General features: G+C 43.3%; 2 protein-coding genes across 6 annotated transcripts; both read left to right on the forward strand.

The window, feature by feature from the left end:
* Positions 1-5919: 5919 nt before the first annotated feature.
* Positions 5920-83987, forward strand: DGKD (diacylglycerol kinase delta). 5 transcript variants are annotated; one of them, XM_066598654.1, is made up of 30 exons: positions 5920-6126; positions 20045-20155; positions 27093-27173; positions 37530-37634; positions 38407-38539; positions 46079-46185; positions 47739-47864; positions 54315-54417; positions 54510-54672; positions 55011-55119; positions 55835-55974; positions 56059-56143; positions 57254-57348; positions 60121-60220; positions 60711-60966; positions 62332-62478; positions 63704-63802; positions 63883-63979; positions 66547-66657; positions 66768-66864; positions 68394-68501; positions 68582-68695; positions 69836-69970; positions 70593-70699; positions 71606-71711; positions 73730-73822; positions 74026-74145; positions 74883-74997; positions 80446-80576; positions 82746-83987. In XM_066598654.1, the coding sequence occupies exons 1-30, from the start codon at positions 6001-6003 to the stop codon at positions 82830-82832; spliced, it is 3507 nt and encodes a 1168-aa protein (XP_066454751.1). In that variant the 5' UTR covers positions 5920-6000; the 3' UTR covers positions 82833-83987. The 5 variants fall into 5 exon arrangements, with proteins under 5 accessions (XP_066454751.1, XP_066454729.1, XP_066454737.1 ...); XM_066598632.1 differs by having other exon boundaries at positions 5921-6126; positions 70533-70699; XM_066598640.1 differs by having other exon boundaries at positions 5921-6126; positions 66771-66864; positions 70533-70699.
* Positions 83988-89651: 5664 nt separating this feature from the next.
* PROC (protein C, inactivator of coagulation factors Va and VIIIa) lies at positions 89652-118582 on the forward strand. The gene is made up of 9 exons (XM_066589508.1): positions 89652-89758; positions 96922-96981; positions 99913-100073; positions 100155-100179; positions 100264-100374; positions 102565-102705; positions 105874-105971; positions 112898-113012; positions 117877-118582. The coding sequence occupies exons 1-9, from the start codon at positions 89752-89754 to the stop codon at positions 118467-118469; spliced, it is 1311 nt and encodes a 436-aa protein (XP_066445605.1). The 5' UTR covers positions 89652-89751; the 3' UTR covers positions 118470-118582.
* Positions 118583-126804: the final 8222 nt, after the last annotated feature.

Raw genomic sequence — 126804 nt, forward strand, 5'->3', positions numbered from 1 at the left:
CATGGCATCAGTGGGGGTTATCATCTATTCTGTGCATAGGGGATAACGTGCTGTGGTCGGACAACCCCCTTAGAGGAACACTTGAAATAAACCTAGGAACACTTGAGTTAAGCCTAGTGCAGGACCTGAGATGATGATAATAATTATTTGTATAGCTGGTGTTGCATGCTATAGGAGGGATTCAAGGAACACAAATGGGAGAAAAAAAAACAGACATCCACTTTTTCAAGACCAGAAATATTTTGATTTTTCATTTTTTTAGAACCCCTGCCTTTTTTTAATGTTTAACAACTTTTAAAAAGTCAAAAACAGTTTTTTACTGTCACCATTTTCTGAGATCCATATCCTTTGTATTTTTCCAACAACTGGGCTGTGTGAGGGCTTGGTTTTTCTCTGGGTAAGCTATAGTTTTTATCAGTACCATTTTTGGGTAGACTACATTTTGATCACTTTTTATTCAGTATTTTTAGGAGATTGGAGGCCTTAAAAACACAATTCTGGTATTGCACATTTCTTTTCTTTATGGCGTGCGCCATGCAAGATAAATAGTACAATATTTTATTAGTTTGTACTTTTAAGAATGGGGCAATACCAATTTATGGTTTTTTTCTATTTATATGGAAAATGGGAAAAGAGAAGGTTAAACTTTAATAAAATTTTTATAAATATAAAAAAATATAGAAATATTATTTTTTTACATTTTTATTTAGTTTCCATAGAGGACTTGAACTTGTGATCACTTAAATTATATATTGCAATTAGAGATGAGCGAGCGTACTCGGAAAAGCACTACTCGCTCGAGTAATTTGCTTTATCCGAGTATCGCTGTGCTCGTCCCTGAAGATTCGGGTGCCGGCACGGAGCGGGGAGCTGCAGGGGAGAGCGGGGAGGAACGGAGGGGAGATCTTTCTCTCCCTCTCTCCCGCCCGCTCTCCCCTGCTCCCCGCTGCGACTCACCTGTCAGCCGCAGCGGCACCCGAATCTTCGGATAAAGCAAATTACTCAAGCGAGTAGTGCTTTTCCGAGTACGCTCGCTCATCTTTAATTGCAATACTTCCATCTTGCAGTATATAATGCGTTCCATGCATGACAGCCCTATGAGCCCTCACAAGACTCATTGGCACCCCACAATTATGGGACCCTCCTTTAGCTAGCTTCTTTGAAACCACAGTGAGGATGGATCACAGCATCTAAACCGTTAGAGGGCTGAGATCTGAGCTAGTCTGATTGCAGGCATGATCGGTGGCTGTTAGCTGTTGAATACAGCTGAGACCTGCCGGTATATAGCTGACTCAATTCCCGAGCCCACTCCATACAACCCAAAACTTAATGACGTGTGTGCAGGGGCACCTCCTAAGTGAGGCGAATTAAGCACTCTACCTCAGGTGCCACTCCATCCCAAATGCAGGGGGAAGCAATTCTGCTTCAAGACTGGGCAGGTTTCTGGTGGGCTGCACTGCTGCCTGGGATCACTGGTCCATCAGCGTGGCCCGCTGATCCTCTGGCTGAATTTGAAGTAAATTGTATCCTTGCCCGATGTCTTCTATGTGACGCAGATGGTGTGATGTCATAGTGACGCCTTCGGCATTCCGCTGGAAGTCAGCTAGGAGGTGGAAGGGAGGTGCCGTGGGACTATGAGGGAGGTGAGTAACTTTATTATTTTAATATGGGGGACAGTAGGCTACCAATACAGGAGATAGTGTGGATACTACTACATAGAACATTATGGCTACCACAGGGGAACATTATTGCTATTTATTACTACAGGGTACAATATAGGTATATATTACTACAGGAGGCAGTATAGATGCTTTTTATTACTACAGGGGTCAGTGCAGCTATGTATTACTCCAGGGGGACATTATTGCTATGTATTACTCCATAGAATTGTCAGCAATACTTCCAACAAGACAACGCGCCCCGTCACAAGTCTATTGCATTTTATGTTGGTCTGAGAACATCTTTGGGACATACTGGATGTTGTCTATCTTCTTTAAAAGAAGTCGCCAGACATTTGCAGGATGAATGGAGGGAAATACTAGCTGAAGTCTATAAGATGTTAGTAGAAAGTTTACCACAGAGTGATGTCATTAGGGCCAAAGGAGCCCCACTAAGTATTAACATATGGAAATAAAACCATTGATTCCTGCTGAAGTGTCCGATTACTTTTAATAGGATAATACAGGATTCATAAAGGTTTTAAAAAAAAAAAATTATCCCTGACAAAATCTTGATTTTTCAATAACCCTCGCGGAACTCAAAATACAAGCAATCAAAGGTTTATGGCTCCTTCTCGAGCGATTTTTGTTTGTTTGTTTGTTTTTTTGTGCAATTGTTAAGCGCCAAAGTCAATAGCACTTTCTGATGATAAAAACGCATTGCACGACAAATCGCAAGTTCCTGCTTTGCGATGCGATAAAAAAGAGGCTCCATAGAGGAACATGGGAGATTTTTAAAAATGCAGAAAGACAGGACATACCGTGTTTTTTTTTCTTGCAACATCGCAAATGTGAAGGAAACCATTGAAAATCATTGGTTTCATAATTCTGCACTTTCACTCACTCTCTCATCGCTCAAAAAATATGCGATTGTCTCGCAAGTGTGAAGGCACCCTTAAAATTTTTGTATATAAAAAAAACAATTAAGACACACCCTGCTAAGTCCCCAGCCGTGAGAGGCCGGATGAGAACAGAAACTTCAATGCAATTCAAAATCTGAAATATTTTATTGTATTTTTAATGGCTCACACCCACTGGCTTTTTATTCTCTCTTGTACTGCGAGAGCAAGTGAAAACACTCGCCTCGCAGCGCAAGAAAAATGCTGTTATATCACCAGTGTTTTCAATGGGGCCAGGGGCAGCAGCACTAGCCCCATTGAAAACATAGGGAGAATACTGCGGACTTCTGCCAGAGCTGTCACAGCTGTGACAGGAGTCCTTTGCCACAGCTATGACAGCTGCTGCAGAAGTCTAGCATGCTATCCCATTGCTTTCAATGGGGTCGACGCTGCTGCCAGCCCCATTGAAACCAGTGGTTTGTGGCAAACCCTGCAGTATGATTTTCGGGAAAGGGCTTGAAATAGCTGAGCTCTAGCTGTAATTGGCTAAGCACTCAGTCAATCAGCACAGCCCATTCAGGAGGCGGGGATTTTTAAATCTCCACCTACTGAAAGTGCTGGACAGCAGTGCAGGGGATCCAGCCGGAGGACGTGACGGAGAGGTGAGTAAATTTTTTTATTTATTTTTTTTATCCAGTTAAGGGTAGATTCAGACGACCGTATATCGGCTTGGTTTTCACGCCGAGCCGATATACGGTGTCCTTGTCTGCAGGGGGGGGGGGGAGGATGGAAGAGCCAGGAGCAGGAACTGAGCTCCCGCCTCTTCCCCGCCCTTTGCCACTATTTGCAATGGGAGGGGTGGGGGCGGAGCTAAGCGCCAGGACTTAGCTCTGCCCCTGTATCGCCCCCTCCTATTGCAAATAGTGGCAAGGGGCGGAGAGGGGGCGGGAGCTCCATCCTCCCCCCCCCCCCCCCTGCAGGCAAGGACACCGTATATCGGCTAGGCTTGGGGGTGGGGCTAGGTTTTGGAAATTAGCTCCGCCCATGTCCCGCCTCTCCTCATTGAAAATAGTGCAGGAGGTGGAGAGGAGGCAGAGAGGGGACGGGCGCTCAGAGCACTGCTCCTGGCTCTTCCAGCCTCCTCCCCCTGCAGAGAGAGACGCCGTATATCGGCTGGGCGTGAAAACCCAGCCGATATACGGTAGGCTGCATTCACATGAACGTATATTGGCTCGGTTTTCACGCCAAACCGATATACTCCGTCTCTCTCTGCAGGGGGGGAGGCTGGAAGAACCAGGAGCAGTGTTCTGCCTCCTCTCCGCCCCTCTGCACTATTTGCAATGGGAAGAGGCGGGACGGGGTGCGGGGCTAAATATCAGAACTTAGCCCTGCCCCCGTCCCGCCTTCTTTCATTGCAAATAGTGCAGAGGGTCGGAGAGGGGGTGGAGAGGAGGCAGAGAGGGGGCGGGAGCTCAGTTTCTGCTCCTAGCTCTTCCATCCTCTCTCCCCTGCAGATGAGGACACCGTATATCGGCTCGGCGTGAAAACTGAACCGATATACGTTCGTGTGAATGCAGCCCAATGATGATTTCCCTCCGACATCATGACAGCATACACCTGGAGGTTGCTCCCCTGCTGACCTGATGAGACAGGAAGAGACAGAACATAAAAGGCACCTCCCCTCCACCAACACCAGTGCTTTTCCTGTCCCTTCAGGACAGCAGCGGCAGAGCTCCAGCGATGCTGTCCTATGCCAGGAGTTCCAGGGCTTACCGGTGAGCGGCGGCATCTCTCTTCTGGCAGCCCTGGTTGCCCCAGTGGGAAGTACCTCATCTGGGTGCTAACCGGGGACTGCGTGGGCCTGGGTCCAAGGACGGGCTTTCCGGCACCACCGCGGCCGTAATGCTGGCCTGCGATAAAAGAGCTGCACTAGCGTACCTTGAGGCAACGGAAAGTTGCAGAAAGACTGACAAACTTGTTTATTTAACACATGAGGTAATGTGTATGCTTATGATTTCTTTGTCTGAGGTGTGTGGGGCCAATAAAACACACCTTCTGGTTAAGTATACTGTCACTGTGGTTATATGGAACGCACTGGTGTTGGTGGAGGGGAGGGGAGGTGTCTTTTATGTTCTGCCTCTTCCTGTCCCATCAGGTCAGCAGGTGAGCAACCTCCAGGTGTATGCTGTCATGATGCCTTCAAGAAAGGGAATTATCGGTAAAATGAATTCCCGTTTTTCAGGGAAGGGCTTATATTTCAAGCCCTTCCTTGAAAATCATGCTGCGGGGGTTGCCACAAACCACTGCTTTCAATGGGACTGGCAGTAGCGCCGACCCCATTGAAAGCAATGGGATAGCATGCTAGACTTCTGCCAGAGCTGTGACAGCTATGGCAGAGGATTCCTTCATCCCCGCAGGGATAAAAGAAATTCCTGCCAGAGCTGTCACTGCTGTCTGAGTATTGAGATTCTTGTGTGTTTTTAGCTCTGTTTAGCCAGAACAATTTTTATTGCCCCTCGTGTTACACACAATACTGGATCGTAATGGAATAAAGAAACTGTTTTGGACAAACATAGCTAAAATACACAAGAATCTCAGGAATGATTATTATTACTTAGATAAAATTTCCATGCCAAGAAACAAAAATCCATGACAAATCAGAAAATGCCATGACATTTCCAGGTATTTCATGACTTTCATCAAAGTGCAGGTTTTCCATGACGTGTATGAACCCTGAAGTACACATTAAAGTGGAACTAAACTTTTTAAAAAACTCCTGAGGTGATGGTGACGTTAGAAATTTTGATCAAGCAGGGGTCCCCTGATCACTAAAATGAACCCGTTCGGCGGTCTCTCTTGCTGCTCGGAGTGGCAGACGTGCTCCGTAGAAGGGGGGGGGGGGTCAGCCCCCTCTGATGAAACTCCTGTCATATCAAAAGTTTCTAAAAAGTTGAGTTTCTTTTTTAAAACCCCAATCGTTACAAAGCTGATTGCCATTCCCCCCTGGAGGCTAATACTGCAGCATTGCAGCTATTCTGAGGTAAGTGAATTCTAACTATCACCCTCTACAGAAGGGCAGAGCACTGACAATATTATCACTACACAATCGCCGTCCGTGCATGACCTACAGTCGCGATTCTATAGCCATATCACGGATATGTGTGCTTCGTTTCAACAAACTTTATTCATAAAGGACACAGAACTCCACCCCCCTCCTTGTGAAGAACTGCGGCATTTCTCTCAGGACGAAGGAAGATGCCACATTCGCGCAAAGCATCGTGGGAGCTTTGATTCTTTTTCTCCCAACGCTTTAACGCCTAGTGACCAGTAGCTGGCGCTGTTGCTACTGTTGTTGCAGCTGCCGCCAGATGTCGCTGTTTCCCGTAGACGGTGGCGGTCCCCTGTAGCTGGCCCAGTGTCCATGTCCCCGGCTTTTGGTAGTGATGGCGGCCTCCCTGGTTGCGACGGCTCCCGGGGTCCCGGCCGAGGACTCCTCAGATAGCGAGCCGGAGCCTGAGCCACAGAAGCTGCGCAGGAAAGTCTCCACATCGGGCCAAATCAGGAGGAAGGTAAGAGATAGTAGCAGCAGTCACCGGCTGGAGCCATCTAGAGAGGGGACAGCAGAGAGGCCATGGAGAGAGCTGCGGGGCGGGGGAGGTAGAGGGTCTCCTGCAGCAGAACGGGGGTCCTAGGAAGAGACCTCAACACCGGGCACAGAGACAGCCTGCGAGACATCCACAGGGGACAGAGAGAGGGGTCAGCGTGGGACACTACAACCTGTGCCCTGCAGGAACTACAACTCCCAGCATGCACTGCAGCCACTTTTATCAAACTTGGCAAACTTATAAGACTTGCAGTTTCCCAACAGCTGGGCAGGCAGGTGGCAGAGCGGTGAGCGAATGCCAATGACAGCTGTCTGCCGGTGCCAGCTTTATGCCCTCTGTAAAGGTGCCTGTAGATGACTTCCCTTGGCTATCCGATGATGATAAGCGTTACACCGAGAACGAGTGATTCTTGGACACGACGACTAATTATTGCATATTTTAGCAATTAAGTATATTATATTCATCTTCCCGTATATTTCACCCACCCTTTGTGTACTGCTCATCCTGAGCCTCCTGCTGCAGGGCATCCAGAGCAGCTGTTATTATAAGGGCGCGTTCACACATAGCGGATTTGCTGCAGATTTTTTCCCCCTCTGCACTAAACCCGCTATATATGTGAGCGCACATGGGCGTAGTGGTACATCCGCAGGTTTATATCCGTTACCAGTTGATTGCTCTCGGTCGCTGCTGGTTCCGTCCTCCCCCATTCATTTCAGTGAAGTGCGACTGAGCATGTGCCGCCACTTCTTCCCATCGACCGCTCTACTATGTCTTCTCCTCACGCCATAAATGGTTACCTTCACATGTGCCGTCTTCTCTTTTGTTGCCGTGGTTTATTTTCGTCATTTTTCGTAAAGGAAAATTAAACCTATCGAAAATCGCATATGGAAGTGTTGGGGCATTGTATAAGGCCGGCTGGACTCAGGCGTATTGGTGCACATACAATACGCAGAGAATGGAACCCATTGCTTTTGGTGGGTTCATTCACATTTCCATTTTTTTTTTTTTTGCGTGAACATATCGGTCATGTGGGGAAAAAAATGGAACGTGTATTTGGTGTGAAAGCACCCTTAGGCCAGCCGTATATGCACGCATAACACGCAGTGAATAGAACCCATTGACTTCAATGGGTTCATTCATGTGCGCATTTCAGCTGCGCAAAAAAAAATAGAACATGCTCCATCTTTCTGCGTAGTTGCGCACCAGTAGTTCCCATAGAAGTCAATGGGCGGCCGGGGGGGGGGGGGGGGGGGCGACAAATGCTTGCACAATACGGATGGAGATGCGTGAAACTCTGCGTAATTGTGCTGGAAAAGTAACACCTGGAACTAATAAGCCATTTTCATTGGTGCGTTTGCATGCTGCACGCAAATGACCATGCTCTGCAGGCAGAAAATGTACAGCGCGCTGAGGTTACGCACCGCGTGGAGCCTAAAGGTTTGTGCACATCGGTGTTTTTCGTTTTGCATTTCTGTCAGATGAGCTACAAAACTGGGAAAAAAAACCGGATCACTTTTAAATTCCGTTGATTTCCATGGGGTTTTCTTCATTTCTGCTCCGTTGCGTTTTGAATTCTATTCTTTTAAACAGAAATAGTGCGGACTGCTGCGCAATTATTTGGCGAAAGGAAATCAAACCGAAAGGAGGAGACTTCAGTTGTTTGGGGCTTTTTACATCATAGTCAATGGGTGATTAAACAGAAAGGTTTCCATATGGTTCCGTATTTGTTGCCAATTTAGCGGATGCTTTTTTTTTTTTTTTTTTTTTAAACCGTCATGCGCAGAAGGGAAGCCTGATGAAGGAATACGAAACGGATACATTAGGGGGAAAAGGAACGACATGGAAACCAACTGATACAAATTGTTTGTTTGTTTATCTTTTCTGTCTGGTTTAATTTTCTATTTGTTTCCTTTAATAAAAGAAGATGCGTTCTAAGCAGAAAGCAAAACGCTGATGTGTAGGAGCCCTAAGCCGAAAAGGAGAAGGCTCTATGTGTAGCTGGTACAGTGCTTCCATAGCGCCACCTATTGGAAGGAAGCTACATTAGAAGTCAATGACCTATCTTGTAGCTTACCTTGCAGCATGTTATCTACCCTCTGATAGGTGGCGCTACCGAGGCATTTTTCCATCTGGAATTTGTATATATGTCTTCCCAGAGGAGCATTGCGCGGTCTATAAGACTTTGTATGTCATCTTGGCATTCTCCACAAGGAGAAGCGGTACCCCTCCACACCTGGTGTGACATGGCAGAGGGTTAAAGGGGTTGCTGGGTGTTAGAACAACTTTTTAAAATTAGGTACAATTCTGCTAAAATAATAATAGTAGTGGTACTTACCTGTCCTCACACGTGGTGATCCAGGTCCGCAGCCCCGGCTTTTGTGGTGGAATGGCTGCAGCGGTCGGGCATTGTTCTCCTGGCGTATCTACTCAGATGTTGTCAGCCACAATGCCAGGATGGCAGCTGATCACCGGGGCTCCTGATTGGCTGCAGCAGTCAGATGGTAGCCCTACCACAACTCATTCCCATGGGAATATGCAATTTCGGTACATGAAATATGCAGCGATTTTACTGCGTGTATATATGCGTATTTGGTGCGTATACTTTTTCTGCACACGGTTTTACTGCATTTTTTTTACATGTGCAAAAAAATGCAGGAAGGCCCAATTGATGCCACAATTTTTTTTTTTAGCTACTGACTCCTGCCAACATGTGTATACGCATCCAACTACGTATTTGCTGCATTTTTACATGATCCCATAAACTTTAAGGGGCAGTTGTATCTGTGATACAGACCAAAATAGAATGTGCTGCAAATTTTTTTTTACGCACATAAAATAATCCTCCCAAAACACGTCTAAATAAAGACACGTTCACACGGCATATTTTTGCGCCTTGTTACACAAGTGCATTATATGGACAGCATAAACGCCATTGATTTGCATTAGTTTATTCAAAACATATGTTTTTTACACGCTTAAAAAAATAAATAAAATCACAGCATATCCTATTTTAGTTTTTCATCATGTGCTCAAATCGCCCATTAAAGTCAATGGGATTGCATAGAACGCAGCAAATACAGATATTAACTACGCTTTTATGCATGTTGGCCGGAGACCGTGATGAAAAAAAATAGTGATACCAATTGAGCCTTCTTGTCTTTTTTTTTTTTTTTTTGCGTACATAAAAAAATGCAGTGAATACATGCAGAAAAAAGCATATACATCAAATACGCATATACACATGCAGTACAAACGGTACGTATTTCACGGACCGAATACGCATACGATTGTAGGAATGAGGCCAAATCCAATGCAAATCAATGGGGTTTATGCTGTCCGTGTTATGCACATAATATGTACGCATGCAATATGGAAAATATGTCCATGTGAATGAGCCCTAAGACCGGGAGGACTGCAAGGCTGGATCGTTGGGGGTCGGGTATGATCTGCTGCTTAGAGTTGCATCTATTTACAAAAAGTTGTTCTAACTTATGACTGTATGCGCTTTTACGTTTACCTATACGCACCGTATAATCGCATGAATGAAGATTTGTCGTGATCGACCCCCGATTTTCATTCGCGTATTTCATGTCATTCACACAGGGTGCTGCGTGAATGTTAAATAATATGCAGAAGCGATGGAAACCAACGATTGGCAGCAATCCTCCAAATGACCAGTAATGCTTAAATCGGGGAAGCTGTATTCTTCTCCCAGTGTTGTACGCCGAGTAACTCCCTCCCCCTCCCTTTTTCTAGCTTCCATAGAAGTCTATGGGAGCTTAATGTGTATCTCGTCAAAAGATAGAGCAATACCTATCTTTTCACACGCCGTATAAAACCGGCAACTGAAAACGGTTGCATAGGTAATATTCTTCCTGGCGCAATCATTTTATGTGCAAAAAAATCGTTTATCTGAATAAACTCATTAAAATCCAATGCTTCACATGGTCGCGGTTTTTCAGCAATTTTTTAAAATGGTGAAATACTGGCGTAAATACGGTCATCTGCCTAAGCCCTAAGAGAGGATGTGAACAGGAGGGACAATCCCTTTAAGAGAAACAGAATGGGGGAAAATCTGAGCCCTACAAAGTTAGAGGACAGATACATGCGACCACCTAAAACTATAATGCCAATGAAGTAACCCAGAGAAAGGGGGAGTTCTGACGAGATGTCTTGTAGAGCAAAGTAAAGTCCTTTCCATTAACCCTTTCCAATCCGCTGTCTGACCTCTGAAGACATTATGATTTACGGCTGTACAGCTCCGATGTTACTAGACGTCCTTCGTAGTTCTCTTACTGTATATTGCCAGCCTCGCTGCTGTCGGTGCCTATCCAACGTGTCACATCATGCAGTACTGGCTTTAGCCAGCATATAGCACCATTGTATAATGGCAGAAAAAGAGGAAGCCCACTAGGAAAACCAGGATACAAATTGGATTGGAAAGGGTTAAAGGCGTTTATAGAGTTACTGCACTTTGAAAAAAAACAAAACCTTTTCACGTGTCAGAGAGACATGTCAAAATTTTGATCAGTAGGAATCAGGGTGCTGAGACCCCTACTGATAGCTAAAAAAAAAAAGGGCTGTGGCACTCACCTGAGTGCCATGCCCCTTCGGCTGTCATTATTGGCTTGGCACCTGAAGACAGATGTATAGACCTCGATAGAAGGCTATATATCCATCTACAGCTGAGAGGAGATGACTAGCAGCGATGACGGCTCAAGAAACCAAGTGCTCAGGCGAGTCCTGCTCCTTCATTGCAGTGATCAGTTGGGGGCTCAGCCCCCCGGACCCAAACTGATCAAAACTTTTGACATGTCACTGTTGAAAGTTTTTAAAAGTGCAGTTACTCTTTAAATAGTGATGGCCAATGCTCAGGTTAGCTCATCCATATCAGATCTGTGGGGTTGACTCCTGCCAACCCACCTGTCAGCTGTTAGAAGAGGCCCCGGTGCTTCAGTGAGTACAGCGGCATTTCCGTTGGATATGGGGCACAGTGTCATTCATGCGGTGCCTGCTATTATAGCTCCATTCTGTTCACTTGAATGGGACTGACCTGCAGGAAGGTCATGTGACCAACGAATATGACGCCCCAGCCGATAGAGTGCCGTGACCTTTTCAGTTGATCATCAGGGGTGCCGAGAATCAACCCCCCACCAATCTGATATTGATTATATTTATGCATGCCCATTGACTTCAATGGGCTCTTGAGGTGCGCAAATGTGCAGCAAGATAGGTCAATGCACATATTTTTTCACTCGATTGCACATTGTATGCAAAAAATACGGTCATGTACATCATGTGTGCATGTGTGTACGTAATATGCCACGCAAATACGCTTGTGTGAACGAGCCCTTAACTTAGGACTACACATCTGCTTCGGTCGTAATACGGGTCGCACAACCACAGTTGGTTGTGTAGCCATGTGGCCTCGCCATTGAAGTCAGGGTCCACCGAGGAAAACAAATGTGTTTATTTTTTCATACAGTAATACAATGCAATTCTAGGAAGTAACTAAACGCTGAAAGTATTGCGGTGGTTTTGCACCACATGTAACTATACCCTGAGGACATCTTGTAGCCTGTGTTGTATCGGGCATGATAGTAACCTGTCAGGGATGATCTATAGCTTTCACTGTGGTGCGCACGAAAATAGAGCAGGCTTCGTGTTTTTGTTTTTTTTTGCAACATATGCTTTTGCGAATCAGCCCATTGAAATCAATGGCTTCCATTCTCCGCGCCTGTGTGAAGAAGGCCCACATATGGTATTTTAGCCCCCTATCACATTTTTATAGCTACTGCACAATGAGGTCTCTTTCACACGGGTGATGCGTTTTTATGGCCAGCTGCATCGTGACCGAAAAACGCAAGACCTATCTTTTCTGGCCGCGTCCAAACATCGGCCGCCGATGTCCTATCTTCGCCAGCCAGACGTTGTTACGCAGCTAATAATCGCCCATGTGAATGAATGCATTGGAATCCAATGTTTCACCTGGTCGCGTTTTTTTGCTGACATTTTATCGCAGCAATATTGCCCTGTAAGACCGCTCGTGTGAATAAGGCCTGACCCAGGTTCACTGGGGCATGTTTGCGTGTGTAAAATTCGTGCGCTCTATGTGTAGAGAATAGAAGCCCAAAGAGTTCAATCGTTTTGTTTACATGCGCATATTTTTCTGCGCATTTTGGTCACGCCAAAAAAAGAAATGGCAGCATACCCTATTTTTTTTCCGTACATTTGCATACCAAAAGTTCCCATGGAGGATGCGCAATTTTTTAAAAAATACGCTGGGAGATTGTGCAGGAAAGCATCTGGAACTCATTAGACTAATTAGCCATTTGAATCAGTGAGCATTTTTTTTTGCCACCCGCAAATACACAACAGAAAAAGTACAGTAAAGTGTGATGCTGCGTGCGCAAAAAAGCAGCATTGATTCCGCAGATACGCATTCACTCGTGTGAATCTGGCTTTATGGGCTTCCTCAGATAGCCGGGGTTTTTGCCATGTTTTGTGGCCATGAAAATCACGGTCGCAAAACACGACAAAGCTAACACATTGATTTCGATTATTTCTTTTTCACTAAATTGTATCTTCGTACGGTGACACGCCTCATCAGTCACTTGAGATCTACAATGCAGGATTAATTCATTTACTACCCAGATGGACAATCTGCGGCTCCCCGTCTGTACTCTGTTCTGTTCATAGAGTATGCTGCTGGAAGAGGATATTACTTATATACCGCAGTAGGCTATGGGGCTGCACATTCTCTAATATATATATATATAATGTACTACACACCTGCTGTAGATTATGCAGTCACAGAGTATGGGAAATACCAATTCAGAAATCACTGCGAGTGGCCATACTTACTACTATACTGATACAAAATACAAGGTCAGATATAGGCACCACAACCCTCAGCATGCAGACGGGCAAATTGCTATGTGGAGGAGCATTGCATGGGTGCAATAAATTTTGGAACCACTGAGTATAATACTAAGCAGCCCCACTGTCTGCACTGTGACACTTCTACTGTAGTAGTGTCACACATGGGCTACCTGCAAAGTAGAAAGGAAGGGCATGGAGAGGGTTAACTCTGCGGAGTGTCACAAGAAGAATACACAGCTGAAGTAGCTCGACCTGTCTGCGCCACCAGTCTGAGGGCCCCTTCACACTGGTGATCACGATATCGCTGCTAGAAAATTGCGGCAATATCGCAACTTTTTTTCCCGTTGTGATTTTCTCACGCGTTTTTTTCACGCGATTTTGCCACGATGTTTTAATGGGAGTTGTATCTCCTATATGTTAAAAATCTGCAACAACAATTCCTCAAGACGACCCTAATACCACAGCAGAAAGCTTTTCCGTTGTGGAATTTAATCTTGCGGTTTTGAAGTAAAGACGCGCAGATTTTAACTGGCGCGGAATTCATTGCGATAACATTATGACGCAGAAATGTCCACTAATTCCGTCCCGTGTGAAAGGCCGGAAAATTCTTGTTACCAGAATATAAAAAAAAAAACCAGAACAGAAGGTTGGGAAAAGTTTTCTTGAACTTTATTTTATCAGCTGGCGATAAAGACGGAGCAGCTTTTTGCAGCATATGGTTCCCACTTTTGACTGCGTTGTAAATTAAAATCAGGAGAGACAAATAACATTATGGAGACTTCATGTTGCATCTAGCTATTTCTAATTGGCTTCTACTTCATTGGGGTTTTTTGCCTTCCTCTGGATCAACATTGGGGGTCAGTAGGTTGAACTGGATGGACACATGCCTTTTTTCGGCCTAACATACCATGTTGCTATGTAGGATGGTTGATATTCTCTTGTAAATCAGGCGGCAGACTACATGATGTTCTGCCGTCTGTGATGTGTATATTGAGCCCGGGCAACATTCCAACCTGGCAGCCAGATTAGGTTCTGCTTCTGGATTGTTACACTGGCACTGCTCAGAAGGTGAGCAGCTCCTATAATAGCAGCATATTAGGGTTTTGCTTCCAGCACATGGGAGGTAAGCATTACAAGGTCTGTCCATGGAGACCTACCTCCAGTGTGTTTACACGGGCAAGTTTCCCGTGTGAGATTTGTGCGTTACGAGGTGTACAGAAATAAACCCTGTTGTTTTATTGGGTCTGTTTACATGTGCAATGTTTCTCTCGCAGTGATGCTACTAGATCGAAAAATCACAGCATGCTCTATTTCTTTGCAAATCTGCAGAAATCTCCCCCATTATTTCGAATGGGGGAGAAAAAAATTGCATCACATTCACATTGCACTTGCATGTACAGGTCAGTTTCATGCGAGTGCAATGCGATTTTTACGTTTTTCTACTAAAAAGACATGCGATCTCCAAAATTGCATGTTTGGTGATGCAATGCAATTTTCCTGCAAAACACATGCCACTCACATACAAAATCACAGAAATGCAAGCGCAATATGCGTCTGAGTTTCTCGGACCGATATTTCGCTCGCCTGCGTAAATATAGCCGTATAATAAGAGGGACTGAATGTGCCTACAACATTGACCATAGTCCTGCAGCGTGCCCTCTGCTGGAAGCCAGTAAACTACCTGCAGTCTCCTGTTTGTGCGGTTGGCCCTGCTAAAAGATACCAGGATTAAAGAATGGAGAGCCTAAGGTCGTCTTTAGCCATATGCGAGATTCTAGGGTACAGCTTGCTTCGGACAGCACATGGACAACCCCACTATCTACTGTCCAAACTGCTGTGAAAACAGTTGAATTTGACTTGAATTTGTAGCAGAATCTGTTTATTTGCAGATGCAATTTATCCACTGTAAATCTGAAGTGATTCTGCCTCTAACTTGCATCAAAATTCATATGTTAGACATGCGGATTGTAGTGCTGACATTTTCCACACTTACCAAGAAAATTGCCAGAAGCAAGAGAATAGCCTAAGGCCGCCTGCAGACGGCCAGGTCGGATCCCACAGCGATAATTCTCGCAGCGGAATGCGGTCCTGTGCCCCTGCAGAGGCCTGCGGCTCACCCACTCCCGGCATCTCCTCTGTGCGTTGTGTGCCGGCTGCTTCCCAGTGGGTGCATGCCAGAGTGGAGCCGGCCCGTCACCACTGACATTTCTCTGCAGGCCTCTGCGAGACACGCACAGAAATAGAGCATGCCACGATTTGCTTTCCACGTGTGTTTTCACGCGGACAAATTGCGGCTGTGTGTATAGGATTGCATTATCTAACGCAATCCTATGGCTGCGGGCACAGGCGGAAATTCTGCGGGAAATCCTGCCGCAGAATTTCCGCCGGTGTGCAGGAGGCCTAATGGTTATACCCTCCCAAACACAAAATAATCAATTGTATAGTTTATTAACATATATGCGCTCAAAAAAGGACAAAGACACTTTAAAATAAAGGAGTAGGTCTCTGAACTAGATCTGGAGTATGTCCATAGAGGAACTAAGTGTATGTTAGCTAGGCAAGCTGAAAGGGTATGATACACATTGTGAGTTAATAGAGGTGCTATGCAAGCAGCCTGTTTATAAGTTTCCTAGGTAAGCTGAGAGGGTAGTCATTTATAGCCACTATCGTATTCACACAGCACACTGTCCTCAGGGAAATGATATAACTGCAGGCAGCCAATACTGAGATGCCCAGGGTGTTAGTCAATAGAGGTGCTATAAGAAGCAGCCAAAATATAAGATTCAATACATTGCTTTGCTAATTATGTCTCAATCACAGTTGTGACATAGGCTGGAAATATCAGAGAGATCTCTGTATATTCATATAGCATATGAGCTGCTGCGTTATCCAGTACACTGCTATGCTAATTGTGCATTGAACACAGTTGTGATAGAAATTAGCAATGTTAGGGTGCATTCAGACGACCATATATTGTACCACTCTCTGCAGGGGTAGGAGGCTGGAAGAGCCAGGAGCAGTGCTCTGAGCTCCCGCTCCCTCGCTGCCTCCTCTCCACCCCCTCTCCGCCCCTCTGCACTATTTGCAATGAGAGGAGGCAGGACGGGGGTGGGGCTAAGTTTTGGAATTAGCTCCGCCCCTGTCCCGCCTCTCCTCACAATAGTTCGTGATCGTGCGGAATTTTTAGACAGGCCGATCATCATTTAGAATCGCTCACTTCTCGCTCAGCACTTCACATTCTAAGTGAGACGCTGAGGGGCAGTGTTTTGACGTAACGAGAAGTAAGCGAACCATCAGTGATTATTATGCAGGCTGAAAGCAAATGAAAAGTGCTGGCTTTTAGACCTAACTATTATTGCAACAATCGTTACGTGTAAATGGACCTTTTCCATGTAAACTCTGGTTAGAAGACTTACCTAAATAGAGGAAGGAACGTGTGAGGACAGCGCAGACCGCCATAATTTGTTTACCTAATTAGTTTAAAATATGCCCTTGGAAATGTAATTATAGAAGGCTTGGTGTCATATTAAGATGTAATGCAGAAGCGTGCAAGGGGAGCCGTGACAGGGACAAGATGTATGAGGAGGGGGTAAGAAGGGGGGAAACAGTTGTAAGAGGGAGCCATGACCGAGACAAGATGTATGAGGAGGGGGTGAGAAGGGGGGAGACACTTGTAAGAGGGAGCCATGACAGGGACAAGATGTATGAGGAGGGGGTAAGAAGGGGGGAAACAGTTGTAAGAGGGAGCCATGACCGAGACAAGATGTATGAGGAGGGGGGGAGAAGGGGGGAGACACTTGTAAGAGGGAGCCATGACAGGGACAACATGTATGAGGAGGGGGATGGAGAAGAAGGGAAACACTTGTAAGAGGGAGCCATGACAGAGACAAGATGTATGAGGAGGGGGATGGAGAAGGGAGGAAGCACTTGTTAGAGGGAGCCATGACAGAGACAAGATGTATGAGGAGGGGGTGAGAAGGGGGGAGACACTTGTAAGAGGGAGCCATGACCGAGACAAGATGTATGAGGAGGGGGTGAGAAGGGGAAAACACTTGTAAGAGGGAGCCATGACAGAGACAAGATGTATGAGGAGGGGGTGAGAAGAGAGAAAGCACTTGTTAGAGGGAGCCATGACAGGCAAAATATCTATGAGGAGAGGGATGGAGAAGGAAGGAAACACTTGTAAGAGGGAACCATAATAGAGACAAGATGTACGAGGAGGGGGTGAGAAGGGGGGAAACAGTTGTAAGAGGGAGCCATGGCAGAGACAAGATATATAGGGAGGAAGCACGTATTAGAGGGAGCCATAACATGAAAAAAGATGTATGAGGAGGGGGATGGAGAAGGAGGGAATCACTTGTAAGAGGGAGCCATGACAGGGACAAGATGTATGAGGAGGGGGTTGGAGAAGGGGGGAAATACTTGTAAGATGGAGCCATGACAGGGACTAGATGTATGAGGAGGGGGTGAGAAGGAGGGAAACACTTGTTAGAGGGATCCATGACAGGGACAAGATGTATGAGGAGGGGGGTGGAGAAGGAGGGAAACACTTGTAAGAACGGTGAGCTCTTTGACAGACGCTGCTGCTATGGCGAGCGTTGTGAGGGGACTGGCAGCGACAGACAGCGAGTGGGTGTTGTCAGGGAACAGACTGAATGAGTTCTGAGAGGGAACGCTGTGGGGAATGTGTTGTCAGGAACAGGCAGTGAGTGGGAGTTGTCAGGCAGACGAGGTTTGTTGCTGGGGCATTCAGGACTAGATTGTTTGCTGTCATAGTCATCCTGGGACCACGTTTGTTGTTATAGTCGGACACATGATGGCATTTGTTGTTGGAGACATACGGGCAAAGCTGTTGATTCGAACAGCCAAGTGAAGAGTCTACTAATATCTAGCGGATAGGGTAAAGAGCGGAGGGGATCTTACTTGACAACAGCGCAGAATTCTTTCCTTTTTTTTAAATCAATGAATGAAACACCTTGGGCTCGGTTAACACTCCGCATGGAAATTCCGCCTGCAGTCTTAAGCCTGAGACTAAGCAGCGAAATGGACGAGATTTGAAAAAAATCTCGTCCACACACTGCGGACAGTTCACTGCGGCCATGCAGCTCTAAAAACTGACATGCCGCGCAGAATTCAAAGCCGCAGCATGTCAATTGTATCGCCATTTCCGCTTCAGTCTCTTTTCTTTCTATGGGGAGAGATGGCCGCAGCGGAATAAGCCGCTTTCAAAACCCGTGCCAAATGTCTCTGGGCTTCAGCTGCGGAAATCTCATGGAATTTACGTGTTCTTCCGCCTCCGGACATTCCGCAAGATTTCTGCCTTAAGGTGCTTTTAGACTGAGTGATTTATCATTCACATGAGTGAAAGATGTCAAAGTTCATTCGTGCAGCCTGCTTATAAAGGCGGATATATCGTTCGCTCACAAATCGTTCAGTCGTTCACATTCGCTGTACCAGTGAATGAGGACAGCTGAGCGATTGGTATTAAAACCGAATGCTTAGCGAACGAGCCAACGATCATTTTCATGCTTGCACGAAATGAATGGTAAACTGACAAATTATCGTTTATCGTTGGCCGTGTTTACACTGAATGATTATTGTTCAAATTCGAATGATCCAGAGATTTTTATTTTTTTTTAATGATAATTGTGCCGTGTAAACGCACTGTTAGACCCTCTTCACATCCCAGTGTACACACCAGAGATCTACCCAATGGACAAGCCAGATGAATAGCCCAGACATATACACCTGTGTGCCGGTCGCTGCCATTCTCATTACTGTAAGGGCTCCCGCACACTTGCGTTTTGGTAACACTGCGGTTTTTGTTAACGCGATTGTCAATGGGACTTTCTAATGTTAAAAAACTCAACGCAACTTGCATTTTTGGTACATTGCTTTGTGTTTTTAACATTAGAAAGTCCCATTGACAATCGCGTTAACAAAAAACGCAAGTGTGTGGGAGCCCTAAAGGTAGTCAACCCTTGACAGGTTACGTAAGGGTGTGCTGATCTGCCTCCTCAAATCATAACCTTGAAAACCTGTGATCCCTGGTAGAATTGTTAGGTCCTCTTTAAAGGTTTTTTTCCAGGGTTTATATTTTGATAACGTATTATTAAGATAGGCCATAAATATGACATAAGTTGGGGGGGGGGGGCACTTTTTGAAATGGCCATGGCGCTCAAATGAATGCTGCAGCTTCTTGTTTGGCATGTGATGTTACATCCCTCAGTTACATGGCCTTTTTGCAGTTCACTTCCATTCAAGTGAATGGAATTGAGCTGCAATACCAGTCACTTCCACAACTGAACGTACAGCACTGTGCTTGGTAAAAATTGAAGGGGCCGTAGTTCTCACTGGAGTGCTACAACCACTTCAAACAACTGGTCGGCAGGGGTACCAAGAGTCAGATCCTCCCATCGATATAGTATATTTATTTTATTCTATAATTGTTTTGCTTTTTCTTGTGCCTATTTTTCTAACTTATATGTCCTCGTGATGTCATATAAGACCTCTGGGGGACATTCACAGTGCAATTTTAATCTTCACAATTTCCCATTGTAAGGGTGCTTTTACACAGAAAGATTTATCGTTTGCAAGAGTGAACGATGACAGAGTTCGCTCATTCATTCTTTCATGCAGGTAGATAAATCCTTCACTTGCAAATCGTTCAGTCATTCACATTCGCTGTACCAATGAATAAGAACAAGTAAATGATCCGTATTAAAACCGACCGATTAGCGAACGAGCCAACGTTGATTTTCATACTTCCACGAAATGAACGATAAGCGAATGAATTATCGTTCAGCATTTACAATGCTGCAGGTTTAAAACCCAGAACCAACCGCAGATTTGTAGCACCGTCGTATCACGGGAAAATCGTGTTTTTTTGGGTTTTTTTGTCGCTCGTGTAAAATCGTCCTCTATAGCAGATTCCATAAGGGAGGGTCAGGAATATGCTGAACATAAGGAGTTCTTACCACTTCTCCTTTACTTCTCCTAGGCTATTGTAAAAGAAGGTCACCTACAAAAGCAGACAAGTTCCTTTCAGCGATGGAGGAGACGCTACTTCAAATTGCGAGGCCGAACGCTCTACTATGCCAAGACTGCAAAGGTGAAATATGAAGGCAGGGGGGTGGTTGGAAGAGAAGAACAAATACATTCCTGACTTATCTACTTTTTACACATAAAGACTATTTAAGCATAAAATTGTGTTTCTAGTCAAGTTGGCGAAGTGGAAAATATTATGTATCACATGGTGACAACGCACATGTCTGCTATTACGGTTTCCACAGAGGTTGTCACCCTGCTTTTCTAGGCTTCTGAAAGGCAACTGGTAATTTACAAGTGTGGAGGATGTATCACAGCATATCTATGCAGACATGCTAGTCATAGTCCTGGAAATGGAAAGTTCTAAAAGGTGAAAATACCGTAATGGTCGCCATATTAATTGTCACCAACTTTTCTCTGAAGCAGATTAACCCTTTTGTTGCCAGGACAGTTTTCACACTTTTGACCAACGCAAGTAAAACCAGAATTCTAAGATTAAATTATTTTAATACTTCCATAACCATACAATTTGTAAGATAAGACACCCCGCACCATGTGAGAATGCCATCCTTCACTTTACAACCATAGATGTCTTCATGCAAGTTTGCATCAAAGTTTTTGAGGTTTTTCTGGTTCAGCGTCTGACGTGGGCAGAGCCTGAGATGTACATCCACTCCTGTAAATAAAAGTTTAAACATGCCTATGTCTACATGAGGAAGCCCCTCTGTCAGTCCATTGAGGTCCATGCAATGCAATTTAGGGGGTGCTGATTGCTTACCATTGCAGTGAAAAGCCTAATAAAAGCTGTATATATACAGTAGTACCTAAAGCCAAATACCATAGGTTGTTACTGCAACACTGACAACAATACTGCAGTGAAAATGTATGAACATTACAATTGTCCGTAAGAAAAAAGGCTGACTCCCTTTTTTCCATAAAATTATTTTAGAAATAGTAAACCACAGTTGTAACAGCCTGTAGAATAAAAGACGCAGTGAATTTTGTAAAAAAAAAAAAAAAAAGTAATAATAAAAATGTTTGATTTACTATTTTTATTCTACATCCAAATTTTTTTCTTAAAAAATAAGTTCTGTGAACTCCAAAATTGTGGCAATAAATGCTGCAACTTGTCTTGCAAAAATCAATCATTTGTACTTGTATGGTGACGGAAAAATAAAGTTATCTCTCCTGGAATGCTGTGACACAAATATGACCATTTATTCAAAAACATTCACTTATGGGATGGTCACATGTAGTGGAATAGGTGCAGCGGGATATCCATGTTAAATTCCACTTTACTCTTCTAATACACCCTGAATACGTATATTTTTTGCAGAGCACTTCCAGATGTATATGCTAACATACCCAAAGACTTCTATTAGCCAATCATACGAAAGGATCCTGCAATAAAAGTGTAAAAAAAACCCACAATAGAATGCAGTTGAATGTATATGCCTGGAATACATTTGACAACCCTCTTCAAATGTGGATGATAAGTAAACTCGACCGAGTCGGAGCTGTAGAAGTTGTAAAACATCCCTTTCGGAGAAATTACGGTCTGTTTTCCAAGGCAAGAAGCAGAATTTTGAAAGTATAATATGAGTATAACTGGAGAGAAAGACATGAAATCAAGGAACAGTACACGCAGAATAAAGCAGAGTAGAGCTGCAAAGGAAAAGCTATTAAATTATGATCTCCATCTGGCATCTATTACAAGAAGAACATTAAAGTGATATTGTCCCTTTGCACTGTGAATGTCTCGCTGCAGACAGTCATCTCTCAGACCTGCCGAAAGGCTCTCAGGTTGTTGACACCAAAGAAGAATAAAACGCTGCATCAAATCACCCTTCATCACACCAAGCAGTAGTAATGCAGCAGTGTGTGGGCTGAATGTTATTTGGGCAATAGAAATAATAAATAAGTGCAAAACACAGAGTAAAATGGAATAATGTTTAGCAGCTGAACCCATCAAAGATGCAAAGTGCATCTGACAGTAAGGTCAGAAGGGAGATATGAAAGAGTTTCCACGTCAAAGACTTAATCTCCAAGGCAAGAAATAATCCGTTGAGCACGATTAAACGCTATGTGCTGAAAGTAATCTAATAAGGAATAAGCCCAGTGTTGCAGATAGTTAAAAAAAAAAGTGTATAAAAATTCCTATTGTAGAGTCTGGAGCCAGTTTGTGTACCCGCTGGGCGACTGTGTTTTACACCGGTGTGCGTGGGTGGTATGATTTGCTAAGCAACCATTTCTTTGTTCTAGGTGATGAAGGGGTGAGGGCGGTCTATATTTTAAACGCTTTACATGTTTTCTAGAAATTTCTTGTGTATGCGGAGCTATAGGGACTTATAGGTCAATTTTTTTTCCTGTTTTAATGAAGAGCAATTTTTGTTTTCATGTATGAGAAGTACTAGAGGGGATCTCTGTCTTTATACATACATCCACAAGATCAAAGCGGAGGATGTGGCTTGCAAGTTTGTCAGTAAAATGATAGAAAATAGAAATGGAAACATTGAAACCAGTGTGAAGGTGACCATACATATTAGTTAGAAGTAGGATGATGGCTGAACAGCTGTTGAATAAGCAATCGCCTGGTGCACAGATGCTATACACATTTTATTAAACTGGCCATACATGTTCAGTGACACCGGATGACGGACAAAAGATGCTTCATGAAACATTCTGTTACATTCGCAAAACACTAGGACACCAAGCCTCAGCACGGGCGCAAGACGGCGTTCACACAAACGCTATAAGCACACACAAAGTGCACACTGAACACCAAAGCTATTACTGCGTACTGAACTCACAGGCAGACATAACATGACCCTACTCTAAGGAAACAACCACCACGTGAAAACCTGCCTGCAAGTTGGCCGATCGTTCTGATAAGGACGACCCTGCGCTGAAACCAAGGGACATACCTATCCTTGGAATGGCAAACGATTTGCAGCAGGACAGGATGAAGTTCACACCAACTCACAAAACACGACTGTTCACAACTGATGTCTGGAAACCTACACCAACGCCCCAGGGACTTGCACGCAAGATAGAACAGGACTGTTCATACACCATGTCTGGTACCAGCACAGACCCGGTGAACACAACACTATTCACATACATGTCTGGCCACCTGCACAGACACACACCACACATCATGCATAAACACGAAACCCTAGGATGACAGAGAAACCTCATTCAGAGCTCACATGCATACAGATAAACCATCGCTAGCGCAAGTGTTCTCACACCAAGGGGAAAGAGTTAGAGACCATACTGACATACAGGGAACAGTGTCAGGCATCATCCACCTGACACACACATCAGGCGTCTGGAGGCCTTACTTGTCAAAGGGAAGGGAAGAGGGGGTCTGCATATGATGCAAACGGGGACTACAGGTGCCCAGACCGTCTTCAGGGAAAGTTAGAGAGACACTTCAAACTAGACCTACATAAAACCAAGCTCAGAGTGGGATTAACACTGAATGCGTAAACATGATAAAATGACCAGCATTCTCTGGCAAGAGAAGCTGGTATGTGCAGCAGACCGGGAGGATTGGCTGGCGAATACCACACCCAGCCAGCTCAATTAACTCTCACCTGTTGGCTCAAAAGGCCAGTCACTGTTATAATTCACCCAACAAACAATCATTTTGGTTAAAATCGGCCATGTTAATCATTTTCACTCTAAGGCTGGATTCACGCGAATGTATATCGGCTCAGTTTTCACGCCGAGCTGATATACATCGTCTCTCTCTGCAGGGGCGGAGACAGGAAGAGCCAGGAGCAGTGCTCTGAGCTCCCGCCCCCTCTCCCCCCCCCCCCCTCTGCACTATTTGCAATGGGGAGAGGCGGGATGGGGGCGGGGCTATTTCGGGGCACTTAGCCCCGCCCCGTCCTGCCTCCTTTCAATGCAAATGGCGGAGAGGGGGTGGAGAGGAGGCAGAGAGGGGGCGGGAGCTCAATTCCTGCTCCTGGGCTCTTCCATCCTCCGCCACCCCTGCAGATGAGGACGACGTATATCGGCTCGGCATGAAAACCGAACCGATATACGTTCGTGTGAATCCAGCCTAATGGTCTTTTTTACATGGGCCAATTATCGGGCTTGAGCTTTCCATTGAATGCTCGTTCACTTGACAATCAGTCAATGTAAAGGGACCAATGATTACCCAATAAAAGAGCAAATGCTCATTCGTTGGCTGGTCAGCTCATTTATGTGAGCATAAAATTGCCTGCTACTCCTCTTTACATTCTTGTGTAAATATGAATACATGCAATCAATCAGTGACCACTGTATGGGGACGAACGATTGTGCTAATGATTGGTCATCCCCATAGAATAGACAGTCCACCTGCTCATGTACACGGAGGTAACGAACGCTTACTGACATGCTTGTTGTCAGTCAGTGGTCGTTAGCCCTAGTAGATTAACTTCTCCTGTAGATAGGACCATAAGGTTTATGGGTATCTTTATTTCTGAAGCTGTCTGTCAGCAATCCCATTTAGGAATTCTGCAGTCAATTTCTTTTTAGCCGAGATAGCTGATAACAGGAAACAATTGATTACATTGGACATATACACTTTGTGCAAAAACAATAATCAAGCACCTAGAAGGAGTTGGTGTCAAAACGCGGCATGCAGTTACATCTCAGGCAGATAAGCAAATGATTAGAGTTGTGGTGTGATTAGATGAACAGTCTTACCACCTGAGGCCCTAAAAGTGATTCCACCCTTGGCCTATAAAAAGGCTCTCAGAGGTTACTTCTGTGTAGTGGACCCCTTTTTGCGTTTGTGTAGAACTTGATGACCAGTAGAAGTCTCTACGACGCAGAGAAAAGATTTTGCCCAGTTAGGCCTCATGTCCACGGGGAAAATCAGGCCCGCTACGGATTCTCCATGTAGAATCCGTAGTGGGTCCCTCCTGCCCCGCGGACATGAGCGCTTAAAATCAGAATTAACTCACCCGCAGCGGACCGGGCAGGTCTTCTCTTCACGGCCGGATCTTCTTTCTTCGGCCGGCGGATGTGCTCGGCACGCCGGCTGTGTGCCGCGCGCATGCGCCGGGCACATCCACCCAGCCGAAGAAAGTAGATCAGGCCGTGAAGAAGAGAAGAACTTCCCGGTCCGCTGCGGGTGAGTTAATTCTTATTTTAGGTCTCCCGCGGATCCGTTCTGACCAGATTAGTAGGAGGTGTTCAGACCAGTGGATGCATAATAGCATGCACAGAAAGCAACTGAGGATGTCCTCTACAGAACACCAATAGAGAAGATCGTCTGACAAGCACGAGCACCTCCAACTGTAACTTTCTCCACCATTCAGAGACAGGTGGCAACATCATTACAGGGCCATGCGTACGTCAGATCCTTTTCCAGGTGCTTAGCTAAAGGACATTTGGTCTTGTGGCTCCCCGTTATTTGTACTTCATGCTCATCCATATCACATCTTGTAGCCAAGCTAGAGGCGGTACAACAGGGTACTAGAGCCTCCATGCCCGGCCATATCACATCTTGTATCCAAGCTAGAGACTATACGACAGGGTACTAGAACCTCCATGCCTGCCCGTATCACATTTTGTATCCAAGCTAGAGGCGGTACAACAGGGTACTAGAGCCTCCTGCCCATATCACATCTTGTATCCAAGCTAGAAGCAGTACAACAGGGTACTAGAGCCTCCATGCCTGTCCATATCACAACCCCATTAGCCAAGCTAGACACGATACAACAGGCTACTAGAACCTCCATGCCCGTCCATATCACATCTTGTAGCCAAGCTAGAGATGATACAACAGGGTACTAAAACCTCGATGCCCACCTGTATCACATCTTATATCCAAGCAGGAGGCGGTACAACAGGGTACTAGAGCCTCCATGCCCAGCCCTATCACATCTTGTATCCAAGCTAGAGGCGGTACAACAGGGAACTAGAGCCTCTATGCCCGCCCCGTATCACATCTTGTATCTGAGCTAGAGGCAGTACAACAGGGTACTAGAGCCTCTATGCCTGCCTGTATCACATGTTGTATCCAAGCTAGGGGCGGTACAACAGGGTACTAGAGCCTCCTGCCCATATTACATCTTGTATCCAAGCTAGAAGTGGTACAACAGAGTTTTAGAGCCTCCATGCCCGTCCATATCACATCTTGTAGCCAAGCTACAGGCGGGACAAAAGGGTACTAGAACCTCGATGCTCACCTGTATCACATCTTATATCCAAGCAGGAGGCGGTACAACAGGGTACTAGAGCCTCCATGCCCGGCCGTATCACATCTTGTATTCAAGCTAGAGGCGGTACAACAGGGTACTAGAACCTCCTGCCCGTATCGCATCTTGTATCCAAGCTAGAAGCAGTACAACAGTGTACTAGGGCCTCCATGCCTGTCCATATCACATCTTGTAGCCAAGCTAGACACGATAAAACAGGCTACTAGAACCTCCATGCCCGCCCATATCACATCTTGTAGCCAAGCTAGACACGATAAAACAGGCTACTAGAACCTCCATGCCCACTTGTATCACATTTTATATCCAAGCAGGAGGCGGTACAACAGGCTACTAGAACCTCCATGCCTGTCCATATCACATCTTGTATCCAAGCTAGATGCGGTACAACAGGGTACTAGAGCCTGCATGCCCAGCCGTATCACATCTTGTATCCAAGCTAGAGGTGGTACAACAGGGCACTAGAGCCTCCCTTTAAGTGTTCAGTTTTCTGCAATGAATTGCTCTGATATTGTAATCACTTACTTATAGCAATGTTACAGTCACACAGAAAAAGTTTCATTCCATTCTGACAACTCTAGGTGGTTGCCTTTTGTACACAATGAGTGTATGTGAGGTCCTCATACATCTTCATTTTATACATTGCTGTAGAGGGATGTATACAGTAAAATAAAGATAGGTAACTATATCATTGCTTAGATATCTGTGTTCTGGAGGAAACAATAGTAACATCAGCATGAAGCCATTACTAAATCCTTTCTTCTTCTGCTTTTTTTTTCACAGTCAATCATATTTGAGGAGATTGACATAACTGATGCAAGTGTTGCAGAGTCCAGCACCAAAAACCTCAATAACAGTTTCACAGTAAGTGACCACATCCTTTTATCAGAATGGTTGATGCATCTTGGTAATAGTATTTTAGGGTTATATATCTTATAAGTATTTGCTAAATAAGCAACATTTCTATATACTGCAATCTAAACAATGGAAAAACCCCACTTTTTTAGTATTGCCTTGTTCGTAATAATCTGAAATATTCAAATATCACAATGGTTAGCCTTTACGGTAAACATCGTAGAAGAAAATACAGAATGCCAGAATTGTGTGTTTTGTTTTTTTTTGTGACCACGCTTCCTTAAAGATTGAATAAAAAGGATCAAAAATATATACTGTATGTACCACAAAATGGCACTAATTAAATCTATAGTTAGCCCCGCAGAAAACAAGCCCTCACAGAGCCCAGTCAATGACAAAATATCAGAATAGGGCGACGGAAAGCAATTTTTGTTTTAAAAAAGTGTTCTTACTACATAAACGTAGTAAAATATAAAAATATAACATAAGATTTGATACAGCTGTCACTGCACTGACCCATTGACTAAAATGCATGTCATTTTTACTGCACCATGAACACTAAAAACTAAACGCCCCAAAAAATGGAGCAATTGCATTTATAAAAATTTCACCCCACTTAACCCTTTGCAATCCAATTTTGGATTCATGGTTTCCTAGGGGGCTTTTTTTTCTGCCATTATACAATGGCGCTATCTGCTGGCTAGAGCCAGTACTGCAGTATGTGACATGCTGGAGAGGCCCCCGATAACAGAGCGGCCAGTTATATACAGTAAGAATACCCTGCCGAACATCTTCCGACATCGAAGCTGTACAGCCTTCAATCTGAATGTCTTTAGACGTCAGACAGTGGATTGGAAAGGGTTGAAACTGTTTCCCTTTTTTTCACTACATAACATGGTCCATTAAGTTTTACTATTAAGACCTACTTTATACAGGCAAGTGCGATATCAGGCTGTGAATCTCGGCACGATTCCACTCTCGCCAATATGCGATTTTGCCGCGGATGCAAGGCGTTTTTGTATCAGAACTGCCTCACTTCACGGAAGAAGCAAATTCCCGCCACAGCTATCAGAATCTCAGAATTTCTCCCATTGTTTTCATCAATACCTACCTACATGTTTTTTATTTCTACATATGGGATTTACATTGCATCCTCCCTATATATTATTTACTATGTAGTGTTCCTACTTCTTGGATAGCTAATTAGTTTTTGCTATTGCATTATATTTATCCTGTTTCTAGCTCGTACAAGTCTCCGTCTCTGTGCCTTTTAATTGTATTTAACTTTCTTCAGCCCCTTAAAGGGGTTGTCTTGTGAAATCAAGTGGGGTTCAGCACTTCTGTATGGCCATATTAATGCACTTTGTAATATACATCGTGCATTAATTATGAGCCATACAGAAGTTATTCACTTACCTGCTCCGTTGCTAGCGTCCCCGTCTCCATGGATCCGTCTAAATTCGCTGTCTTCTGGCGTTTTTAGACGCGCTTGCGCAGTCCGGTCTTCTCCCTGGTGAATGGGGCCGCTCGTGCCGGAGAGCTGGTCCTCGTAGTTCCGCCCCGTCACGTGTGCCGATTCCAGCCAATCAGGAGGCTGGAATCGGCAATGGACCGCACAGAGCCCACGGTGCACCATGGGAGAAGACCCGCGGTGCATCGTGGGTGAAGATCCCGGCGGCCATCTTGGTAAAGGAAGAAAGAAGTCGCCTCAGCGCGGGGATTCGGGTAAGTAATAAACTTTTTTTTTTTTTTTAACCCATCCCTTGGGTTTGTCTCGCGCCGAACGGGGGGCCTATTGAATAAAAAAAAAAACCCGTTTCAGCGTGAGACAACCCCTTTAAGAACGCAGCTTTTTTTTTTTTGATCTTTGGTTTCTCTTCCCAACTTTCAAACATCGTAAGTCTTTAATTTTTATGTCGAAGTAGCTGTCCGATGGCTAAGTGGAGCAAAAACAAACAATACAATTTCACCATCTTTGGGAGAGGTATTGTTTTTATGGTGGCAAAAATGACATGATAAATTGATTCTGTATGATCACAGCGATACCAAATTTATATAGTTTTTTTTTATTTGCTGCATTATTTCTAAACCGTAAAAATTATATGTAAACTCTGTATGTGTGTATATGTAATTTTTTTTTTCTGTCGCCATTTATGACCGTCATAACCCTTCTTATCTTTCAATCAATGGTGCTGTGTAAGGACTCGTTTTATGCGGGATGATTTGTGGTTTCTTTCGGTACCATTTTGGAGCACATATAACTTTTTGATCGCTTTTTATTAAAGATAAGAGGACTAGAGATGAGCGAACCTACTCGGCCACGCCCCTTTTTCGCCCGAGCGCCGCGATTTTCGAGTACTTCCGTACTCGGACAAAAAGATTCGGCGGGCGCCGTGGGTGAGTGGGGGGTTGCAGCGGGGAGTGGGGGGCGAGAGGGAGAGAGAGAGGGCTCCCCCTGTTCCCCGCTGCTACCCCCCGCTCCGCCACACCTCCTCCCGACCCCCGGCGACCCCCGAATCTTTTCAAACGAGTACGGAAGTACTCGAAAATCGCGGTGCTCGATCGAGTAATTACTCGAAACGAGTACGTTCGCTCATCTCTAAAGAGGACCATTGTGTATTTATTTTTTCTAACCACCATTGTCCACCGTTCGGGATAATTAATGTGTTATTTTAATAGATCGGACTTTTATGGACGCAGTGATAAAAAATATGTTTTTGAGTTCATTTTTTTAACTTTTAATATTGTTTCTTTTTTTACAGTAATTAAAAAATTACAATAGCATAGCATTATTTACTGTGTTTCGACAGCCACAGGCTTGCTTTCATATGTATTCGTTCATGGCAGCCTTGGCATTAACAGACTACAGTGAAACATCCCCAATCCTCCCCCAAAAAAGACCACTCCTTTTGAGAAATTGACCCATAATTCCTACCTGATTTTCCGTAACAAATGTTTGTTTCGCTTGTGTCTTCTGTCCAGTATATAAAATACTAAATGATATAGCCGGCTTCGCCCGAGTTGATTTGCTACAGGTGTTTACCAGTTGTTCGCACAGAAAATTTTAATGAAGTCATGGTTACTTCAGAGGAACCAAGGAAAAAAATATGTATACACATAGAGGAGTATTAGATTCTCCTCAGACTGCATGTTCCAATGTCCCTCTCAGATTTTGTTACCCCTCACACTCTCCACACTGTTTACCCTTTAGGGTAATAGCCCTTTTAACTCAAATTTAACCCCAAGTTGGAGGTTGCAGCCCTTTCTTAGCCTTTAAGGCATGCTCCATCCCTGCAGCCCATGGACGCTGCTTTATGTACTTTATAGCCTTTCAGTATATGCACATAGAGGTTAGTTAGATTGTTTTCAGTATATACACACGGAGAAGAGGTAGATTGTCCTCAGTATAGGCACACAGAGGTCAGTTGGATTGTTGTGCCAAATTTCACAAACACCGGGAAGTTACATTACATAGGGGTGCACTTACTTTTGCACTTAGCATTGAACAATTGAGTATTGATCCTTTAATTATCCTATTTAGGAGCTAAAGAAGGCTCCTGCCAAATTTCACGCTTAAACAACATCGGAAAGTTACATTACATAGAGGTGTACTTACTTTTGAAATTTGCATTAAATAATTGTGTTGTGACCCCTTTACTTTTCCTATTTAGGACCTAAAGGATGCTCATGTCAATTTTCACGCTTATATGACATCAGGAAGTTAGAGAATTAAGGTGCATTTACACACACAGATGATCGCTTAAAAATTCGTCAGAAACTGACAGTTTTGAGCAATCATTGTGCATTAGCTACTAATGGGCTAATCAGCCCATTAGTAGCTAACTAGCTTCATTTGCCTGTATTTAGAGAACAGCAGGTGGTCTGTTCTCTAAATACATCGCTATTGTTCTCCAGTGAGACAGCAGCTGTTAAAGAATGTTATCAGCGCTGCCTGCGGAGAACTCAGCGTGTGGTCCCTCTTATCGTGGACCATGGATTTCATGCTGACCTGAAGTCAGTGATGGACAAAAAGTGCATGATGGTCACACATTTACACACAATGATTATCGCTCAAAAGATGCCTTTAGTGGCGAGTCAGTCAGTGAGGGTGTTTGTGTGTGTGTGTATGTATGTGTATATATATATATATATATATAATATATATATATATATATAACTTCTTGTTCTTTGAATTCCTCTCTGTAAAACTGCCATACACTGTGCCTTCTCAGCAACCCCCTGTGCGGCTAAACATATACATACAAAGTCTGGGTTCCTGCTCGCTTGCAGAAGGATATGTATAACTAGACCACGAACGTCTAAGGTGGCCATAGACATTAGATGGTTTCGTTGACAAACCCCTCCAGCTATGTTGTGCATGTGAACTGGCCGGGGGTTACATTATTTCAGGTGGGTCTTTACTATTTCCCCCCTGAGATCAGCAGCACCAGAGGTTGCCATCAGCTTCTCATCCTCCTCCCTCAAGAGACATGCCACAGCAGTATGGCTGATTAACAGATGCAGAATGCCAGCCAGACAACTTTTGAACACGTCTTTTACTGGTCAGGTATGCTAATCTGTACCCTAAAATAGAACGTGTGTAACGAGAACACTTTTACATTTTCGGTGTCAGTAATGGTTAAGGAAATTAACAATAAGGGAGCGGCTTTACTGCTATTTTTAAAACTTTTCAGCACACACCTTTATACCACTCGGCATGTGGTTAGCAGAGCGATGCTCCGGAGGGCAGGATGTGGGTGACAGCTGATGTAACAGGCCATGCTTTACAATCCTGTCTACTATATATTATTGCTCATCCTTTTACAAGCGCTTAGTCTGTAATTGAACTCACATAAACATGCTCTATATATATACATATATATATCTTTGCACGGCTTTGAAATTGCTACTGTTAGGACAATTGTGCATTTTCATATACAATAGAAGGTGCAATTCCAAGATTTTTTTTCGTCTTTTTGGGCACCGAATAAAATTCAATAAAATTGATCAAAAATAAATATTTACCCTAAAATGGTACCACTGAAAAATGACAGTTCACTATGCTAAAAACATCGCTTCACTGGGGAAAAAATACAGAAGTTATAGATCCCAAAATATGACATAAAGGAATTACAAAATAAAGAGTTTTCTTATCTTTTTAAAAGTAATAAAGCAAAAAAACTTTATCGCTTTGGAATTGCTATAATTGTACTGATCCGCAGAATAAGGGCTCATTTCCATGTCCGTATTTTCAACACATATTATGCATGTGTTGCACGGACGCGTGATACGCTGTGAAAGGAGTCAATGACAGTTAATGGACTTTCGTTAATCCATGCACATGAGCGTGTAGACACTGCGGGTCAATATGCACGAGAAATAGCATGCTCCATGTCTCTGCATACCACGCAGTGTGAACCCTATACATTTGTATAGGTAGCGTATGAAACGCTGCCCATACGCAATACATTGCGCATCCCCGCTTTGGGTGTGCTGTGGATTTTGGCCAACAGACTTTAATGGAGAGTCTGAAGTCCACAGACAATCTTCATCAAATCTGCAGCAGAAACTAATGATTTGAAATGCCGATTTTTTATTTATTTTTTTTTTTTTTCCCATGCGGAAATGCCTCAAATGTTCCACACACAGAATCTGCACAAAATCTGCAGCCAATGAGCCCGTTGGCGTAAGGGGGTTTGCAGTTAAAATTAACTGTTCAAATTAGAATCCTATGGATTTAAACTATGAGATTAATAGTACCCATCCTCAACCCTGGTGATCCAGCGCTGCAGTAGAAGTCTGGTGACCACTGCTCGCCCGCTAGAGGCCACAGTGTCACTGCCAATTCTCCTGGCATTAGTACTCACATCTTGGGTGCCATGATGCCAGGAGTTCCCGAATAGTGACACAGCGGCCTCTAGTTGGCAGGCCATGGTCACCTGACTTCCGCTGTCAATAGAGACAGAGAATATTGTGGGGCTGAGAATGGGTAAGTACTCTTTATTTTATCATTTTAATCCATAGGGCTCTAATTTTAAAAAGTACATTTTAATGGACAACCCCTTTAAATGGCACCATGAAAAAATGAAAAAGGAAAAATGACAAGTGGATGGTGCTCTAGGGGTTAATAGATCTGTATGATGTTCTGTGCATGCTGCTGACACAAAGCAGTTCTGCCTTTTATGTTCTTCAGAGTGACAATTGCTGGGAAAGCTTCCCACTGAGCATAGTGTCTCCTCTGTGTAATAATACATAAGTAAATACTTCTTGTAAGCCCTCGGTGTTCTTGCTATATTTAGAGATCGGGGAAGTAAGGATTTCATTGTTATAACTAGAAGAACTTCAATATTGTTACACTTGAACAACTTTTCCCCTTCCCTTATTTGCATAAATGACATATTAATACACTAAAATACATTTAAGGGAAGTGTCAGCTGACGATTCTTATCGGAATTCTTTACTCTGGGTTTACCTTCTAGAAAGCCTTCTGTGTGCTGAACCCGTGTAAATTTCATGTCTTTTTAATGTTTTTCCCCCTTCTTTGTATTTTTGCTTTAAAGTATTAAATAAAGAAAGTAGACTTCCACACAAAAATTCTTTGAAATCAGCTTCTAATAGTTCCTTGCAGTGGCAGATTAGGGCCGTTCATGTACTACATGGACAACCATTCCGGTGAAAGGCTGCTATGGTATAGGCAAAATGAGCAGCTGGTTACACCTAGTCATCTGTTTGCTGGGGGTCTTAACAGCTCTCCTATCAAAGCAGCCCTCCAGTTTTGGTGCACAATTCTTCCCCAGGACCTAAAGGGGGGTTAATATGTTCTTGCATGTTAAATAGTGTGTTATTCTATATGGGTATATGGGCCACCCTGTAGCCTTGTATTGGGAGCGTGAACTCATAGGACTTTGGAGAGAGACAGATTTTCATGTGCAGTGCAGACTTCGGCAGGCACCGCAGGATCCAGAGAGCGGGTGAGTATAAAAAATCTATCACCCGGATCCCTGTCCCCTGCCATGAATTAGTAGGTACTAACTACTACATACTGGGAGCACCCGGACATTTGGGGGATGTTCACCCTCACAATTTGGTCCTTGTCAAAGTCACTCAGATCCTTATACTCGCCCATTTTTTCTGCTTAGAACAAATAAACTTCAAGAACTTACTATTCACTTGTGGCGTAATATATTACAACACTTGACAGGTGCCAGCATCAGAGGATTGTATTCACTTTAGGGCTCCTACCCACTTGGTTTTTTTTTTTAACGCAAATATCAATGGGACTTTCTAATTTTAAAAACGCATCGCAAATTTGTGCTTTGCGCTTTGCGCTTTTTGCATGCAATGCGTTTTTAACATTGGAAAGTCCCATTGACATTCGCGTTTAAAAAAACTGCAGCGTTAAAAAACCACAAGTGTGTGAGAGCCCTTAGTTTTCATGTTATGGTGGATTAGTGTATATGTGAGATCACCTGATGACCAAACCAACAGGTCCCAGCAGAGATAATTCATCCTGTTACCTGCATCTAATTATTACAGCGATGCATGCTAAGATTTATTTGTTGCAGTTCTGGGTGCATTCGAAAACTTTTGTGGGAGGAGGGGGGTTGGATTGGCCTTAAAGTGCCCATACACCTTCAGCAACTGTCAGATGAACGATTGTTCAGCCGATAGGTGTTCTCACCGGCTTCCGCATACACATAAATGTTGGAGTTGGCCAAGTGTTTGTAGATTAGGGAGTTTAGCCGCTAGATATCTTTGACAGCAGCTTATCTCTCGGGGAAGGAGAGGATCGGGTACTAAAATTCATCGTCTTCGAATCTCCTTTCCTCTGACATCATCTATACTGTATATCCTCTCCGGCACCCTCCTTACACTAAAGGCCCATTTACACCAGCAGATGATCGCACAAAGATCGCTCAGACAACAGTTGGAGTGACAGCTTTGAGCGATCATTTTGCATAAAGTATTAAGTAGCTGCTCAGCTACTTAATAGCAATTAAGTGTGCAAATGAAGCCTTCGCTGAAAGCAGTTAATAGCCCTAGGGCTCTTATCTGCATTCAGATCCTTTGTTCTCTGGGTGAAACAATGCTATCAACACTCCCCGTGGGGAACTGCTGATAAGGCTGAAGGACGATTTTTAGGTTTGACTGAATTTAAAGATCAGCTAGCAGTGCCTGAAAAGCACATGATGGGTGCGCACTTGCACGCACCGATTTTTGCTAAAACGATTGCCGATTAGCAATTTTTTTAGCGATCTTAGGCTGGTGTAAATGGGCCTTTAGAGTGGGTTTTCATGGGACATCTATCATCTGAATAGTTGCTTGAATTAGTCAATACAGCGAGTAGTTGGTGTACAACTATTCGTGTGCTTTTAAACAAAACAATTGTTCACTTTCACAATCGCTGACGCACACTTCCTTCATGCTTGTTGGCTGGTCATTGAAACATAAATGATTGCCTGTATTAGCCAGATGCTAATGAATCAGCCAGTGAGTATTTTTTTTTTAGGTGAGCTGAAACAAAGCAATTAGCGACTAGTGAACGATTTATTGCTCTCAGCCTGTTGGTGGCCGTGTTTACAGGAAACAACTGTTGCTTAAATTTGCTCAATCAAGCGATTATTTGGATGTTGGTTGTTCCATGTAAAATCACCCTTAGGCTGCATTCACACGAACGTGTATCGGCTTGGTTTTCACGCTGAGCCGATATACGTCGTCCTCATCTGCAGGGAAGGGGGGAATGGAAGAGCCAGGAGCAGGAACTGAGCTCCCGCCCCTCTGCACTATTTGCAATGAAAGGAGGCGAGACGGGGGCGGGGCTAAATTCCGAGAATTAGCACCCCCCCCGTCCCGCCTCTCCCCATTGCAAATAGTGCAGAGGGGCGTAGAGGAGGCAGAGAGGGGGCGGGAGCTCAGTTCCTGCTCCTGGCTCTTCCATCCCCCCCCCCCTGCAGATGAGGACGACATATATCGGCTCGGCGTGAAAACCGAGCCAATATACGTTCATGTGAATGCAGCCTTAGGGTTCATTCACATGAACACATTTGCATACACAAAATTTGCGCATGCAATACACAGAGAATAGAACCTATTAATTTCAATGGGTTAATTCACATTTCCTTTTCTTATGTGCGCAAAAAAATAGTACCTGCTCTATTTTTCTGTGCATTTGCGCACTAAAGGTCCCCATACAAGTCTGTGTGAGGTGTGCAAATGCGTGCGGGAGATGCGCAATTCCATGAGAAAAAGAACACAGCTGGAACTCATTAGTCTAGAACAGCCATTTAAATTGTCTTCTGCATGCAAATGAACGTGCCCTGTGTGCACGCAGTGTGCAGTAACATGCGCTAGTATGTGCACATAAAAGCCTCATACACAACGCAAATACATTGCACTGAGGTGTGCGCAAAACACATAAATCCGTCTGAAGGAACCCTTAAGATCCTTTCAGATGGCCAAATAATCCTGCTCATGCAATGGGTCCTGAGTGAAAATGAGCCGTCGTTCAGCGTTTGTTCATTATGATTCATATGGGCAGTCTGGAGACGAACGATTCTTACTAGGATCGCTCATCCCCACACTGCTATCATTCATCGGCAGCACATCTTCCCGTTCGAAAGGGGAAACGTAGGTGCATTCAACCAGTGAGCATTTTCATGTTTGCTAAAAAGCCAAGACCTGCTGATGAACAAACATTTGCTCCTTCGTCAGCTGATCGTGTGATCCGTGATCATGGCCCAGTGATTAGGCAAGCGATCATCAGGTGAGTAAAAGGCCCTTTTATATTTCCAGTATTAAATAGAAGTAGGTTAAACAACTGTTGATTGATCAATCATCTGGTAAATGACCGTTTCACAGACCTACACTTTTTAGTTTCTATTGGCCATATAAACTATTGGCCATGTACGGCTTAGTTGTCCAATCTGTCTCTACACGTTCAGTGACTTTATGTGATGGAGGAAAGATTTTACTGGGAATGTTCCTTCAAAGAAAAATCACTTGTGGATGGAAGAAAAACTTCAAATACGTCCGACCTCTTTCCAGGTGATGACAGCCTGTCTTCAGTCAGCCAAAACCTTCGTTGATTGTTGATCGATCGTTTGGTTTGATAACATCTCTTGTCATCAACTTTAGTCTAATATGTTTGAGCATCTTTAGACATGCATGCACTCTGCATCTTAAGTATATAGACAAGCCCTTATTTGTATTCGGCTTCCATGCCTTTAGCAAATAGCTGCTTCAGCTGCAATCCCTTTTTTGATCTCTCCTCTCTGGCTTTGCGTCTGTGGCCTTTCCGCTTAGTGACTTCATCTATTTTCCCCCTAGCCCGTTACAATTCACCCCTCCTTTTCTCCTATTTCTTAGGTATTCACTCCCTTTCGCAAACTGATACTGAGCGCAGACAACAGAAAAGACATGGAGGAATGGATGGCGGCGCTGAAGTCTGTGCAGAACCGGGAACTCTTTGAGGTAGTGACATGTCAGCAGCTTTTGTAACAGATTGCAGGTGAAGCTGGCTTATTCTTCTGGCAGGAACAAGTGTACACTGTATCCATTATTACATTTCCGATGTGGCCAAAGCCTTGATTGTAAACAGATAAAATCATAGTGAAACATCCAAACCTTTGTTACACATTAAACTATTGTATCACTAATGTATAGCTCCAACTTCCAACAAGTTGTTAAAACTTTTTTTTACTTTTGCTTTAGTTACACCTATTTCTGAGAAAGCTGAGCAGTAGCTAATATTGCTGCCATAGGGATTATCACCCAGCTTTCCCGGACTCCTGATTGACAGATCTATAAGGTTTTTAATGTATGCAGGTCTTTTCTATCTTCATAACCAGACAGATCTAGGAATTTGGGAAAGCTGAATAGGAAATCCTGTGTGGTGAGGTCACGTTGACGATCATAGCTTGCAAACAGGTTTCTCAGAAACGGCTATATTTAACTAGTAATGACAGAAGACGACACAGCGAGGATTTATGTCTAATGCTGACCTCGTTGATTTAGGGTAGTAGAATCATAAGTCGGCTCGTGCGTACAAATCTCCGTTGTCTGTCCCTTTATATGTTTCTAGTGTAAAAAAGTCAGGAAATAGCTCTCCAGTCAGCTAGTATGACTTGTGATTTGCATAACAATCCCACTAGGCAGGACTGCCCCAGGCACTGATCGGACCAGTGTGCCTGCCTGTGCACACCGCCTGCAGGATCAACTGCTCTCTTGTGTTTCCTACTTGCAGTCTGCCCAGTACAGTATGGACCATTTCTCCGGAATGCACAACTGGTACGCTTGTTCTCACGCCCGACCCACATACTGCAACGTGTGTCGTGAAGCTCTCTCTGGGGTCACCTCCCATGGACTTTCCTGTGAAGGTATGTTTGCAGATATCCTTAGTCATCCTCATCTGTAATGTTGATAACTCTGCTGCTAAGACGTTTCGAAACATTAAATGTATATTAGCCATTCTGAAATCAGTGGGTCTGGGTGATCTTCTAAGGTGTATGGGGGTCTTCTCACGCTTCCACGGTAGCAGATGTCAGGTGCGTTATGGATCCAGCTTCCCGACCTATGTGTTCTTGGCAAGAAAAGCTGCTTCCAGAGGTTTTTGACAGCGTCTTTCTTCCCTCTCTACATTCAGAACACATGCACGCTTGCCTGTGCCAATGCATGTATGAGAGGCCGGGCGAGATGGCTGTCGGCAGCTATCTAATGTGTATCGCCACCTTAAAGGTACCTTTACACTGGATGACTTTCCACCGCATAAGCGCTCGACAGCTGTTCCACAGACCATCGCTCTTGTGCTTTTCACACAGGATCGATAGTCGTTCGGAGAATCAAGGCTTAGCATGCTGACGTCACTCCAGCCGCTCGCCTCCATTCATTGCAAGCAAGCAGCCCTTCATAGATTGTCGTCCAGTTTATACAGTATGTCTGCCTAAACTGAACGACGATTAATAAGTGAATGGATTATCGTTAAGTGTTCGGTCGCTGGCAGCGTTTACGCGGAGCGATTAGCTTTCGGATTTCTCCGATCCAGCGAGAATATGAATGATAATAGTTCCGTGTAAAAGGGCCCATGTTGGCTGGGAGATGCCACAGGCCGTTACACCTTTAGTATAGTGGCGTTATGTAATAGTTTTCATAATTATCCAAGGTGATTATGCTGTTTTAAATATCTCGCTGTATTTATTTAGTATTGTTTAATTAGTTGCTATGCTTGCTACTGGGACAGTCACCTTAATAACTTGCCACAGGCCAGGGATGGGATTACACGGGCAGCAGTGTGACATTACAGAGACTGCTGAACAATGTGTTAAGTATAGGTTGGCAAAAGTGTCTTGGAGACGCACTATAATCTGCTGTAACTGCCACGACATGCCACATAGTAACAGCTTAAATAATAACCCTCACATACAAGTACTAAACTCGGCAATAGGCCTTACATAGCTGACGCCAAACAAGCTATCACTCCTAAATGCCCCATTAATAGGCATGAACATGCATATTATTTTAATAAAGGTAAGGGAGATAAGCAGCTGCCAGGCAGATGGCGCCTCTTATCTCCTTGGGAAAATAAAGAATTGGGCAAGTTCATATCCAGCCTGTTCATTCCAACCTGTTGACAGTCCACTTGCTTGAACCCATAAACATTAGATTGTTAGAGGAATCTGTCTAAATTAACAGGATGTCAGAGCTTAATATATTGATCTTTTTTTGGTTGCTGATCTTATCAGGGTGATATCCTAGAGGTGTCCGTTGGCCTTGAATAGAAGGGTATTGTATACGCAACAATTGTCTATTATATTGCAGTTATCTGAATGACTCCCTTTGTGTGGTCTGATAGAGAAAGGAAGCGATTTCCCTGGTTTCTGTCTGTGGCACCATACTGTAGGTAGAACGCAGGCTGCTCTAGAAGTTGGTGTGATACTTGCTTTCCCTGAGGATTTCCATACACCATTGTAAGATCTCGCTAAGGGCCCTTTTACACGGGCCGATAAATCATTCAGATGACCGCAACCGTCGGAAATCTGAATGATTATCAGTCAGTGCAGATTCATGTCGCAACTGAACAATGAACAAGACTATATTTGCTTCTTGTTTAGTTTCTGCAAGCAGAAAACTGCACAATGTATCAGCCTGTGTAAACAGGCAGTTATTCATCTATGCACGACTGCCTGTTTACTGTGAATGGAGGCGGGCGGGCTGGAATGATCTCTGGCCGACTCCACATCTATTCACTGAGCGATTATCGTACCTGTGTAAAAGCACGAAAATGTTTATTGCTGGGACAACCTGTCGGGCATATGTGTCCGACAAGTTTTGCATAAAAGGGCCCTAAGTGTGGCCATGCATGCTAGATAGAGATGAGCGAACGTGCTCGTTTAGAGCAATTACTCGATCGAGCACCGTTTTTTTTCGAGTAACTGCCTAATCGGGCGAAAAGATTCGGGGGGTGCCGGGGGTGAGTGCGGGGGGGTGGGGGGGTGGGGAGAGAGCTCCCCCTGTTCCCTCTTGCTACCTCCCGCTCCACCCCCCGCCGCCCCCCGAATCTTTTCGCCCAAGTAGGCAGTTACTCGGAAAAAAGCGATGCTCGATCGAGTAATTGCTCTAAACGAGCATGTTCGTTCATCTCTAATGCTAAACATATATCGGCCGAACCTGATAATTATTTGATGTGTATGGGGCCCTCCCTTCTCTCCCCCAAATATAGATTTCGGGGATGATAAGGATTTGGTTGTGGGATTTCAACTCCTGCGGACATTCGTGCGGACACCCGGTGTGAACGGGTCTTTTTCACTATATATTCTCTATTTAAGAAATTTAGTCTCATAGGGGAAATCTCTAGAATCCTGGTTACAGGTTCTACCTTTGTTTACATAGACCATGAGTTAGTACATACTCGTCTATGGGCATTACCCCTACATGGAAAGGGGGCATGAGGGCAATTTGGGGTTTTCACATTAGGGGATGTGTATATGTGAACAATGTTGTAATATCCTTTGATCAACTATATAAAGCAAACCACTATATCCCACATACTAATTTTTTTAGATACCTAAGGCTCTTTAACAAAGGCAGATGATCGGAAACGCTTGTTTGTTGGGTGATCACATCTTTTATGCAATATCAAAAACCATCTGTTGGCAGCATGTGTACCCACATAAACTACAAATTGCTTCTGACAGCAATGAATGTGCCTGAACAATTGTACAAATGATCATTCGAACACATACTGTATTGCTGATTGCTCCATGTATATGGAGCTCTTCACAGACAAATAATAAAATGATCAATTTTGGTTTTAATTTAAAAAAAACAAAACAGGGCACTAACATAGGACAAACATAGAGATGAGCGAGCATACTCGCTAAGGCAAACTACTTGAGCGAGTAGTGCCTTATGCGAGTACCTGCCCGCTCGTCTCTAAAGATTCTCTCTCACTCTCTTTCCCGGCTCCCCCCTGCTCACTTCCGCAACTCACCGGTCTCCCCCGCCGGAACCCGAATCTTTAGAGACGAGCGGGCAGGTACTCGCATAAGGCACCACTCGCTCGAGTAGTTTGCCTTAGCGAGTACGCTCGCTCATCTCTAGACAAACATACAAATACTAGTACTCAGACACACATGACATAAGCAAAGTTTCATCAAATGACAGCACATTTTGGAGGATGCGCTAGAATTTGCTGTATATCCTAACAGGTGCTTTTAGGGGATAGTTCGTTAGTTGCATACTGATTTTAGGGCTATGGTTTAACGCGTTTCCCTACTTGGTTAGTAGTTCATCAGGAACCTTTTGACCTTCACCATAGGAGAGATTTAATAGATATTTATCCTCCTATATAGAAGATTACACAGATGAGTTGATGTCTGAGTATTACATTAATAATAGAAGGTTGGTATATACAAAGGAGAAATGATAAAAAGAAGGAAGGGGTATTCTGGGATTCCTGTCGTGTCTATTAGCACACTCTAACCGGCCAGAGGCAATTCTTTGTCAATACTGGTCAGGAAATGAGAACTGAACCAAAATACCGACTCAGCATTCACCCCACTATGTTCATGCTTAGATGAAGGGAAGACCTATAAGAACATGAGGAAAATGTCTATAATATAGAAGCAACTACAAAAACTTAGTTGAAAGAAATATAGACGGGCCATATGGTTCAATCCCCTCTCAAGGCGATTCTAAGTTTCAAGCAAATTTCTGGCTTCTGTCTCTAATCATAAGGATAAGAGGAAGATCTGAGCTAGACCCTTCCTTATAGTTTTCGGCACTGATAGTATTCGCTCAGATTAATTAAGAGGCCAATTCCTGATCTAGAGAACTAGTCTACTACTTGTTACTCAAAACTAGTAACTCAACGTTCCTCAGATGGTAGTCTTTCCCTTAGGCTTAATTTAATAGCATAGCATAGAACCCCTTCTCTACTAGCTACTTAATAGACGAACATAAAATAATAAAGCCTGTGGCCCTGATGGTAGACCACAGGTGTCTGTCACGTATATGGAGCTGAATAAGTACCGACTGACTTGCTAAAGCATTGAACAGGGCTTGTTCCTAGCAGAAAATCTGCCAGTGTAAAATCACCCTCAGGGCCCATTCAGATGGGCGTATTTTCCTTCCGTTTTGCTATTCCAAGGACAGTACATGAACCCATTATACCTTATGAGGCTATTAAAAATTACTGAATGTCCTATTCTCGTCAGTTTTCACGGACTAGAACAAGACCTCAAATGTGCATGGTCTGCTCAGGTCAGACAACACACCTCTGCCTGTCTGAATAAGTCTTAAGGTGCGTTTAGACATAGCAATTATTGTTCAAAAAATCACTAGATTGTTCAAATTTGAACGCTCATCGTTCAGTGTAAACGCAGCCAACGATCGAATGATTAACGATAATTCGTTTGTCTATTGTTCATTTCATGCAAATCATCATTGGCTCTTTCACTATAAACATTCGGTTTAAATACCAATTGTTCAGTCGTTCTTATTCACTTATACAGGGAATGGGAATGATTTAGCGAGTGAACAATCTAATGGCTTGTATAAACAGGCTGCACGAGCGAACTCTGACATCGTTCACTCGTGCGAAAAATAAATCGCTGGGTGTAAAAGCACCCTTCCTTAACTCCGTAATTCCATTGGCCTGTATCAAAATACTAATGACCACCTGTCCGTATGTGAGTAAGTTACATACTCCGCCCACTGATCACATGATGGTGACGTCATCAAATGTCCTAAAGCATAAAATATGCAGAACCTGACAGCAGCCATGTGCTTACAGGACCTGTGATGATGTCACTGTTATGTGATCAGTCACCCGGGCTTTGTGTCCGTGAGGGAGCTACAATCTCTGCCCCTGATCACATGACAGTACCGTCATCACAGGTCCTTCATCCTTGTGAAGATACCAACGACCACCTGTCTGCGAGTGAGTGAGTTACATGCTCTGCCCCTGATCACATGACGGTGATGTCATCACAGGTCCTTCAGTCCTGTGCAGATTACGGCCAGACTACATTCCCTACAAACCCCCGCAGCCTCAATTGCTATGGAATACTAATGACCACCTAGCCGGACAGCAGCCGTGTGCTTACACAACCTGTGATGAGGCCACCGCCATGTTATTAATCACCTGTGTGGGAGGAGTCCGGGGTCACATGACCAGGGGGTGATCAATGTGTGCAGGACTCTGCTATGCTTCTTCTGTTCCATGTTGTATGGGATGAAGAATGCATGTAGCAGAGCTGTATGTGACGTGTATGTAGCAGTGCTGTGTTTGTGTGACGTTCAAGTAGCACAGCTGTGTGGCGCATTGCGCCACCGGAAACACTGGTACTATAATTTCCTAATAATTACTAGTAGTATATAGAGGCAGGGGCTGTCCAGAAAAATATGAGAAGGTGCGAGGCTTGTGCTGTTCCTCCCTAATTATTCTATACACCTCACGGTCGCTCTCCACAGATCAGTACACTACTCCAGAAACCATGGCCTATATGTTTCATAATTGTACTTCTATTCCATTATGCCTAAGTAACACACTGTACTTATCTCCTCGTGCTCCCTTGTAATTTGAGACTGTAATTTTCTCTTCTTTGTATGCTTGATCTTGAAATGTCACTATGTAACCGCACGCCAATTGTGGCAGTTCTCTTCCCTGTATACATTCTAAGAAAAGGAGCTTTAAAAAAAAACAAACTATATATATATATATGCTTGAAGTTGCTACAAGTTCATGTTTATTGCCATAAGGAGAGAACAACGGCTTATCTCTGATGTAGCAAAGGACTGTGCATGATAAAATCCAAGACATCCAATTCTTGTTTCCCCCATAACAAGCATCCATCAGCTTTATCTAATTACATTTATCTAATGTATATAGTCAACTGTTATGCGTTAAGTCATTTTGTCGAACTTCTACATATCTTGAGATCGGCTGTTCTGCTGCCACATCAATACGGGTTTTGATTGCCCGGCATTGCTAAGATAAGCTCTCCTAATCACAGCTATTTGAGGTGTGTCATGTCATAAAAAAACTGTGTACTTCAAGTCAATGACTTAAATGTGGGTCATGGTCCTTGAATATTATAAATATGACAGATTATTGCATTTTATTCTTTTGTTTTATATCACTACATTGAAACATATGTACGATATATAACCAGTTACTGACTGGTGCCCATACACTTTAGGAGAAAGACTGCCTAATTCTCCGTCCGTCTATCTGATGTTTATGGGGGTGTTTCCACTGTCTGACATCTTCCTACATTCTGATTGAAGCTTGTACAGCTCCAATGTCAGAAGACGTCCGACAGGGTATTTTTACCGTCTATTGCCAGCCACTCCGCTGTCGGAGCCTCACTGGCGCAAACAAACTGGTTTTAGCCAGCAGATGGCACCGTTGTATAAGAGCAAAAAGTGAAAGCCTTTTAGGAAACCCTAAATCCAAATTAGATTGGAAAGGGTTGATGGTCCATCCAGAAGAGAGCCAAAGACACTTCTTTGTTAGCGAATGTCTAGCGAACACTTGGCGATGTGCTATCGTATGGAAAAATATGCGGCATATCCTATTTTGGTGCGTATTACATACCACAATAGCTATTAAATTAAACGGGCCAACGCAAATAGGCAGAGAACCTGTGTGTGCATTGCATATTTGCGCAGCATATCAATAGGCCCGTCTGCATTCTTTTTTGAGCGCACAAATACGCAGTACATTTGCCCACGCAAAAACACGCCAGAGTGGGCGATATACGCTGGGGTTAGCCATTTTTGGTCACGTAAATCTGCAGCATATTTATGTGACTGAAGTGCGCTTATGCCCTTAGAGTCTATGCACATGTTGTGGTACTTGCCACACGGTCGAGAACTGTGAGCTAAAAACCGCACTGTTGAAGCTCATTAATCTTCACAGCTGTTGTCCTATATGAATTGGTGCTTACATACGTCAGATTGATGTCGTCAGATCTCTGGGTACGGCTACAAGAAGCGGATCCAAGTTTAATCCTTTGCATTGCAAATCCACACTGTAGTTCCATATTCACTGCAGATGTTTTCCGCAGCATGTGGATACGATTTCTTGGACTCTCATGCACATTGCTTTTAATGTAAAAGGATGTAAATTTTCTGCACTTAATTCTACCATGAAAAATCCCAATGTTTCCGCTAGTTATGGATGCACCCTTTGTGGATGGCTTCTGTCCAATTGTCCTAGGCAAGTTTCTTGGACCGATATCCTACTTGCCTGTAAATGCAGCCTAAGAAAAAGAAACCTAATACATAAATAAATTGGAAGACACATAGATCAAATTTTACGCTATGTATTCCTTTTCTATGTGCCAGAACAAATGTTGTCCGATGGTTTTACTGCTAATTATGTGTTTTCTTTGTTTTTTTGCGTATGTAAACAGTCTGCAAGTTTAAGTCTCACCGACGCTGTGCAGTGAGGGCGACCAATAATTGTAAATGGACCACCTTGGCTTCTATTGGAAAGGACATCATCGAGGATGAGGATGGGGTTGGTATGCTTTATATTCATAAACATGTTACTCTGAGACCTGAACACCATACAATTTTGGGGTCTCAAAATGTTGATCAGGGTTACGCCAGGCTCACATGATTTGGATTGTGTATTCCGCGATCGCTATCATTGCAGACGATCCGCGGTAAAACACAGGCATTGAAAGGCATGCATTTCCGCTTTTTTGTTCACACTCGTGGATACAAATTGCTGCGAGCTGAAGACCAAGGATTTTGTGCGGACGGTCCCCATTCAAGTCAATGGTTGCGAGTGTTTCTTTGCCCATATTCAATTAACGCTCGCAACTTCAAAGGAGAATAGATAGAAAATCCGGAATGCTGGCTGGAGAGGAGAGAGAGGGAGCTTTTCCTCCGTGCGAACAATATGCTGTGCCTAGCGCACATCCGCATATAAAAACCATTGCATTTGCCATCATTCGCAGTTTTTTTCCACAAATAATTGCAGTTCTTCTGCAGAATGCGAACCATTCGCGTGGGTCTGGCCTTAGGGTCGATTTCTTGTTTCAAAAGCAAGCAATGTCAGAGTTTATACAACCAGATACATTGTGTGCTCTTCAAACTGCAAATCGTTCAGTCGTTCACATTCACTGTATGAGAACAGCTGAACAATCGTAGTTAAACCAAGCGATTAATCAACAAGCCAACAATGATTTTTATGCGTGCATAAAATGAACGGAAAGCGAACGATTTATCGTTTGTCGTTCAATCATTGGCGCCATTTACACTGATCGATTTATTGTTCAGTTTCTCTCATTTAGATGATTTTTTAAATGATTATTGTTGAGTGTAAAAGGGCCTTTAGTGCCCTTCATGAGCATTCCCTGGTGATAGCGCACACAGCTCATTAGGCAGCAGACACAGCCTGTTTCTTATTCACCTGTGTAAGACTGACGGAAGGATTTTGGGATTAAAAGCTTAGGAAGTAGAGAAACGACAGTAATTATAATGCAAGGTCACCTCTGTAAATAGTTGTACCAAGACACAACCGAAATGTTACACATCACACCTTTTGGTTTTTATGTTGGAGAATTCAAAGGTCTTGTGATAAAGGGGTTATCCGGGAACTGTTTTTTTTCCCTTCGTACTCATTCCGCTGGTACCCGGTCTCCTGCTGGTCTTCACTTCCGGTTGCATGGGGAGAGCAATGATGTCATCGATATACAGTCGTGTGACCACTGCAATTAATCACTAGCTGACTTCAACAGGTGATTAGTGAAGTGGTCACATATCCTGGAGTAAGGACGTTATCACTCTGCACCAAGCAGTGAAGACCAGCAGGAGACACTCCAGAAATAAGGAAGGTGATTTCTTCTTAATTTATGTTCATACTGTTAGTTTGAGGGGAAAAAAATTGGTCCTTGGATAACCCCTCTAATACTCCTACATATTCATCTTTCACCATTCTTCATTCATTGTATTCTCAAATGTGGACTGGGTAAAGTTGAAATAGTTGTAATTATTTAAATGGGGGAAGACATTGCATTTTGGTAACAGTATTAAAGATTGATCATTCTGCAACCTTGTTTATAGGTATCAATGCCACACCAGTGGCTGGAGGGCAATTTACCTGTTAGTGCAAAATGCACTGTATGTGACAAGACGTGTGGCAGTGTGCTTCGTCTGCAAGACTGGCAATGCCTGTGGTGTAAGGCAGCGGTAAGTCTTTCTTTCCACAAAGCAGGTCTCTTTATTCACTTCAGTGCTGAGTTCCAATGACATAACCCCACAGTACAGCGAAGGGTTGTCCCATATAGTGTTCTGCGGGCTGTGACTGGTAGACAGAGGACCGGAGTGAAGCCTGAGTTCTCTGACTCACCGGCACACTGACTAATGGTGAGAGTCTATGCAGGAGTCTATGCAGCCGACATAAAAGAACCTGGCCGAAATGCACTATCTTGGCCAGCCGGGCGCTTTTATGCAGCGGAAATACACCCATGTGAACTAATGCATTGTAAACCAATGCATCAGAAGGGCAGTGTATATCGGCTGGGCGTGAAAACCGATATATGTCCATGGGAATCCAGCCTGAGGGGAAAGAAAACTACTGACAATACTAAAATACAAGTCTTTGGTAGACACATAGTTTAGTCTTCTACACTTTTGAACCGGGAATAGTGCATCATTAATCCAGTTTACAATACAGTTCCTATGTGTAGCTTGTTCTTATGTGCGTGCAAGCTAAAATAAAAGTGCACTAAATATTCCACAGCAGCCCATATCTACGTATAGAGTTTCATGCCATAGAATCAATTTTCATGATTGCATCATATAATCTAGCTCCATCTGCATACATCTTCACTGCTCCTCCTCACTTTTAATTCTTCCTTGTGGCTTGGCAATAGATTCTATTCCTGTTTGGTGTCCTTTGCACTTTAATAAAGGTGATGATTTTTTAAAATCACACCTTGATTAACTCCCTGCAGCAGCCGAGTTACATTAAAGAGGTTTTCCGCTACTCCAGTGTAACAGATAGATGATTCTTGTAATGTACATTTATTATGTTACTTGCTGGGATCTGGCCAGGTGGTGCGCTGGGTCTGGCATTTTGCAGCTTTTGCTGACATCATGTGCATTAGGACTTATTCACCCGAGCATATATACGCGGCGAATGTAGCCTCATTTTAGCCACGTAAAAACATTGCGCCGGAAATAGGACATCGGCGACAAATTTTATACGGCGCGTGAAAAGATAGGTCTTGCCCTGTCTTTTGCCGAGATACGCTTTCATTGGCTTCTATGGGAGCTAGAAGAAAATGGAGGGGGAGGGAGTTTAGCTGTGTCCAACGCCAGGAAAAGAAGACAGCTGACTCTATTTAAGCATTACAAATAATTTCAAGGATTTCTGCCGACCGAGGGATTTCCACACTGCAGCGTATATTTTCACTGATATGCCATAGCTGCCCGTGTGAATGGATGAGAAAACGCTATTTAAGATCGGGACTTGATTGCGGCTATTCTTCCTCGAGTTTTGGCCACGATGTGGCCAGTGCAAAGACGCATACGGCCGTGTGAAGGAGGCCTAAGGGCAATTTCTTTCTATTGCTCCTGTCCGTATGCGAAGGACGGCACAGCTTTAAGGGTGATAGTTTAGGCTCAGAAGTGCTGCTGTCCAGCTGGCGCATGCTCAGATCAAGCTTCCAGTGAATCCGCACATGTGCATTAGAAGCCTGCTAGCAGTAAGGTTTATGGGTATTGTAGGAATCCCGCGATGGAAGTAATGTTGGCGGAAGTGCCATTTATGTACAGTAACAGAGAGCGACAAGATTTCGAAATACGGTAAGGACCACATTTATCAGCACATATAGGGCAAATAAAGCCACTTTTTCAACGTTCATATGAGCCTAATGATTACTGATCAGTAATTGCTGTATTAATGCTGCAGACAGAGCCTGTAGAGTTCTGACTCCATACGCTGCCAGGAGGGGTTGTCGGAACCCGCTGAGCATGCCGAAAATCGCTCAACCAGGAAGTTCGGACCCAACTCCTGCAGGGATTTGGCTCATTTGCATACTGTGCACACATCTTATACAGGGTTTTTTTTCTAAATGAAATGTGTTTTAGAAAATTATTTTTTTCTTAAGGGACTAATTGTTTTTCAAATAAAATAGCTACTCTATTTTATGGGGATTATTTTAATATTCCATGGCTTCCCGCAGAATACATGGTCTCATACTGCTGCTGGATTGAATTAAAAGTAAGTCATGACCGCTGAAACACAGAGGGTGGAAAAACATTTACTGGTCCTTTAGGATAAAATTAGTTTTGTTAAGGGGTTAAAACTCATTTGAGACTGTGGAATTATGCGCCAGTTATATTTGCTTGAGACACAAATTAAGGAATCTGTATCAAAAGTGTCATTTTTCAAGATGGTTTTTCCAATTTTAATGGGACTATTAAGGGCTTAAGGGTGTTTTCCCCAAATATTGGCCAAGCTGGGGAAAGGTGATAATGAAAGAACCATTACTCGTCTGTTCAATCCCTGGCTGCTCCATCATCACTACTCCGATGCTCCCCACCAGTTGTTGTTTACTTGGCTTGGCATGAGACCACCAATATTAAAGGCTGGCTGCAATGGTAACATGGGTATATGGGCACTTCATTGCTTCCGCCAATTAAACAAGGAACAGCTGGGAACATCGGAGCAGCAGCGCTAGAACTGTGTGGAATTTGACAGATAGGTAATGCTTTTTATTAGTTTATCTCATTTTCGTGACTTGGCCAATTTTTAGTTGAATTCGGAATCCCCTTTAAGAAATAAAAGCTTAACTCTGATTGGTTCCTATGGACAACGAGGATCATTGACACTTGATAAGTCTCTCCCATTTCTGTGTGTTCAAAAAAAAGCTTATAATTACTTAAAAGAGCTGTCTCTTTGACCGCTAGTGACTGACTGATCATTGGGGTCCCAATGTTGGACCTCTGTACTTGGGTATTATTAGAAATACGACGCAGTACATGCAAAGTTTTGCAGGTAAAGATCTTGAAATTGTTGAGGTGTTAAAAAGGAGGGGGAGACAAAATAGTTGACTCATGAGACACTTACAGAAGACTTGGTTTTTCATTTTCTTGTTGTACTTTTTGGATTACGATATATGACAGTACCGGATCAAGGAAGTTCAGGGTAGGGTATACTGTATATACACACACCTAGCCATTCCTATGTTTTCCTGTTAGTGGTGTATTATGGTAACACCCATCATATATTTTTGATTTTACTATGGTATCCCTTTAAGAGTAGGACAACTGTTGGGTGTAGCAATTTGGACATTTGAGGTTAAAGGGAATGTGTCATGAGAAAACGACCTATTGTATAAATCAAGTTATTATGTTAAAGGACCTCTGTCAGCACCTTTGAACCCCATAAACTACATTATGGGGCTCAAAGGTGAAGGAAGCGCGATCTGTGTTTCATACTCAATGGGTGCCACGTTCCAGTGCTGTGTCCTTGCAAAGTTTTTGTTTAGCGGCATCTTTTTTTACTTTTGATGTCATGATATATTTTTAATTAAATCCTACAGTTTTCACACTGACTAAGCCTAATAATAGTCTGATACTTCAGCAATCACCCATTATCATAGGCAGGATTACAGTGAAACGTAAATCACTTATACATGCCGTAGATTACATAGGATCCACCAATCGCAATAGGTGCTGGTCACAGCTTACCTCCTTCCCTCCCTGCACAGTGACCTTTGCGCAGATCCCCAGAACATGCCTAGAATAGTCTCCCATAGAAGTCAATAGGTCTCCTCCTGTGTGAATGATCTTTGAGTCCTGTTGTAAAGCATTTCTTAAATCTAGCTGAGTTACGATGGCCGCCCCCCTAGTCGTGTACAGCCAATAGAACAAAAAAATCTATAGCCAGAAAATAAAAACAGATTAGAAAGTGGAAAGTTTCATTAGAAGTGACAGAATCCTTTTGAAAGGGTTGTCCAGAATTAGAAAAACATGGCTGCTTTCTTCCAAAGACAGAGCCACTCCTGTGCACAGGCTGTGTGTGGTATTGCAGCTCGGCCCCATTCACTTCAGACAGACTTCAGGGAAAGCAGTCCTGTTCTTTTCAAATCCTGGTCAACCCCATTAAGTTTGTTCTGTTGAAAAGGAATATAATACAGATATGGCTTTATTATAAGTCCATTTACTTGGGTGTGGTTCTTGCCACTATGTCAGAAGAAAAGTATCTTTGCATTTGGCATTAGTCCTGGTCTGTACATAATATAGCAGTATTGTAAAATTGTGTTGAGTAATTGTAAATAAGCCATGCCAGTAAAAGAGTTATTAGATCAGGGTGCAATGCCATGTGTGTGCAGTCATTAAAGTATTAACATACCAAAAATCATTATGCCCTAAAAAGAATTCTGTATTGCTAACAGCATAGACATCTCTAATTTCTATGGGAGTTTGTCAACACAATAGAAGGGAAGTAATGAAAAAACATCTCCAGTGTCAGTTCAAATAAGACAACCTAGAACTAGGTTTTGCAACCTTTTCAATCCTAATCCCAACCGTTTATCTGTAAGCAAGCATTTATGTAGGACATGCCTAGTCACCAGGACTTAAATCGGCAATAATGCATTTTACGCCCCACTGCAGACCACTGTAAACCCCGGGCCAGATCCCTCTTTATATAAAGCCTAGTCCTGTGTACTGACCCCAGACCACCCCTATATACAGACCCTAGTTCAGTCTTGATCTGTGACCAGTCCACCTTGTATATGCCTATCTATCTATCTATCTATCTATCTATCTATCTATCTATCTATCTATCTATCTATCTATCTATCTATCTATCTATCTATCTATCTATCTATCTATCAAAAATTACAGACATTAGATCAGACCCCCCTAACATTACAGACCCCATATCAGCCCTACCTTGTATACAAACCCCATTGGACTGGGTGAGCTGATGTGCTTACTGAGTAATAGTGATGAGCGAGCATACTCGCTAAGGGCAATTGCTTGAGCGAGCATAGCCCTTAGGGTGTACCTGCCCGCTCGAGAGAAAAGGTTCGTCTGCCGGCGGGGGAGAGCGGGGAGGAACGGAGGGGAGATCTCTCTCTCTCTTTTCCCTCCCCCCCCCCAGCTCACCCTGCTCACTGCCGCAACTCACCTGTCACCCGGCCGGCAGCCGAACCTTTTCTCTCGAGCGGGCAGGTACTCGCTAAGGGCAATGCTCGCTCGAGCAATTGCCCTTAGCGAGTATGCTCGCTCATCTCTACTGTGTAAGGATGTCGGTTCGCACAATAATATCTTAGCAAGCACTAATAACACATTGCTGGATGCAAGGGCAGTCTTAAGGCCCATTTACATGCAAGGATGATCGCTCAAAATCCGTTCAAAAGATAGGGAGATTGATAGTTTTAGCGATCATTTTGCATAAGCTGCTAATGGGCACTATTTAGTTTAGTGTTGACTTGGGTGCCAATTGCATGTTATATGGTCCTGACCTAGGAGAAAAGTAACATTGTGTTCAGTGCAAAATCTCTACATTGGGATAGATCTTGCTCTATATGGTCATACCTGTAGAAGATGATCATGTCATTCTTATATGAAATGCTCTGTACTGAGCGATATGTACAATGTTCTGGATTATCTGCACTACGGTACATGCAGCTGCCAGCATGCAGGAGAGACAGACAGCGGGTGAGCAGGCCATATTGTTATTTAACCCTCTCCAATCCACTGTCTGACCTCTGAAGACATTATGATTTAAGGCTGTACAGCTCCGATGTTGGAAGACGTCCGTCGGGGTTCTCTTACTGTATATTGCCAGCCTCTCTGCTGTCGGAGCCTATCCAACGTGTCACCTCATGCAGTACTGGCTTTAGCCAGCATATAGCGCCGTTGTATACCGGCAGTAAAAGAGTAAGCCCCCTAGGAAAACCAGGATACAAATTGGATTGGAAAGGGTTAATACACATTAAGTGGCTGGTGACCTCTCTAAGGCAAGTAGAATATCCTCTTGAGAGATGAGCTCCCAGCAAAATGTGTATAACGCACTGAGCTAAAGCTTGCTCATGACAATAACTGTCATAATGGAATTTTCAGATGATATAAAGAGACAAAAGTTTGTAATGGTCTTGTACCCATGTGTATACTGCAGAGAGTATACAGTAAATGGTTAAACCATGGAGAGCTCTCAACTATCATAGATTACAGTGATACTCAGCATGTACGGGTATTCAATAGCTTTGTGTTATTTTTTATTATTGGGACATTTTGCAATTAGAGTATGTTTAAATGGTAAAATTCACAGCAAAATTTTCTGCTTGCATTCCGCCTCAGAAATAATGCATTTAACCCTGTCAGTCGGCAAAATATGCGTGCGCAATTGCAACGCAGAAACGAGTGCTTCTACGTCAGGAAGGGGCATGTCACATCTTGACACAGAAACTCGACTTTCAACGTCAGAATTCGCTCACGGATTTTGCCCACTGACGGGGCAAATTCCACATGCAGTTCCGTGTCAAAAACTGTCAGAAAGATCCGGATTTTGACACGTTTTTTGAGGCAGAATTCACCTGGACAATTCCACTGTGAATTCCGCCATGTGAACAGGCCCTTCTTTTCATGTAAGTAAGCAGCTATTTCTATGTTTTGTAGGTACACTCGTCTTGTAAAGAAATTCTGCCAAAAAAGTGTCCACTTGGACAGTGCAAAGTATCAGTCATTCCGCCAACGGCCCTCAACAGCATCGACTCTGATGGTATGTGTGTCTTATACCCTGTAGATTGGACTGGAGTTCACATCTAACATATGACTGCAGAGTATATAGCACTCTCTTACTGTCTCCTCCAGGGTTCTGGAAGGCCACGTGTCCCCCCTCCTGCACTAGTCCGCTGCTTGTTTTTGTAAATTCAAAGAGTGGAGATAATCAAGGAGTGAAATTCCTGCGACGTTTCAAACAGCTGCTTAACCCAGCGCAAGTGTTTGACCTGATGAATGGAGGGCCTCATCTGGGGTGAGACCACGTGGCCTTTTTATTTTTTTAAATCCTTTTTAATATGTATTGTAAGTAAAAAAAATGTTATAGTAGAACTAAAACCTCATATAACTTTTCACATGTCAGAAGTTTTGATCGATGGGGTCAGGGTGCTGAGAACACTCACCAATTGCTAAAACGCTGAGCCCAATTGTCTCCAATCACAGCTGAAGGGGCAGAGCGCTTGGCTGAGTGTTTCAGCCCCTTCATTTTAGTGTGGCCTCTGCTGATCAATAATACTGACATGCCCCTATGACATGGAAAACTTTTTACGAAGTTTATGCTTCAATTAATGTACTTATCTTTTTCCCCTCTAGCTTACGCTTGTTTCAAAAGTTCGACACCTTTAGAATATTGGTATGCGGTGGTGATGGGAGCGTGGGCTGGGTTCTTTCTGAAATAGATACCCTTAATCTACATAAACAGGTATACAGAAATTATAATGGTTAGTTGCATATACATTTCATTGCTCTTATTTATTTAAAAGCCTATATCTCCACTTTAGTAATATTAAGCACTGGTCACGCTGCACAGGCCTTCTTGTTTCACAGTAGAGTTAACTTTTGTATAAAACAAGGGTGTGGTAAATTATTAATTCGGTGTTAGGGCGCATTTACATAAACAATATTCTCATGCGAGTTTTGTGCACGAATATGAAATCCATTCTTTTGAATTGATTCATTCACTGCAAAAAAAAAAAATCGCAGCATGTTCTGCTTTTAGGCATTCCCTTGGAAAGACTCACCCGTTATTTTAACTTGAACCTTCAAAGACATTGCATGGCACTTGCATGCAGTGCGATGTACATGTGAGTGCGATGCGATATTCCCATTGAAGTCAATGGGAAATACTAACAATCCTTTCACACATGTGAGGATCACAATTTCAAAGAAGCAATGCGATTTATTTTTTTAAACCAAAAGCGCTCTGAATTGCTGTGAAAATCGCACGTTGGCAAGCACAATATTGGGCCAAGTTTCTTGGCCCAATATCGCACTCGCCCGTGTGATTGTAGTCTTATTAGGCTTTTTTACATTGCATAGTCCTTCTTGTTTCCACAGTATAGTTAACATTTGTATAAAACAAGGGTGTGATGATTTATTAATTCAGTGTTAATTAGCTTTTTTTCCCTTTTTTTCAGTGCCAGTTGGGAGTCTTGCCCTTGGGCACTGGAAATGACCTGGCCCGTGTCCTTGGCTGGGGCTCTGCATGTGATGATGACACTCAGCTACCCCAAATTCTGGAAAAACTTGAGAGAGCTGGCACTAAAATGCTGGATAGGTAAAAATTAGAAGTTTAGTATTGCTACATTTTTATTTAGTTTTTACCTGGCAAGTTACTAATTGTAAGACATAATTATTGCAGGTGGAGCATCATGGTCTATGAGACGAAACTTCCTGCTCGGGCCCCAGATCTTTGTACATCCACAGAGCCCACTGAGGACTGTGAGGTAAGTGTTCACAGCTTTCCTCTGTAAGGTCTTTTTCACACGAGAGATGCTCTTCTCGGCCGGCCGCATTGTGGTCGAAAAACGCATGATTGGGAGAAAGCCATGACCAAGTGGCTAAAATACACGTTTTCTCGTCCATTCACACGGCCGAAATTCATGCTCAGCGTGGCTTCTGTTATTTAAATAGAGCCAGCTGACATAGTTTAGCAGTGCTAGTTGCTGCTAAACTCCCTCCCCCTCTCTTTGCCGTCAGCTCCTATAAAAGCCTATAGGAGCTGACAGTTGATTGCTGCCAAAAGATAGGGCAAGACCTATCTTTTCCAGCCGCGTCGACACATCGGCCACCATATTCAGCTGCCGATGTCCTATCTTCACCAGCCGTACGTTTTTACGCAGCTAATAATCGTCCATGGGAATGAATGCGTTGGAATCCAATGCTTCACATGATGCGATTATTTAGACCACATTGTATCGCTGCAAAATAGCCACGAATAAACGCTCGTGTGAAGAAGGCCTAAGGGTGTATTCACACGTGGTGCAGATCCCTACCAAAATCCGCAGCACATTTCTTGGATTTTGACACAGATCTGTAGCAGATTTTACCCTTTCAATTAAAGGGGTGACGTCTGCTGTGGATCTGCCTCAATATCAGCACCAGATGGTGTGGATTTTGCTGCAGACTTACGGAAAGTTCGACGAAAATCCACCACAGTTTATGCACCCAAAGAGTATGTTCATATGTAGTGGAAATACTATGGATTTTCCGTAGCAGAATTGGTTGCAGAAAATCCACAGTAATTTTCAATGCCAGCAGTGGGGATGAGAGTTCAAGAAATCTGATCCACATGCTGCAGAAAGAATCTGCAGTGTAAATGGACTTGAGTTGTGGATGTTAAATCCACAGTATGTCAATTTACACAGCAGATTTTCATTGCAGATTTCACCTATTCAAATGTGGAGGTGAAAACTGCATCGAAATCCACAACCCGAATCTGCATGTTACATGTGGTTTTTGATATACACCAAAATCCACTATATATAAACATAGCCTAATCCTTCCTTCCTTTTTACTCTGGTTTATTAGAGCCCTATTTTATTTCCGCTATCCAGGTGCAGCAAATCTTGGTCTACGAAGACTCTGTAGCTGCTCATTTATCGCAGATTCTCAGCTCAGATCAGCACTCTGTGGTTATTTCATCAGCCAAGTAAGCATCACTTGTAATACCAGATTGTGTCTTATTTAAGAGCTGCTGGCTTCATAAGTTAACTGGGCCTTTATGACCACCAGATGTTTGACCAATACCAATGTTTTGGGGTAATACATGTACTACATTAGCGCTCCTATTTTTCCGATTATTGCTGAGCTGAACTTGAAAGTGCGAGTGCAGCCCAGCAATTAGTGATAAATCACTTGCACTATGCATTTCTTAGGTGTGAAGTTGGCCATAGACACAATATAAATTTCAGCAGAAACACAATTTCAGTTGATTTTTCAGATTGTCAACAATAAATTGGTAATTTTTTTTGGCTTTTCTCTACAGTTTATAGTAGAAAGGGTTGACTGGTGGTGAATTGGACATTACAGTGGAGCTTGCTTTCATCTTGTCCTGCCACAAAAATTGTAAACTAATGTTTTCTGCAAGTATGTGCAGCATTGTCTGCCAGAAGTGCAGACTTTTATACATTGGGTGGCAATGTTTTATAGAATATCTATTAGTTTTGCTGCTAAAACCTGCTGCATTGCTGCACTGAAATTATTGCATTGCATGCCACCCATTAATAACATATAGTGGCAATGTATCCTCCAAACAGAAAGCCCTCTTTCCAGTGGTTCTTTTGCTCTTCACTTGAACTAAGTGAAGAGAAACGCCTTGTGGAAGGCAGATATCACATTTTTGAAGGGCATTCCTCAAAATTACATTTTAAGTATAAGAAACCTAAGATGTCCTGTTGTTTTACACCATATAATAACACTTTCCATGAGTTTGGAACTTCTTTATAGCTGGCCATACCATAGGGAGATTTCTCATGGACACCTATAACCAGTTAGGCATTTATTAATTCTTCATACCCCTTGTGCACTACTAACAGTCTGCTCTCTGATTGATAAAGTATGGTGGTATTATGAATAAAAGTCCATGTTACCCCATCCCTGGGAATATCTAAACCCATGTAGGTAATGGAGGAGGATGACTGATCCTCCTCTCTCTGCATGTCCCCTGCTGTATATGCAGCTCCCATTTCAGTATGCTTTAGCTCAAGGTAGATTGCAGCTAGAATCTTAGCTTTAACCCATTAGAGAGGTATTTCTTTTGTAATCTTTTACATTTTGTTTTACTTTCATCTTCACACTGTGAAAACCATAACTTTTATTTCTGTCAGTATAACCATATGAGGGTTTGCTTTTGGTGGAATGAGTTGTAGTTTTCTTTCATTTTTTAAAATTTTATTTATGCTCTTATAACAAAATTACAGAAAAAAATAAAATAGAAAACCCGAATGTCAAATTAAATAAAGGCAGATTTATCCTCCATATCTTTCTCACAGAGTCAGACAAGATTATCATAGTGTGAGCATTACATATGTGCCAGATGCCTATGTAGGGTTTACATACAGTTGGGACTTGTAAACATCTGGAAGTTAAAGAGTATAATGAAGCATAACAAATACTCGTTATATTGACCCTATGCAATTACAGCTGTAAAAATAAGATGAGAAGATGAGAACACCACCATATGCATCCACTGACACACATGCCGTCAGGTGAACCCCCACTCCCAATACTCATCCCACTCCAACAGCATCACATGCCAATCCCTTTTTAATACAAAACAAGCGGACACTCCACATAATCAAGGTTACTACTCAAACAGCTGTCTCAGTTGAGTTGATCCACTTGGACCATATCTTCTGAAATTTTTGTGGACATTTCCTGTTCATAAATAGTATTTTATACAACAGAAAATCAAACTACTAACGACCACTTGTCCGTTAGTATGTATGTATGTATGTATGTATGTGTGTGGGTGCTTCTCATGCTCCTCTCATGGCTTCCATTGACGGCTTCCATTGACTTCAGTGGAAGCCGTCCGTGCAGGAACCGCAGGAAAATTGAGTATGCTGCGTTTTTTCTTTCGTGAGCGGACACCGCAATTGGTTTCCGCTCGTGTACATGAAGAATAATTTTTCCATAGTGTGCTACGGAGGATTATTGCTGCTGAACCCAGAGGCGGACACCCGCTCCAGATTCCATAGCAAATTTCCGCCCGTATGTATGATGCCTTATTCCGGCATTTTACTTTTTAGCCCCACTAGTAGACTAGACTACGTGATCTTCAAATTGCTTAGCGTAACACAGGCATTCATCTCCTTAGGCCATGTCTCTGCCAGCGCCTAATGTGTTACGAATAGGAAAAAGCTGGGTCCTTCATTGGGTACTTAACTTGCTTTACAACCTATCAGAACCCTGTTAATGTGTTGCAAGGAGCTGATTGGGGCGACAGTCCCTCTGTCAAACCCCTTATATGCCACAATTGCTATTGACTGTGGCATCTTATGAGTTAAACGTCTGGAATAGAAATTATCCAACTGTATGTTACAGCTGACACCTAAACTACTTGCCCGCTGTGCCATACATAAAGTAGGAAAGGATTAAAACAAGGCCAAGATCATGGCTATAACCGCAGTGTACCTTGAACTAGAGTGTTTAGTAGCATGGACAAGTCACATATGTCCTTGGTTACCAAAGTGCATCACTATTGGGATGAATAAGATATGCCTCTGAAAGTAAAGAGTTGATGGTTAAAAGATACACAAGCCCAGATCTATCTTTGCTTCTTGAGAAAGCTTTCACTATAATTAGAGCAATACACAATAGCATATTTCCTAATTGAATTATAGGAATTCAAATAGTTGCATTGCTACCTGACAGACTTGCTGGTGCTTAGTTAATGTATTTGTTTACTTGTTTTTCTAAGAGTCCTGTGTGAAACGGTCAAAGATTTTGTTGCACGTGTTGGAAAAGCTTACGAGAGAATGACTGAGAGTTGTGAAGAATCTGAGACAATGGCTGGAAAGGTATGTCTTAGTTCCACCATAAGATCTAGTCATCCTGTAATGTTAAAATTCTTGTTGCTGTTAGCCGTTTAGTCGCTCCAACCCTCGGTGACCCTGAAGGTGAGCTCCCTCCCCCCTTGTTTTTCAGTTTTGCACTGCTTCTTTGAGTTGTGTGATATCCATCCCAGTATCAGCTCTGACAGTATCAGCTATCGTGTTCTTTGGTGGCCGGGTCTTGCTTTGCCATTGATCTGTCCAAGCATTATTGTTTTTTCTAGCGACTTTGCTTGCATTACATGGCCAAAATACGTGAGCCTGAGCCGGGCCATCTTACCCTCCAGTGATATAATGGGTCTTATGTTAGACTTAGAAGTCACTTACTAGAGGAACCAGAATTTTGGTGATGAGTACACATTGTGATCTTCCAACACAGATACCAACTCATCATCTGGAAATATGTGATTGTATTGCTAAAGATAACTTTAAAAGTGCGATTTTATTTTTTCTACAGTGTAGTCTTCTGAGGGAGAAGCTAGATTCTCTCTTGAACACCTTAAATGAAGAGTCTCAATCTACGTCAGTTCTTTCTCAGCCCCCACCTACAATTAGTGAAGAAGGAGAGGAGTCCTCTGAAACCATGGCGTGTCTGGCAACAATCTCTCCTTCACCGGGTCGACAGCAGAGTTTTCGGCCAAGGGAGCAGCTTATGCTAAGGGCCAACAGCCTAAAGAAAGCTATCAGACAGATAATAGAGCAGGCAGAGAAAGGTAAGTCACAAATACCCCGATCAGTATATGGTATATAAACAGGAGGGGTCCCTGCTCTGGATTCCTCTACTATGAGCCAGAGCAGAGAGCCACTAACAAACAATCTCCTTCAAAATTGAGACACCTATTTCTTTGAATGGCCGGCATATAATACTACATGATAGTGGACAGAAACTTTCCCTGGTAAAATCGGCTTTTTGTCAGAGGTTGTGAAAAGCCACAGATTACCAAAGCAGCATTAATGTCAGAAAGGGTTGGCTTCTCGTGGCAACCCCTTTTAGGAACTATTAAGATTTTTTTACTTCACTACCACCAGGTTCCCTTTTGCACCTGTGTCTACTTTATATCAAGACATTTACCTCATACCTAAAGAGTTAAAACAGTGTAGATCTACACAGATTTCTCAACTGGATGTGGGTAGTTGCTACATGCAGTATTGCTCTTTGCAATGTAGATAGGCTAAAATATAGGGTTTTCCCCCAGCTGCACAACTCCTATTCTGTATGTGCTGCAATGTCATGTGAATTCCCTAATGTAAATGCACTTTATCCCTTTACTCATTCCTCAGCCTGTAGGGAACATGCTCATATATACAGTATGTCTTTATAGCCAGGTAATTAAAGTTTGAGTAATAGAGCATGCAACATGAGTCTTTAATCCAGTACATTTTTAAATCTCAATAAGGCCGGACTCACATGGGCAGATTTCAATTGCGGAATCCGTGATTGGCGTCTGCACTGTGGATCCGCCACAAAACGCAGGCATTGAAAGACATGTACTTTCACTTTTTCGTTCCCACTCGCGGATACGACTTGCATATTCCGCAAGTGGAAGAAAAATCGCAGCATGATCTATTTTGCTGCGGACGGCCTCCATTGAAGTCAATGAAGGCTGTCTGACCCACAGCGCATACGCTAAGCGACAGCGCAGAAAATACAAACATTGAAAGAAAGAAAAAAAACTGTACTGCGCATGCCCAAAATTGAGCTGCCACGGTCATCCGCATAAAAGTAAAAACAGTTAAGGAGAATGACCAACCGGGCTCACAGCCGAAATCCGTATGCGGAATCCAGTCCGCCCATGTGACTCTGGCCTTATGATTACAGATATTGCAAGTCTGAGAAAATTGCTTCACCCACTTTTTGCTGATCACGTTGCAGCAGTTTCCCCATATAAGACAGTGAAGGCTGAAATATGGGTATCTGATTTCAGCTTCTATTGTCTTTATATGCTTGAAATACAGCTCTATGATTTTTTTCAGATTTGTTCATCTCATCTTATCATGTCATTGTGCATTCAGATCTATTGTGTTATCTGTATTTGGAATGTTCGTCACTTTCATTGTGCTGGATGTTTTCCTTGCAGCTGTTGATGAACAGAATGCACAGACGCCAAATAGTGAAGAATTTCTCCTGCCCTTTAATACTGAGGATGGCAAGGAACATATCATTACAAGTAGCGCGAATGTGCACGGTGGGAGTGCATTGCCAAGGATAAGAGGATCAAGTAGAGGTAACTTCCCTTACTTTATGGCTGATGTGTTTACACTGGCATTTTTAGTGGATTTGCAAGAGACTCATTTCTATCTGAAATGCAACATATAAAAAATATGCTAATGCCAAGTAATGTTTAGGATTTTTTTTGTGCATTTCATTTTGCTGTAGTATCTAATAATATTGTCCTCACCACCTAAACATGATAGTTAAAATAATCTTGTGCCGTGCCAAACCATCCTTGACTTCATTGTCTGGCTAATCCACCTCTCCAACTGTTACTCTCTTGCCTCTCCCTTCTGCCAATCCCTTCACCGACTACTCCTTGTCCAGAGAATCCAGTTCAGAATATAATCAATGACATACAAGACTATCCACAATATGTCCTCTCCATACATTTCTGACCTAATATCCCAATACCATCCCATATGTAATCTCTGGTCCTCACAAGACTTCCTCCTCTGGTCAGATCCCCATATAAGTGTCTCCAAGATATTTTCCATGCATCCCCCTGTATCCAGAACTTGCTACCCCCAAATAATCAGACCGTGTTAAAAATGATTTTTTAATAATTACAGGTGGTCGCGGATTCTGTGTTTTTTCCGCACTGATGTACGCGGATTTGAATTGCGGTTTCCGCGCGGAAATAAAATGGAAAAAAAAATGGGAAAAGAAAGCAAACCCCTTCCAAGCCTTTCCCCCACCTCCCTAATTACTTCTAACCTTCATATCCGCTGCGGATCTGCAACTCCCATAGACTTCAATGGAGCAAGATCCGTGATGAAAATAGAGCATGCTGCGGTTTTACATCCGCGCGGATAGTAAATAAATACCATAAAATGAAATCCGCGGACCTAAAATCAATCGCGGAAGCTCCGTTGATTCCTATGGGCGGCAAATCCACGCAGATTCTGCAAGCTCAAATCCGCGAGGATTCCGCAAATAAAATACGCCCGTGGACATTGGGCCTTCCCCTACCTTCAAGCCCTTAAAAGCAATCTGAAAACCCACCTCTTTGGAAAAGCCTACAATAATCCCTAGTGCCACCACATGTACACCTTCTAACCATATCTACTTCTCTTGTAGAGCACAAGCCCTCTAGAGCAGGGTCCTCTTTCTATTTGTATTAGCCAGTCGCTCACTTAGTCATGTTAATTGTTGCTTTCCCCCTTACGTACCTTTTTATATGTGCAACATTCTGTAATTAATTGTGCTTTAAAAATAAGTAATATGAATTATTTCAGGTGCCAAGACAGAAAAAAATTCCAGTAAAATTGCTCTTTCTGCAGGTGCCACTGCATCACTTCCTATTGCTAACTCTCAAGGGGACCACTTGTACCCAAGTAAGCTATTCATAGAAATGTAATATGAGTCTGATAAGGTCAGAGTACAAGAATTGTAACACTTTTTCTGTTATTTGTAGGCATGAGGCCAGGAATGACCGTATCTTTACCAGTAAACCCGCTCATGAACCGCCTCTTAATTAACGCTGATTCCTTTAGTGCTGAACCTGATAACTTGTAAGTGGAGTTGATAAGAGAAGTGATGATAAGAGTTCAGTGGAGTAGAAATGACTGTCCTCATCAATGTTGGGTTTGATTTTGATAAGCTCTTGCCACAATATCTGTCTTCATGACAGTCTGCCGCAGTAGATTAGATAAATTATCAAACTGTACTCGAGTTTGCAGTTAAATACAAACAGACAATGAGCATGAGATAGCAAATTATTTTTTCATTTATTCTGTCCCTGTCTTTGATAACGATTTACTTATAACGGAAACTAAAAGCCCATTTACACGCAAAGATAATCTTTCAAACGATTGAAAGTTTTAGCACTCATTTTGAATAAAGTCCATTAACACTTTATCATCTTCATTTGCATTAGCCTCTGGGAGCTGTTTGCAGAGCTCAGCTTGTGGGCTTCATCTCTCTGCTGCTGAACGATGGATTTTAAGTTCACCTTAAAATCATCGTTCAGACGAAAAGCGCACGATTGCCACATTTACACGCAACGCTTTTCGCTCATTTGTGACCGTTTGAACGAATTTTGAGCGATAATCATTGAATGTAAATGGGCCTTTACTGCACAGTGCCCTAGTCATGGGAGAATGCATGTCTTGGTCTCAGTATTCATTATTATCCTGCTTATCTGACTTAGTCAAACCTACACATTAACTTTTTTTTTGTTGTTCTCTATTTTTCAACATAAAATCCAGATATATACAACATTAATTCTTGTATCACCATTACCGACCCTTCACCCACTGAGGATAGGTCAACATCGCCTGGAAACCATTTTAATGTAATTGTCAGAAACAATCCGCTATAAAAATAGGGAGCAAAATGAAAAGTAATTATCAGATAAGCAAACTGAAATTCGATGGCAAAATTCTCCATTCTCATTATACTACACTGTTTATGTCGCTGATCCAGTATAAAAACACAAGATACTGCAGATACATGTTCCCAAATGGGTTCTGGTTATGTAATTTTGCAAAATGAGACTTCAGTAATGCACATTCACTATAGGAGTTGTCTAATGAAGACCAACACCCTTTGAATAGATCACTGTGTCCTGAGTCTCTAAAGGTGCTTTTAGATGGAACGCTTGTTCAAACAGACTAAAGTGAATGATAATCGTTCAGTCTCAACTCTTGCTAAAGACTGAACGACGAACCAGAATCGCTTGCTTCTCATTCGTCATACAATTTTTGCAACCATTGCTGGCTTGTTCATTTATCATTCGATTTAAACACTTCTCATTCATTGTTTCACATAGGAATGTGAAGCACTGAATGAGGAGCGAACTATTCTCATTAAAGTAGTCAGTGATAAATCTGGCCGCAGGTAACGCAATGAACGCTTTCCATACCGATTCTATAGAAAGCGCAGCTGCGGCGTCCACAAGCGGAGAATCCTAGCGATTCTCCACTCGCGGGATCTAAATTGCGGCATGCAGCGATTCTCCAGGGTGAGCCTATCTGTCAGAAAGGCTCACCGCAGAGAACTGAAAGCGGCCCACCCTGCTCCCCCGCTGCGGAATGTCGCTGGCGATTTCCCTCAACAGCTGTGTACAGGGGGCCTTAAAGAAGCTTTCGCCCCAGCTATCAGATTTTATCACCAGGCTTCTAAGTTCTAGCCATGCATTTTTCCCACACTACTTAGAAATGTAGTGTTAGGGGCCCTTGTAGATGAGCCGATTTATTGTTTGTACGAGGAAATGATGTCCGAGTTCACTCGTTCGCTTGTGCACTCTGTTTATAATCTAAAAGCACCCTTAGATGCTAACCAGTCAAATAAATGTCCATCCATGTAATACATGTATGTGTTGGGTCCAACGACAGTGGGGATCTCGCTTATAGGTTGCCTCTCCATTCTACCTCATAACGTCAAAGCGTTAAGGTCCTTTTACATGGGACGAATGACGGGCAAACGATGCCTGACACTCTTCCCTGTGTCTCCGCGCACCCTTGCTTCTGCACGGGAGCTAGCAGAGCTGGTTCGCACACGGAGCAGCCAGCAGGGGGGGCGGGGCAGTGCAGGAGATTTCTCTCCTCTCGCTCCCCTCCATTCACATAACACAGCGGCTGTTCACTACTGAACGGCGGCTGATTAAACTCTATGATCAGCGATGAGCTTCATCGCTGATCTTTTATGCAGCATAAAAGATCAGAGATGAAGCTCATCACTCATCGTTCAGTTTAAACAGTGGCCGTTCAGTAGCGAACGGCCGCTGTGTTATGTGAATGGAGAGGGGCAGATGAGCGAGAAGAGAGAAATCTCCTGCACTGCCCCGCCCCCCCTGCTGGCTGCTCCGTGTGCGAACCAGCTCTGCTAGCTCCTGTGCAGGAGCACGGGAGCGCGGAGACACAGGGACGAGTATCGGGCATCGTTTGCCCGACATTCGCCCCGTGTAAATGGACCTTTAGTCTTTCAAGGTGTTGGTGAACTTCCTGCATTGTAGAAACAGTTGATAGGCCAAAGCTGCACATTCAGTAAGAAATTATTAGGCAATGAATAAAATAAATGCTGGGGGTCACGGACTCTGACAGTTAAGTATTTCCTGTTTTTATGTTCTGTTCCTCAGGGATTGTTACACAGAGAAATGTGTAATGAATAATTACTTTGGGATTGGGCTGGATGCGAAAATCTCCCTAGATTTTAACAATAAAAGAGATGAGCACCCGAAGAAGTGTAGGTGAGAAATGGTTATAACGTGAAACAGTCATCTAACAGAGACCCTTGAAGTTGGTTACGTGTTATATTTTTCCCTGTTGTTTTTTTTTTTTTTTTAAACATTTTTTTCAGAAGTCGCACAAAAAATATGATGTGGTATGGAGTCCTGGGGACCAAAGAGCTCCTACAGAGGACCTACAAGAACCTGGAGCAGAAAGTTCTTCTAGAGGTTCGTATATGGAAGTTCTTCTAACCTGTCTCTCTTCTCTTGTGTCTGTCCCTATTGTCTTTCCAACTCTGTGACCTTTGCATGTAGGGTTGTCTGTGTTGTGACCTAAACTTAAAAAACCCATAAACTTTTCCTTGTGTTGCACCACAGATCTCTCATAATAAACCTGACCCTATGTTGGCTTTGCTCTTTCAAACCTAATTTTGGGGGATCAGTAATATATTTGAGCAAAATCATTTATGATCCGTCTGTAATCACCTCTGTGTACTGTTCGCAGTGCAAGAAATAAGGATGCAGTTTTAAGATTGCTAGGTGGAGCGTATATGAATATGCTTGAGGTTCGTGTCAAACAAATATTACTTTGGTCGGTGACTATTACTCATGACTCTATCAGAAACATGGATGCTTGGCCGACCATTCATATTTATTTCAATCGGGAGAGGTGAATAAACCGATGCCAGATACCTATGAATTAAACATGTCCGGTCTATCATTTCTTCAACATCCACTGTTAAAGAATGGTCAAAAGGCCCCTAGATGGTTGGCTGATCTAACCAAAATCAGTGGGTTCAGACATCACTGAGATGTACTATGGACTAATATAGTTTTTTCTGCTAGGTTGTTCTGTCAACCAGTTTGCTTCAGGTTACCTGTTAGCAGAATGTGAACGTACCCAGAATGCAGAGTAGAGAAGGCAAACGAAACTCTGCATGATTTGGCCACACTTTTCCCTGGTATTTACTGTTGTATTACCCATATTTTTATAACAGTTAAATGCAATTGTGTAAATTGAGAGTTGGGTGAAATTTGAAGGAAAGGGCAGCTTTTTCCAAAAACAGCGCCCCTCTTTTCCATGTAGTGTGTCTGGTATTGCAGCACAGCTTCAAACACTTGTTCACCCCATAAAAGTATAGTATGGCTTAAAGGGGTTGTCCATCATAGATAACCACTTTCAGAATGTGGCACCAGGGGTGTACAGCTAATCGCCCCGGGTCCCCTTCTGGCACTGTACGCAAACAGCCGATTTTGCTGGAGGAAGCTACAGCTGGATAGACATTTTTATTGTGGTCTCTTATAGAGCAGCTGTCAGTTTCGGGTCATAGAGGTGTTTTCGGAGTGCCAGCGCTTGCTGTATATCATTCTTATACCCTAATAGGGCATATGAACAGCGGTTGTGATTTCGGCACAACTTTTTTATTGTCGGTAACTATGATTATACCTTGATTTAAAAAGGAGTAAAATACTATAGTTTGACATCCACACTCATACGTGACTATTTAGCTGAGACCAGAGCTTACTGGGCAGGTTTATCCCCTTCTTCATGTCTTGCGTATGCACTGCATGTCTTGAGTTTGCACTTTGCTTTATGTTGTTTGGCCTCCTTGTTAGTAATGTTCACCTTCATCTTGCATGTCTCTGTGTCTGTCCCTAACACTGGTTGTGTCTGTCTCTCTTCTTTTAGATGTCTGTCTCTTTCTTTCTCAGTGGATGTGCGTGTCTACCTCCACTTACCCCACTGTTCCCCGCAGTGTGATGGGGTGCCTATTCCCCTGCCCAGCCTGCAAGGAATTGCCGTCCTGAACATTCCCAGTTATGCTGGAGGCACCAACTTCTGGGGAGGCAACAAGGAAGACGATGTAAGTTTCATGTATAAGTTGCAATCAGGATTGCAGGCTGGACTTCCATTCTTTCATTATATCTTCTTGGTGGTTTCTAGACATTTGCTGCTCCTTCTTTTGATGACAAGATCCTGGAGGTTGTTGCTGTGTTTGGTAGCATGCAGATGGCTGTATCAAGGGTTATCAAATTGCAGCATCATCGGATTGCACAGGTAACCGCTACATTTATATTGACAGCATAGAAATGATTCCAAAAAAAGGTAACATGAGTATCATGAATAGTTTGGGTGTGCTTCACAGTACTGAAGTGTTTTCATTTTAGGAATTCATAGTGGTTTCATCTGAGACTTTTTCTGACATGTTTTTTATGATACGGGTTGTCCAGCTACTTAATTAAAAAAAAAAAAATTAAAAAAAAAAATATATATATATATATATACATACATACAATACTGTGCAAAAGTTGTAGGCAGGTGTGGAAAAATGCTGCAAAGTAAGAATACTTTTAAAGTGGAAATGTCAATAGTTTTAAAGTAAAATTAACTGAATGCAGAGTAAATTAACAAAAGATTCAATATCTGGTGTAACCACACTTTACCTTCAAAAAGCATCAGTTCTTCTAAGAACACTTGCACAAAGTTTTTGAAGGAACTCCGTAGTAAAGTTGTTCCAAACAACTTGGAGAAGTAACTACAGATCTTTTGTAGATGTAGGATTGCTAAAATCCTTCTGTCTCTTCATGTAATCCCAGGCAAACTCCATGATGTTGAGATCAGGGCTCTGTGGGGGCCATATCATCACTTCCAGGAGCCTCAGTTCTTCTTTATGCCTAACATTGGCTGTATGTTTGGGGTCGTTGTCCTGCTGCAGAATTAATTTGGAGGCAATCAGGTGCCTTCTATTTTAAAAAAAAAATATAGCTCTATATATAATATAATATTTATATATGGATTAAAGGGCCCAATATACAGTCCTTGTCAAAAAATATATGGCAGTTTTTTTCAATGTACAGCTTGGAGATTACTGGGTAATAAATAAAATTGCTTGACTATATAGGAGTAAGGAAGTTGTTTTTTCTTCACAACTGCTCAGCCCATCTTATAAGCAGAGGTTCAACCTATTTTTTTAAATATTTTTGTGAATAAGTGCAAATAAATAAATTTGTATTAAACAATAACCAGTTTGCTAAGTACATCCCAATATGCTGAGTTTTACATAGTTTGAGAACTTTTCTGAATTATTAGGTTACAGTTGACCTGTGTTCTAGTTTGAAGAAGTTACAGTCCATGTTTTTTTCCCACTATTATTAAAGAAGTGTTCTGTGGACTTACTGTGGCACTCTTCTCCACTAGTGTCGGACAGTACAGATCACAGTACTCGGTGATGAAGGCATTCCTGTGCAAGTGGATGGAGAGGCTTGGGTCCAACCACCAGGTTATATCCGTATAGTGCATAAGAACAGAACACAAACACTCACCAGAGACAGGGTAAGCTATCCAGACGCATGTATAATAATGTGATTATATCTTTAATCTTGTATGCTTAAAGGGGTATTCCCAAAATTGACTTTTATTACCTATCCATAGGGTCTCACCACTGAGACCCCACCAGTCCTGAGAACAGAGTCCCGTGTCTCCCACTCCTACTCACTGTGAGCTTTACTGCACTCTTGCAGGGACATTGAGATTGAATTGAGTGGCAACCAAGCATATGTGATGCTGTTTCATTCATTTTAATTGGATTGACAGAAATAGCCAAGTACAAGCTCTCGGCTATCTCGTTCAGTCCCATTAAAAATAAATGGCAGCACTGAACTTGCTGGACCACTGCAGAGGGTGCAGAAAGCCCACCGTTAGATGAAAGAGGGGGGCTTGGGACCTCCTTTTTGGGATCAGCAGGGTCTCTGCTGAGACCCCCACCAATCAGACTTTTATCACCTACAATGTGGGTAGGTAATAAAAGTCAATTTCAATTATTTACTTTATAATGAACACCATAGTAAAGTATTCTGCTAGTTCATGCATGCCGCTAACATTTTTTTCCTGACAGGCCTTTGAAAGTACGTTAAAATCTTGGGAGGATAAGCAAAAATGTGAACTTTCTCGACAGACTTCCACTCCTCTGTCTCCAACCTCTTTATACCCTGAAGCTCTGTCTGAAGAGGAGGCAGCGCAGGTCTCAAGATTTGGCCAGGCTGCTGGTGGCCTAATTCACAGGTATGGTTCCCCATAACTCAACAACACAAAAGTAAATGTACTGTGAACACAAAAATAACTTTCTTAAATTCTTGAGGCATCAGTGCCTCCTTTTACAGTATATCTCTGCAAGAAAATGGAATGCATAACTCAGTGTGTATATAGCAAAGTAACTAAATTTTATCCTGAATAACTTTCCTAGTCCTCAATTATGGTGGATTTCTTTAGCAGAGACTTCAGATTTCCGGGACATCAGACAATGTTTCATGTGAACCTGACTTGCTATGAGATCATCTAGGATTTTCCTGGAAAGATAGCGAACATTATCATAAAAGGGCTTTTCAGAGAAATACTATTGATGACCTATACTCTGGATAGGTCATCCATAGTTGATCAGCTTGGGTCCGCCACTCGGGGCCCCGCCCGATCAGCTTATTGGATGCCTACTGTCTGCACTGCTACACACAGGAGTCAGAGCGTAAGCTGATCCAAACTCTATGTAGTGACCAGGGCTTATAATTACAGATGCAGCTCTCATTAAAATTAATGCAAGCTGCACCTGCAGTTACAAGCGCTGATTACTACACAGGGGTCAAAGCAGCAGCTTACGCTTTGTACCCCTGGTGTAATGACACTGACAGCAGGTGTCCGAACAGGTGATCGGCCAGGGTCCCAAATGGTGGACCTCAGCTGATCAACTATTGATGACCTATCCCCAGGATAGGTAATCAGTAGAATTTTCCTGGAAAACCCCTTTAATATGTAACTGGAATATAAAATGAATTGGCATATGACCAGTTTTTGTATCTGAAAAGTTGGATCCACACCTTTTACATTAGATCAGAATCTTTATACTGTATGTGATTTACAAAGTATTCTATCATGATAAAGTAAGTGGAAGAAACCTGCTTTCCTCTATCTTTGCAGCATTAAAGAAATAGCGGTTTCTCATGAAAGTATGGAGCAGGAGCTGGCCCATGCTGTGAATGCAAGCTCGAAGTCCATGGAAAAGGTCTACAGCAAGAACTCTGAGGTAAACTGTTGATTCACTGTCTCATTTGCAGCCCAGAATCCTAGCTCATTCTTGCAAGGAACAAGTTAGCCAGGTTAGTTGGGTCTATGTTTGTTGGCCTAAAGTCACTTATTCACATATAATGCAATCTTCTGATCAGTCAAATGAAAGGACGCTTGTTGAAGTTCTTACATTCATGTTTGTATAACATTTAGAGTTATAACATTAAGACTACTTTTATTGAGGTTTGCTGAAACAGGATGTATCCTATCATGCTTGTAATTAATGAAGTATTCTGGAGAAAATAGCACTGTCTGCCAAGTTATCCCAGACTGATAGCCAGTTAGGAAAAAGGTTTAAAAGACAAAAGAAACGACCCAGATAGCTCTGACATTAGCGCTTTCTCTTTAATTTAGCTCATTGTTGGATTGGCATATTAATCACAAGAATGAATAGTTTATTTTTTGTAGACAGCTGTATAATTTGAGGAAATCTGCAGAAAGTATTTAATTCATGTGCAGCAGCACATTGAGGATGAGGTTTGCACTATGCACATTGAAATAAGTGGACTATTTGTGTAATGCACGAATTTGTCAAGTCCTCTAAAGGGCCACTTACACTGTGCGATGATCGCTCAAAAATCGCTAAAAAGCGATCGTTTGAGCGATCATCGTTGCGTCTAAACACGCGTCCATCATGCACTTTCCGTGCACGATGGACTGATCGTTAAATTCAGACCAGCCTAAAAATCGTTGTTCGGCCTTATCAGCAGTTCTCTATGGGTAGTGCGATAGCATTGTTTCCCGTCGGAGAACAAAGGAACTGAAAGCAGATAAGAGCCCTCGGGCTATTGACTGCTTTCAGCTAAAGGCTTCATTTGCACACTAAATTGCTATTAAGTAGCTGAGTAGCTACTTAATAGTTTATGCAAAATGATCACTCAAAGCTGTCACTCAAACTGTTGTTTGAGCGATCATCGCTCCGTGTAAATGGGCCTTAAAGTAAACCTCTATGAAGCCACTCTTCATCTCATCAACTAGAAAATTTTCTTGTGCATAACCACCATCTCTTACTCTAAATGGGTTTTGTAAAAGTGTCCATACACCTTAGAGTCCTTTTACATGGTGCAATTAATCGTTGGAATGAACAAACGATTCACTTGCTTTCAAACAATGTCTGTTTACACACGCTGTTATAATCGTTTACATTTTTTATTCATTTTTCATCCATTTTTGGTCTGCTTGGGAATGGTCTGCGATAGACTGAACAATCTCCTTTTACATGGAGCAACTGGCATATGACAAACAATTATTTTATGCCAGAATAATATGAATGACAATCGTTCATTTTCGCACAAACCAATGATTATTTGAACGAGAATCGTTACATGTAAAAAGGCCCTTAGATAGCTTTTGGACTACTGCTTGTTTGGACTGACCGCTATTTTGACACCTATACATATATGCAATTGTCTGAGCATCCGTGTGTACTTAATAGGGGAAAAAAAACCACTGCAAGATGCCTTGTATGATGGTCTATCTACCGTTAGAACAAAGGATCAGGCATTTGAAATCCAACATGTTCCATCCTTCTTATCCCCCTACACCTTCACTTCGGGAGAGCTGCGACATCTGGCCCAGGTGAAATTGGTAGATTCGGCCAATGTTTCTTTGTGTATGACCGCCTTAAGTCAGGTCATCATTGAGGCCATTCTGTGAAGGTGCAGTTACAACAAGTTCAATATACTTCCAAGAGCATTAGGCATAAAATAAAGCACTAGTCTTTAAAACTTCACTGTTTTATTGCTTCATCTACAAAAGAAAATACAAGCCAGCAGAACTGCTTACACGTTTTGGACAATTAGTACAATCTCTGATTCATAGGACTTCAGTGGATATAAGTCAAAGCAATACAAAGCCCAATTACTTCTTGGTATTGTAAAAAAGGCATAAGAAAATAATAATATGCAGAGAATAATTAGTATTAGTATTGGTAGTATTGATCTATTTGCTAATGTGTCCAGTACTATGTCATTTCAGGGTCTAAATTGCACTCATGTTATGGAAATGGTAACGAATGTTCGAGCGTTACTAAATGAGACGGAGCTCCTGCTTACTGGAAAGATGGCTTTGGTGAGTAGGGGATTCAAATTTCCAAAGTTTTCTCCTTATGGAACTGACTGATGTGTTCTTTTCATTTGTGTTTCCAACTCTGACCTGAATTTAGTGGACTCACAGCAGTTGTTAGTTTCTATAATATACGTTCCTCAATAAATAGCCAGAAAGGTAGATAACAGTAAAGGTAATAATTCTACCTACTCCCTTGTCTCGTGAAGCTGTTGGATCCCCCTCAGAAAGAACAGCTGACGATGTCCCTCAGTAACACAGAGCAGGAGCTGCGGAAACTTGCTGACATCCCATGGCTGTGCCAAAACACAGAGCCTGGAGAAGAAGAAGTGAGTACTGTAATTTTTACTGCATGTTCTTCCTTTGATAGGGAACTCTTAACCCCATTTACATACAACGATTATCGCTCAAAATTCAATGTCTTTTGAGCGATAATCGTTGCGTGTAAATGCTGCCATTGTTCGCTTTTCGTCCAAATTATGATTTTTAGTTGAGTTTAAAATCCATCCTTTGGCCTGACAGCTGATAGCAGGGACCGCACACTGATTCTCCACGGAAGCGCTGATAACATTGTATTCAGCTGCAGTCCCATGGCAGAACAAAGAGTTGTATACAGCTAACAGACTACCTGCTGTTCTTTGCATACAGTGCTGGGAGGCTCATTTACATGCAAATGACGATAATAAGCTGCTAATGGGCATTAGTGCCCATTAGCAGCTTTTGCAAAATGAGCGCTCAAACTGTCAATTTCCCTATTTTTTTTAACGAATTTTGAGTGATCATCTTTGCGGGTAAATGGGGCTCAAGTGTAGCGCCTGTGTGGGCTGCATCTCCTCATAATAAATAGTACAATAGATTCTGTTACTCATTCTCAATAGTGGAAGATAAGTCTCACTTTGCTGTGTTGCGCAGTACATGTACTCATTGACATGTTCATTCAGTTTCTTAGTTTGCAGTATATTATTATATATTCTTTACTTCTTCCTTGCAGACATTTGTGAAATACCATTTATTTCTCCCAAACCATGTTTTATGCCTGTGGCTGACGGTTGTGACTTCTCTTTAGGGTGCTCTCGAGTATTCCAAATTAAGACGCAGCAGTCGGTTTAGATTGGTGAACAAGTTCAAGAAGGAGAAAAACACTAAGAACAAGGAGACTCGGAGCAGCACGGGAGCACCTGGTAAATGTGTAGTTTAGTGCCAGCTACAAGAGAAATGGATATTATAGCAGGTTGCATGCACAGTAAAGGGTGCCTTACTTATAGATGAGACCCGTTAGATTTTTTTTTAAGTCTGTTATTAAAAGGGTAGTCTGGAGAAAGAAAAATTAAAGGAAACCTGCAACAGTGTTTGTACTGCCAGAACCCCACAGATGTGCATTGCCTCATGTATGTTTTATTCTGAAATGCTACATTTCAGAGCAAAACACACTTTAAAGTTTGACTCGGGAACAGAGCTCTCGAGTCAAAGAAGTGAGCTGCGTTGGGCTCCCCCCGCCCGCTGCATGTTGACTGACAGCGCTCTCTCCCTGCTTGTGTCTAAAAGGGGAACTATCAGTCTTTATGCTGCAGAAAGTTAAGTCTGGCGCAGTTCACCTCGTTGACCCTCCGTTCCTTAGTCAAACAGTTAAACTTTAAAGCGTGTTTATTCTGAAACATTGCAGTATGTCAGAACAAAACATACACTGCATGTTTTCTGTCCCAGGTTCATGCTGCCCATGGTTCGGGCAGCATGAACCCCATGATAGGTTCCCTGTAAATTAAGGTGTTCTCAGTGTTGTATAAAAGATGTTATACTCACCCTACCCCCCACACCTCCCTTTCTAACAGTGCCTAGCAGCATTTCTTTACATCTTGATAATTTTTCTATGGGTACGGGCGGATGCTCTGCAGATTTTCCACTATGGAATTGCAGAAGGAAAATTAGCAGCATTTACAGTTGCAGAATAAAGGTTGAGATTTTAGCAAGTCTCATCCACACAAATAATACAACATCTACCGTATATACCGGCGTATAAGACGACTTTTGAACCCCCAAAAGTCTGCTCTGAAGTCGGGGGTCGTCTTATACGCCAGTAATACAAAAAAAAGAAAGTGTCAAAATCATTACTCACCTCCCCTGGCGTTGTGCGGCGCTGCTGCTGGCTGTCGCTCCCTCCTGGTCCCTGGCAGAGCATTGCTTTCTGAATGCGGGGCTTGAAATCCCCGCCTCCAGAAAGCTAATACTGTGATTGGCTAACACATGCCGTCAGCCAATCATTGAATGGCTGTGATTGGCTGAAGGCACGTGTGTTTTAGCCAATCACAGCCATTCAATGATGTCATTGAATGGCTGTGATTGGCTGACGGCGTGTGTTAGCTAATCACAGTATTAGCTTTCTGGAGGCGGGGATTTCAAGCCCTGCGTCCAGAAAGCAATGCTCTGCCGGTGACCAGGAGGGAGCGACATCCTACAGCAGCGCCGCAGAACGCCGGGGGAGGTGAGTAATGATTTTTTTTTTTTGCTCCGCTGTATTCCTTTTTTTTTTTAATTAAAGTATTTTTTATTAAACTTTTTCACCTTTTGCATATTTTAAAACATTTTTTTTAACAAATCTTTGGTTTCCCCTCCCTCCCTCCCCCTCCCCCTCTCACCCACCCCCTTCCCCTCTCCCCCCTCCCTCCCCCATCCCCCCTAAGAGCTCCGCTGTATTCCTGGCGTATAAGGTGACAGTTGGGGGGTCGTCTTATACGCCCTGTTGCCTTATACGCCGGAATATACGGTATGTAGAATTCGCACTGGAATTAATCTGCAATGGGGATTTTAAATCCGCTGCTTGTTAATCTATGATGTGGATTTTCACCTCGGATTTTGCCCTTTGCAATGTATAAGATGAATTCCGCAACAAAATTTGCAACAAATCTGCTCGTAACACTTGCAGATTTTACTGAAAAATCATTGTGGATTCAACAGCGGAAACAGAGCAAAAGATGCTGCGGAAAATCCACTCCATGTGGTCACACCCTAAAGGTTCCCTTTTTTCTCCAAGGACAGCAGCACTCTTGTTCATGAGCAATGCACTGTTAATAAAAGACACAGAACATTTTGCCAAAAAATAAAACAAAAAAAGACTTTTTTTCTATTTCCAGATTATCCTTTTACTGAAAAAACATAATCACAGCACAATGTTTTATTGTAATGTCTGGTCTTGCTGTGTTACTTTACAGTGCTTTTTTCTCTTTAAGTTGTGGAGGGGAAGACCAGAAAAATGTGATTCCTGATTGCAACATTGTTTTCTCATTTCTGCATTCATCATGGTCATGATTACTGAACCATATACACATTCTTCGTAGACAGCCTAACTATAGATAAGACTTAAAGGTTTAATTAAGTAATGTACACAAGGTGTGAATCTGGATAAATGTGCAGATATTTATCAGAAATGTATGTATATATATATAATGTGTTCTTTCTTACAGAATAAGAAACCCATAGGAATATAAATGTGCTAAACAGATAATGCCTTTGTTAAAGGGATTGTGCCACAATCTATGGATAGGTGATAAGTTCTAAACGGTGGGGCTCTCACTGCTGGGACCCCCACCAATGCCGAGAATGTGTGTCACATGACCCTGTCTTCTCCTCACTTTGGGCTTGCTGCATTCCCCACAGTGAGCAGCAGATTGAAGGGCGTTGCGGTCGCACAGTGCAAGGCCATTCACCTTCAGCAGGGGTGATGGAGATAGCCAAGTGCTTGTACTCAGCTATTTCCTTCAGACCAATTCGAATTAATGGAGTGGCATTGCATATGTGCGACCGCTGTTCCATTCAATCTCCACATCACTGCAGGGACTCTTAGGCTGGGTTCACACAGGGCGGATTTGCCGCGGAAATTCCGTGCGGAATTTCGCCACTGCAAATCCGCATGCGGCCGCTAATACCGGGATTAGCCAGCCATGAGGACGAGATTTCTCAGAAATCTTGTCCACACGGGACGGCAAATCCGCTGCGGCTAAGCCGGCAGAAGCCGCCGCCGCTGTGGCGTGGATTTGCCGACCGCAGCATGTTCATTTTTTTTTTCCTCTGCGGCCGCCCTCTCCTCTATGAGCTATGCAGCAGCACATGTGAAAAAGACTTCAGTATACTAATAGATCACAGACTGAACATGAGTGAACAATGTGATGTAGTAGCAAACAACGGAAACACAATTCTGGGATATATTAAGAGAAGCATAGAGTCTAAATCACGTGATGTAATTCTCCCCCTCTACTCTTCCTTAGTCAGACGTCATCTGGTATACTGTATTCAGTTCTGGTCACTCCAATTTAAAAAAGACATTGACAGAGTAGAGCAAGTACAGAGACTAGTTACAAAGATGATGAGCGGTCTGCAAACCATGTCTTATTAAGAATAGTTAAAGGATCTGGGAATGTTTAACTTGCAAAGAAAGGCAGAGAGGAGACTTAATAGCAGTCTACAAATATCTAAAGGGCTGTCACATTGCAGAGGGATTAACCCTATTCTCCTTTGCCCATGGAAAAACCAGAAGCAATGGGATGAAACTGAAAGGGAGGAGATGCAGATTAGATATTAGAATAACTTTCTGACAGTGAGGGTGATGAATGAGTGGAACAGGTTACCAAACAAAGGCTGGACAGACATCTGTCTGGGATGACTTAGTGAATCCTGCACTGAGCAGGTGGTCAGACCCAATGACCATGGAGGTCCCTTCCAACCTTTACAATTCTATGATTCCAAGGCAGGTTTAGGTTTAAGTGGCTTTTCATTCAAAATGAACCATTGAGACTAGTATTCCAATCCCTCATTAGTTTACAGATTTTATGAGTAGGTATTGTGTTGGTTTTAAGAGACTATGGAGGGGAATTTATCAGACTCGGCTCCACTTTTATGGTGTTAGTCACAGATTTTGGTACATTACATGTCTGTGCTGAAATTTGTTATTAGTGGGACACAACAAGGGCTTAAGTATAGCTGCTGCCACCCGGAGGTGGCACTAAGTTCAAAAGATTGTTCGTTTCTCCCACCACATATGCCCCTGCAGACGCTAAGCTAAATCAGTTTTAGCCTGGTGTCCGTAGCAGGCAGATCTCCCAGCTTGACAGGTCTGTCTTCTTTCCTTCTGGATGGGACATAGTGATAATCTAACTTCCCTGTGTGTCCCTAAGTAGGGAGGGCAAACACTGCTGCATAAGACACACTGTTACTATTTCTTCCAAGATGATAAAGTGGACCAGAGTAGCTCTAACTACTCTGCTTTCCGCCAGCCATGGGATCACTCAAAGTTCTTGTCTGCTCCCTCCACCCAGTTTACTCTCACCACTAAGTGACAGTCACTAAAGTGGCGACCCTGCTGGTATCCTGGGGAGCTGAAGTGGATCAAGAGGAGGTGAGTATGCTGAATTAAATGAGCATGACCCCCCCCCCCCCTTCCCATCTACAACCTCCATACTTTAGTCATCTCTGCATCCTCTCAGCGCTTCCTTGGCACATTTTATTTTCCTTCAGATCCCTTCCCCAGTACCTAATTTAGGGTATCCCATGTTTTTTTCCCCCTTACCTCTAGGTATCTCGGCAGTTCCCTTTTGGCGCCAACTCTAGCCACTACCTACATTCCCAGCTCTCTTCTGGTGGCAAAATGCTACTTCTGCGCCATATCGTGTCTTCTGTGCAGTGGTCTGGAGATGTGACTTGAATCATGTATAATTGAGGCCTAAGCTTTTGGTGCAGACTGCTAGGCCGCAACTTACTACAGGTGGCTGAGAATTTATTTTCCCTTTTTCCTCTGGTGCCGCAGGCCATTGCTCTTCTTCATGCTTTGGCCGTGTATCAGTGCGCCTGAAAGCGCTGTAGAATAAGTTGGCGCTATACAAGTAAAGATTATTATTTTCTGGTCAGGCTACTTTTGGGCGTAGGCAGTAGCTTGACTTCCGGTAGAACTCGCAGGTAAAGGTGGTCTTCCAGTGAATGTCCGGGCTAGGAGGTTGTCTTCCTGCAGAATGATATGGCCGCTGAACACACACAAAGGTGGCCAGGCAACTACATGGGACACCCACTGTCTGGAGCCGGAATGCTTGCTGGGGCAGGACTAGCGTCCTTAGTTTGTGCTCTCAGAAATTATGGCTGACAGATAATTATGGCTCTACTTCTCGCTACTGGCTCGCTACTCTTCTAATCACTAGCGATGATCGTTCCTGTGTAACAGTACAGGAACAAAAATCCCTGGGATGACCTGGGATCGTCCCATGTAAAAGCACCCATTATAAATCTCCCTCTATAACTCAGTATGAACTGGTGTATGAATTTGGCTTTTCCATGTATTGTAGTGAGTTAATTTGCATACATAAACTCAATAGAGAAAGAATAGGTTCTGTGTTCGAAGGGAATAAATTGAATTCTGTAATGCAATGCTGCCTGATAGCCTCATCTACAATCTGGAATTACATTAGGATGTATAAATACTGGAAACTGTACAGTTTTTAACCAAACAATTGTGTGATGTATGTCCTTCCGTGATTATTGTATCTTGCAATTAGAGTCTTTTGCTCTGGACTGTGGGTAATCTCTTTCTTGGGAAGTGGTTTTTCTTTGCTTTGGGACGTGGTTTCTTACTAAGGGACTCTTTCTGACAGCTCACCTTTGGGGGACGGAGGAGGTGTCTCTTTGGTTGGAGCGTCTCAGTCTGTCTGAGTACAAGGAGGTCTTTACTCGCCACGACATCCGAGGCTGTGAGCTCCTACATCTGGAGCGCCGAGACCTCAAGGTATCTCTCACAGATGTCAGACCCAAAGTGGAGTCCGGACCTTTTCTGCTGTTTGTCTATGTCTAGTCCACTCCCTGCCACCCGCATGTTCTGCTGCACTTTCATCAATCACAACTCCTTTCATATAGTTCTTGCTTCTACTAACGTTTCTTTCCAATGATAGTCATGAAATTCCTCCATCCATTGCTGTCACATCATCTTTGTACAGCTCTATAATGCCAGCCCTTCACTTTTTACTTATTAACACAAGTCATCTGTACTACAAGTACTATATTGTAACTTTGTAGCCAAATGCTGTTTTCAGACAGTTCTCTATATCCTATAGCAACAGATTGGGTAACATATGCAACCACACTTTCCAAGGACGTTGTCTGCAAGAATTCCTAATTCCAGTATAATATCAGTCCTCCTCTCAGATGATTTTTGCAAAAATGATAAATTGTCCCAAACTGGCAACATATCACTTACAACTCATTACTCTATAGTACCATCACTGCATTGATCCAGTGTTTAACATGTCATTACTCATAGTATGCAGCGAACACTTTCACTACCAAACCCATATAACATTTATCCATTTATCGTCCCCATTTGCTCTTCAGTCAATGCATGATACCAAATGTTGGCATGTCTTCAGGCCTCAACAATACACAACCATTTATGACATTTCTAATATCATTCACATTTCTTCATCTTGTGACCAATGTCCATATGTTACCTGTTTTTAGTGCCCTCCTGTTCTGTACTGCATTTGCATGCATACAGTCACAATTATTGTTATTCTCTAAATGTTGATGTTTGTCCGCTCTGTGTTAATGTTGTAGTATTTATAATATGTCTATGTGTTTGTCTTCAATTTGTTGCAAAAGCATAACCTTTTTAAGCAGTAAAACTTACAAGTTAGCTTTGCTTGCAGTAGTCTTGGATTTGGGGTTTGTATGAAGCAGGATCAGCAGTTGATCACTCATCATACATGGCGGGTGCTGTCTGTCTTTGACAGCTGACACAGCCTGCAGGAGCCGCGATCATCACTTAAACTGATCAATGCTGGTAACAGTTTAAATGTCCTGATCGGCGTTCTCAATCACGTGGTGCCATTTTGTTGTTATGGCAGTCCAGGGTCTTTTGAAGGACTACCATGTATTTCTGCCTAATAAGACATGCCTGTGGTCTGTACTAATAGGATGCTGCTAAAATACCATATACTGGTTTATTCCAGTATATGTTATAAGCGATCAAACAAGCGCAAGCTCAAGTTCCCTATGGAAACAAAAAAAAGTTAAAATAAGTGGAAAAAAGCCCTTTATTATTGTTAAGTATAAGATACTAAAAGTTCAAAATCCCCCCCCCCCTTACTGTATTTATAAACAAATGTCGAAACAAAAAAACAAAACATAGTTTGTACCACCACATCCGTAAAAGTCCAATCTATCAAAATAACACACTGAACATTGTCAGAAAAAAAACACACAACATCAGAATTTCGTTTTTTGGTTCCCTTGTAATTAAAAACAATTAAAAGTTCATATATACTCCAAATTGGTACCGATAGAAACCATGGGTCGTTCTTCAAAAAACGAGTCTTCACATAACATACCAACGGAAGTATTAAAAAGTTATAATAGTCAGAAAATACTGACAGAAAGTACTTTATTTTTTTTTAAGTACAGCAAATGTAAAAAGTGGTATCGTCTGAATCGTACTGATCCACAACATAAAGTTATCATGTAATTTTTGCTGCAGTGTGTACACCGTAAAAACAAGTAACCCCCTCCCCACCGTCCCATCCACCTCAAAAAGATTGTGGTATTTTATCTTTGCTTTTTTGTTCTATTTCACTCAGAAATTTTTTACGTTTTTCAGTACATCATATAGTATCACTGAAAAATACACCTTGTGCCACAAAAAAAGCTTTCAAATAGCTATGTTGACTGAAAAAATTTTTTTGAAAATGGGGAGAATAAACCAGAAATCATTAACATAACATAAATATAACATTCATAACATAAATATTATTAACATAACTGAAAATGCTACGAAATGGTTACTATGCTTTGCAGCTAGTTGAAAGTTGTGCTCCTTTCTGCTTATGTTTTCTAAATGGGACCTCTTCCAGTATTGTAACTGCAATATTGAGATAATGACATCTGTTTTGTTGTTTTTCTATAGGAGTTGGGAGTGACAAAAGTGGGCCACATGAAGAGAATCCTCCATGCCATCCGAGAGCTGAACCCCCCTCCTGTCAGTGTGGACTAGGATCTGTCTTCACTGCTTGTGTGGTCCAGTCTCGGTGACTCTTGACCGCCAGCATTGCTTGCATCGACCCACTCCACTAGTGTTACTGCAGCACAGTGCTTCGTAACAGCAGCTATTCTCAGATGACTTCTGAGCTTCATGGCCACCTACGATCCACGGCTCTTGTTATCCCTATTGCCAGTCAACTCTCATACTAATTATCTATAAATGAGCCCTGGAAATTACTGCTGCCACTCCTAGACCAGCTATTTCCATGTCTCGAATGAGCAAAGGGCTTTAATAACCTTTTCTTACAGGATACGTTTGAAGCCAGATGTTTTTTCTAGGTGCTGCAAGAGTTTGTGACTGCGGTAGTCCTTGTCGTTGATGTGCTACCTCGTGTGGATTAGAATCGGCATTATCCTGCTACCAGACAGTGAGAACAGGGAATACCTTCAACAGGACTCACTCTCTGTCCTTTCCGTAAAGACTTTGAGATCTTGGTCATTGATTTGGGGCTCTACCTGTTCCTCGCACAGTTAATGAACATGTCAGATGAATGCGGAGTTTTGTATTTTGTGTTAATATAAGTGCTCTTTTCTCAGGCTCGGCGTGTACATTTCTAGTTGTGTAAAAAGTATTCTTGATGTAGCGTAGACTTATTGTAATCAGTGGTTTCATTGGACTGTTTGCAAAAATCCAGCTGTGAGGTGAGACCATTGCAACTTCCCACTCTGGTCTAGGATCAAACAAATGTTTACATTTCTATAGGTACATTAATAAAGCAGGAAGCAGCGTCTGCCCTGTAATATGTTCCCCTTCCAGGGAACACAAGAAGCCACTCTCCGTCATTGTGAGATACATTGAAGTACTGTCTCCTGAAGATGTGTTTGGGTTGAGATTTGAGTTGTCCACATCCACTTCTCCGTCTCAACTTCTTACAGTTCTTATTCTTGGGCAGGTCCCCTGTTTCTGGCTGCTTTTTATCTATGAGGGACATTGAAAGCCTTGGAACCCTCAGACAAAAGCCTGGCTGTCCCTCCCCCCATGCGTATTTATTGTCCCGTGCCTTATTGCAGTCCTGGCTTTTTTCCCCCCAAAGTGATGTTAAATGCATGTAAATAGCGGTATTGTAAAAATTGCTTGGTTCTACCAGTAAAAGATCTCTTAATGACATTGCTTTGTTCATCGTCTCTTTTATTTCTGTTTCCCCCTGAATGGGTTAATTGGCTTCTGCCTCATTGGGGTTTTTTGCCTTCCTTTGGATCAACAAGGGGGGGGGGGGGGGGGTTATTACACCCCATCCAATGATTGTGATCATTAAAACATTTGTTCACCCAATCATTGCCACATGTAAACAGGGCAGTTGTCAGACGACAAATGACCAAATGCTCGTTTGTCAGCTGATTGGATCTTTCTTGCTGCTGAAAAAAACATTGTTGTCAGGAGCACATCTCCCCGTGTACATATTCTAGCGATCAGCGGAGGTCTCAGCAGTGGGACCCTGATTGATCAATACTTTTGACATGTCTCTGACGTGTCAAAAGTTATCTGAAAGTGTAGCTATTCTTTAAAATTTTAATAGTCTAATATGTAAATCTGAATCAGAATCAATCCTATCAAGGTAAGCTGTGCCAGAAGGCTCTGGTAGTCGCTTGCCTTTTTGCTCTTTATATATTAATAGATATTTTTGACCATGCAATACATGGTCATCCAAATCCCAAATCTTCTGTGTTTGTGGTCAACTGTGTGTTTATCTGCTTCCACTCTTAGGCCTCATGTCCACAGGCAAAATTGAATTGTGGAATATGCAGTTTACTTTTGCCCATAGACATGCATTGGGCATCCGCAGGTAATTAAATACCTGCGGATGTCATTTTATCCTGACGTGTGGGTGGCACGCGCGGGATAAAAATCGCAGCATACTCCATTTTCTGCGGTTTTCCTGCACGGATGGCTTCCACGGCTTTCATTGATGTCAATGGAAACCATCTGTGCAGGAAAACCGCAGAAAATGGAGTATGCTGCGAAGGAAGCCGTCCGCTACGCAGCACAGACGCAGCTGGCACTGCGTCCGTGCCGCAGATCCGCGGGAAGGCAGATGATTAAGAAAAAAAACCCAGAAAGCACGGCGCATGCGTGCGGTACACTGATGGCATGCCAAGCCGTGCAGAAGAAAGAAGATCCGGCGGCGACAGAGGGGAGCCCTGGACAGGTGAGAAAAATGTAACTCTTGGCCTCATGGCTGCGGGCACAGGTGGGAACCGCTTTGGGATTCTTCCCCTGGAATCCATGCGTGTCCGTGGACATGTGGCCTTAAGGAGAAAATCTATAATAAACTAATCACAAATATAGTTATGGCAATCTTGACATAAGCATTTGCACGCTCATACCTGTAGAGCTTATGGTCACTTATCAGAAGGAATGAATCAGTAAAAGGTAAGAACAGCGGTAATTAAGTACCCTCAACCAAGTCTGATGCAAAGTTAATTTTCCACAATTTAAATAATCCAGACGGGGAATTTCATGGATCAGATCAATGTAGACCGTTTGGTCCACCGTGACCTTATTAACAATCTCTAAATAAATATTATATATTCGCATGACTAATACACCAGTTTGTATGTGTAACTGTAACTGTTATATCATCAGCATAGGATCCTGACTTGTCAGCTGGGCATATGCATTGCCATATTAAACAATAGTCACAAACTTGGGGCTCAATCACGCTTGTAAAATACGCAGCACACAACAAATGCGCAAGTAAATTCATATTTGCTGCATGCATATGTTACATCCCCACAGCCTATATTGGTACATATTACGCACCAAATTAGAACACAATGCATTTTTTTTCATGTGCGTATTATGCGCATGAAAAAACACAATGCATTAGAGGCCTAGTAGAGATCAATGGGCTCTTAGCATTGTGTAATGTGAATAACACGCAGGCAACATAGGCCCATGTGAGTGTGCCCTTAGGATAAAGCAGTAATGCGGCAGAACTCAAAATGGCCAACTGTGCATGCGTATGTATCATACCTAGGTAAGGTAATTCTAGATATTGGGGAAAATCCTATAGGAACATCTGTCCATATATCTAACGGCTTGTTCACATCAGTATTAGGGAGTTCCATTTTCCAGCTCCGTTTAGGAAGCAGGAAATGGAACTCCCTGACCGAACTTCTGTCTTATGACGGAGCCAAATGGCGCCAAACGCGCCTCTGTTGACTATGATGGGGTTTGTTTGATCTCCAGCCAACAGTCTGGCATTTTGCCAGAATTTACAGGACGAGGTGGCGCTACTTGCTGCTATAAAAGTCACTTCTATCCCTTTTATACAGGATGACAGATGGGTAAATGACTGCACGAGCGCTGATGTCACCGCCAAATTCGTTAGCGCTTATGCAGTGCGTTTACGCTGACAGACGTTTACTTTTCGTTTGCCGCTCACTTTCAACCAATATAAAAATCATTGCTGGTTCGCTCACTTCTCACTCTGTCCATAGTATACATAGTTAGTAAGTCGCCCCTCAACCGTCTTTTTTCTAAACAAAACAAGCCCAATTTTGATAACCTCTCTCGGTACTGTAGTCCACCCATTCCATTAATTACTTACTTTAGTTGCCGCCTTTGAAACCACTCAAGCTCTGATATGTTCTTCTTGGGTACAAGTGCCCAAAACTGTCCACAATATTCCATGTGTGGTCTGACCAGTGACCAGGAAGAGCAATGTTCCCGTCCTGTGCCCTTAGACCTCTTGTGATGCAACACATGATCTTATTTGCCTTGGCAGCAGCTGCCTGACGCTGGTTGCCCAGTTGTTTCCAATTTAGTGTGTTTGCCCAATCCCACAACTTATTCAGATCCTCTTACAACCACATTCTGTCCTCTAGTGTTAATTACGTTTGTATAATCTGCAAATATTGTTTTACTGCACAATCCTTCTTCCAGGTCATTAATAAATATATTAAAAAGAATAGGGCCCGAAAAATGACACCTGTGGTACCCCACTAGTAACGGTGACTCAATCAGAGTATGCACCATTTATAACCAGCTGCAGAATAAGTTGGCGCTATACAAATAAGGTCCTTCACAGTATAGATTAATTATTAAAACTCAATTTTATTATAATTCGTTAAAATATAACCCATGGGGCACACCAAACAAAAATAAAGACAAACAATTACAGCCCTCAAGGATATATGGTGGCATTATCTCCCCGTTTATTAATGGGAGAGGAAAGGAACTCAGCACAGTAAGCCACGCCAATTATTGTTATTGGAAAAGCCTATATTCTACCTGGCTTTTCCACTTCAGGTAAGATTGTACTAATTTCTGGTTGCTGAGTTACTGGATATGCATCCCATCATCTATATCCTTCATTAAAGGGGTTGTCCCGCGCCGAAACTGTTTTTTTTTTTTTTCAATAGCCCCCCCGTTCGGCGCGGGACAAACCCGATGCAGGGGTTAAAAAAGAAAACCGGATAGTGCTTACCTGAATCCCCGCGCTCCGGTGACTTCTTACTTACCTGGTGAAGATGGCCGCCGGGATCTTCACCCTCGGTGGACCGCAGGGCTTCTGTGCGGTCCATTGCCGATTCCAGCCTCCTGATTGGCTGGAATCGGCACGTGACGGTGCGGAGCTACGAGGAGCCGCTCTCCGGCACGAGCGGCCCCATTCAGAAAAGAAGAAGACCGGACTGCGCAAGCGCGTCTAATCTGGCGATTAGACGCTGAAGATTAGACGGCACCATGGAGACGGGGACGCCAGCAACGGAACAGGTAAGTGAATAACTTCTGTATGGCTCATAATTAATGCACGATGTACATTACAAAGTGCATTAATATGGCCATACAGAAGTGTATAACCCCACTTGCTGCCGCGGGACAACCCCTTTAATCGGTGGATGTGGTTTTTATTTCACTGGGAAATGAGATAACTTCACTCTTGTCATGTGGCCATAAGCAATACCGCTCATGTCTCCCAAGGTGGGCAGTTTCCTGGTGAAATAAAAGCCACATCTACCAATTAATGAAGCATATAGATGATGGGATGCATATCACAGCCATTCATCGAGTGCTGGCTGTGATTGGATAAGCGTCAGCCAATCACAACCAGCTCTTCCAGAAGGCAGGGATTTTCAAATCCCCGGCCAGAACAGAAGAAGGAAATCAGTGTCGGGACATGGGGAGAAGCTGCGGCCGGGCTGACAGCGCATGTAAGGTGATATATGTATATTTTTTAATTTTTTTTCTCTGCAGTTAGGGCTTATTATAGGCTTTGACAGTAGGATATCCTACTGTCAGAGTTGCATCGCACCGCACGAAAACCGCGTTTTCGTGCAATGCAACACAGAAGAAGGCTTTATAGGGAAACATGGGCTACAAAACCTCACGAGTCGCGTGCATATAGCCGGACCCATGAGGTTTTTGTGTCGGGTTGTCGCATGCTACAAAATATTGCATGTGTGAAGTAACCCATAGGAAAGCATGGGCTTCTCATACATGCAAATTGTAGCAATGCAACAAAATCGTGTGACTTTATCTCCTGTGTGAACGAGGCCTAAAGGACACAGGAAGGAATATGCAATATATCACACCCTGATTGGCTAACCTCACCCCTAATTAATCACCTGTGTAAAGCGATGGAGACTGAAACCCACAAGCAGACTATATGTGTTTTTAAATGTAACAATTTTGATAGAGATGAGTGAGCACCCAAATGCTCGGGTCCGCGTTATTCGAGTCAAGCTTTTTGTAAAATTCGTGAGCTCTACTTGAGTAACGAACCCCATTGACTTCAATGGGAGACTCAAGCATTTTCGTATGTGGGACGCCTCCTCCCCCCCCCCCCACTAATCACATACTTAAAGGGGTTGTCCCGCGCCGAAACGTTTTTTTTTTTCCAACAGCCCCCCCGTTCGGCGCGAGACAACCCCGATGCAGGGGTTAAACAAGAAAACCGGAGAGTGCTTACCTGAATCCCCGCGCTCCGGTGACTTCTTACTTACCTGCTGAAGAGGCCGCCGGGATCTTCTCCCTCGGTGGACCGCAGGGCTTCTGTGCGGTCCATTGCCGATTCCAGCCTCCTGATTGGCTGGAATCGGCACGTGACGGGGCGGAGCTACAAGGAGCCGCTCTCCGGCACGAGCGGCCCCATTCAGAAAGGAAGAAGACCCGGACTGCGCAAGCGCGTCTAATCTGGCGATTAGACGCTGGAAATTAGACGGCTCCATGGAAACGAGGACGCTAGCAACGGAACAGGTAAGTGAATAACTTCTGTATGGCTCATAATTAATGCACAATGTACATTACAAAGTGCATTAATATGGCCATACAGAAGTGTATAGACCCACTTTGTTTCGCGGGACAACCCCTTTAAGGAACAGCACACTTTAGAAGACAGTACACTTAGCATACAGTGCACACACTCACCTCTGTTTCGATTTATATAGCACTTATCTGCAGTACTTCTGCTTCTCCTCTGTTTGGAATCTAGCAGATACAGAGCCACACTAAACTACATAATACATACAAACTACTAACAACTTTTGTACAACTACTGAACACAAAAACTGTCAGATGTAGATAAGTAAAGGGCACATGAGCATATTTGTAAGGTTTATTTTTTTTTGTCTCCCTCTCAGCCTCACTTTTGCTAAGGAAGTTTTGCTGAAGCTTTGTTTTTTGCTGAATATAGTATACTTTGCCTGGGTTCATTCACTCCTTTGTAGGCTGGCAGTATTTGGAAGTTAGCATTTTGTTTGCACAAAGGACAGGACACTGGGTCAACATTTCGGGTTATGGATTAACCAGAATGTGATTCACCATTTATGGCTGAAAGCGAAGTACTGAAGTAAATTGGAGAAAACCTACAAATCCCAAGAAGTCCCAGTTACCTCTAGGCTTCTAAGACGTCTTTTGAATTGATGTGAAGATGAATCGTAAGTTAAACACTAGGAAACGCCATGTGGATTACTGAGAAATGTTAAATGTGTACTCTGGGCTGGTGTGTTTGTTACTAGTGTAACGAACAGTTAGGTATAAATCTCCTGCGAGTGACTGCCAACATGGCTCTCTATCCGAGCATACTGCTGGAATTGGGAGGGTGTAGTGCGTGGACCAGTCACGGTGGCACTTACCAACTCCTGGTCCCTGAGGGAGTTACTGCAGCAAAGGATAGGGCTTGTAGTCCTCAGGATGAGGGGGGTAGTAGTTGTCAGTTCGTGATGCCACCATTCCACACCGGCATTCATACACGGCGGATAAAACAACACTGGACAAGTGTATAGTACCATGGGTCCTCAGGAATGGTTGAGGCCCGGTAAAGCTTTACTAGTGACTTTTGAAACACGGTACAAACAACTTCAGCAGGCAGACTTTACAGTGCAAGCAGTTCAGCATTATTCAGAAAACTTGACATGAAAGTCAATGGCCACTGAATAGCAGTAATTATCACCCCGCTCTCATAGACTTCAGGATGCGTGGGTGGCACAGTTAAAGGTGCACCTCTATACAGTAATCTGGGCTTCAGACGGCTGCATAGGAATTGTAAACAGATTTAACATTATTTTCAGAGGTTTGATAGACTTCTGCACTGGCCTTGCTTGAGAAAGTGCACAGTCCCTGGAAGAGGTGGTTACTTACAAAGGCTCTCTGGCAATAGGACTTTTGGGGAAAAACATTCAGGCTCACTCACTCCTATTCTCAAACTCTTCTTAAAGGTGAAGTCTTTCTTCTCCATCTTCAGTAACATAAGAGCTGATGGTGCCCTCATGCACCTCTGTGGTAGCAAACTCTCAGGTGGAAGATGGGTGCTCCTCAGCCGGGAAGATGGACTCCGAACTCCTTTCTGGAACCCAATCACTCATACTTATAGATTCATCCACACCACGTCACATGACACTGTAAGATAGATACATTCAGCAGCAGAGCTCACAGGCAATGATTTTAAGGGAGTTAACCCTTCAGACGCTGCAGCTGTGCAAAACACATACAGAAAATAGACATGACAGCTTGCACATTGCATCCACATAAGACAATACATGTATGACAATTATGGAGGGGTCCAGGGTGACGTTCTGGAACACTACACTAGCGATTTAGTGTTAGCTATATTCACAACTATTACAACTGGATAAAATAGTACTTTTACTTCCCGATTAAATTCACATTTTATCTCTTAGGGTTTTACATGATATATTAAACAGCAAGGTTAATTTGCTGATTGTGAGGATACATGGAAAGAATGAAAGTGCTATCGTGTATCAATAATTATAACAAAATGTAGTCCTGAAAAAGCTTTAACAATAAGTCATATTAAAGTCACATTTTAATGATTTAATAACTGTACTATGAATGAGTGGATACATATTTTGACTTTGGGCAGAGGTAAGGAAAATTAAAAGGGTTTTCCAGGCAGTTTTGTATTGATCAGCGGGGATCTGCCAATTGGGATCCTGGAAAATTAGCTGTTTGGGTGCCCACTGTCAGCGCCACACCACAGTGTATGGAGCAGAAACAGATTGCTCCCGAACCTGTGTAGTGGCCAGAACTGGTAACTGCAGGCACAGCTCTCATTAAAATCAATAGGTTACAATTACCAGTGCCGCCCACTACATGGGTCAGAGGAATCTGCTCTGGCTCTGTTCACTGTATTGTGGCATTGACAGTGGTCATAAAGACATCTGATTGGCTGGAATCCCAAGTGGTGAACTCCAGCCAATCAACTGTTAATTGGGATAGGTCATTAATAGAAATTTTTAGGAAAACCCCTTTAACCCCTTAACACTACATGAGGTACATTTACGTCCTGTAGGTTCAGGGTATGTATGCAGGTGTTGACTGATTCTTACAGCTGACACCCGCCCGCAACAGCCCTGATAAGCAGCGCAGCTGATTGGAGCCGTTAACTCTTTAAATGCCCCAATCAATATTTGGGGGTCCCGCACTGCACCCCGTGATAAGATTGCGAGTTGCCGTGCAGTTGCCATGGCAGCCGGGGGCCTTCTAAAAGACCCCAGGGCTGCTGTTGCAGATTGCCTGTCATATCGTGGTATAATGTAATGCTGTGACATTATATCATAGTGCAGGAGCAATCAAAGCATTGCAAATTATTGTCTCCTATGGGAAGTTAAAAAAAAAATAAAAAAATCAGTTTTAAAAAGTTTTATTACCGTATATACTCCAGTATTAGCCGACCCGAGTATAAGCCGAGTCAATAAGTTTTACCACAAAAAACTGGGAAAACTTATTGACTCGAGTATAAGCCTAGCTGGACTCGAGTATATACTGGGTAAAAAAAAACGCAATACTCACCTCCCAGCCGGCATCTGTGTCCCCGGCGCGATGGTCTCCCCGGTGGTGCGGCAAGCTGCTTCAGACCTCTCCCTGCTCTCATCTCTCTGCTCAGTTTTCAATTCCCCCACTGTCAGCGCTGTGTAAGTAAGTGCTGTGATTGGATCGAGCGCCAGGCAATCACAGCCGGCGCTCGATAAACCAATCACAGCCATTTAGTGATGTCATTAACTGAATGGCTGTGAATGATCGAGCACCGGCTGTGATTGGCTGGCGCTTGATCCAATCACAGTGCTTACCTACACAGCAGTGATGGCGGAGGAATTCAAGGCTGAGCAGGGAGATGACAGTGGGGAGAATTCTCAAGCAGCTTGCTGCACCGCCGGGGAGACCAACGCGCCGGGGACACAGACGCCAGCTGGGAGGTGAGTATTGCGGGGGTTTTTTTGTTGGTTTTTTTTAACCTCACTCAAGTATAAGCTGAGGGGGGCTTTTCTGCATAAAAAAATGTTTGCAAAATATCCTTTTGCCATATTTATAATAAAAGAATCTACATAGTAAAACAAAAAAAACATAATTTAGTAGATAGAAAAAATGTACTAAAAAGCGATCAAAAAGTCGTTTGTACTCCAAAATAGTACCAAAAGAAACAAAACGATGTCCCGCAAAAAATGAGCCCTCGAGCAACATGTCCATCCAAAAATTAAAAAGTTATGACTGTCAGAAGTTGGCAACAGAAAATAATTTTATAAGATAAAATAACATAGTAACATAGTATGTCAGGCTGAAGAGAGACAATGTCCATCTAGTTTAGCCTGTTTCCACCCCCCTTTTGTTGATCCAGAGATAGGCAAGAAAAAAAACCCCAATGAGGCAGAAGCCAATTTAGCCCATTTGGAGGAAAAAATTCCTTCCCGACACCATAATGGCAGTCAGAATAACCCCTGGATTAACGTTTGAAATTTTCTTCCTGATTCCAAGACCCGGAGTCTTAGGAAAAAAATAAAAGTAGTACAGCAAAAAAAAAAAACTATCTAAATTTGGTACGTAGTAATCATACTGACCCGTAGAATAAAGTTAGCATGTTATTGTTGTAGCAGTGTGTACACCGTAGAAACAAGACACACGCAAAAATTTTGGAATTTACTCTTTTTCAATTTCCCTTCACTTTGAATTTTTTAAATGTTTTTCAGTACATTACATGGCACATTATAGAGTACCATTGGAAAATACAACTCATCCGCAAAAAACAAGCCTTCTGACATCTACGTTGATGGTTAAATAAAAGAGTTATGATTTTTTTAACAGCGTAGGAAAAAACGAAAAAGGAAAATAAAGGACCATGTCCTTAAGGGGTTAAAGGCACACAATAAAACATAAGGCTTATTAGCTCATTCAGATGGCCATTAGTGTTTTGTTTTGCTGCTCCATCATGGGAGCAAGAAAACAGAATGTCCTTTCCATCACAAAATGGAAACGCACGAGGCCGAAAAGACCTTGCTGGTTTAAATGGGGTCTGTCTGGCCTCTGTTATGCCTCCTGGCATTTTCCCAGATAAAATAGCACAGCATGTTCTGCTATTTCACCCTGTATTTTAACAGAAATCTGTGATAAGGGCTGCAACTGGAACCTCAGATGCAGATATGAATGAGCCCTAATGTTCAAAGCTCAAAAATAAAGCACCATAACATGTCTATGAGGAAATTGCATATACAGCAATTCTCTAATGTACGTTAATTACCTGCCAGGGATCCAATACTAGAACAGGGATACAGTAGGAGAACTAAATATTCCATTGCTTCCTTTCAGACCCAGCCATGCCATAAGCAGCTGTAATATACTGTTGCCTTGCAGAGCAATAATGGGAAATTTGATCTCCTTGCTGCCGACCTTCCCTATTATCAGATTTCTAGCCGTTCATAAGGAGTTATACCTTATAAACAAGTTGACAATTCATAAGGGCCAAGCACCGAGCATTGTCTTCCTACATTTGGAAGTCATTTTTTGAGCTAACTGTTTAACCCCTTAAAGACCAGGGCATTTTGGTCAAAAAGGACCAGACACTTTTTAGGGATTTTACCCATTTGGTGGTGTTATGGCCCTATTTTACTTTCTTCAGCTACTAAAATTTTTGCTGCGGTTTTTCTCCCATGACATATAGGGATATATTTTATATCTTCTAGTTAATTTTTTCCCGTTGTTTATTATTATTAGGGGTAAAATGCTAAAAAAAATGTTTTATTTTTTTTAATTTATAGTTGTATATTTAAATTAGTATATTTATACTAAAATAAAGTACAGGAATGGGCTTCTCATTTTATTTCAGATGTTTTGATTTAGAATTTGTATAGCCTCTGATTACAGGGTGCATATGGCGATGCTGCTGGGTTGTTATTTTTTTTACTCATATATTTTTATTTTATTGTTTGTTTTGAACATATCAAATTATATTACACAGTGACAACCCTAACTATAATATGGTTCAAGTATACAACTCGGTTACAATTGCTTAAGACAGTTGACATTGTCTAACATAACATACAGTATATAAAGAGCTATATTGGTGAATTCAAAATATAATCCCCAGACCTATGAAGAACTATATGGTACAGTACCTGGGAGGGTCGTAGACTTTATTTGGTCCACCAATTGCTGAAATGCGTTTTGCCTTTCGATTGTGTTTGATGACCCACACTAAATTCTCTAGATTTTGTAGAATTTATCTTGGCCTTATTTTTTTGTATGGGAGAAGAGAATTGACTAGCTTACGCCATTGGGGTGGGGGTGGGGGGGTCGGGTGTCACCTATCCATACAGCGCACAGTCTTACGGGCCAGAAACAGCACCTCACTAAGAAACATACGGATATGGAATTGCCACTGCTCTTCATCCAGTATACCCAGTAAACATTCAACAGGGTTTGGTGGAAGTGGCACCCCCAATAGATGTTGCTGGAAGTCTGTAACCTCTGTCCAGAAGGTGTATGCCATCGGACAGCTCTACATCAGGTGGCTAAACTTAGCGTTGGGTGTCTGACAGCAATGATATCGTATGTTAGGGGTTCTGTTCATCTTAAAGAGTCTACTTGGTATCCAATAACATTGCTGTATAATGTTTAGATAGATCAGTTTGTTGTAAACTGCTGACGAGACTGAAGTGTAGGAGGATGTTGTAGTACTCAACTCCTCTTCAGAGAGGGAGGGGATTATTTCTCACCATTTGTCAAAGACACCCAGCTCTACATGTGAAATTTTAGCTTGAACTAAGAATGTATATATTTGTGAAATTAACCCCCTAGGTCCTTGAGTGCGCAGAATTTCTATCAAGGGGTATGTAGAAAAGGATTGATGAGGCTCTGCAAATTGGGCAATGAGTGCATGTCTTAGTTGGAGATATCTGTAGAAGCTGATTCCAGGTATCTGGTAAAGCTGTTGCAGCTGCGCAAAGAAGACCAAAACGCCATTAATGCATACATGCTCCAAAGAGGTGACTACAAGATCTATCCAAAATTGCGTGTTTGGGTGGTTCAGTAAATGTGCTAGTGCTCTATCACCTCATAGGGGGGTTTTCAGGAGAGTGCCCTCATATCTAGTAATCGGTTTACACATCTGCCAGACTCTGGCACCCAATCTTATGTATTGGGAGTAGCAGTCTAGTATGCAGGTCCATTTTTTCCAGTACAATAGAGAGGGAAGTCTCAGATAGGAAGTACATCAAATGATTTTTCAGGTTTGGGAGGTCTGAAGCACAGAGCTAGTGGCGAATGTATCTGATTTGGCCTGCCAAGTAGTATAGTTTAAAGTCCCGCAGAGCCGTGCCTGCCATGTCTTTACCCAGATGAAGAAGGTTAATAGAGAGTTAGTTTTATTAAAAAACTTTTGTGGTACTATAGTATCTGCATGTTCCAAACAGTACAGAAATTTTGGGAGGATTATCATTTTGATAAGATTAATTCGGCCTGCTACCGATAGGGGTGTTGAACTCCATATTTTAAATTTATTCTGGAGAGAGGGGAGGGGAGTGGCCACATTCATATTAAAGCTGTAAGTGAAGTCTTGAGAAGACTTGGAGGTTACATATCTTATCCCCATGGTCCAGTCTCTTGCTTGCAGTGGCATGAATGTGGATTTTGGCCAATTTATATATAGGCCTGAATAATGCCCAAACCTATTAATCAGGGAGATATTCTGTAATTTTTTTAAACATATTTTTGTAACTTTTTTTTTAACATTGTCTCCCATAACGTCTTATAAGGCCTCTAGGGTTTGCTCACATTGTCTTTTTTTTTTTTACACTTTTCCATCCATAAGAGCTCCAGTTACAGGAAAAAACAAACCCCTGTAGTGACAGTAGTCACTGGCAGAGCTGGTTTCCGTCTGCTGACACCCTGCAGTTCTGCTGTGGCAGGGGGCATGTGATCGCCTGGTCGAATAGCGGAAGCAATGCTTCCGTTTTATCCATTCACTACATAGCGCTCATTAAATGCTATGTAGCTTGCAAGAGAGAGAAAAATGCAAGAGTGAAAAAAATCGCTTCTGCCTTCTCCTCTGGGTCATCAGCTGTGACTAATAGCCAAGAACCTGATCTGCTCCTGCTACTTTGCAGGAGCAGAAGCTTTAATCCAGAGCAAAGACCAGGCCCAAATGCCATAAATTTACGGTGCTTGGATCTTATCTTGTTAATGTAACATGATGACACATGTGCATGGAATTTTGATATTTTTACACCAGTGATATTTACTCTTAGCTCACATTTTTATCTTTTATAAAAGAAATAATAATCTCATTTATTCTTGTCTGTTATACCGACAGATTCTCAGTTTTGGAATATTGTGTGGTTGGCTGTTATCCCACTGTGCTATACAAGATCAAGTAAGTATGTCACTGAAGGTTTTGTCAATTACGTTATATGCTTTCAAGTAAGATATAGGGGGCTATGTGTACGGTTGTCTATCTATCTATCTATTTGTCTTTTAGTACGGTATTATATTAAATCACTTCTTAGTTAATTTGAGCTAATTATAAATACACTATATGGCCAATAGTACACTGAATAACCAGTTCATTAGGAACATCTGCTCAATAATGGGTTTTAGATGTCAGGAAATAGATTCTGCAAGGTGCACATTGTATGCTCCCGTGTGTATGAAACTGCATGAGTGGTATGCATGATTCAATGTGTATGACTGGAGGTTTTGTGTTCCCATGTCGTGTGCCAGTGTCAGTCCACCATCCTAGTCTGTTACAGTAGGCAGGGCATTCCTTTCACCCCATTCTTTAGTCACGGTCAGGGGATATTGACTTAAGCTATTGCCTGTTCCGTAGTTTAGCTCTTTGTCCGAGGAAGTGACGTTCATGCCACTTGCCTCATTCCTTTTGTCTGTGAAGAGAAGAGTTATGTATGTGCTCCATAGCTATACTAGTGTATCCTGAATTCTGTTCAGCCTAGTAGAAACTTTCTCAAATGTACTTGCAAGTAATAATTTCCAACACGCTGTCATAAACAAAGGCAATACTCAGAAAGTGACATTTTTAGGTAGTTGCAGAAGACCAAGAATGGGTTAATCCTTTACATAGGTAACCGGGGAGGGGATGTAAGAGCTGTGTTTATAAGTTTCGCCTTGCACACTCCGTGACTGAGCAGAGGTCCTAAAGGTGAAATGGGAGTAGAACATTGAGATAGTCTGACTCCGGATATTACACTCAGCTTTGGAGGTACCGGGGTCGGCTTATCTTAAGTAGGGGGGAACTGTAGTTTGAGAAGTCTATGTTGCTGGCCCCTCCATAAATGTCATACATGTCATGTCTTTTGTAGATGCGCTGTGCAAAGTTGTCTAGTCATCTTGTTATGTGTATTTCACAGCTGCAGCAAGTGAGAAGTTAATGTTTCCATGAGACTTGGAGATACCTGCAAATGTATCAATATTTGTTTAGTCACGTGATTAGAGATGAGCGAACGTACTCGTTACGAGCACTTACGCACCCAAGTACCGCCATTTTCGAGTACTTCAGTACTCGGGTGAAAAGATTCGGGGGGCGCCGTGGCGGCACGGGGGGTAGCAGTGGGGAGTGGGGGGGGAGAGGGAGAGAGAGAGGGCTCCCCCCTGTTCCCCGCTGCTACCCCCCGCACCACCACGCCTCTCCCCGCCCCCCGGCGCCCCCCGAATCTTTTCACCCGAGTACTGAAGTACTCGAAAATGGCGGTACTCGGGTGCGTACGTGCTCGTAACGAGTACGTTCGCTCATTTCTAGACGTGATCTATGTTATATAAGTATGAGTGCTTTGGCTGTGGTAGGGAGTTGAATTCCATCATATTCTGGGTTCCTGAGAGAGAGTGCCAGCCACATGGGGGTACTTTCAACCCTCAAGTGGTGAAGAATGGAGGGAAAAGAAGAAAGGCTTTCCTTAGTGCCCCAATGCCAGGAGCCAACAGTGAGTGAGGACAAGTAAGAGAGAGATTGAGAGTGAACGAAAAGAGACGGCCAAAACTACTGTGCAGAGGTACTGTTCCAAGAGAGTGTCTGTTGAGTAACCCTACCCCTTACCTCTCTGGAGTGTTCCCCTTCCAGGAGCGGTTCCTAGCAGATAACTCTGACTGCAGGACCGGTGTCATCCTGTGTTTCCTCCCTGACATCTAATCTTCTGTTTTCCGGCACCAGTGTATGCTTAAGTGCATCCTGATAAAGTTTCCATGTAAAGTTTTGCCAGGCCCTGACCGTTCCCAGGGACCTGAGGCTCGTTATACAGTCTGTGGCTCATTTATTTACTGCAGAGGGTCATTCTGGTAGGTAACTGAACAGTGGCATCACACGTGACAACCTTTTCTCCTGTTCTTATGTTTATTGGCCATCCCTCTGCTAGGAGTGTCCAAAAGAGGCCCAGTGCTGCTCTGGCTGAGGCTACGTGTGTCCCTCTGGGAGGAAGCCTGATAAGTGCCACCGTGACAAGTGACCACTCTACCCTCCCAGCTTCTCAACGTTTGCCCTGTGTCTGGAGTCACCCTACGGGACGCTGCACTATAATCAAACACACACATTAGGAATAATTCCATAGGAGACCAATTATAACCTATCAGTATATTTTTGGAGTGTGGGACGAACCAGAGTACACAAAGGAAACTCAAGTGAACACATAAAGCATACATGTTCTGCAGCATTGCATAGAGATTGTCATCACTTACATTGGCTCATGTTGGCCCTTTGGTTGAATTCACACATATGATCCCAGGGCTGAAAGGCAACAGCACTAACAACTTAGCGTTCTGCTTTAACCACTGGTCTTGTGCAGAAGTCACTTCAAAGATAGTTTGGTCATTTGAAGTGAGAGGAGAGTCAAAAGAGGATAGGCGAATTTTACATGTTTCAGCACTTGGTGGCCCAAATCTGTGAATTTGCGTGGTCCACTACTTCCTGGCTGAGCTGTTGCTACTCCTAGATGCTTCCTCTTTAATTAAACCACTTATAAATGAAAGAGGAAAATCTATTGGCTCAGAAATTTCACAAACTGACTGGGTGACATCCTAGGACAGTGTCATGATTAAAGGCACTGATATCTTCCATGCAACCCATGCTATTACCAATGTATAGCTAAGGACATTGAATGGCTGTTTGCAATAAGTGTTATTGAAATATCTAAACCTGGTATTCAGGTGGGGGTCCACATACTTTTGGCTATATAGTGTACATTGAGAAAATGCTACTGAAATAGAAAAAAAGTTGATTTGCAATGAATTTATGAGAGACAATGAGGATAAGTAAGCGTCCATACAAGAATTATAGCTAATGTTATTTCTTTATTTTCAGTCTTTTTTAGTCGGCAGGATGCAAATCATGTTCTAAAGATTCATAAACGTGCAAATACTGTATTTGAGGAACTAAGACCCGGTTCCCTAGAGCGAGAATGCTATGAAGAGAAATGTGACCTTGAGGAAGCCAGTGAGATCTTTGAGACTCGGGAAGAAACCGTAAGATGTTGGAAGTGAAAGGCTTACACTATATAGTCTCTTTAGATCTTATTTTCATAATTTTTTTTCTCTTTCTTCCAGCTTAACTTTTGGTCAATTTACTTTGGTAAGATGGTATAACATGTATAGTAGTAAGTCACTACTTAACAGCAGGTGGCAGTACTAAAGTGGCATGTATTTTCTTTTATAGATGGGGATCAGTGTCTTTCAAATCCTTGTTCAAATGGTGTCTGCAAAGATGGAATAGGGAAATTTAACTGCATTTGCCCCCAAAGTTGGGAAGGAATAACTTGTTCTCATGGTGAGTGTCTATGGATCATGTAGCTAAATATATTAACTAGTGGATTATTTCTTTCTTTTACTTTTTGCTGTTGTAGCAATAGTAGAATAGTGAAAAAAGCACATAAGTTAAAACATATATGTAGTAATCATTAGATTCTAACAAAAATGACTAACAATATTACTTACTTAAATCCATTTTAATATCTGATTGCCTTTACTCATAGAGGCTGCTTTGAAATAGCCTTCATTGGACAGTAAGGGGATGACACTGTCCCCCCATTGTTCATCTATTCTCCTTCTGTATATCCTCTATGTACTTGCCTAGTGTTTGCCCATGTCTGTATAATGTGGACCAATGCTCAAGAGTGTGTAGGGATGTAAGGAGGAGGGGAAGATCATATATTTAGCTACAGGAGAGGAAAGGAGAGGGTAGTCTTTGAAATGGAAGCTGTTTGGTGCCAGTGCAGCTTGCTCCTGGCTTATATGTTAGAACTAGGACAAAGAATATGAACTCATCCCCAAAGAGAAATCCATAGATACCCTGTTTCCCCCAAAATAAGACATTGTCTTATATTAATTTTTGCCCCCCAAAAAGGCACAGTGTCTTATTTTCGGGGGGTGTCTTGTAAAACTCACCTAGTAGCCGGCGTTTGGGTCCCTCGCGCTGATCTCCAGCGCTTTTGCGGGCTTCCATGTAGTCCTTAGCAGGGGCAGAGCATTTCTTCCTGGTAGTGGGGCTTAAATACTACGCCTCCAGCAAGCGATTGCTCTGGTTGGTTCATCAAGCGTCATGTCAGCCAATCAGAGCCGACGCTCGATTAACCAATCACAGCCATTCATTGAATGACATAATTGAATGGCTATGATTGATTAAACGAGCGCTGACGCGGTGCTTGATGAACCAATGAGAGCAATTGCTTGCTGGAGGCAGGGTATTCAAGCCCCACTACGAGGAAGAAACGCTCTGTCACCACCGAGGACCACACGGAAGCCTTGCAGCAGTGCCGCAGCCCAGCACGAGGGACCTGAAAGCTAGCTACTAGTTGAGTATTGCTTTTTTTCCCCTGTAGTGTAGCTAGGACTTATTTTTGGTCCTCCAAAAATCAGGGTAGGGCTCATTATCGGGGTAGATCTTATTTTCGGGGAAACATGGTAGTGTTGGCACCAGGAGGAGTGGTAATGTGTGGGACTGATTGTGTGTAATATCTGAGAGGTCTGTACAAGTCTAAAGAGACCATACACAGATTGTGTGGACTTGAACTGTGTTAGCCATCTGGTGACTTGGAGTCATACTCTTGCGTATTCATGCCCCATGTTTACAGCTGTGGGTATTCTGGCATATGAGAAGTGTAGTAGCATAATTGCCACGAGGACCCAAAGAGGCACAGAGCATCTTCTCTTCTAAGTGATTGGTGTAACTCCATAACTTACACTGTGGCAGGGCAGGCTGTGGCAGAGGATAGCCTCATAGAGACCCAGAGTGAGTGGCACAGTAGGACAGGAAAAAGTCACTTTGGTGCAACTCAACTTTTGTAGAACTTCAGCCCCCCCCCCCAACCCAGATTAAAGGTCTGCACTAGGGAGAACCAAAACAAGTGCCTCCATGGTAAAACCATACAGATGCATACAGATACAATAAAACTGGAGCAAATTGTGATTTATATGAATGAACCACTTAGAAGAGGACATCATCTCTACTCAGTAATGATTTCTGCCAGACACCCCTACTCAGTGGGGAAGGTCTATATCCTAGGCATCCCATACCCACTTGGAGCCCTTTTCTGCTCAGGTTTTAGCAGAACTTAAAGGATTTAGTGGGTACAGAAGCCTACAAGACTGTGGCAAGTTACAGTAGCCAGCTAGCAGGAACGTCTGGTGCAGATTTTTCCCAAAGGAAGGCATTATCCTCTACTGAAGTAAATTGCAAAGTAGCCTTTATTAGTAAGTATCATCACATATTATTTTGTAACTGTAAGTACAGTATTGCTAATCGGTGATCACTCATTCATGTAAGAAAAATTCTTGCAATTTTAGTGAAATAAAATCTTCCTTCTTTGAAGTTTTGTTTATGATCTATTGATTGACCATTACACACATCACTTACCCATCCTGCACTGTAGATGACATGATTATATATTACTCAAAACAGTAACATTGATTGCAAGCTCATTGTACATTTATAATGCTAACCCAATGTTCTTGCTTATAGAGGTGGTCTATTTCAACTGCTCAATTAATAATGGAGGTTGCACCCACTTCTGCATAGTGGCTGAGAACAGTACGTCTCGTACCTGCAGCTGTGCTTCGGGGTACAAGCTGGGTGATGATTTTCGCAGTTGTGAACCTGCTGGTAAGTTCCTCCACAGCTCTTGGGTTCTTATCTCCTCATCCACACTGTCTGTTTTCATGCTGCTACCTACTATATATTTCTTTGTTTTGGATTGTGTTTTTTTTGTTCAGATTTTGGTATAGAAAATAACTTAATTCTATCCAGAATCTCAAAGTGTCTGTCTGCCATATCTTCCTTCTCCTTCCACTTTCTGAAATTCAACATGGAGAAATCTGAATTTATCATCTTTCTTCTACCTCACTCAACACCACTATTACACATATTAATCACAATTAGAGATGAGCGAGCACACTCTTTTAAGGCTGATGCTCGAGCTAGCATCGGTCTTTTCGAGTAACTGATTACTTGTCTGAGCACCATGTGGGGGTGCGGGGAGGAGCTGCAGGGAGCGGGGGGGAGAGAGCGAGATCTCTCTCACTCCCCCCACCACGCCCCCCCCGCCGTTCCCCCGCATGGTGCTCGGACAAGTAAGCAGTTACTCGAAAAGACCGATGCTTGCTCGAGCATCAGCCTTAAACGAGCGTGCTCGCTCCTTTCTGCCAATCCCTTCACTGGCTGCCAGTTAATTCTATTGTCCAGAGAATCAATTTGAAGATATTATCAACACCATACAAGGCTAACCACAACATGTTCCCTTCCATACATCTTTGACTTTATCTCCCATTATCTCCCTACATACAACCTGTGGTCTTTGTAAAGCCCCATTTACACTGACACGTGATCACTCAAAAGATAGTTTGAGTGACAGTTTTGAGCAATCATCTTTGCATACTTTATAGTAGCGACTATAGAATATGCAAGCCGAGCGGGACACAGGGGCGACCACTAATAGAAGAATACAGCTGTTTTGCATAAACAAACAGGTGTATTCTTCTCCATTCTGACTGCCATTGTCCCCACTGTGAATTCACAGCAGGACACAGGCACAGAGAATCTTATCAGAGCAGCCAGCTGATAACAGCCTGCTCTGCTGATAACAGCTGATTGCTCAATTCTAGCAAGCTAACGGAAAATAAAAAAACCTTTCTCTTTAGTGGAGTTACCTCATTCTCCAAAGGAATGACTATGAATAGCCAAATCCACACATAGAGGTTTTTTTAAAAAAACATAGAGGTAATATGCCTCTTTTTTAACAAACAAAAATATATGTCCAAAAATATGCAATATGTATCCAAAATATGCATGCAACGCGTTTCGGCGTTAACAAACGCCTTTATCAAGCATAAAATTATATCACCCATGTCTCTATAAATAGCTATCAATATATACCATGTGTTTGTATGTGGGGGGAACAAATTGGCGCTCTATGCCGGCTCGACACACAGAATGTTCCCCCCACATTGAAAAGATAGGGAGAATACCGCAGACTTCTGCCACAGCTGTGACAGCTGTGGCAGAGGATTCCTTCATCCCCGCTGTCCCCACGGGGATGATGGAAACTCCTGCCACAGCTGTCACAGCTGTGGCAGAAGTCTGCGGTATTCTCCCTATCTTTTCAATGGGGCTAGCGCTGCTGCTAGCCCCATTGAAAAGACTGGCGATATCCTGGCGTCATCCCAGCTTTTTTCTTGCGCTGTGAGACGAGTGTTTTCACTTGCTCTTGCAGCGCAATAGAGAAATGCCAGTGGGTGTCAGCCCTAAGGGGTAATCTTACAAGCAGCAGTGCCCTTGTCTGAAAAGCCCTTTTGATGCAAAGGAATGATGACTGAACATGTTTCCATGGAGGTAACCATGGTTGACAGAAGAAGACAATGATTTAAAGCACCAACCCCCTTTTAAGGCAACCAATCTGTCTTTCAGTCAGCATGACAGTGATATCAGTTTCTTTGTACTCATTAACTCTTTCTCCTGAGCTAACGAGACTATCACTGAAATGATTTTAGCGGGTCATTTTGTGGCAGGGCCAAAATTAAGTTGAAATGGGGGTTTTGTGATTAAGTAAATTTTCACGGCAAGGAATGACTTTATAATTAATTGCAATTCATCTGATTACTCTTTATAACAATCTAGAGTTAATGCAAATTGTCAATATTAAAACTGAAGCAGAAAACTGTCTAAAACCCCAAATTTGTGTCCATCTTTTGGCCAGTTTTGGCCACAGCTGTACATAGTACATTAGTACTTGCCATCCGCTTCTGAGCTGTGTACAATTCCTCTTGCTGACATGAAAGCTACATGTAAGCAGCTTGCATGTGACTACAGGTTGTGCACTCCTGATCTAAAGTGATTAATTGCTATTAATGTATGACCTTATGGCTGCCTGGTTATTTTTATTCATGTTATAGACCCAATGTCCACGGGCGTATTTTAATTATAAAATTTGTGGGAGATCTGCAGCTCTAGTTGCCCACAAGGAGGCATTAGCATCCGCAGGGCAATTTACAGCATGCAGATGTGATTTCTTCCCGAAGTGCGGATCGCACACGTGGGAAGAAATCGCAGCATGCTTTATTTTGTCTGCGGATCCTGTCAAGTCAATGGAAGCCATCCTATCCACGGCACAGCCACAGCTGTCACTCTGGCTGTGCCGCGCATCTGCCGAAAAGCAGGAGATTTAAAAAATATCCACTGTGCTGAAGAAAGAAGATCCGGCCGGCACAGAGGAGATCGGTGCTGGAGCTGGAGAGGTAAAAAATATTTTTACCTGTTTGAATTCCTATTGAGATCATGCACAGAGTAAGGGTGCATTCACACGAACGTATATCGGCTCGGTTTTTACGCGGAGCCGATATATGTTGTCTCTCTCTGCAGAGGGGGGGAGGATGGAAGAGCCAGAAGCAGGAACTGAGCTCCCGCCCCCTCTCTGCCTCCTCTCCGCCCCTCTGCACTATTTGCAATGAGAGGAGGCGGGACGGGGCGGGGCTAAGGTCCCGCGAATTAGCCCCGCCCCGTCCCGCCTCTCCCCATTTCAAATAGTGCAGAGGGGCGGAGAGGAGACAGAGAGGGGCCGGGAGCTCAGTTCCTGCTTCTGGCTCTTCCATCCTCCCCCCTCTGCAAATGAGGACAACGTATATCGGCTCGGCGTAAAAACCGAGCCGATATACGTTCGTGTGAATGCACCCTAAGCAATTATGTTGCTTTCGAATACAACTCTCAATAAGATGGTAAAAACTTTACATAGTAGTCCTTGTAAATTACATTTGACAATCATTTGTGCTTGTCTTGCAGTGGAGTTTCCTTGTGGCAAAGCAAAAATAATCAACTATGATTATTCAGCTCGTCTCACTGGAGCAAAGAAAGGACAGAAAGGAGACAGCCCTTGGCAGGTCAATACATCACATATCTTTTTTCTATAATTTAATGAAATTGAAGGAGGTGTTTGACTAATTTAGTTGTTTACCTAATGATCCCCCTGTCCCAAAGTACATGCCATATATGTACTTATTGTGGTGCCACTTAGGCACTCCGACACCACGGTAAGCAACGCATGACATCACTGGGTCTTTTAGCCCGGTGTCACCCTGTAAACTTGTCATGTGCACTTGCAATGTTAAAGCCCTGGCAGGTTTATGCAACATTACTGAGAATGTCCTGTTGCAGGGCTCTTATTGGCTGCAGCTGTAGACCAAGTAAATAAACTACCAGAGGACTGGAGTGGTGATGTGGCAACAGTGAGGTGAGAATATGTTTTTTTTTTAATGTACATTTAGTCCCCCCCCCCCCCCCCACTGCCATCAATGATTTTTATATCAGACAGTCCGTTTAAGTTTTTTTTCCCCATAAATCAATAGAATGGTTGAAAGGGACCTCCAGAGTCATCGGGTCCAACCCCCTGCTCAATGCAGGATTCACTAAAAAGTCCCAATCCAAGACAGATGTCTGTCCAGCCTGTGTTTGAAAACTTCCATTGAAGGAGAACTCACCACCTCCCGTGGTAAACCTGTTCCACTCATTGATCACCCTCACTGTCAGAAAGTTTTTTCTAATATCTAATTTGTGTCTCCTCCCTTTCGGTTTCATCCCATTGCTTCTAGTCTTTCCTTGTACAAATGAGAATAGGGCTGATCCCTCTACACTGTGACAGCCCTTCAGATATTTGTAGGCAGCTATAAGGTCTCTTCTAAGCCTTCTTTTTTGCAAGCTAAACATTCCCAGATCCTTTAACCGTTCCTCATAGGACATGATTTGCAGACCACTCATCATCTTGGTAACTTTTCTCTGAATTTGCTCAACTTTGTCTATGTCTTTTTTAAATTGTGGTGCCCAGAACTGGAGAAAGTATTCCAGATGAAGTCTAGTACAAGTGAAGAGAAGAAAGTGTAATTTACTTTATTACAAAAAAATGTCTTTCTTCACTTATCAGACTCTTCTCCTTCTCTCTCTCTCTGCCTTCTGTACTGATCACTTTCTCTGAATTTACTGATCTTTACACAGAGGTCCATAGAATGAGAGATCAGGGTACACTTGTAGCCTATACAACCATAGAAGTCTATGGAGAGCAGAATTGGCATGAGTGGGAAAGAAGGGAGACATAGGCAGAGATACACACAGACAGCTGCAGCTTCTAGTACCGTATTTTCCGGCATATAAGACGACGGGGCGTATTAGACGACCCCCGACTTTTCGTCTTATATGCCGGGAATACAGTGTGAAAAAAAAAATCAATACTCACCTCCGGCGGCGCTGCTGCAGGCTGTCGCTCGCTCGTGCATGCCAGCAGAGCATTGCTTTCTGCAAGCGGGGCTTGAATGCCCCGCCTCCAGAAAGCTAATGCTCTGATTGGCTAACTTAGTTTGGCGTTAGCCAATTACAGCCATTCAATGGCATCATGTACACTGATCCGCAGGTTTGAGTTTCCCAGTTTATATCCAGAAAACAAAAATAGACAATGTATAAACTAAAAGATTGCTATAAATTGATATAAAATACAAATAAACAAATGCAAATAAAGTAGGGAAAGATACAATCAGCAATTTCACTAATCCCAAGGCACACACTTAACCCCTTAGTGACTAATCCTGTTTGCGCCTTAGTGACAGAGCCAAATTTTGGAAATCTGACATGCATCACTTAACATAGCATAACTCCATACAGGCTTTGTATATCCAAGTGATTCTGATATTGTTTTTTCGCCACATACTGTACTTCATTTTGGTTGTAAACATTGACTGATAGAATTTGTGTACATTTATTAAAAATGCCAATATTGGGAAAATTTTGAAAAAATTGTCATTTTTCACATTTTCAACTGTAATATCTCAAATATGTCTAAACATACTGTACAAATTTTTGCTAAGATATATATTTCCTGGAGCTGGGGGCTGGCGGTGAAGGGGGCGCGGCACTCCGGGTTGGGGCATGTGGGGGTAGCCAGGGGTGTGGAGGACTTTTCCTTTTATTTAATAAAGTACATCTGCATAGGAAAACGCATTTCGGGGATAACCCTCTTATCAGTTCAGCTGGTGTTTAAAATATACAAGCAATTGGTGGGTCCCTAGAAGGGGTAATAATGAGATACTGTTTGCCTATGTAGTGAGGGTCAGCCAGGGCAGGGGACGTTTTCCGCACCTTTGGTTGCTTCCTACTTGCTTTGGCCTGGAGTGTTACGCCTTCCCCACTACCAGTTTTTAGTCCTATTCTCTTGCCCTATCACGCCCAACCAGGTGGTGCGTCATCTGGTCAGGCAGCACCTCCACCACTGAAGATACCACTCTACTCTCTTCACCACATATGTATTTTCATTCTTCATAATTAACACGACTGTACGGGTTTTGCTGCATCCCTCTTTCCTGCTTGTCCACATGCAGTCTATAAGAGCACTGGAGCTGTCTGTGAAGATAGCCTTTCCCCCTCTTGCTATCTAAATGTCCAAATGTCCCTGTGTCCTTGCTACTACAGAAGCTCTATACTTGAGGGCTGGTGATATTTTCTTTCTTGCGCTGCGAGAGCATGTGAAAACTCTAGCCTCGCAGCGCAAGAAAGACGCCGAAATAAGACCAGTATATCGCCAGTCTTTTCAATGGGGCCAGCGGCAGCAGCGCTAGCCCCATTGAAAAGATATGGAGAATGACGCGGACTTCTGCCACAGCTGCAACAGCTGTGACAGCTGTGGCAGAAGTGCAGTATGCTATCCCATTGCTCTCAACGGGATCGGCGCTGCTACCGGTCCCATTGAAAGCAGTGGTTTGTAGCAAACCCTGCAGTACAATTTCCGGGAAAGGGCTTGAAATGTAAGCCCTTCCCTGAAAATCATCAATAAGTAGTAATTTCTTTTTTTTTAATTACTCACCTCTCCGCCGCTCAGATGCGTTCCTCCAGCTGGCTCCCCAACACTTTAAAAATTTAAAGATTTAAAAATCCCCGCCTCCTGAAAGTGTTTAGCTATTGGCTGAGCGCTCAGCAAATTGCAGATAGTGTTTAGCTATTCATTCATGAATAGCATTATCTTCATGAATAAATAGCTAAGCACTATTTGTAATTGGCTGAGCACTCAGCCAATCAGCACAGCCCTTTCAGGAGGCAGGGATTTTTAAAGTGCTGGACAGCAGTGTCCGGGAGCCAGCCGGAGGACACGTTTGAGCGGCAGAGAGGTGAGTAAAGATTTTTTTCTTTTTTTAACCAGATGATTTTTAGGGAAGGGCTTATATTTCAACCCCTTCCCCGATAATCATACTGCGGGGCTTGCCAGAAAGCACTGCTTTCAATGGGATCGGCAGCAGATGGGATATCATTCTGCACTTCTGCCACAGCTGTGGCAAAGGATTCTTTCATCCCCGCAGTCCCCGCGGGGATGAAGGAAACTCCTGCCACAGCCGTGGCAGAAGTCCGTGGTATTCTCCCTATGTTTTCAATGGGGCTAGCGCTGCTGCCGCTGGCCCCATTGAAAACACTGGCAATGTTCCAGTGATTTACCAGCGTTTTTCTCACACTGCGCTGCGAGACTTTTCACTTACTCTCGCAGCGCAGTGGAGAAAACAACGCCAGTGGGTGTCCACCCTAACAGTGGATTGCAGAGAAGCTATAAGGGAGTCTCCTAGTGGCAGACGCTTTAACCCCTTGAGTGGCACGCCCGGAAATTTTCCGGGACGAGCTCCACTGCTCGGAAGATTTCCGGGCTATGTATCACTATGGGAGCTGCAGAGCACAATGCCACAAGCTGTGACATTGTGATCTGCCTGCACAGTCCCACAAGCTGTGACATTGTGCTCTGCCTGCACAGACCCACACAGAGCAGTGCAAGGGCTTTGAAAAACCAGCAGAAGATATTGCCGATATGTCGGCAACCTCCTGCTTTGTTTACAGGTTGCCATAAAGACCATCGGCTTGTCAGAAGCAAGCCAATGGTCTCTGTGGCAGGGAGAGCTTGGTGCTTGGCTGTCAGAGGACAGATAGGTATTAGCTCTTACAGCAGAGATCAGAGAAAACCTCCGATCTCTGCTGTGTTAACCCTTTACATGCTGCAGTCTATGTGACTGCAGCATGTAAAGGGCTGTCACTGCAGCATGTAAAGGGCTGTCACCATCGGACCCCTGGAATGTGATCAGGGGTCCTGATGGGTCCCTGTGGAAGTCCCCTAAAGGGACAAAAAAAAAAAATTAAAAAAAAAATAAAAAGGTAAAAAATTATTTAAAAAAATTATAAAAACACTTGTCTCCCTTTACTTTGTAAAAAATCAAAAATACAATCACACATGTGGTATCCATGTGTCGTAATGACCCAGAGAAGGAAGTTAATACATTATTTAACCCCTTAATGACATGGCCCCTATTTTTCTTTTTTCCCCATTTCTTTTTTTCCTGCCCCCTGTTTAAAAAAATCACAACTTGTCCCGCAAAAAACAAGCCCTTTATATGGCCATGTCAATGGAAAAATGAAAAAGTTATGGCTGTTGAGACGCAACTGCAAAAGTAGTTGAAATTCAATGATTAGACCATTTTAAAAAACCTGCCCTGGTGGGCACGACAGGGTGGTAGGAAACCCGCCACTCAAGGGGTTAAACGTGATTTACAGTGGTAAAGCAACAGCATTGTAAATGCAAGTAACATAGTATGTTAGGCTGAACTAGATGGACATATGTCTTATTCAGCCAATCCCCTGTCATGTTGATCCAGAGGAAGGCCAACAAAAAACCCAATAAGGTAAAAGCTAATTTTCCTTGTTTAAAAAAATATATTACAGAAATGATGAGATTAAGGCCTGTCACAAGCGTTTGTGTACTTGCACATTTTTTTGTACATCAGGTGTTGTATATTTGTGTGCACAACAGCGTTTTTTTTACTGTACTTTTTGCAAGTGTAAATCATGCATGCAAAAAAAAAATCACAGACCAATGCATAGCCATTGAAATGGCCAATTAAGGAGTTAGAAAAAAAAATAAAATTTCCATCTGTTTATTTTATTCTGGACGCACATTTGAAAAACTTTCGTGTTATTTTAGGAGACGTACAAATTTAACATTACTTTTCAGCATTTTGAGGAACACTTTGTTTTCCTACACCAAGCCAAGATTGCAAAGGCTTATAGGTGTCAGAATAATAGATACCCCCACAAATGACCCTATTGTAAAAACTACACCCCTTAATGTATTCACTGAGGGGGATCAGGAGTATTTTGACCCAACTTTTTTTTCAAGAATTAATTCAATTTAGAGGAGAAAAAATAAAATTTCATATTTTTGCAAATATGTCATTTTAAAGACATATTTTTTTCTATAGTGCACATGAAAATGAGGATTGATACCACAAAATAGATACCCCCGTATGTCCTGTGTTCAGAAACATACCCATTGTGGCCCTAATCTTATGTCTGGATGCACAACAAGGGCCCAAAATGAAAGGAGTAGTCAGTGTCTTTCAGAACAGAAATTTTGTTTGAAGGCCTTTTAGGCCCCATTGCCCACTTGTAGAGCTCTTGAGCGGCCAAAACCAAAGAGAACCCCCACAAATGACCCTGTTTTGAAAACTAGACCCCTTAACAAATTTATCTAGGGGTGTACTGCCCATTTTGACCCCACAGTTTTTGAATGAATTCAAGCAAAGCAGAAGGAAAAAATTGTGATTTTCCTTTATTTGGCGATTCTGTCATTTTAAAAGCAGATTTTTTTGTGCAGCACACACATGAATGAAGACTTGCACCCTTTGAATTGCAAGACTTTGAATTTCCCGGGGTGCAAGCCCCTCTGTGCACATGCCTGATGAATGACATCGGGTGCACATGCGCAGAAGGCAACTTCAGGTCCCGGAAGACCAAGACATCGCAGAGGATCCGATCCATGAGGGGAGGTTTAACTTGAACTTTTAAAATTTTTTTCTGGATAGCGGCGATCACGGGCTTGGGGACCAGTCACTGCGGTCCCCAGGGACATCTCCTGGTTCCTGGCTACCTTCAGGAGCCCGGAGCCAGGCGATTTTAAATTTGCCGGAGTTCCTGACCTTCTGCTCATGCGCGTGATGTCATACATCTGGCGTGCATGCGCAGAAGAGCGGCGGCGGGTCCCGGAGGACCAGTTCACTGTGGGACATCACTGACAAGGCGGGTGAGTAATCTCAGCTGCCCTGATGGATCCAATCCATCAGGGCAGCTGAATCTTTAGCTTCTTAAAACTTTTTCTTCACTTTATTGCGATCGGCGCTATCTAATGGATCCATTAGATAGCGCCGATCGCATTGCCAGGGGGAACTCCCTGCACCCAGGGATGACAGCTCCATGCTGTCAGCTACCTTCGGGCACTGACAGCATGGAGCTCAGATGTTACTTTTTGACTGCTGCCACAAGGAATGTGGTTGCGGTGGCAGCCCAAGTTCTCCCTGATCTGATAAGGATAGTGGGGGCCTGCTTGGGCCCTGGTGGCTGCACTTCTAAAAGTAACATGCTCCACACTCTGTGCCATCTGTCCTTGTGCTCCAGCCTCTAAGGTCCTCCGTGTATGCAGTATAAGACTGTACTACTGCTGGTGCCCAGGATGTGAGCATTGATGCAAAAAGAACGGACAGTGACACGATGGCTTCTGATTGGCTACAATGGTCACTTGACGTCCGGTCTGTGCTCATAGAAGGATCTTCACCGAAGTTGTGTTTCTGGGCAACTGGAAATTCCCCTAAGTGTACCCTGTTTACTGCAACGAAACAATTCAATGTAAAATTACTAAACAAGGAGGAAAATTCTATAAAATTATTTTTGTCTTTAGTAAAACAACATTAATAATATTGTCAGACTGGTCTAAGAACACCACTTATTCATTTTGTGATTGCAGGCCCTAGTACTTTATGAGCAGAAGTTTCACTGTGGTGGAGTTCTGATTCATCCATCATGGGTTCTAAGCGCAGCTCATTGTTTTGTACACCCTGGAATATACAGTGTCCGACTTGGTATGTATGTATTGATGTATGTGCTATTTATACACTAAGCAGTTCAAGGTTCTTACCACTCAGGCTTCCAAAAAGTTTCCAAAATGTATGTTAACAGTCAGTATAGTCTTCAGAGAATATCAAATATTACCACATAGTCTATTTCAGGTTAATCTAAAGGCTCCCTGCAAAAAATGTGATCTCCCACTGAAGAGCCTGCAAACTCATTTTAGATTCAATCAAATTTTATTGATTTTACATGTTAAACCAAAATGATGCATTACAATAAACAGTAATCTTTCGCTGGGTCCATCTTAACATTTTGTCTTTGCTTCGCATCTTCTTGTGCAGTGGGGATAATTAGACAGACTTTCTCTGCATCACATATAAATACTAGAAAACAAATAAGTGTATTTCAAACTATAACTAACTAACGGGGTGGGGGGAGGGGAACGGGTAAGGCTAGGAGTTGGGGGGGGGGGGGTAGGGGAAGATGGGTTTTAGGGGGTAGTAAATCACCTCGCCTGTTTGTATCGGTATTCTTCACCCTTCGAGTTGACCTGATTCCAGCCAGGTTTTGAACGTGTCCGAGGCTCTCATCGATATCCACGGGCTCCATAGATTATGTATCCCAATTCGTTCTTTTTCGCTTTCAGCTCCTTCCTCCTCATATCTTTTAACATATTAAGTTTCTCTGACCACATTATTCGTGTGGGTGGAGATCCTGATTTCCACAATTCAGGTACTGACATTCTTACAGCTAGGATAACCAGCCTCAACAAGTCAGCTCTAATTCTAGCCATAGATCCGGGCAGTATCAGGAGCAGGGCCATCTCCGCTGTTATGGACACTTTAGACCTGGTCATGTCATTATATAATAATTCCACATTACTCCACAAGGTCCTGATTGGGGGCAGTCCCACCATATGTGGGTCATTGTCCCTGGACCGTTTTGGCACCTCCAACATATCGGAGGTATTCTATTGTCCATTTGGTGTAGTCTTGACGGTGTCCGATACCATCATGAGAGGATCTTAAAATTCTGCTCCTGTAGTCTGCCGTACCTGGTGCTTTTGTGGCACATGAGGAAGGCCCTCTGCCAGTCTGATGCAGAGCGGTTGCCGCTTAACTCATTCTCCCACTGACCCGTGTAATTTGGAAGGGAGTCCCCCGTCTCACCGTCCAGCAACAGTTTATATATTACTGATATGCCGTGCTCCGTAGGCCCCGGCGACATGCACATCTCTTCGAATGGTGTCAGCTGTCTATTAACAAACTCCCCTGGCGTCAGGGACCCCACAAAGCCCCTCACCTGAAGGTAGCTCAACCAGGCTCCTGGGGGGGGGGGGGGGAAGCGAGTTGCCATAAAACTCTCTCAGGGGTTTCATCCCGTCTTGATTTACTACGTTTACAATTCTAGGGATTGGAGTGTCTGGTATGGCCAGGATTGTGCTCTTATGTCTCGCTGGTGGGAACTGTGGGTTGGCTACCAGTGGTGTAAGCGGGCCTGGTATTGATATCAGTCTCGCTCTTGTGGCCCATGCCACCCATTTCTTGAGGACCTTTATGAGGTATGGTGGGAGGCTCTCTACCTCCTCGAGGTACTGTCTAGGGATCCAGGGGGCCCCCTGGACTATCCTGGAGTCGGCTGCATGTTTCACTTCTACCCATAGTTTAGTTGCTTTCGCTTGTAACAGCGAGAGGACGAAGTTAGCAATACAAGCCTTGTAGTAGAGTAAAAAGTCTGGGAGCCCCAGTCCCCCCTCTTCTTTGGTTCTTGTTAGTAGCCTGTGACTAAGTCTAGATTTGCGGTTCATCCATACAAACTTAATGATTAAAGACCGGATATTTAAAAGGTATTGCCGGTTCAGGGCCACCGGGAGGGTCTGGCATAAGTACATAAACTTTGGGAGGGAGTCCATCTTGACTGCATTTATCCGCCCTGTCCACGATACATAGAGCGGGCTCCATTTGCTCAATTCCGCCCTCAGGCCCTCCAGGTATGGGAGGAAGTTTAGTTCGAATATCTGATAAGGGTCTGCTGGAATCTGTACCCCCAGATACTTAATGGCCGAAAGTCTCCACTTGAAGGGGAAAGACTCCGAAAGGGCCTCTACCTCCGTCAGGGCCAGTGTTACGTTTAGGATTTCCGATTTTTGTAAATTGACTTTAAAATTACTTACTCTCCCATATCTATCGAACTCCTTCATTACCACTGGAAGCCCTATTCTCGGGTTTGACAGGAACAGGAGGAGGTCGTCCGCAAAAAGCGCCAACTTATGTTCGAAGGGGCCCTCCGTCTGTCCTCTGACTGACCCGTTTTTTCTAATGGCGTTGGCCAGAGATTCCATGGACAGGACGTACAGCAGGGGTGACAGGGGACACCCCTGCCGAGTTCCATTGTTAATCGAGATGGAATCTGAAAGGGCACCATTCACCCGAATTCTGGCTGATGGTCCCTTGTATAGGGCCATGATCCATTCCCTCATTCTCTGGCCGAGGCCTATCTGACGGAGGGTCCCCTCCAAGAACCTCCACCTGACCCTGTCGAACGCCTTTTCTGCATCCACTGTCAGCAAGCACAATGGTTTGTTTGCTGCTCTTGCCCTGGATATTAATGAGATCGTTTTAATCGTATTGTCTCTGGCTTCCCTCCCAGAGACAAATCCCACCTGCTCTCTATGTATCAAGTCAGGGATGTGCTTGCTGAGTCTGTTTGCTATAAGTTTGGCTAGCATCTTAACGTCTAAGTTTATCAGGGATATCGGTCTATAGTTTGCGCAGGAGGTAGTGTCTTTCCCCGGTTTCGGGATTACTACTATATGCGCCTGGAGGGCCTGAGGTGGAATGGGGCTCCCCTGAGAAATCTCATTAAACATCTGAGTTAACATGGGGGTGCAAACTCATTTTAAAAGTCTACTTTGTGCAATCCATTTTTGTTAGAAGGGTCCTCAGTTAATAAGCTGATTAAAATGTCTCCCCTCTTGGAGCCCTATCAATCAGCTGTAATCTTGAGTTTTTCAATACATTATATGGTACATTAAATGATACTATTGAAAATTAGAATTTGTTCTACAACACAGGTCCATTAGGTCTAGCACCAGAGAGCACAACAATGTTTTATATACCATATAGTAACAACTAATTAGATAACAACCCCAGGACACACAATAGCACAAAAGGTTGCTTAATTGGAATATATTACGGACCACAATGCAAAATTTATAGTACTGCTTCAAATTTATATGACTGCTTTATTCCCATTTTTTTTTCTTCTGTTCTATGCTCTTCCCATTTTGTTTTTTACTTCTATCCCTCTTGCTCTCCTACAAGATTCTCCTTTACAGCATATTCATTCACAAATTAGTGTATGCATAACATATTACGAACTAATATAAGAGTGAAATTTGAAAATTTGAGAATATGTCAAAAACATTAGATGGAGTTGTCATTTTATAGTATGTATACTATATACTAATATCTTTGTATTTAATGAACATCATTTTTTTAATGTTTCTTAAACTTCGATTAAATCAATAAAAATTTCTTAGGGCAAAGTCAGACATGTGCAAAAAAAAGCGCGTCTGATAGAACTATTGGTTCCCTATGGTGTGGTCACATGTCCGTTTTTTACAGACGCCCAAATTTGCGCACCTGAAAAAGATAGGACATCCACGTGTAAATATTCCCCGCGGGGAGTCTCCTCTTCACTGAACACTGTGACTGCACTGTCACAGTTTTCAGTGATAATGGCACTCCCTGTGGGGAGGAAAGAGTCCCCTGCCACAGCTGTGACAGCTGCGACAAAGGAATGCAATGTCCTCCCATTGCTTTCAATGAGGCTGCCGTGGCAGCCGATGGCCCCATTGAAAGCGATGAGTCCACAGTGATTTTCGGGGAAGGGCTTTAAATATAAGCCCTTCCCTAAAAAACATCCCTAGGTGTAGGAAAAGAAAAACAGAAAACATTACTCACCTAGCAGCGCTGTCCGGGCTTCAGCGCATCTTCTCTCTGGCATCCCCAGCATCCCCTGGCATGCCCCGCCCAGGGAAAGCGCTGGGTCTGATTGGCTGAGCGGTCAGCCAATCACAGGCAGCGCTCAGCCATTCATTGAATGACAGCTGAGCATTGCCTCTAGCGCTGTGACCGAGGGAAAGTGTTTCAGAGCAGTGTCGGAGATGCAAGAGAGAAGAAGCGCCGGAGCCCTGACAGCGTTGTTGGGTGAGTAATGTATTTATTTATTTTTCTACACTTAGGGATGATTTTCAGGGAAGTGCTTATATTTAAAGCAGCGGTGGCCCCATTGAAAGCACAAAGCTTCGGTCACGCGTTTTTTTCTGCACATCCGTTAATGCGCTGTTTTGTGCGCACATACAAGCGTGCAAAAAACTCTCGTCTGACTGAGCCCTTAAAGAGAATTTGTTCCACAAAAAACAAGCCCTCATGTAGCTATTTTGCCAAAAAAAAAGGATTTTTTGAAAGTAAGAATACCAGAACTGCTGGATGTGGCCTGGACACAGGAGCATCAATGAACCATGAAGTTTACACCAGACACATATCAGTTTATGGCTTTGTTTGATATAATCACAGACATGTGTACCATACAACCATGCATATAGAAAATAGCTGAAGCAGTAGAGACAAATAAAAAAAACAACTATTTTATAACAGCCAATCAGAATATTGTACCATAAACTTTAGATTATGGCCTGAGAGCTGATAAATGTAACACAATACGCCCAATTGGTTGGCAGTTAAGAAAAAAAGTCAAAATCAGGAATCTTGGTCAACATGTTTCTCATGCATATGGCAGTTTTACATCAATGGTTTTAGAAGGTAATACTTTCTATTTACATATTCTCTTCTTGGACTTATCACACTGCAGGTGAATATATCCGCCGGAAGCTGGAAGACACTGAACAGCAAAAACAAGTAACTAAAATCATACTACATCCGCAGTACAAAGTTGAGACTTCAGATAACGATATTGCTCTACTACGTCTAAGTGAACCAGCTAACTTTAACAAATATGTGTTGCCCATTTGTCTACCAAGTTATGAACTTGCCAAAACAAAGCTGACACTTGAAGGCACAGAGACCATTGTAACTGGCTGGGGCAGTCAAGATGGAACGTTTCGCAACCGAACTAACATTCTCAGCTACATACAAATCCCTATAGCACCACAGCAGATGTGTTTGGAGATTATGCAGAATCGTGTAACTGATAATATGTTATGTGCCGGAAAGTTGGGGGACAATCAAGATGCTTGTTTAGGAGACAGTGGGGGGCCAATGATCACCCAGTTTGGAGACACTTGGTTTCTTATAGGGTTGGTGAGCTGGGGAGAGGGATGTGGGAGGTTAGATAATTTTGGAATATATACCAAGGTTAATAATTATCTGCGTTGGATACATCAGGAACTGACAAGCTTTGGAGCAGAATTGAAAAAAATGAAGTCACTTGAAACCAAATCATAAATTCTAACATCTGAAGATTTTCTGTAATCGATGGTTATAACATTATGGTACTCGGCAAATAGCAGTTATTGCAACCATTGTCTTGCATAAGCAATTAAAATATATAAATACAACATATGTGTTTTTGTGCATTTTAAAAAAAGAAACAACTATAAATGAAATTCAGTATTCTGAATTGTTAGTCAATTAAAGAAGTTATCCACTTTTTGTAATCCACTCTTTTATTAGAAGCAGTCCCCAAAGAAAGCTGATTGCAGGTATTCTCATTCCTGTGACCCCCAAAGATCACCTGCGGGTAACACAGCAGCAAGTATTCAATTCCCCTGCAGTGGAAAATGGTGTATTATATGGTGACCATTGAAATGAGCTGTTTATGAAATGTATGGATACGATGTATCAAAATATATAACCAAAAAGTATAGTATGTGGACATATGTCCTATTTGAGCTTATAAAGGCCCATTTACACCAGCCGATAATCACTCAAAAATCGCTCAAACGATAGTTTGAGCGACAGCTTTGAGCGATCATTTTGCATAAAGTATTAGGTAGCTACTCAGCTACTTAAATACTAATTATGTGTGCAAATGAAGCCTTCCCTGAATGCAGTTAATATCCCAAGGCTATTATCTGCACTCAGATCCTTTGTTCTCCATGGGGAAACAATGCTATCAGCACTCCCCCGTGGAGAACTACTGATAAAAGTGAACAACGATTTTTAGGTTAGCTTGAATTTAATGATCATTTAACAGTGCCTGAAAAGCGGACGATGGGCGCCCATTTACACGCACCGATTATCGCTAAAACGATCGCCGATTAGCGATTTTTTAGCAATCATCGCTCTGTGTAAGTGGGCCTTTAGACATCCCATTCGAAAAGCAATTGCCATTGTTTGGCCTGCTGCTCATATGGCATACGCATTAAAAGGATTTTACAGGGTAAAGATATTGATTGCTTATCCTAAAGTGGTGGGTCCACCACTCAGACCCCTGCCGATTAGCTAATTGAAGAGGTCACGATGCTTGGGTGAGCCCTGTAGCCTCTTCTGAGGCTTGTGACCTCTTGTTCCAGTTAAGAGGATTGAGCTGCTATGAAATGCTCTGTGCCTGGCATATAGTGAAGTGGCCATGGTGCTCATTTGGGTATTACAGCCACTTCAGACAGCTGATCGGTGGGGGTCCCTAACGGAAGATCCCCACTGATCTTATATTGATGACCTATCCTAGAGTATCACCGCGCCACCGCCATGCTTCACTTTTGTAGGCAGGACATTCTTTACAGCGTATTTTTTATTCTTCTTAACGATTCATAGGCCCAAAAAGTTCTAGTTTTGTTTCATCACTCCACAGACTTCCAAAACGTCTGTGGCTTACTATTTCATTTTGAGCATATTGGGGATGACTTTTCTTTTGCTTTTGGGTAAGTAGAGGTGTACGTCTTGGAGTTCATGTATGAAGACATCCAGCGTTTAGTAGGTGCCTTAATGTGCCTCCTCAGGAATCTGGTGGCAGTTGGTGATAGCTTCCTCTTTCTGCTACATTCATGTGATCTTCTGATTAAATTTATTCAGGGGGGGTTGAATAATTCTGACACTAGTCATTAAAAGTTTCATTTTGTGTTGAATTTGGCGAAACCACGTGTTATATTAGTTGTGTTGAGCTATTTAGAGCGACTCTTTTTGCACCCCTCTCTGAGGACAGCATAGTGACAGGCACACTGATTACAGTGACTAATGTATAGTCCTCTATATATTCATGAGCTGGGTACTGGTGCATTATGTCTCCACCGGATGTTTGGGTGGAGATATAGGTTGGCCAGTGTAAGTGACAGGGAACTCCCAAGGCACACGCTCCCCATCAGCTCCCACACATGTCCCTGGCTGACTGCCATCTGCTCTTCTGCCCCCCCTGACCCAGAACGCATACCTCTCCCCGCCGCACTGCTATCTCTGCTCCAGTTCCCCCTGCGACTGATGCGGCTGAGACCGCTGTCACTGTAGTCCACACTGGAGCAGTCGGGTTTTGCAGGCCACGGGGCAGCCAATCAGAAGTTGGAGCTATGCACTTTCCCTCCACCCATTATGGTGGCCAGCCAATCCCAAGTTGTGGGAGTTGGTGTGAGTGTGCATTTTGTCTCCACCAATTCTGCTGGTGGAGATATAATGCACCAGTACCCATGAGCTGCAGGCTAGCTACACCCACCTTGTCCTCCAGCCAGTGATTGACTGCTGTCTGACTATTATTGTGCATAGAGAGAAAGCTGTCAATTGGTTGCAGGGGAAGATGGCTGTGATTAGCTGCAGCTCATGAATATGTAGGATTAGTTCTAGCTGGTACTGGTTGCTATTAATAAAATGCAAGTTTCTGAAACTACTTGTACAGATCTACACAGCAGACATATCACTATAATCAGAGTGACAGGCACTACCTTATGCTGCTCTCAATGCTGCAAAAAGACGAAGACAGTCTTCTTAAATAGTTCTTAGATTTTTTTGCAAACAGCTAAAAATTTGTAAATCTAAATTGCAATAGGGGGTTACATAATTTTGATTGCAAGTGTCATCAACACAGTCATTAACCCCTTAATGACGCAACCCCTTTTTCTTTTCCATTTTCGTTTTTTCCTCCCCTCTTCAAAAAAATCATTGTGAATTTTAAATCTGCCACATGTCAATTTATGCTGCAGATTATCAGCGCAAATTTCCCCCCTTCAACTGAGGAGCTGAAATTTACATCATAATTTGTATGAACCTAGCCCTAAGGAATTATTACAGAGCTGGTGGCTGACAATAGGGAATATAAAGACAATCCCTTCTTATTTTGGGCCACTGCCAATGTAGTTATTTAGGACAGAAAAAAAGCATATACCTCCACTATCAGACGGAAAGCCTCTCTTCATTATGAACAATTAAAACATTCAAAGTGACCTATACCACATTTCTAGAACATTCTTTTCTATCTACCAAAAACAAATGGGTGGTGGAAAAACCCCTCTGATCTCTGATTAGATAGGATAATAGAAGTGAAAAACAGGTATGAGGAGGAATGCCTCCACTTTGGGAACAAAGTGGGCTAACTTCTCATTCGCTTGGCAAGAAAGAGATATGCTTTTTCACATATGCAAGCAATCCAGGACTCTAAAAGTACTCTGAAAAACAACCTTAAAGCCATCCACAGTATTCTCTAGGACTGCTTTCACAATCTGTATAGAGGCAACCCCAATACACAAAACAAGGGACAACTTTTTATAGACCAGACTCCACTTCCTTCTTTGATAGAGGAACAGAAAGCATTGTTGAATGGCGATCCTCTGGTCTTGGACAAACAATGATGCCCAGACATTGTGCCTTCCACAAAATAATAGTGCTCTTATGCTGCCCATCCTGACTGCATACTGCTATAAAATGTGTAGCTTGGTTAGTCCTGCTCCTGACCCTGTCTACTCTCCTATCTTAGCCTGCTCTTCTCCTCAAAATTTAGAGGGGAGGAGATAGGTCCTGGAAGGACTGATTAAGTTCCAGACACTGCTGTGTGGACAAAATGAGGGTTGTGTTACACAATGAATGAAAGTACATTATAAGAAATGCAATGTAATAAAACTAAAGGCGGACATTTATTATACTGTTCTATATAAGCAACTGTGCCTGCACTTGAGATAACAGTGCAGGCACAATGTCACGATTCTGGTGCTGGATTGGAGTCTCGGGTGGTAGCCAACAAGGGCCGGCAACTTGGTCAGGCAAGCCGGAGGTTGGTACACAGATAGGGCGATGAAGTATAGAGGATTCAGCAGAGAAGTGGTCAGGAAGAAGCCAGTGGTCGGTACACAAAGAGGGCGATGCAGTACAGAATATTCAGCATAGGTGTAGTTGGGAACAAGCCAGTGGTCAGTACACAAAGGACAATCTTCTTTTAAAGGGAGCAAGTAGAGGTAGGAACTGGTTTAAAGTGTGAGGGCTCTGAGCACAATAAACATGCACTAATTGAATGGCAGGGCCACGCTTTTATAGTGTGCCTAAACAAGAGAACGGGGCGGAGCCAGACAAGGAGACAGGAACTGGATTACAGGGGCTAGGAACATGAAGCCAGATTTATGCAGGGGAGCTATCCAAAGGGCTGGATAGCTCACAAGGAAGAGCTGCTGCCTGAAGAAAAGGAGCTCCCAGATTCGAGTCCTGACACACAGCTCAGATGGGAGCTCCCTGTTTAGCTACGCAGCTAGCTAAAGTCAGATTTTTCAGCACCGTCTTCACCCAGCAGCATAGCTAAATAGGGTGTTTCTATGAAAAATGTACAGAATATGCTAGTAAAACATATTGCAAAAATGTTTAAAATCACCTATTCTGCACATTTAAGGTGAAAAAAATTAAAGTGCGGTTACTCTTTAAGTTGCAAAATGAAGCATTAAAACTAGAGATGAGCGAGCGTACTCATCCGAGCTTGATACTCGTTCGAGTATTAGGGTGTTCGAGATGCTCATTACTCGAGACGAGCACCACGCGATGTTCGAGTTACTTTCACTTTCATCTCTGAGACATTTGCGCGCTTTTTTGGCCAATAGAAAGACATGGAAGGCATTACAACTTCCTCCTGTGATGTTCCAGCCCTATACCACCCCCCTGCAGTGAGTGGCTGGGGAGATCAGGTGTCACCCGAGTATTTAAATCTGCCCCGTCCGCGGCTCGCCACAGATGCATTCTGACAGAGATCAGGGACAGTGCTGCTGATGCTGCTGTAGGGAGAGCGTTAGGAGTTATTTTAGGCTTGAAGAACCCCAACGGTCCTTCTTAGGGCCACATCTGACCGTGTGCAGTACTGTTGAGGCTGCTTTTAGCAGTGTTGCACAATTTTTTTTTTTGTATATCGGGCGTGCAGAGCATTGCGTCCTCAGTCTGCAGTCATTGTACAGAATATAGGGCCAGTACTGGTGAGGCAGGGAAAGAGATATACAGGCTATATAGGCAGTGGGCTTTTTCAAAAAAATTGGGGAAAAATACTATATTTGGGCTGCCTGTGACCGTCTTCAGTTTACTGCGTGTCTGCTGGGGGTAGTAGTCCTAATTAATACGCAGCTAAGTGTTACAGTAGGCTTGCGCAAAATTCTTTCCTGGCTCTGCTGTCTCCGTTACATCACCGCCGTCATCCCACCAGAGGGAAACAGTATACGTAATATTATACGCTGCCTACAGTATCTGTCTGCTGTATCAGCTCAGCATTTTAAAAAAATAGAAGCAAAATACTTAAAGGAGATGTCCCGCGCCGAAACGGGTTTTTTTTTTTTTAAACCCCCCCCCCCGTTCGGCGCGAGACAACCCCGATGCAGGGGTTAAAAAACCCACCCGCACAGCGCTTACCTGAATCCCGGCGGTCCGGCGTCTTCATACTCACCTGCTGAAGATGGCCGCCGGGATCCTCTGCCTTCGTGGACCGCAGCTCTTCTGTGCGGTCCACTGCCGATTCCAGCCTCCTGATTGGCTGGAATCGGCACGTGACGGGGCGGAGCTACACGGAGCCGCTCTCTGGCACGAGCGGCTCCATAGAAGACTACAGAAGACCCGGACTGCGCAAGCGCGGCTAATTTGGCCATCGGAGGCCGAAAATTAGTCGGCACCATGGAGACGAGGACGCTAGCAACGGAGCAGGTAAGTATAAAACTTTTTATAACTTCTGTATGGCTCATAATTAATGCACAATGTATATTACAAAGTGCATTATTATGGCCATACAGAAGTGTATAACCCCACTTGCTGCCTCGGGACATCTCCTTTAAGGCCTACTACTGGCCTTTGGCCACTTGACTGCTTCTGCGCTGTGAATTCCACTAGCTCAGTCATACGCACCTACGTCTCAGTGCAGGTGTGCGCAAAATTGTTTCCTGGCTCTGCTGTCTCTATTATACGCTGCCTACAGAATCTGTCTGCTGGGGGTAGTAGTCCTAATTAATACGCAGCTAAGCGTTACAGCAGGCTTGCGCAAAATTGTTTCCTGGCTCTGCTGTCTCCGTTACATCACCGCCGTCATCCCACCAGAGGGAAACAGTATACATAATATTATACGCTGCCTACAGTATCTGTCTGCTGTATCAGCTCGCAGTAGTAAGCAAAAGACCACGGCACTCACTCTACCCCACCAGAGTAAAATACTAGGGGGGAGGCAAATTAGAGAAAAATTGTATTTTTAAATAGAGGAGAATCTTAGTTCTCTGTAGCGAAAAAAATCTAGTTAGATAGATGCAGAGCCACCAACAGGGCTATGGACATAAGCCCCTTGGGGAAACATGTACAGCAGAAAAGGTGGCAGCATATAGTGATGCACAAAAAAAACTCCTTGTCTAAAGGAACATGCTTTATTGTTTCATAGTTTAAAAATAGGCGACGTTTCGACCTGTAAAGGTCTTTTTCAAGCCAAAAAACAGATGAAACAAGGTATGGAGTCCATGTTCCGCAGTTTTTTTTGTGCATCACTATATGCTGCCACTTTTTCTGCTGTATCAGCTCAGCATTTAAAAAAATAGAAGCAAAATACTTAAGGCCTACTACTGGCCTTTGGCCACTTGACTGCTTCTGCGCTGTGAATTCCACTAGCTCAGTCATACGCACCTACGTCTCAGTGCAGGCGTGCGCAAAATTGTTTCCTGGCTCTGCTGTCTCTGTTACATCACCGCCGTCATCCCGCCAGAGGGAAACAGTATACATAATATTATAGGCTGCCTACAGTATCTGTCTGCTGTATCAGCTCACCACTTAAAAAAATAGAAGCAAAATACTTAAGGCCTACTACTGGCCTTTGGCCACTTCACTGCTTCTGCGCTGTGAATTCCACTAGCTCAGTCATACGCACCTACATCTCACTACAGGCGTGCACAAAATTGTTTCCTGGCTCTGCTGTGCGTTCTGTAATGGAAGTCAGCCTCCAACCACAGGCCAATAAGCAGCACATTTAATTACAGCGTTCTGTTTCTGCTCTACTCGTAATACACCATGCTGAGGGGTAGGGGTAGGCCTAGAGGACGTGGACGCAGGTGAGGATGCGGAGGCCCAAGTCAGGGTGTGGCCACAGGCCGAGCTCCTGATCCAAGTGTATCGCAGCCGACTGCTGCGGGATTAGGAGAGAGGCACGTTTCTGGCGTCCCCAGATTCATCTCACAATTAATGGGTCCATGCGGTAGACCTTTATTAGAAAATGAGCAGTGTGAGCAGGTCCTGTCGTGGATGGCAGAATGTGCAGCCAGCAATCTATCGACCACCCAGAGTTCTACGCCGTCCACTGCTGCAACTCTGAATCCTCTGGCTGCTGCTCCTCCTTCCTCCCAGCCTCCCCACTCCATTACAATGACACATTCTGAGGAGCAGGCAGACTCCCAGGAACTGTTCTCGGGCCCCTGCCCAGAATGGGCAGCAATGGTTCCTCTCCCACCGGAGGAGTTTGTCGTGACCGATGCCCAACCTTTGGAAAGTTCCCGGGGTCCGGGGGATGAGGCTGGGGACTTCCGGCAACTGTCTCAAGAGCTTTCAGTGGGTGAGGAGGACGATGACGATGAGACACAGTTGTCTATCACTCAGGTAGTAGTAATTGCAGTAAGTCCGAGGGAGGAGCGCACAGAGGATTCGGAGGAAGAGCAGCTGGACGATGAGGTGACTGACCCCACCTGGTTTGCTAAGCCTACTGAGGACAGGTCTTCAGAGGGGGAGGCAAGTGCAGCAGCAGGGCAGGTTGGAAGAGGCAGTGCGGTGGCCAGGGGTAGAGGCAGGGCCAGACCGAATAATCCACCAACTGTTTCCCAAAGCGCCCCCTCACGCCATGCCACCCTGCAGAGGCCGAGGTGCTCAAAGGTCTGGCAGTTTTTCACTGAGAGTGCAGACGACCGACGAACAGTGGTGTCCAAGGTTTGTCGCGCCAAGATCAGCCGTGGAGCCACCACCACCAGCCTCACCACCACCAGCATGCGCAGACATATGATGGCCAAGCACCCCACAAGGTGGGACGAAGGCCGTTTACCGCCTCCGGTTTGCACCACTGCCTCTCCCCCTGTGCCCCAACCTGCCACTGAGATCCAACCCCCCTCTCAGGACACAGGCACTACCGTCTCCCGGCCTGCACCCACACTCTCACCTCCGCTGTCCTCGGCCCCATCCAGCAATGTCTCTCAGTGCACCGTCCAGCCGTCGCTAGCGCAAGTGTTTGAGCGCAAGCGCAAGTACGCAGCCACGCACCCGCACGCTCAAGCGTTAAATGTGCACATAGCCAAATTGATCAGCCTGGAGATGCTGCCGTATAGGCTTGTGGAAACGGAGGCTTTCAAAAAACATGATGGCGGTGGCGGCCCCGCGCTACTCG

The sequence above is a fragment of the Eleutherodactylus coqui genome, chromosome 1, assembly GCF_035609145.1.
Source record: "Eleutherodactylus coqui strain aEleCoq1 chromosome 1, aEleCoq1.hap1, whole genome shotgun sequence".
Classification (NCBI taxonomy): domain Eukaryota; kingdom Metazoa; phylum Chordata; class Amphibia; order Anura; family Eleutherodactylidae; genus Eleutherodactylus; species Eleutherodactylus coqui.

Coding starts and splice junctions, on each gene's coding strand:
- DGKD (XM_066598632.1), top strand. CDS start 6,001: ATGGCGGCCTCCCTGGTTGCGACGGCTCCCGGGGTCCCGGCCGAGGAC. Junction 68,502..68,581: donor GAGGCAACAAGGAAGACGAT/GTAAGTTTCATG, acceptor GGTGGTTTCTAG/ACATTTGCTGCTCCTTCTTT. Junction 69,971..70,532: donor AAACACTCACCAGAGACAGG/GTAAGCTATCCA, acceptor TTTTCCTGACAG/GCCTTTGAAAGTACGTTAAA.
- PROC (XM_066589508.1), top strand. Junction 100,180..100,263: donor CTTTTGGTCAATTTACTTTG/GTAAGATGGTAT, acceptor TTTCTTTTATAG/ATGGGGATCAGTGTCTTTCA. Junction 105,972..112,897: donor AAGGAGACAGCCCTTGGCAG/GTCAATACATCA, acceptor TTGTGATTGCAG/GCCCTAGTACTTTATGAGCA.